This window comes from Haliotis asinina, chromosome 5 (genome assembly GCF_037392515.1).
Source record: "Haliotis asinina isolate JCU_RB_2024 chromosome 5, JCU_Hal_asi_v2, whole genome shotgun sequence".
Taxonomy (NCBI): Eukaryota; Metazoa; Mollusca; class Gastropoda; order Lepetellida; family Haliotidae; genus Haliotis; species Haliotis asinina.
The window spans coordinates 60988954-61133132 of record NC_090284.1 but is presented as its reverse complement, the minus strand read 5'-3'; the positions used below and the strand labels follow the sequence as shown (position 1 = coordinate 61133132).

The window sequence follows — 144179 nt, the reverse complement described above, 5'->3', positions numbered from 1 at the left end:
TTTTCAGTTTGCTGAATACCCTTTTGAATTTTCAAGTGCCCTTTTGTCTATGAGACTCCCCTGCCCTTTCGTAATCCTGGGGGAAACACTAAATGTTTGTTTGTATATTCATGATAGGGTTTCTATATTATCTAACATCAGTTAGCGTTTCTATGGTGGGATAATACGCTGGGGTAGCCTAGTGGTTAAGGCGTTCGCTCGCCTCGCCAAACACCAGGATTCGATATCCCACATGGGTATAATGTGTGAAGCCCATTTCTGGTATCCCTTCGTGATATTGTTATTTTACTAAAAGCGGCGTAAAACCATACTCACTCACTACATTTATCACAAGGTAGTGCCAGACCAACCACTGAAATATAACTATGGTTATGTGTTTTGAATTAAAGCTGTTTATGTTCTTTTCATTGTGTGTGTGCACGTCAACTTGATGTCACCGCAGTCATCATCAGTAACCGCTGAAGGTCTATAGCGTTGACACTTCGTTCGTATCGGTAGAAACCTGTGGAGGCTGTTTTTTATATAAAATCGGAGCCAATTTATTGTCAGTGGTTTGAAATTGATTTTAATATGCTTTGGATTGCTGGTAAAAGAAGATTGTACCTGTAATGACGGGAAATTCGGAAACACAAAATAAACAGGGGAAATATGTCCGAAACTGAACAACCCTGGCATGAAACTCCTGTCTCATGATTAAGAGACACAACTCAACAAAGTGACAACAGAATGTCGCATATAGTAACATATTTATTGAAAATAAGATTCAACACAATATAAAATGAGAAAAACATCCATGAACTATGTACACAAGCGGGTGACGGTGTTAAATCATATCTATTCGGAGGTGAGGTTGGGTGGAGGAAGGGTGGGGGCTGACACCAACATATCGGGACATGGAGCATGGTAAAAGAATTAGAAACACTTTTGTACAGTTTGCACATGCTTGTGTACACAACGTTTGAAGGCGTCTCCGCACATCTCAATACTTATTTTACATTGTTTCTGGCTAAATAGGGGCGATGGAGTAGCATAGTGGTTAAAGCGTTCGTTCGTCACGCCTGGGATCCACGTTAAATTCACCATATCGGTACAATGACTGCTATTGCTAAAACTAAGCGGAGAAAAAACCAAACTCACTCACTCAATTCTGGCAAAACAACGATCGCTGCTGGTACAGGTTTGAAACTTTTCTTTCAAAATTAGCACATATCCCACTCGACAACTATGTGTGGCTAGTTGCTTTGTTTAACCCATGTATGACACTATGCGCGTTTTGTGCTCGGACTTCCATACAATGTCAGCAGAATGCATATATCCGGAGCGGAATGGCTCAGCTGCGTCTGTATATATCCATTCTCCTGGCAGACAAAATCAATTACATGATCACATGGAGACGTTTCCCCGACATATATACTCCAAAACCTATGTGTATTTGAATTCCAAACCTGACAACATATATAATGTTGTGCTGGAAAGTCACTTGGCTGAATACATCCAGGGTAGCATGGCTCGACCACACCGGTATATATCCACCCTCGTGACAGGCCGAAGCAGTGGAAGTGCTCAGTAATCATAACAGTAAATGGTGCAACAGTAAAATTACATACATGGCATGTTATGCGCGGTTTGTGAACGAACTTCCTTATATTGACAGTAGAATATACACATCCCGAGTGGCACATAAAGACGCTTTACCAGACACATAAACACATAACACATAAGAGGCACTTGAAATCCCAACCTGACAAAATGTATAACACGTTTGTTAGAATGTCACGCGGCTGAATACATCGAGGGTAGCATGGCTCAACCACGCCTGTATATATCCACCCTCCTGACAAACAAAAACAATTACATGCTCACATGGAAAAGTTTTTAGAGATACATAAATACTCCAAAACTAATACTTGGCATCCAAACCTGACAAAATATACTATGCTTTTTAGAATGGCACACCATCCTCCTCACAGGCAAATTCAATTACATTCTCAACTTTTGACCATTTACCAGACATCTGAGTACACGAACGCTTACTGACCATTATTTGAATTCCAAATCTGACCAAATATATTATGTCTTTCTTTCAAAATGTGACTCAGCTGAATACATCCAGGGTAGCATGGCTCAACCACGCCTGTATGTATCCACCCTTCTTGACAGACAAAAACAATTACATGCTCACATAGGGACGTTTTCCATTACATAAAAATACTCCAAAACTAATACTTGACTTCCAAACCTGACCAAACATATTATGTCTTTCTTTCAAAATGTGACTCAGCTGAATACATCCAGGGTAGCATGGCTCAACCACGCCTGTATGTATCCACCCTTCTTGACAGACAAAAACAATTACATGCTCACATAGGGACGTTTTCCATTACATAACAATACTCCAAAACTAATACTTGACTTCCAAACCTGACCAAATATATTATGTCTTTCTTTAAGAAATGTTACCCGGCTGAATACATCCAGGGTAGCATGGCTCAACCACGCCTGTATGTATCCACCCTTCCTGACAGACAAAAACAATTACATGCTCACATAGGGACGTTTTCCATTACATAACAATACTCCAAAACTAATACTTGACTTCCAAACCTGACCAAATATATTATGTCTTTCTTTAAGAAATGTGACTCGGCTGAATACATCCAGGGTAGCATGGCTCAACCACGCCTGTATATATCCACCCTTCCTGACAGGCCGAAACAGAGGTTGTGCTTAGTAACAGTAAACCTACATACATTTATCTCACAATGAGGTCAGAGTATATGGTAATGTGCCCTGAAACAGTCTTGACCGCATTCTAACATGGTTACCCCTATGTATTCAAGAACAAAGGGTACCGCTTAAGGGTACTGCCCTGATGTAATGTATTTCGTGTACCAGGGACACTGATTCTTTGAAATGACAGATAAAGTTAAATTTAGATTAATTAAAGTAGTGATGATTGACATCTCGGTCAGTTATCTGTGGAGCCTGCAGAAGTCCTGCACATCAGTGATCTGTAGCATGTGCAGCCTGCAGAGGTCCTGCACATCCTCCATGGGGGAAGACGGCCTCGGTGTCAGTCAGATGCTTCACGATGCCTGTTGAATAAACACGCATGGGTTTAAAATCTATACATTAACAAATAAGCAAAGAATGTATGCATGGTGATTACTGAGTTCGTTTACATGTAAGGCCTGCTATAAAAGTATGCAAGAAAAACGATGCCGCCATCATGATTGGCTACGATGTCTTCCTTCAGATCCATTCTCAAGTCTGAGTACACATTCTGTTTTAGCTGCCTGGTGGGTGTTCAAGGTGATAGATAGGTAGTGCATGTATATCTGTGTTATATTCAAAATACATCAATAACTTCCCCAAGTATAAGTCTAAAGTACTTACGTTAGACAACAGATGCGGATGGTCAGACAGGTGAGTCTGATGTTACAGATGTAGCAGGTGTGTAACAGGTGTGGTCCATTCTAGCAGCAATGGTACCTGTACAAGTACAGATTGGGATCAGAAACAAATATATCTGGGCCGACAAACAAGATTGCGAACAGTGAGTAAGAGCGTAAATGCCTGTACACAGTCCTCGTGACTATGAAATGTACTCAGTGCAAACAGAGTTACGTTATTGTCATGAGAGAGTATGCATGACTTTACATGCATTTTGGTGCAGCATATGTACAAAAGGCAGAAGACGCCTGGAAGGGAAAGTTGCACTCTTCTTGTGCATTGTTTGGGATAGGTTTACGAATATATACGTGACACTCACATGTATTCTGAGTATTCACGTGTATTCCATCGCCACTAAGCCTGGAATCCTCAAGGATTGTGCTCGAAATAAAGGGGAAGTTGGCTGTTGGAAAGTTGGAGACATCCTTCTTATCAAAAAGTCTTGGATGGGTTTTTGAACGTATATGAATCTCGACAAGGAATACCAGTGGTGTGGTTTGGACACACTAAGTACACAGAAAAGGCATACATTCCGAAACTCATCACTGCATGTATAGTTTGAAACCCACCTTCTGAGATCACACATCCATGCTAGGGATGTTTGACATCAAGTGACTACGTCACAAGGCTAGGCCCATGTTTGTTGTGTGTGGACCTCAGTGGTTGGCAGACATTGGTAGCTCTATCAATTGCTTGGCAAATATCGTTATTTGAATCATCTCTGATGGAGGCCCTAGACTTTATCCATTTCTGTAGGCTGGAGACTTCTCTGCATGTTGCATCCGACGAGGCAGTATTTGACAGAAGTGGATCCGATACGACGGGCACGATAAGCACTTCATGATACCAACCATACGACCGCACATAAGGAACATACTCCATCCTCTACTCCTAGTTTCAAGCCCTCTACTCCTAGTTTCAAGCATAAGGGAACTAATACCTTAAACAGAACATAATTTGGTTCAACGTTAATCGAAATACCAATATGATCTGACACTTGTTTCTGGGATTTTGAACCTCCGGTTTCCTTTGGAAAATGCTCACCAAATACAACCAACTGAGATTGTGCTTACCTATACCATCGAGTCATCGTTCAACTGGAAGGTGTTAGCGGGTGTTTCATGTAGGAGTGTGAGCCATGAAGCATGAAACACCCCTCAACACCTCAAAGCTGCCCAGTTATCAGTAGATACACGATGCACCATCAACGAGGTGGGTGATTTGGCCAAGCAAATAACCCTAAAGAGTTCTCATGGTTGTGTTAAAAGGACTGGAAATCACTTCAATGAATTCGCATCCTTATAAGATCGCATGATCGTTGGAATTTTAATACGCTATAGGAAGTTGTACGAATTCCTGCACATGTGCGGTGTAAATGGCAGAGGTAATGAAGAAACTCTGGACACTAAACACCCCTGAGGAGAAGAAGATAACATTTTCTTAGGATCAGAATAACTGAAAAGATCTTGGTAAAGATGATGAATTAACTTGTAATGTACCTTCATGGTGGTTCTGATATTCAGTGTGGTATAGGTTTACGAAAATGGAATCAAAACAGCGCAAGGCATTTGCCAAGTTAAACAATGTAACCATCAGCTCTCTGAACAGTTTTGAAATTTTTATTAAAAAATTTATCAAAACTTCATACCCGAAGACGTAGCGAGAGGATGGTCGTTGTTGTCTGTGTTGTTTCCTGGAAAAGAAAATACTGGTAATGCACAAAGTGACCTACAAACGTTTCAATGTAGTGAACATCCACAAAGCTTATTCGCTACTGTGATCCAGTATGACGAATGAATACCAGACTATTGTATTTTCAATGATGTTTACAACCATTATTTAATTTTACTAGAATTATACTATGATAGTTACACAACCATTACTTTATGTGTATAACCAGTGTTATTACAACTGTTGTGAACCAATACTATATACATCACAGTCTCAATGACGTAAAACTTATGGTTTGAACATGAAGGAAATTTTGACTGAACACACCTGAGGTGAAAGAGATAATGTTTGTTTGTTAGGTTCAGAATCACTGCAAAGCCCTTGCTTTGATGAATTAACTTGTACGTTCCCAAATAAATAGTTTTGATACTGGACGGCTGGAGCATTATTCCAACGCGAACGAAAAGGTTCAAGGCAGCTGCCACGGTAAATGGTGAAATCATATACACTCAGAAAAGGATTAAAGAGAGCTGATTATCACAGCTGTATACCTGAAGAGATAGGAGAAGGATGGCGTTGTAGTTGACGGTCATGGAGGGAATGCTGCATCCTTAAGGTTGATCACTGGAATAACAATTCTCAACTAATAATGCCAGCTCTTGGTCTGGCTGAGGAGGCTGTGTGTATCGATGACGAGAAGGGAGCATGGTGACATACTCTCCAGGCAAACACGATGGAGAAGACATCTAACCATGTCTTTGTCTGATGAAGACACGCTGTTGTACGGCAAGGACATCTGAAGAAAAAGATTTTGTTCACATTTCGAGAGACAACGATGAAAAGATCTTATACATCATAGTCACAATAACAGGTGTTACTTCATGTCGTATATACCCAAAGCAAAAGAGAAAGTTTAGAAACACGTGGGGCTCAACTTACTGGACACTCCTCCCCCATCGCCACCTGGACAACACCGGCTGGTTTTCGTATTCGGCTCCTTGTCTACAAGGAAACAAACAATAATTTGACATTATCTCCTGTCCATGGGGCACTGGTAACTTTTATTCTGCTGGGTTTCTCCCTACTGTACGGGGGCATTTCAGAACGTCTTTTATGTGTCGATCTGTGTTCTCCAGGGATTTAAAGACTACGAACACAAGGAACATTTTCCCGATTAACAGAACAGGTAAGGTTCAACCGCTATCATGGGAGGAGAGTTTAATCAACAGGTTTGAAGATAGGTGGTAATGAGGAGTGAATATGTTCTTGTGTGCTGCAATCAACAGGGTCTAATTTGGGTGAATGAGTGAGTTTAGTTTTACGCCGCACTCAGCAATATTCCACCTACATGGCGGCGGTCTGTAAATAATCGAGTCTGGACCGGACGATCCAGTGACCAACAACATGAGCATCGATCTGCGCAATTGGGAACCGATGATATGTGTCAACCAAGTCAGCGAACCTGACCACTCGATCTCGTTAGTCGCCTCTTACGACAAACATAGTCGCCTTTTATGGCAAGCATGGGTTGCTGATATCCTACTCTACCCCGGGACCTTCACGGGTCGTCTAATTTGGGGCATCCTGAGATTGATGGGATGGGTATTAGCAGTTTGGGAACGTTAACAACCCGCAATTGTCATTCACAAAAGTCAGGTAAAATATCTCACCGAAGTCCTCTTCACCTCAACAAAAAGACGCAGCAGCTCCTGGTATGGGGTGCCTTGCTGTCGTCGGTGCTTCTTCTGTTGTTGTCAAAAGAGCTGTTGTTTTTAACGGAGCTGTTGTTGCAGGCGGAGCTGTGGCTGCTATCGGAGCTGTTGCTACTGCCATTGTTGACAGGGCTGTTGCAGATGGAACTGCTGTGACTGTTGATGTTGAGGCTGCTGTTGCTGAAGTCGGAATCGTTGTTGCAGTTGGTGCTGCTGTTGCCTTTGAAGTTGCTGCTGTCTTACTTCCCTTTGCTTGTACCTCTCATTACGCCTCTGTCTGGCTTCATCTGCTGCTTGAGCATGAATGAACATAAAGAACATGAATGGGACTGAGGATGAACGGTTGTTAAAATTATGAAATAGTAATACAGAACTGCCCCAATTTCGCCAGTTATAACAGTCATTAAATAAGGAGAACTTATATTGAAGCCTCAAAGTGGAGGTATAATCCACGGACAGACGGACCAGACATCAAAGTCTCGTCGAGCGAAGCTAAAGATCAATCTAGCTATAAAGGATGCATGCCTCTCAATGAGAGTGAAAACCAAGCTGCCAGTGATGAACTCTAGTAGCATACTCACTGCTGTAAGAGTTTGTGTTAGCACATTCATGGTCAACGGTGCTGCCGCTATTGTTGTTGTGCCCAGTGGAGCTGCTGGTGGTGTAGATGGACAGCTGTCAACGCTGTTAATGAACCTGCAGATACAGCTGCTGTCGGTGACGGTGATGGAGCTGTTGTCAGTGCTGCTAACGAAGCTGTTGTCGTTGCTGATACCGGAGCTGCCGATGGAGCAGCTGTTGGTGTTGTGTCCTGCTACATAATCAAAACAAACGTAAATGTGTTGGGTGACTAACGTAGGAGTCAGTATAGAGCGTACTCACACATTATAAACACAACCATCACTGTACATAAGGAATGGCATTGCAACTGGTATGGACTGGTACTATGGTTGTCTTATTTTCGATGATATTACCACGTCTATGAACCAAATATATGTTTACCACATTTTTATGTTCGAGGCAACATGAGCAGAGACGTTGCCTCTTCGCTTAGAGAAATGGGAGAGAGAAGCAAATTGATATAAGTTTGGATGGGGAGAAATATGGGCTTGCCATATTTTCAGTGATACTATAACTGTTAGGGTATGATACAAAACAGGGGACAACTGTCACACAGCCGAGCACACTGACATAGTTAAGGAAACAATGAAGAAAACTAAGACACGTTTACTTCCTTTGCACGTGATGACATATTGTTCATAAACGAAACTGATGCTGCAAATGCATCTAATGAACACTTCTAACAACGATTTACAGTACAGTACTCATCACAAGCCTTACCTCCACAACCACAATGAATAAATTTCAAATTAAACGAAATTGTGTTGACTCCTAACGAAGTTTTAGATATGTTGATCTCTGTTAATACATCTAAACTATCGGGCCCAGATGGAACAAATTCATGAAAACTAAGTCTACCTGCTTAAACACGCCCCTTGCAAAAATCTTCAATTTATCATCACCGAAATCAATATTTCCTTTAGGCTGGAAACATGCCTCGGGTACTTCCGTTTTCATGAAAGGCGATAAACACGTTTGTTCCAGTTATAGACCGGTTGCTCTAACAAGCTGCTTAACAAAGGTTTTTGAACGCTGTGTTTTTAAATATGTCTACAATTACCTTTAGAGATAACAATGACATTACTACTTTTCAGTGAGGCTTTACTCTGGTTGACTCAACTTCATACCAGCTGACCTATTTGTGTGATCTTATCGCAAAGACACGTGTAAAAACGTTAAAGCAGTTTACGGCTCCTTGCTGAAATGGTTATTTCTTTTTAAATGATTTCGATCTAATTTCCTCAGTTAATGCAGGAGTACCACAAGACACTCGTTTTGGGCCCTTTATTATCCCTGATACACATTAACGATTTAGTTGTTTGCATTGATAGCATTATCTGTATATTCGCCGATTACGTATTCTTTTGTATTATTATTATTGATATTCCTGATGTTACTGCAACTTACATCAATAATGACCTAGAAAACAAAACGTTAATAGGGATGGCAATTGGAATAGCGTTTTCGAGCCTAAGAAAGCTGAAAATTTCTACTTTTCACGAAAACAAGCACCAACTAAAAATCTTCACATGAATAATATCAACATTAATTAAGAATTCTTAGATGCTTCGGTGAAAGATCAAAGGCGCCGACAATACTTTATCAGACGATAATGTGCACTTTTTGCATTACGTCACAATGTGTTGACGTCTGCCCCCTCGTAATCGAACTTTTTTGTATTACGTCACAATGTAACCAACGTCACGATGGATGTCAGTTTGCCATCGCCTCATACAGTCTCCCACAGTAAACTGCTTCGTCGCATCCCGTTTCTTGGTTTGCAGTTGCATCACACAGCTAACATCACTGGTGGAAACGTTACGTTTGTTTTCCGAAGGATAAAATGTCTCATAGTTCGACTCAAAATTCTACAGACACGGTCATGTTTACAATGTTTACATTCCCACAATGCATTCGTTGAATGTCGTACGACTAATCAGCTTCAGCTGAATGTACTAATCTAAACTTTCGTCAGTAGTAGATTGTGACGTAATACAAAAAAGTTCGATTACGAGGGGGCAGTCCGGAATGGCGCAGTGACGTCAACACATTGTGACGTAATGCAAAAAGTGCACATTATCGTCTGATAAAGTATTGTCGGCGCCTTTGATCTTTCACCCAAGCATCTTAGAATATCTGGTAATTTTAATGTAGACTCTGAAATTAAAAGGCGATCTCCTCTGTTCACCATTCTATCCAGTTTTCAAGGAGATTTAACATGACGTAAGAACTTATTTATAAAGTTCAACAAATAAATATATTTTATTCAAAGAACAAACGTACGGTACCAGTGCATTTAGCGAGAGATAGATAGTTATTTCGGTAGTTAGGCCATAGGTCCATGTACAAGACAGTCCATACTCAATGTATATGTATATTGTAAACAAAGGCAATTTACAACCATAATGATCGTATATATAAACATTCTTTTAAATATTTTGCTAAATTCGTAAGTACATCAGTCATTATACAGTCTAACAAACATTTATAAGGGAATACAGTAGGGTTTATATAACACTGGGCCTGTATATATTTATGTCTTAACATTGTATATTGAAGGCAAACAAAAGTAAATGTTGCCTATCTTCAACAGAGCTGCAGTTACAAACTCTGCATAAACAGGTATCTCGTCCAGTCTCGGTAAACACAAATCTTCTATATTCCCTACACCTAATACTAATGATATAACATTCAGTATCATTGGAAATTTTAGTCTGTGAATAATATGTTCCCCTGGACGATTCAGAAAGTTTTCCAATAAGATTTTGTGTGCTACAATCACGCTACGTTGCCTAAATAACATTTAATAAAAAACTTAATTACCAATATCTTAGCCAGACATCACCGAAACCATAGCTATGCAGTAAATATTTGACATTAGTTGTAGAGGGTATTCTCCGAACCTCATCAAGCTTTCTCAAAAGCAAGTAACATTGTTTGGTGTACATGTCAGTGTCCATATATAAAAGTTTATACCAATATTTTATACACTTTAAGTGATAATCCACATACAATTCACACCTCAAAAATAACTCAGCTAATATGGCAGTGCTAGATACATATTTTCCTGCCCCGAGCACATACTTACAAAAATAGTATTCTAACGTTGGGCGTCGCTAGAAACCCCACACTTCGGCGAGGTAAAATATTGCAGGTTTAACTTTAGCGTCAAATAATGCATTCTACTACCGCATTGGCAATGTATGTATATGTTCGAGACGGGCATTTATATAAGCCCACTCGGCTTGTTTGCCAATCCTCTTCTTTCTCTAGAAATAGAGTATGTTTGAAACATATTCCGAATGGCTCATGTTCTATCAATTGAATATTCCACCACTGACAGTATGTTAATACATCAATATATACAAGTCATATCATCAAAGGTGGTGTAGGGAGCTCATCACAACGAAGCCCTGGGTCTGATTATCGACAAGTTCAACATCTCCCCAAGTAGATCACGCCATGTAACGTATAAGCTGTTAAAGGCTGTGTCACGCACATGTTCAATAAGTTCGTTTGACTTACCATTCCCTTCAGACGCCTGAGTTCATCTTGAGTCTTCGATTGTCTTCTCGGAGTATCTGTAACTCTGATGCATCGTTAGCCTGTGAAAAAAGACATGTCAGACAGATCAGATATATGCACGTCAATAACATGATACTTCTTGATACACTGCTGTGTACCACCCCACTAATCACTTGACGGACGGACTAGTGCAGTATAATGGTGTAGTATATCAACATCTTCATACTTTGCAACCGCATCAGTAGTGAGTGAGTTTGGTTTCATTCCACCTTCACTAATCTTTGTAGCATAACGTAAGTAAGCAATGCGTCAGTTATAACCCCAAACATCCGTGGATGATATTATGTGAAGATTGCTCGGATTATTTTCACATCTTAAGGATAATTATATAACAATGTATTGATTATTTTCACACCTTAGGGATAATTATATAACAATGTAAATCCTTCCTGGAAAATCTAGAATAGCAAACAAAAACTTAGGCTGTAAATTTGAAACGATAGCAAATGGCAAGACATACGGATACAATCACCATGTATTGATGCAACAGATTTAAAGGTATAAAGTAGTATCGGTACAAAGAGTACACAAGAGTACATGTATTATGTTAACTCACATCTAATTGAGACGCCATTCCGCCAGTTGGACGTCTTTGGGGTGGAAAATGAAGTCGAGGTGGTGGACTGAGGTCGCTGGTTGGCAATGGGCGTACCTCTTATCACCTGGATGGATGGTCCTGCTTGGGGTGCTTGCGGCCCGGCCTGTGGAGTTGGAGGGATGCCTGAGTGAGTGAGTTAATATTTAACGTCACATCAGCAATATCTCAGCCATATTGTGACGAGAACATTTAACAAAGAAAAGGACTATATGTATAGTGTAAAACCAGTCGGCGAAGGACAGTAAAACAACTAGAATATCACAATTGTGTGGAAAGTTAAAACTAATATGACTCTTCGGACAATAAAATATAAAAAACAGGCTATAGATTACCAACAACTGAAGGTAGGTCACCATACAAGGGACCATGGGGGACTTACAGTACCTTTGCTACCTGCATGGACCCTAGTTAGATTTACATCATCCTCTCAGCTGTTAGCAATTTAGATATATCTAGCCAAATATTAAATTTATACACATGCTACGATTACGAACAGTGGAAAGTTTAAATTTACTGTGAATGTTTTTGGACGTTCGTACCCTCTCAGGAGGATAATAATTTTACAATAATTCAACCCCCTTTCAGCCTCGCTGACATGATTGACACGTCATCGTAATCTAATGACGTACACCGACGCCATATAGCTGGGATAGTGGTGAATGCGGCCTTAAACAACAAACCAACTAACACAAAGGACTCACTGAGAGTGTTACCACACCAACATACGACGGCAATGGTTTCCGCCGGCAAATAAAAATATTGTACTATCTCATAAGCCAGCAGTAGCTCCAACAACACCCATTTCGGAAAACTGTCAGTAAGGGAATCTGTCCAGTAGAACCTCGTGTTCGATCAGTATTCGCTCATGATAAAGTGCAGTGTGGTAGCCTCATTATTAAAACGTTCTCACGTCACACCGATGACTGTGGTTTGATTCCTCACAAAGGGACAATGGGTGAAGCCAGTTTCTGGTGTCCAAGTCACAACAGTTACATAAAATGTGCCATTGCCTATATTGGCAGGTGATAGATAAGATCGGAATAATTCATACTTAGCTCACAATACTTATCATAACAATCGATTGAACTTAAGATGGGGTGAGGCAGAGTCAGTGAGTGTATAAATAACTCTTATTCTATCAAACACTCGCCTATGACCTGATGTATTTACGCGCCGTCTGAAAATGCGCAATGCAGCCTTAATGCCCACTTTCCGTACATTTTCCATAACAGAAAGAAGCTACCTTGGATAACTGAAAATGCCAGTTTCCAGAGATGGGCACGGCGGCTTTGTCTGCTTTTTAAAGGACTGCGGCTCGACGGACCTTGACCACGACAGTTTTCCAGCGTTACGCTGACCTAAGATTTGATTTCTTGAATTAAGCCATTGGAGGATAATCTGAATGGCGAGCGAAAGTTGAAACCACAAAAGAAATATCCCAAACCTTTAACTGACAACAGGAATATAATGTTTCAAAAGAGTCTAGTTTGAAGGTCAGTTTGCCTCAGAAGCTTTGTAACAGAATTGTCACATCGATATATAGGAAGCACCTGAGGTTGTTTGTAAGGTCACTTTTACAGTGTTAGAGTATAGGCCATTATCGGTAGATTAGATGGCGGAAAGAATGATGCATTTGGGAACACACAGGTACACAGAAAAGTCATTCACAGGAAAAACAGTTTCGAAACTTATTACAGTATGTATAGTTTGAAACTCACCTTCCGGAGTCACACATCCATGCAGGAGATCTGATGTTTGACATCTGGCTGGGTCACAAGAGTAGGTCTAAGTTTGTTGTCGACTCAAGATCTGTATGTAGGCCTCTGTGGTTGGTGAAGATCCTTCCTGATCTGACCATCTCTGGTGGAGACTGTTCTCCACATTGCATCCGACATGGCAGTATCTGACATACGGTGACTCGTGTAAGATGAGCAAAACACTTCGTGATACCAACCACATGACCGCATATGAAAAGGAAATTTCCTCCCCGTCCTCTACTCCTGGTATCAACGATAATAAACTATGATAATAAACCAAATAGGCCCCAAAGTGAAAGAGAAATATCAGTATGATCTGACATTCTCGTCCCAGTGGTTGTGAATCTCTTGACGACAGTTATATTTCAAATGCTCTCCCAATATAACTAACCGATACAATGCTTACGAATACCATCGAGTCATCGTTCAACTGGAAGGTGTTAGCGGTTGTTTCATGTAGGAGTGTGAGCCATGAAACATGAAGCACCCCTCAACACCTCAAAGCTGCCCGGTTATCAGTAGGTAAACGATACATCATCAAGGAGTTGGGGATTTGGCCTAACATGTAATTCACTTAAAAAACCCTCTGGGTTATATCAAAAGAGGAGAGAACTGTCGCATACTAATCAGCACGATCGTGGGAATGACCTTATAGTATAGGAAGTGGTAAGGATTCCTGCACATGTGCGGTGTAAATGGCAGATGTAATGAGGAAGTTCTGGACTCTCGACACACCTGGAGAGAAAAAGATAATAATCATATTATTTTGTAAGAATGGGAATATTTGAATAGATTCTGTTAAAGATGATGAAATAATTTGTAGCGTTCCTTTGTGATGGTTTGTATATTTAATGGGGAATACTTTTGTGAAAGCTAACATCAAACCTTGAAAGGCAGCTGCAGAGTTACACAATGGAACTATCTGCACTATGAAAACTTTTGATAGGTGATAGGTTTAATTATTATAACTGTATACCTGGAGATGTAGCGAGAGGATGGGCGCCTTTCCTTCATGAAGGGACTGGTGGTAGTGTGTGCTAAATCACTGGGATTACAGGGATGATGGCTACCGACTGAGGAAGACAAGACAAGAGGGAGACAAGTTAGGTGGCTGGCGGTGGAAGACTGCTACAGAAGGCGATTGAGGATGACAGACAGCTAATGTTGACTATTTCCGTTGTGTGATACGATTATCTGAAGAAAGAAAGGTTGGGTTGAAACAAGATAAGCATGTAAGCATTGTTACGCCATTGTCTACATTATAATTATTTCATATGCCGAATTCTAATGCAAGAAACCAGTGATTTCAAGCTTTATAAACACGTGGCGATCAACTCACATGTCACTGCTCCTCCCAACGCCTCTATGGACGATCCTAGCCGGTTTCTGTACTCTTTCCCTCTCCTACAAGAAAACAAACACTTTTTTAACCCTTTCTCTGATCACAATAGTATGGTACATTTACCGGTTGGACTCATTTGGATTCACAGATTCAGCAACGACCTCTTCGACTGTGTTACATAAACAAAATACTAGTGTTTATGCTATGCTTCTTCTCCCAAAATGTAATATCAATTATTTTAAAATTTGTAAAAAGGTAATTTTCACTTCTGCTTGGTTTCAGAGGGGTTTTAGTCAGATTCGTGTTTTTATCAATTTAGACGCAACGGAATTACATGTGAGTAAGTTAATATTCAAGGAATTTCAAAACACTTTGGTATTTGGCGTACATTTTCTCTATTATAATGCTCTTATCATGACTATTAAAGCTATCAGTCTAAGTTAAATACGAAAGATGGTCAAAAAGTTCTATGCCTACATGATTTCTAGACTGGTGACACCAACTTATCTTAGAAGTCTTGTTGGACAGTGTTCTTCATCAGCATTTCCAGTTATTTTACTCAAAAAGATCAACTAGTTTGAAAGCAACAGGTCCTCGAAGAATACTGTGGTATACATACGAGTACAACGGGAGAGATGTTGAGGGCTGGAGTTATGATTTTGCATGACAATGCTTCGTCTCACACCTCCAACTGGCAAAGTCTGCAGTACATCAGTGTGGCTTCGAAGAACTCCTCATCCTCCATATTCACCTGACCTGGCCCCAAACGACCTTCACCTATTTCCAAAACTGAAGGAACATCTCCGTGGAAAACGCTAGGCTGATAATGACGAGCTCAATCTGCTGTAGTAGTATGTATACCCCAGCATGCTTCAAGGACCTGTTGCCAAGTGTCATTATTGTGTTTTAATGGCATAAGTTAACTTACAATTCAAGACTGAGTGAGAGGATTGTATGCTTGCTGAACCTGAATGGGGGAAATATTTTTAAAACCTTGAAAGACCGTAAGGGATAATAAACTGTGATGGTTTCAGTTCAGGATTGTACATTGTATACTATGAACTAATTCAAGTTTATTTAAGACCAAATCAGGTGAAAGCAGTTTAGATAGCTTTTGATGATGTGAGGTTGAAACAATCTCACACTTGTCTTGGTAATGTGAACAACTGCAAGATATTTGGAAAATGTTTTCTAGAATAATTGAATGATAAGCATGTGCACAACATAAAACGGAACCAGCAACTTACTGTGTTTGGAATAAGAACATATATGTATGTATTGATTTTTGTTATATAAATAAATATTGAGTGAGTGAGTGAGTTAAAATTTAATGTCACATCGGCAATATTTCAGCCATATCGTGACGGGAACGGAACATTAAAATGGAATATATGAGTATTATAACAATCAGTCGACGAAGGACAGTAAAACAACTAGAACATCACAGAAATGAATGTAAAACTAGTAGCTATGCCTAAAACAATTTATCTATAGAGGACAATACAATATAAAACCGGGCTATAGATTGCCAACAACTGAAGGTAGATCACCATACTAGGGACCATGGGGACTTACAGTACTTTTGCTACCTGCATGGACCCTAGCTGGATTTACATCATCCCCTCAGCCGTCAGCAATTTCGGAAATCTAGCCAAACAATAAAAATACACTTATACTACCATTAAAAACGTGGAAATTTAGAATTTACTTTGTATGTTTGTGGACCTACGTACCCTCTCAGGAGGACAATAATTTTACAATACTTCAACCCCCTTTGAGGGTACAGCCACCAACAATTCAAGTTACTAATCTAAACTACCAGTCATTAAAATACATCTATTTACAGAAACATATTATTCAAAATTCAACCAAAAAATCAATTTCTTTTAAAAAACCTATAATTAAATGAGAATTAACGCTGGTAAAAAGAACCTTAATTGTTTTAACTGTAAAATACTTATCCCTTGTGATGGAGAATTCAACACAGTCAAGCAGAATATGCTTGACCGTGACTCTCTCATCACAAGGGATACAAAATGGAGGATCTTCACCTTTTAACAGGTACGCATGAGTGTATCTAGTGTGGCCAACACGACATCGTCGCAAAATAACCTCTTCAAATCTGGACTGACAACCCAAGTGGGTATAACCAATGTAAGGTTTTGTCTCATGTAATTTATTGATACCCACTTGGGTGTCCCACTTCTTTTGCATCAGATCACGGATATAAGATCTAATGGTGGCTTTGTAATCACTATAAGGAATAAGAAGTGGTGTCACAGATTTGTTGAGTGCTGCTTTAGCAGCAAGGTCAGCCAATGTGTTACCAGAAATGCCTACATGGCTGGGTAACCAACAAAAGACGATGTCGTATTGGCCAGTAGCAAGATCATTATACAATTCAATAATTTCTATTAAAAGTGGATGTTTGCAAGAAATATTTTAATAGCCTGAAGGCAAGAAAGAGAATCGGAATAGATTATATATTGTTTACGTTTCGGGTGTCTTTGAATATATTTGAGAGCTGTTAATATGGCGTTAGCTTCAGCTGTAAAAATAGAACTATTATGTGGTAATCTAGAAGATATTGTTCTGGATCCAATGACAGTGGCACAGGCCACTGCGCCACCGTCCTTGGACCCATCTGTAAATAAGGGTTTGTAATTGCTATATTTATGCTTTAATTGATGATATTCTTGTTTATTTTGTAAGTCATTTGTTTCTGATTTTTTTAAAAATGTTAATGTTAGGTCAACTTGTGGCCTAACCAACTGCCAAGGAGGAGAAGAAAGAAGACGGGAAGGCGATATACTTTCCAGCTCAATACCGGCAGAAGAAATAAATGGTTTAATTCTGTGCCCAAGAGGTGGAACAAGAGAAGACTTTTTGTTATACAAATCCTCATAAAGGGGATTCAACACACAGTTATAGGCAGGGTTAGATTCATTAGAATATAATTTAGTAATGTATTGTAAAGACGTTGAGTAAGAGATGGTTCATCGGCCTCAACGTAGAGACTATCAATAGGTGAAGTTCTGAAAGACCCAAGGCAAAGTCTTAAGCCTTGATGGTGGACAGAATCAAGAAGTTTAAGGTTGCTGTTGCAGGCTCCACCATATACGATGGAACCATAATCGAGTTTCGAACGTATGAGTGATCGATACAGGTGTAAGAGGGTTGCTTGATCCCCTCCCCACTTTGAGTTGGAAACAACTTTCAACAAGTCAAGAGCCTTCAAGCATTTAGTTTTAAGGGACTTGATATGAGGCAGAAATGTTAAATGAGAGTCAAAGATTAGGCCCAAGAACTTGGCCTCCTTTACAACTTTGATGGGAGTGCCATCTAGAGATAGTTCGGGGTCCTTATGTGGTTTATATTTTCTGCAAAAATGTATACAGTTAGTTTTGGATTTAGAAAATTTAAAGCCGTTTTCAAGACACCATTTATTTATTTTGTTTAAACACAACTGCAGTTGACGTTCAATAGCATGCATATTTTTCCCACGACAAGAAATATTAAAATCATCCACAAATAACGATCCATCAATTGAATCGTTTAAAACTTTTGATAAACTATTTATCTTTATGCTAAAAAGTGTGACAGACAAAATACTGCCTTGTGGAACACCCTGATCCTGATTGTAATGATCAGACAGGGTAGAACCCACTCGAACTTGAAACTGTCTGTCATTTAAAAAAATTGCTATAAATTGAGGTAAACGACCTCGCAAGCCGTTGTCATGTAGGTCTCTTAAAATACCATATTTCCAGGTTGTGTCATATGCTTTTTCTAGATCAAAAAAGATAGACACAGCATGTTGTTTATTAATTAGTGCATTTTTAACAAATGATTCTAAACGCACTAAGTGATCGACAGTACTTCTGTTTTTACGGAAACCACACTGTATATCAGTTATAAGGTTCTTTGTTTCCAAGTACCAAACTAGTCGATTATTTATCATGCGTTCCATGGTCTTGCAAACACAGCTAGTTAATGAAATCGGACGATAATTGGATGGATCCGTATGATCACTTCCAGGTTTAGGTATGGGTACTACTATGGCGTCACGCCATGAGGGAGGAAAGCTACCCGATGTCCAAATATCATAAAAAATATTGAGAAGAGTTTCTGGTAAGTGCTTCAGGAGTTGATAATGTATGTTATCAGCTCCAGTAGCAGTGTCATGAGCTTGATCAAGAGCAGTATGGAGTTCATGAATAGAAAACGTTTCATTATAATCTTCCCCATTATCAGTATTGAAATTAATAGTTTTCTTTTCTTCTTGTTTTTGATATTGCTGGAATTTTGGTACATAATTTGAAGAGGAAGAGTGTTTAGCAAAGGTTTCATCTAGTTTATTAGCAATATCTGATTTATCAGTAAGCAATTGATCACCATGTTTAAAATGATGGACACTAGATTTAGTACCTTTACCTTTGATTTTCTGGACCATGTTCCATATCTTGGACATGGGTGTCCGAGAATTTATTTTGGACACATAATTTTGCCAAGATTGGAGTTTGTTGTGTTTAAAAGTACGCCGTGCTTTAGCATTTAAAATTTTAAATTTATTTAAATTATGTACCATAGGATGACGACGGAAATAATGTTCTGCCTTTTTCCTTGCCTTCCTAGCTTGTTTGCACTCATCGTTGAACCATGGTTTTCTTATGTGTGGAACTACAGAGGAATTTGGTATACACTCATCAGCTATGGAATTCAGTTCATCGTCAATAAAAAGTTCGGGTTTAAGTTTTTCAGCACACAGTGTTTCATATAAAGTCCAGTTAGCCTTTGTAAAATTCCGCCTTGATGATGGAGGAAAATCAGATGGAGTTACAGCTTTTAATATAGTAGGAAAATGGTCACTTCCACAGAGGTCATCGTGGACTGACCATTCGAATTCATTTAATAGTTCTGAATTTGTAAGTGACAAGTCGAGAGCAGAAAAAGGTGCCTGTACCAGGGTGTAAATATGTGTTGGAACCATCATTATAAATACATAAATCATTGTCAGAACAAAAGTCCTCCAACAATTTACCTCTAGTGTTTGTATTTACACTACCCCAGAGTGGGTTGTGGCCATTTAAATCTCCCATTATAATACAGGGCTTCGGGAGCTGATCATATAGAGCTTGAAGATCAGTTTTGGCAAAAGCCGAAGATGGTGAAATATAAAGAGAGCATAGCGTAAACGCTACATGTAAAATAATTCTCACTGCAACAGCCTGCATATTAGTATTAAGTGAAACAGGGCTTTGAATAACGTTTTGTTTGACTAGAATGGATGATCCGCCAGTGGCCCTATCACCCAGAGGTGAAAAAGAATGATATGCATTAAAATGACGAAGGTCAAATGCATCTGTTTGTTTTAAATATGTCTCTTGGAGACATAACGCTGAAGGTGTGAAATCTTGGACTAATAGCTGTAATTCATGTAAATTAGTCCTCAATCCTCTGCAGTTCCATTGTACAATATTATTGGAATAAACTATCTTTTGGGGGGATTTTGGGGGGATCTACCCCACACTCTTTTGGAGGGCGACAAGCTATGTGTCCTAGAATGGACGTTTTCAGAAACGTCCATATCTTCAAGAGACCCATATTTATTAAACAATTGAATTTTATTTTGTGACCCCTTAGGAGCTCTGCCACTTTGCTGTTTTGAAGCATCAGACTTAGGTTTGGGTTTAGTTTTAACAATTTGTTGTCTATCAGCTGTTGAATGAGACTCAGAGCGTGACTGTGAAGATGACTTATGATCAGAGGACTTTGATGTAGTAGGAAGTGATTCCTCAGTCTGGGATGATATAGCAGGGTATAAAACCTGTGGGGAGTCGGAACTGACCCAAGTCAAGGTAGTTTGGCATCCTGTGCATGATTTTCTTATTTTAGAGCTGGATTCAGATGATGATTTTGGTACTGTAGCATAACTTTCTAGAAGGTCAGATCTCTTCACCAGTTTCTTTGCCTCAGAAAAAGAGATATTTTGGGTGAACTTTATTTTGTTAATCGCCATTTGCTCTTTCCATATTGGACACTGTTTTGACGAAGATGAATGGTCGCCAGAGCAGTTAGTGCATTTTTTAAAGTCACTGTCACAATCTTCTGTTGTGTGTGTCTTCTCACCACAGTGAGCACACACAACAGACAATGTGCAGGTAGATACACGTGTCCATATTTCTGACATTTAAAACACCTGAGCGGGTTGGGGATGTAGGTTTCAACTTGGATATTGCAGTAACCCGCCTTTACTGATTTGGGAGCATTCGGCAATGAAAAAGAAAACAGATAGGTATTTGTTTGGATTGTTTCATTGTTTTTTCGGGTGGAAAAGCGCTTCACATACAGCACACCTTGATCCTTCATTTCGCATGCTATATCAAGCTCGGACATGTCAGCAAACAACCGATCACGATCTCTGACGATACCTTTACTTGTGTTCAAGGTCTTGTGAGCAGAGACCGTGACCGGAATGCCCACAAAAGATTCAATGTTCATCAGATTGGTTGTCTGCTGTTTCTTGCCACACTCTTTTAGCAGTGCACCCGAACGCAAGCGTCTAATGTTCCCCAGCAATACCTTGAATGCCCTTAGATACTGCGAAAGGGTTCAACTTCAATGGTGTCTTGTCCGGAGTCTCAATAACGAGGAAACGTGGCCAATACTCAATCGATAGAGACGGTCTATGAGAAGTATCAACGGGATCAATTTCAAGTGGACGTTTGGTTTTTTGGGGGGGTATTTCATAAGCCATGATTGGTGTCATATGGTTCATCATCCGAGCTGCCCACCCACCACGGAGTATCACGAGGACAATGCTAAAGCAAGCGGGCCTCCAGCTTGCAGCACCAAGGATACCCGGATGATATACTCCAGCAGAAGAATTAAGAGATTAATAATTCTACCAGATTGGCCTATGAGCCACCGCCTTCTGGCATAGGACTCTAGGCAAATTACAGAACAACATACTTCAAATTCAAAATGTTTTAGATTATAAAGCCAAGTCCAAATTTACAACGATTCCAAATGATATATGTGCATTGATAAACATAATAATACCCCATGCACAGGGCTTGGCATGACCAGCCGATTGGTCGAACCGGGCCTATTCGACCACCCGTCTAGGCGAAGTCAGGGCCGAAGTGGTGTATTGAGCAACAGGAACACGGTTGCAAGCTCCTATTGCCCTCAACCACCAGGATCCCCTCCTCCGCCGACACAGGGCTGCAACCCACGGCAAACGGGTTGGTGGACCAAATATCCCCCCCGGGTCCACTACGGGGATATCGGCGAGCTCTTGGCGTTACCCAGCACCCACCACGAGGAGGTGGCTCGCCACGGGTGCCTAAATAAATATTGTTAGATACATTGTCCATATATGAATGTTTAGCATTCAAAAACGAGTGGTCGTAAACGGTTGCTAAGAGACACATTGGTAGAAACATTCTAGAAAGTCATATAACAAATCTCACCAAAGTGCTGTGGGACTAACTGAGAAGATGCAACAAGACTTCAGTCGTGTCTGAGTGTGAAGCTCAAGACTAACCCGCCTATCGACAATGCATGCCTCTCATTGTTAGTGAAAACCAAACTGTCAGAGATCAACTATAGTCACCACACCCATGCTCTCTGCTGAAGGAGGTAGAGTCACCACACCCATGCTCACTACGGAAGGAGGTAGTCACCACACCCATACTCACCGGTGATGCGGCTAACGCTGTTGCAGTGGTCATTCTCGTTACTGTTGTCATCGGTACTGTTACAGGAGCTGCCGTTCGAGCTGGCACAGTGGCGGTCGGTGTTGTTTCCAACTAAAAATAGAAATAAGCGTAAGGACTTATGTACCCTTCCATATGGTGAACATCCACGAACATCGATTGCATACAAGGAACCAATTTGATGAATCATACCAGTATTTTACTGATCTTTACAACCAGCATTAAATTATGCTTTCACTGCAGTTTCATTGATAGAAACTCAACCATTACATTCCGTGTATACGTAGCTATATTACAACTGTTGTGGACAAATTCTATATACATCCTCTACTCAAATGACATAAAACTTTTGATCATGAAGTAAGTCTTGCCTCAAGAAGAGGTGAGGTGAAAAATGTTTTGGTTGTTAGGTTAGAATCACTGGACAGCGATTCTAATAAGATGAATTAACTTGTATTGTCACAAATAAATACTTTGATATTGGATGGCTAGACCATATTTCAAACGCGAGCCAAAAATAGTTCAAGGCAGCGAACATGGTAAATGATGAAATCTGCACTCAAGAAATGATTTAGAAAAGTTTTAAGGGGTTTGATTATCACAACTGTATACCTGGAAAGATAACAAAAACAAGGCGTTGTAGTTGACGGTCATGGACAGACAGACGCAGCCTTAAGGTTGATCACTGGGAAGGCTGACTGAGAATGTCTTCACACTGATAAAGCCAACTTTTGGGGACTGGCTGGGGTGGAGGCTGGATGTCAGTGACGGCAATGCATCACAATTGAGGATGGAGACATGCTAGCGCAGCTGACGAACGAGGCATCTAACCCTGTCTTTGTCTGATGAATACTCGCTGTTGTACAGTAATGACATCTGAAGTCAAAAGGTTTAGTTCACATGTGAGGAGACGAAGACGAAAACATCTTATACATCACAGTCATCATCAAAGGCGTTACTTCATATAGGAAATATCCAATGAAAATGCGAGAAAGTTTAGAAACACATGGCGTTCAACTTACTAGACAATCCTCCCACCTTGATGACACAGCTGCTGTCGGGGCTGCCAACAGGGACTGCTTCCGGAGCTGTCGATGAGACTGCTGTCGGAGATTTTGGACTGGATGGAGAAAAAAAAGGACTGCTAGCTGATGAACGACACGTCTAACCTTGAATTTGTCCGATGAAGACACGCTGTTGGACAGTAATGACATCTGAAGAAAAATGGTTTTGTTCACATTTGGAGAGACAAAGATGAAAACATCTTATACATCAGTCATCATCACAGGTGTTACTTCATATAGTAAATATCCAATGTAAATGCGAGAAAGTTTAGAAACACGTGGCGTTCAACTTACTGGACATTCCTCCTCCCATCGCCACCTGGACAACACCGGCTGGTTTCCGTATTCGGCCCCTTGTCTACAAGGAAACAAGCAATACTTAGACATCATCTCCAGTCCATAGGGAACTGGTAACTTTACTCTACTTAACATATGGTGCAACATTTTGAGTTTGTCCCCACTGCACGTGGGCTTTTTCAGAACATCTTGTTTTTGTCGATCTGCGTCTCCAGGGACCTAAAAACTACTAACATATGAAACATTTTGACGCTTTGCTTAGAGCCATTAAGGTTCAATCACAACAATGGGAAGATTGTTTCATCAACAGGTGTCAAGATTATCGGTAATTAAGAGTGAATATTCTTGTCAGTGAACAGGGTCTAATTTGGAAAATCTTGATACTGACAGAATGGGCAACGACTTACACCCTTGTGGTTCACTAACCAAATGACTCTTATAACCAGTACTGGCAGTTTGAGTTTGAGATTGCAGGTTTTTAATATTCCCATTCTCAAAAGCCAAGTGAGATATCTCACCGAAGTCCTCTTCTCCTCATCATATAGACGTAGCAGCTCCTGGTATGGAGTTTCTTGTTGTTTTCGATGCTGCTGCTGCCTCTGACGTAGCTTCTGCTGCTGGCAAGTCTGCCGTCGTGGCTGCTGCTACTGTTGGTGCTGCTGTTCTCGCTGCCGCTGCAGACGGGGTTGTTGCTGCTGACTGTGCTGTTGTCGTTGAGGCTGCTGTTGATGCTGCTGGGGCTGTTGCTGCTGTTGAGGTTGTTGCTGCCTTTGAAGTTGCCGTTGTCTTATTTCTCTTTGCCTGTACCTAGCATTCCGCCTCTGTCTCGCTTCATCAGCTGCCTGAGCCTGAAAGAACATAAAAAGGACTCGATGAACGGTTGATAAAGCAATGAAATGCAGTAATGAAGAACTGCTCCATTGCACCAATGTGAAACAGGTTCAGATTCTTAGATAACAAGAAAGCCAGGTAGAGTGGTTTCATTAGAATATCAGTTGTATTACACGCTCAGGAGTTTGCCTTGATCAGTTTTGACAATCTGTAAACAGGTTGCTACTTGAACCTACTCTGACACGGCAGTATAACGTGTATTGAAAAATCAGAGTGGAAGTATAATCCATGGATGGACGGACGGACAGACGGACGGACGGAAGGACGAGACTGCAAAGTCGTGTCAAGTGAAACTAAAGACTAATGTAGCTATCAAAGATGCATGCCACTCAGTGAGAGCGAAAACCAAGCTATCCGTGATAGCATACCAACAGCATACTCACTGCTGTAAGAGTTTGTGTCGGCACATTCCTGGTCACCGGTGCTGCTGCGGTTGTTCCTCTGGCCAAAGGAGCTGCTGCTGGTGGGGCTAAAGGAGCTGCTGCTGGTGGGGCTAAAGGAGCTGCCAATGAAGTTGCTGTCGGTGCGGCCAATGAAGCAGCTGTCTGTGCTCCCGATGGCGCTGTTGTGGGAGCTGCCGCTGAAGCCGCTGTCTGCGGTAAAGATGCTGCTACCAACGGTGTTGCTAATGGGGCTGTTGTCGTTGCTGTCAATGAAACTGTCGTCGGCGCTGCCAACGGAACTGCCGATGCAGCTGCTGTTGGCGTTGTGTCCTGCTGCAAAAATAAAACAAACATTATCACGAACCTCCATTCAATCCTATTCAATGTGACGAATCAATACTAGACATATTGTAGTGTCAATGATCTTTACAATTGTTATATGTTACACTTAATTTGCACTTTCACTGATATTACATAACTTGTGTTTAACACATGTTCATGTTCTTGGGAACATGACCACAGAGGTTTCACCTATGTTTCGTGAAACTGGGGAGAGAAGCAAATTGATAATGAGTTTCAGTAAAGAAATTGTAGGTTTACCATATTTTCAATGATATTATATAACTGTTAGGGTATGACACAAAACAGGCTACAACAGTCACACTGCAGAACACTTCGACCTAGTTAAGGAAACTATCAGGCAAACTGAGGCAGGTTTAAAGACGCTACATATGACGACATACTGTTCCAAAACGAAACTGATGCTGCACATACATTAACAGAAAACTTCGTACACCAATCTACACCTGGGAACCATTCACAAGGTTTACCTCAACTGCTTCAACGAATAAATTTCAAAATTAAACAAACTTGTGTTAACTCCTTTAACGTTTTAGACTTGCTAAACTCTGTTAATACATCTAAAGCATCGGGCTCAGAAGGAATTAGTACGACAGATACGGATAGCATTTTAAACATATATAATTTATCATCACAACAGTATTTCTTTCACTCTGGAAAGAGTTATAGACCGGTTGCTCTAACCAGGGATAATCTATAGTCTCCCTGCTCTAACAAGCTGCTTGGCAAAGGCTTTTAAACGCTGTGTTTTTAAACACATCTTCAATTACCTTAGATTACCTTTTATTAATATCAGTACTACCTTTCCGTCAGGCTTTAGTCCGGATGACTCAACTTCATACCAGCTGACCTATTCGTGCGATTTTATTGCAAAAGCACTGGTAATGACGGTAAAGCTGTTTCGGGCTGTTTACTGAAATTGTTCAAGAGTTATTTGCAAGAAAAAAGAACTGTCATAAACTGATTTCGATCTAATTTCCTCAGTTAATGCAGGAGTACCACGAGGCTCCGTTTTGGGCCCATCATTACTCTTGATATACATTAACGACTTAGTTGATAACATTGATACCAATACCCGTTTATTCACTGATGACACACCCCTTTGTGTTATTGTTGATGACCCTGGTGTTACAGCTACTTACATCAATAACAATGAACTAGAAAAACAATAGTTAACTGAGCTCTATCCTTACAAAACTGTAAGCTTATTATTTTCACACAAACAATCAACCAGTAGATTGTTAAAGTAGTTTCTTGTCATAAACATCTTGGTATAACATTGCACAGCAACTTGTATTGGCATGAACACATTAGTGATATAATCAAGAACGAATCCCCGATGATCAGCTGCTTTAGGTTCTTGAAAATGATTATTAAGAACTTAATGACTTAAGAAATCATTCATAAAGTTCAACAATTAAATACCATATTTTATTCAACAAGCAAACGTGTGGTACCTATATACACACATGCACAAAACTTAAGATCCACCCACTACTTTTGTGATCTGCTACTTTGGATACTCAATGGTAAATATCATAACTAGATTTATGCCTGTCATTGACATCATTGGGTTGATCATGTTTGGCAACTAAACGTGTGTTGACGCTGTGATGACGATCCATTTGCCTTGCAATGGTCTTGCATGACATGCCAGCAATTTTCATGCCTATCATCTGCCACCTGTCAGCGGTAGTTAACTTTCTCCTCGCCATGACTGTTTTTCTGACTCTAAAGTGAAAGGAGAATCTCATAACAGTCCGATGAAACCAAGTGTGTGAAACTTGATCTTCAAGATTCAGGTGGTAGGGAAATGGAGTTGCACGTGCAGAACGTTCTCCTTGTCATATCTTGACAATCTTAAGTTCAAGAATTTATGGAAGGCTAATTCAGTCATAAACATTTATAGTTTGTATTTCTGATCTTCAGTGGTGAAATCAAGACACTGTGGAAATAGTGGCGCTTAACTTTTGTGCATGCGCATATTATACTACTTTATTGGATTTTGCTTTTTTGTCAATAGCTTCCGTAAATATGTACATGTTCAGAACAGGCATTAATACCGAGCTTTTTTTGTCAAGCTCTCTTCATTCTCTTGGAATAAGATATGTTTGAAGGACATGGGTTTAAATTCGTTTATCTGCCACTTCGTTGCCAGTTCCACTATTATATGCACTCATATTATAGTAAGCGATTTCCGCGGGGTTTTAGGTGTCCCTTTTCATGTAACCACATGCTGGTCGTGTTGGTGGCGGTTTGCCATGTCTTGCCCTGCAATGCATGTATGCAAATACCGAACTGACTGTATATGTTTTGACAAACTACCCGCGACTACTGAGTCTACTTTCAATAGCGACACTGATAATATCCCAATGTTTCAAATGCAATATTGTGTCAAACTAAAAATGCTTTATGGTTCAGCTTCTTTATTGTACAATAAAGAAGTTGAACGATAAAGCATTTTTAGCTTGATTCCACCAACTTCTAAATGCCTTTGAAACAACTCATACGACAATATTGTGTCGTTGGTAACATAGGCTGATCCAGTTAATGGGTCCTGTTGTCCTGAAAGTTTATAAATTTATTAAATGACCATTGATACTCGGGTGAAAATGAAGAGTGCACCCTATTTGCTTAAAAGTGCGTGTGCACATGCACGTACACACACACGCACACATACATTCCAGCCCTACCCACTTCCCCTTTCTTAAAAAGCTGTATCCGCCCGTGCAAGAATAATAATATTCACAATGTTCCCCTACAGCTGGACTTAAATTGATTTATGAATATTTCGAAGGTATTCCCAAACCAAAACGCTCACATTCTGCCAATCAGGTATTCCACCGACAGTATTGTTAATACAACAGTATCTGCGATCAAGGGGTGGTGTGAGGAGCTCATCACGTCGAAGGGCCGGGTTTGATTATTGACATGTTCAACTCCTCCCGGCAAGAAGATGGCGACATGTAACGTAAATATTGTTCTAAATTCATTTGACTTACCATTCCCTTTAGATGCCTGATCTCATCTTTGACTCTTGGATTCTCCTCACGGAGTCTCTGCAACTCTGCTGCATCGTTTGCCTGTGACAAGAGACACCTCGGACAGGTCAGATACATGCACGTCAATAGCATGACACCTCCAGTTCCTGTGTACCAACTCACTATCACCTGATGTAGTAGTAGTAGTAGTAGTAGTAGTAGTAGTAGTAGTAGTAGTAGTAGTAGTAGTAGTAGTAGTAGTATGGTTTCATACCGCCTTCACTAATCTTTGCAGTATGACGTGAGTAAAAATACGTCAATTACATATTACGTGAAACTTCTGTTGACGATATTTTGTTAATGTTGCTTTTTTTCACATCTTAGAAATAGTTATGTAGCAATGCAAAACTTTCCTAAAACGTTTTAATGTGCAAACACAATGTGATGTTATAAATTTGAAGTGACGGCAAAAAGCAAGACATACGTATACAATCAGCATACATGGATAAAGCAGATTTAGTGGCATAAAGTAGTATCGGCACAAGGACTACACAGGGGTATTATGTTCACTCACATCCAACTGAGACGCCATTCCGCCAGTTGCTCCAGTTCCCTTTCCTGGCGTAGAGTACGGCGTGGACGTCATCGGGGTTGAAAACGAAGTCGAGGTGGTGGACGAAGATCGCTGGTTGGCGATAGGCGTACCTCTTGCCACCTGACTTGATGCTTATGCTTGAGGTGCCTGCGGTCCGAGCTATTGGGCTGTAGGGACGCCTGAGACCAGACCCAAACCTTGCAGAAATCTGTTCATGATGACAGAAAAGGAGAATCAATGAGAATAATACAGCGAGAATATGGGAGCGGTATGAACACAAGTGAACGATAAACGCGACAGTGCTGTAGACGAATTTGTCTTTTATACTCGACCACTGGACCAATCAGGGTAACAAGCCACGGGACAATAGGGGTGGTCAGTAGCCAGCAGCTGAGAGTTGACGTCTCGTGCGGCTCAAGAACACTGCCGTCATCAGCCGCTTGAAACAATGGAACCCGGTGTGATATATCACCTCGACTTGATTCGAGTCGCAAAGAGTTGTGTAACAACGCTCTTGTTGGTGTAGATAGACAACTTAAACAAGTAATATCCTGAACTGTGGGGTTTCTTGAAATCAACACCTGAGAAGACAGCAGGTGACGTGCTAAACGTAAATTACTCACCATATCCCTAAATCATTCTGTTCTTTAAAATACCAACAACGATCAAACATAAAATTTGAGCAAAAGAAAATATGTCTGGATCCTGTAACCAATAATCACACTTGCACAAACACTTCATAAACAGTATTGTATAGATTGGACACACACCCAATAGACAAGAAGTTGTAATAAACAAAAAGTTTTAATCCATAAAGCTGTATGGTTCATTTTTTACCCCAAATAGAGACAGTCACAGAACGAAACATCGTATGAAATCAAGTATTATAATTCGTATGTCATGGGGTCGACTACGCTACTTCATTTATTATTCACGTGATGCCTGCATAAACATTAGGCAGTGAGCGTGTTTTGTTATTTTTCTGGTTTCAAACTGAAACCGATTTCATCAAAAGAATATTGTTGAGGATTAACCTTTGCACTTGTTTTAAGACTTCTGAATATGCGTTCTTGAATATAGTTTTTATCCGTTTTACTTAATTAGGAAGACAAAACAAGTGGGAGGGGTTTATATAAAATGTTAACAACAAACGAAGCAAATATTTCTAATTATAGAATAATAACGAACTATCAACTTATTTCACATCAGCCCGCACGACATACGATCAACCGTCACTTGACCTGTTAGCCTGTGTGTAATATAGCATTTGAGTCAGTTCGGTCACAGGACGCGAAGCGGTGTTAAACAAAACTGAAATATAATCGACTTGAAATCCTTATTGCATATTATATTCTAAGGTTTTCTTTCTTTTTGGTTTTCGTTTTTATTTCGCAGCAGGTGTTTACATAGTACAGAAGTATGCGTAAATGTTAACAGGTACACAGGTATACACAGGTAGATAATGTTGTTCACATTGTATTTGAGGTACAGCTAATACAGGTATGACTATATCTGGTGTTATTATTTCCCAGTAGATATTTACATATACATGGGTGTTCGTAGATACATAGTATGTATCAGATTCACGTTGTATGTGAAAAACGGTTAGTGCGGATTTGATTTTCTCCTTACACCCCATGCAATGATAACATTACATACCAGTACACTAACAACAAACATCACATGCATACTGGCCCGGTCGCAGTGTCTTATTCATAATGCATTCAACCGAGAGAAACATCAAGTATTTAATAACATTCTACAGAGTACCGATGATGCACTGTTAACGGAACTTTCTGAACTCAAAAAGGAGTGTAATGTTTCAGAGACGGTTCGTAATGAACAATAACATACTTTGAGGGTTATCAACACAAGAAAAAAATCCAAACCATCTTCAGTATCTTGGGAAACTGGAGAAAAAGAAGTTAGTCCCTAACAGATCAAATAACTGAAATAACTGAAATAACTGAAAACGTTCGCTTTGTTGATCTTGGTGCATATCTTCCCCGTCCTTCGTCAACCTTATAGATCATTCAAAAGGCGACTATGCTTGTCGTAAGAGGCGACCAACGGGATCGGGTGGTCAGGCTCGTTGACTTGGTTTGCACATGTCATCGGTTCCCAATTGCGCAGATCGATGCTCATGTTGAAAATCGCCTTCCATTTACTTGTGAAAGGCGAACAGGATGGAATAGAGAGTCGAGTTCGGCGTGACAAGCGAACACTTGGTAACCACCACCCCTACATACAAAATGTGCTCTTTGTGAAGTGAAGCCAGAGAATAGTAAACACTACAGTATTAAAATGAAGAAATAACAGTTGTAACTCAAATTTCAGCAAACGTGGCCAATGCAAATGAGGACATATACTACCCATCAAAAAGTAGATAAATGCATGTGTAGCCACGCCCTGAGGTCAACTGTTCTAAAGTGAATTGTGCAAAATACTTCATACTGTTTAAAGGTACTGTCCACACATGAACTGGTGTATTGTGAAACAAATTCCAGCGATATCACGGCGAGGGACATAAAAAATGGGCTCCACACACTGAACACATGTCGGAAATCAAAATCGTGTTTTCACCTAGAAATTCAGTTAGAAATCACCGTTACGCTAATCCCCCGTTAATCCCACGGTAAGCCCTTACATTACTGAAAGAGTAACGGACGTGTTTCGCCTTCGTACAAAAAACTAAAACTAAAATGTCGCTTTCCTGCGAATGAACCTGGATACTTCACCGTGCTGTTTGGTTAGATAACCCAGGCATGTTGAAGCTGTAAGGATTACACCTCGCGTCTTTTTAATGCATCTGCGTGACGATTCATCCTGCATCCGATTATGCCACAGTCGTGAATACCTTTCAGCGTCTTGATCAGACACTTGGTTGATAGTATGAGTACAACTTCACTAGACAGTTGTACATCGTCTGCTTGCCGCGAAAACACATCGATGAATTTCACTTAAAACAAAAAAGTAAATCAGATAAAGTGGAATTAAGATTGCGAATCCTCACAATGTTACCTTATAATGAAAACAGTCAAATCTCAGATTTTTTTCAACTTAGGATAAAAGTTGTTTTACAAACGATCATAGTTTAAAATCGTTCTATTTATTTGTGGGGCGGTGGGGTAGCCTGGTGGTTAAAGCGTTCGCTCGTCACACCGCAAACCCGGGTTCGATTTCCCACATGGGTACGTGTGAAGCCCATTTTCTGGTGTCCCCCGCCGTGATATTGCTGGAATATTGCTAAAAGCGGCGTAAAACTAAACTCAATTTATTTGTACAAGGGGGTACGCACATTAAATGTAACACCGAGAACAGGTAGGATTGGTCACGTGCATGTGTTTCACTGTTCTAACTACTACACTTACCCGCCAGTAACGCAAACTAGTAAAAGCGACTTGAAGCTATGATCCTGTGTTAAGCACCTTTGGTTCTAGGTTGAATATAATTCTGAGATTTAAATGTCCTTGTGGCAAGGTAAAAGTATGAGTACTCGCATTTTTACTTGCACTTTATTTGGCTTACTTCTCTGTTAAAAGTGAAAATCACCGGGACGTTTTCATGGCAAAGTGACTATATTTGCAACTATCTGATAGTGAAATACTGCACCATTAGACATTATATTTGGTTTCCTCTTAAGCAAACATTTTGTCTCATGCAAGTCAATGGTTATGCATAACCTAGTTCAATAATAGCACCAAGTCACCTTGTTAAGGTGTGTATACAAACATCGCCAGCAGATACAAACAGTTATTAGCAACTGTTGAAAGGAACAGTTTCCTGCATTACGTCCACTGAACATATAGTCAATATGAATAATGTGTTTTGCCGAAGGTTGTACTGAATATTTTTGGACACAATAGCGACATATCTAGAATTTGCGACTTGAGTCCTATTTTATAGCTTGGATGATCTGATGATGTCGCCGGCGTTCACCCGTACTTGTGTTAGACAAGACGGCTTCCTGACAATGGAATGGCGTTCTGGAACAGCACATTGTCAGAGCAAATCACTCGATATCATTTGAAGGATTAATGCGCCCAGTGTTTTTGTTGAATAACGTCGGAAACCATTTCACATTCGATATCTAGGACTGCACTCCCGCGTGTAAACAAGCATGCAGTCAAATAAGCAGCAGTCGTATTAAAAACGCACTTTGGATTTGTTTACTACTACCAGCAATTGAGTTACAGAGACATTCAAACGATGACATGTTATAGACAATAGATGACCACATCCTCGCTCTTTCCTCAGTCGCGCGTGGGTGTGATTAATGTGGAGGTTTTATAGTGTAGTATGGTTACATATTTCCTACTGAAAACTACTGAGAACTAGTTAACGCGTCGTCATGTTGGACGCAACCTCGATGTGAGTTTCGTTGATGGTTCTGTACTTCTCTACGGAAATCAGCGTCAACCAAGTGAAGTGCAGATGTCATGTATGACATCAGTACTCAGTGGAGTAGGCGGCTACACCACGTTAGGGAGCGGCTTTGTGAAAACTGTGGAGTGCTGCACTCATTAAAGCACAAATATGTTTGACAAAACTGTTATACAATGAATTCGTAGTTATCTTTATACCTCTGCTGTGATGCACTGTCTGAATGTAGCTCAAATGCTTTGGGAAATACTGCGCTCTACGAATGTGGGCTAAAACCTCACCGATGCACTGCGCTCTCTGAATGAGTAGAAATCACTCTGACGTACAGTGCTCTACGAATGTAGGTAGAAAACACTGGATATTCTGCGCTCTAGAAATGTCTGTAAGAAACATTCTGGTGTGCTGCGCTCTGACGGGGTTAGAAAACGCTTGACGTTTGACATACTGCGCTCTACAAATGTGGGTACAAAATACTGATGTGCTGCGCTCTACGACTGTAGGTCAACAGGTTCTCAAGGAGGTACATACCCTGCATATGGACTAAACGCTCGTCATCGCCCTGAACTGACTGAATGTGGGCTAAACGATGACAGTCTGCGCTGTGTGCTACTAGGGTGCAGCTTACTTACATCAGTTAATGGACGGTTAATGGACTTTAATTACAACTAACTCATAACTTAACTGAAGTCAACAACCTAATGTATCGTCGGTATTTTTATTTACTCTTACTCACACTCATGGCTTGCCTTATACAGTCTCGATAAGTTGGACATCCTTGAGTGTACATGCATTTTGCTAGGTTTAACGCGGTACGTGTTGAAACGTGTTGAATTCACAGGTACGTCTTTAATAAATATTTGTATAGTCCTTTTCCACTTATCAAAATGCCAGTGGATGTGCATGTTTGAGAACATTTGACAATATCTTTCTGTGAGGACATGATAACATGCCCGTTATTCTGAGACCCGCCGTGCATCGATGACATGTATTGCTGTCGGTTGTTTTCATCATTGAATATATACTAACTCCCTATGGGTTATCATTCGCAACGACAGCTGTCTGCAATTCAAACGATAAGACAAAGAAATGACCTCCGTTCGCCTACATCCATGTTTGAGAAAAGCAATGGATCAGTCGCCACCTATTTGTGGCCAGATTTTTAAGCTGAGTGTCAAAATATCGGGTTTAATCGACTTGCAGAATAACAATAAAGAACTGATAGGTGTCATGATTCGAACCCATATCCTCAGTCTGACAGTTCACACAAGCTGAAGTAGCGGTGGCTGAGCGGGTTTGGCTTGGCGACTTTGTGTGTTGATTGCCGGACACTGAGGGTAAGAACACGAGTTCTGAAACATGTATTTTATTATGAAAGCGTATTCCCCAATAAAACATGCTATATTTGTCCTTCTTTCTAAATGCATTGTGTAATCAAGTTTTATTGCATCTATTGAATTGGGTGCACATGCCTCAGTATACGTCTCATGCAGAGTGTTCAAGTCTACTAATGACTTGGCTGTTGTATCTCTCTTATGTAGTTCATCATTAAATTTCCTTGAGCTTTTATCATTACAGATAATATATTGAACAAATATTCTAATATGTGGTTGATCAAATGTTCTAATCAAGTGTTCTGTTTCTCATCTGATATCTCCAATTTTTGGAATATTGCTTAACATCTGTTGATAGTTCTAACAAGTTCCACTTTTTTTTCGTATTTCTGTTACATTTTCAAAACACCATTTCCATTACATACATCTTTCATAATACCATGAATAAACTAGTTTTGGGTGATTGTTTTCTTTCCTCATAATATACATGAAAGATTCAACCAAAGTGGTTGAAAGTCAAAAGTTGGTCTTTTTAATTTTCCTCAAAGAATATCCTTCACACAGAATGAGCATCTCTCCAGTAAGGATCGTCTGCCTCACAGTCCCTGAACCACATTGTTTTGCCTAATGCCAAGCCTTCCCTGAAGAGCTAAAGCCTTGAATGAAGCAAGTCTGGCTTCTCACTGGTTCAGGATCTGTGGTCTGCCCGGGTCTCCTTTTCAGTTAAAATGGGTTGGTTCGATACTATCACAATTATTTATATTCAGAGACTGAGCCTTAGTCTACAAGAAGGATTATCATGGGCAGACACCAACTGACTGGAAAGTGGGAATATTATGTGCGCATCTTACAATAAGTAACAACGAGAAGACAAAGTCATCACTATCCCCTGCAACGGTAAAATACTCATGAGTAAGTCTACTAATTATGATTACAGTATGTCACTGTTTAGGTGTTCATATGGCACCGTGGAAGGAGAGTATTGTAAGGTTTTACAGTTCTCCTCCTTACACGAACACTACAGCCAGATTAAGTCGAGGTCGAACTTGTTGCCATTGGAACGCAAAAATATTTCATTCCGAAATCCAAACCTACCAAAAGGTACCACTATACGTTTTGCTACAGAAATAATGAACAGTTTTACAGTCCTGCATCGGAAAAGCGCACAGCCACCAATTTCAGCCTGAGTCGAAAAGGAACTTTTCGTCATTGAAACCACAATAAATAAAAATTCACGCACAGGTGTAACAACCAAAAGACACATTTACGGATCATGGTGAACATGGCAAACGTGTACCAAGACTGATCAAACTAAGGTTTCAGAGATCTGCTTTGGGCAAGATGACCTCAAAAGAAAAGCTCAAGTCATGTTTCCATGGAGACCGCAAATAGACAATTCATATCTGGGTCTTATCCCCAAAAGGGACATCCAGGGATCATGCTTGACATGTGTACCATGCCTGTAACCCACGGAGTTCGCACTCCCTCACGTACTTAGCAGTTCCATACTTTCAAAATTTGTAACTATCTTGCCAATGTGCCTGACCAGTATGTGTACCTATCTGAAATGAATAAAAATGACTTATTGGTCACGGTGATCGTAGCATTGTTCCATGTCACTTGGCCAAAGTTGTGCACACAAGTTCCTACAACCGAGGAAGACATGTGCAGCTTACCCTCCCTGTGGACCTCTCCATTGACTTTGCACTGACGTGATGTTGGGCCTACTTTGAATGAGGTAATGCCTTTCAACATATAACCTCATTCAAACCAAGTTCATGGTTTCCCAAGTTTGGGTGTGAGATACCTGCACCATCCTGAGTGAATCTGTTATATGAACAAAGATCTGTCACCTGGACATAAATTGCAGATTTGTCAAAACAAGGGAGAATAGCAATTCAAAGAGAAATAAGATACTAAGACCTCCAATTGCCTCTGCATGAAGACGAAAAATCCAAAGGTTTATAAACGGAACGAGTGAATATTACATTACCATCTTCCTGGACGCTTCACAAGAGCTAATAGTGAAGTCGTAAAGATGAGTACATCAGGCATGCCAGTGGATGACAGCATGAACATATACCCATATCATTCCAGGACAGGCTGGAACAGCATTGGTTCTCTCGAAATAAATACTAGATAAGATTTGCATGACTACATGTCGATGGATGAGCTCCAGTCCTTGACTATATTCAGTAAACATACGCAACATCCACTCAAAACAAGGCAATTAATATGAAACTGACCTGACAAAAGTCAGTTCACCTATAAAATATTGACATTCGTTCATCCCTAACAGGTAATACAAATGCAGACAAAGCAGGAATACCTTCAAATATTTACCTGCTAGCTGCACTCTATGTACCATTCACACCCAGGTGTAAGCATATGCATTTCAACCTTCAAATTTAAGAAAACACAAGATTCCCTTGACTGTTTTATTCCACCATAAATTACAGCAGAACAAGAGTGTTGCTTCTTAATCCTCGTCATCATCGGCAGCTCCGCCACCACTTCCCTTCTTGGCGTTCTTCCTCTTGACACGGCCTGTAAACAAATAAAGTTATGCGTTTGACACAGATAGAATGTGTCTAAAATCATCCTCCACATAAGGTGTTCTCTTCAACTGATTCCCACTGTAACTTCTCCAACTCCACTAGCTACAATGTTTCTATAATCATCCACCATGTAACATGTTCTCTTCAAATGATTCCCACTGTAACTTCTCCAACTCCACAAGGTACAATGTTTCTATAATCATCCACCATATAACATGTTCTCTTCAACTGATTCCCACTGTAACTTCTCCAACTCCACTAGGTACAATGTTTCTATAATCATCCACCAATATAACATGTTCTCTTCAACTGATTCCCACTGTAACTTCTCCAACTCCACTAGCTACAATGTTTCTTTCATTGTATCCTATCCATAGTATCCCTGCAACTGACCCGACAATACAAGCGATGAATCTACAGCTTTCACAAAAATTGGTCCCCGTCGAAAAACAACTCACCAGGTCTGCCGCCACCATAAGGTGATCTGAGGGAGAAGTCAATGTGTTTCTGAGAGTCCAGACGTACAACATACGATGGGATGTTCACCACCTGTTTGCGTACTCTGCAAGATAAAGCTTAATATGTTATTTCTATAGTTCAATTTCTAAATTCTTTCTCATGGATAGCCAGTTTGTTAGAATGAATGCAGTTTTGAAATCTGCTTAAATCACTTGAAGTCAGCAAAGAACAAGACCAAAATATGCAGTCCAAATCTTTTGAGCATCAAATTCATTCCAATCCTGAATCATTTCAAAATTTCATGTTTTTCTATATATGCTGTTTTAAGGTAGTTATGGATATAACAAAATTATACATTCCAAAACATGAACACAAAATATATGGGGCACTTTTTTTTTTGCATGAAAACTCAAATTTCTGTGTTAAGGCGAACACTTTTGATATTCAGGAGAATCTTAGGAGCATTTCACCTCAATGTGCCAGTGTAACGTCATCAGGGTACTTCGACAGACATGAGGTTAACCCCAGTGGCCTGTCATTAGTCCTCTCAGTTACTGCGGCTAACAGGAGACTTGGGTTTTACAACCCAGTGGCCTCCTATGTAATGAATGATCCTTCATCCCTTGTGGTTAATTACTTCAATAGACATAGGGACTTAACCCCAGTGGCCTATTAATCACCTGGAATTTCAATTGAAGGATAAATGAAAACAAAAAATTGAACTGCACTGTTCATGACACAATGAGCATGTTTGGGAAGTCACCGGTACAAATGGTATGACAATGAATAAGTGCAATCAAAGTGACATCTCATGAAGACTGCACTAAATGACCTACAATCACAATTTGCCCTATACCTGATGTGTCTTTGCCTGATGAGGACACGTGCATGATGGATACTTTTGGCAAGGCCCAACTTGAAGACCTGAGTCTGAAGACGCCTTTCCAAGAAATCCTCAAGTCTCAAACCCAAGACGTAATCGAGCTTCATCTTGCCCTCATCCAACACACCAATACGGACCAGTCGACGCAGGAGGGCATTACCTAGTAACATAGTACAACTGTACACAAAGTGCATAGTGATGTTAGCTGTGTGTACTTTGATAAACTGAAAATGTTAATCTAACTTCTGTATATCGTCAAATTTCAAGTATCTGAGTTTTTATCAAGTACTGCGCACAATTATCATAAAGATCTATTTTAAAATCAATATTAAATTTCATCTGGGTCAAAGAACGATCTCAAATGCTCAGACAAATTTTTATACCCTCAAAAAGTCGTCTGGGATCCTTCTCATCCAGGGTGAGCAGCTCTCGAGCTGACTTTCGGATTCTGGCCAAAGTGTATTTCACACGCCACACTTCCCTCTTGTTTCTCAGACCATATTCTCCAATGAGTTTTAACTCCTGGTCAAGACGTTCCTTTTCAAAAGGACGTCTGGGTGTGGTGTATGTCTTACTCTGAACCAAAGGAATTCGCGGCATTTTGACTGGTTTTTAGGCCTGAAAATAAACGAGTTTCACATTACTGCACACGTATAAGGTATCCGTGTGAAGATGTTAATACTGGGTAATACTAAGTTCCTCATAATTCCACAATAACAGACCAAACAACACCAAGACATACCTGAATATAATTTGCAATATTTTCATGGATCACAGAAGCTGAACTAAGAGGTGATTTGAGTTTTACCTTGTGTAACCAGAGCATCAGAAAAAATGAGTGCGTATATTTTCCGAAATGGATCTGCTTTCGGTGAACGTTCATACATTGACCTATCTTTACGCTGTATGGCTCACGGAAGCTAATCGAATTTATAATACTGCAAAAAGACACGAGTGTGTAAGTGTGGGAGTAGTGCACTTTACCGGGCGCGCTTTTTCCGATTTTTTTCGCTGTGCTGGCGGGGCTAGAACGCTCTCAGCAGGGGTCGTGGGATTCTAATTAGACTAATTAGCGGACACGCTACCTCGGGACCACCGGTGCGATCACAGTTTGTTGGTGCTCGTTTAACGGGTCATTACCCCACTAGCTCTGCGCATGCACAGTGAATGAAAACAAGCTATTATGGTTTGTTTTCATTCACTGCGCATGCGCAGAGCTAGGCCCCGCCTACCCATTCGTCAAAGCGAGAAGCCACACCTAGGCATTGTTTTCAAGATGTTGTGCAGCCAATCCAGCGAAGCTATGATATATGATGACGTTTATCGTTTGACTTTCGATTCGTGGATGGATATAATCGCATCTAAGGTTTGCCAACCCTAACCTTTACTCACTAACCCTAAGGATCTAGAAGGGGGGGTCCCTAACCCTAAAGATCTAGAAGGGGGTCCCTAACCCTAAGGACCTAGAAGGGGGGATCCCTAACCCTAAGGATCTAGAGGGGGGGTGTCCCTAACCCTGAGGATCTAGAAGCGGGGGACCCTAACCCTAAGGATCTAGAAGGGGGGTCCCTAACCCTAAGGATCTAGAAGGGGGGTCCCTAACCCTAAGGATACATCAGCGCGGTAAAGTGGGACAGTTCAGTAGCTCTACAGCGCGCTATAGCGCGCTCATTAGCGAACGCTCAGCAGTCCCGGGTCGCGCGCCCGGTAAACTGCACTCTAGCCGTAAGTGTGCATGCTCTTAACTTTTAGGACACATATTATAGTGTAACTGCCATAAGCCTTTCTTCACACTGTGACACAGGTCGCTCCATGCCTGTGTCTCAGCAAGTAAGAATCCCACTTCAAGAATAATAACTTAAATATATTCCTTTAATACAGCATCCGTACTCAGGTATGTATTATCACTAAAGTATGTGAAACCATTAACACCCGTTTCAACCTTGACAGACATTTATCTTGACCATTTACTACAAGAAGTTCCGAGAGCTCAACTACATATGTGCTCACCAGAATGGCGCGACCACGTGAAGAGGATGAATGTAGGTCCGGCGGGTCTGACGTCATAAGTTCTTCCGCGAGTACCATATGGAAGTTTGGGAAGTTTCTGTTATCTAGTCTCAAGTTTATTTCGGCGTCGTAAAATACATTAGAATCTCATGTACTCTTAAATTACTAATTTCGATGGGTCAATATTTACATGCGACTCACAAAATCTGCAGCACTATTTCTTATCCATAAAGGGAGATAACTTTTGGAGATCAACACTAGCATCTGCATACAAGAGAACAACAATGTCGACACATTTCTGTGTTCTTACCCCGAATAGTGTGTCATCAGCTATGTCTTTTTCCCTTGTAAAAGCTTCACATCATTTTTTGAACACGATATATGTATGTTTGAATGACTACTTCAAATCAGTATCAATAAAAAATAAATTCCACTCCTTTAGCCATGTTTATTGTAGCTCGGGTACAATCATAACAATGTAGTGTGCTGATGATCATACAATACATCAATGTATAACAGGTTCGTACGAGAAGAAAATTTTTGATATAGATAATTTGATGTAACACCTACAGAATTACTGTTAAGTTTCTCTGAGCAGTAGACATAATAGATAGAATGTGTGTTCAAGGATGAACATATCTACTGAAAGCTGAAGGAAACGTCCCTAGAGATAGTATAGCCGTCCAATGGCTTTATCTCTCATTAGTCTAGCTGCTGTGTTCAGAAAACAAGTACATGTAAACGATTGCCATTCACGCCAGCAATTTATACTTGAAAGGATGCATGATGCATTTTTGAACGCCTCCCTTCCTCGAAGAAAAGCATTTCTAACCTCAATCTCAAACAATACTTTATAGGGCAAAACAGGCTTTATGACTACCATACATGTTTCCCATAACCTTGACTTCCAGTGTATATTTCAGAAAAATAGGTTCAGATGCTACATTGTTGCTTAATGTCATATCCAACATTGATGTGTTTCTTTTGCCTTTCAGTATATATGCTTATATATATTTATGAATATGTATACATGTGCACACAAACCTGTAACTGCTTGACAAATCAGGAGTTAAAAACAAGCCCAAAAAAGAAAATGAGTTGAGAAGATTTTGTAACACTGAAAGAATGATCATTTGTAAACTGAAAGTGAAATAGGTCTGAAGTGGGTGGGTGGGTGGGTGGGTCGGTCGGTAGGTAGGCAATTTATTCTTTAATTGAATGGTGTCATGTACATGGAGTTCATTCTTTAGTCTCAAAGATGGTCAAAAGTAAGTTCAAGCACTCATCACTGATGAGATTGATAAGCCAGTCAGAGTTAGCTTCATGAACATTTTGTTTTGTAGATCTGTGGAGTACAATAAATCATTTTTGTTTTGCAAAAGATGTATAACTGAGTAATAAGTATATGGTTCTTTAGTGAACTTTGTAATATTTAGTTCTAACTTTATGATAGGCATTACAGATTAATAGTACATGATATCCATTTTCTGTATGCTGACCTCTGGTCTTGCAAAACGGCATAGTGTTTCATCATATTCAATTCCTTATACCTGCAACATTCAACAGCAATATTAAAAACTACTACATCTAAACCTTGATATAGCAATTCTTAAATGCATAGAAATATCACAATGCACATATTTTCCAACGTTTATCAAAGTTTTAAACTCCATTTAAAATATACATTTAGGACATTCACTGATGAACACCAAGATTGTTTTAAGTTATTTCCTCATCTTAGCTTGAATATATACTCAAAATACTCCACATTTTGGAACTTCATGGTCTAGCCAAGCATAACCAACTCCATATTGAACCGCTATATGTCTAACATTTGTAACCCAGGTATTATACTTTTCATAGCCTAAGCTATCTAATGATCTTAACACTAAATAATATTGATCAATGTGGGATTCTATTTTGTGGCATATGTATACATCCACATCATAATTTAATCACTATGACCATTTAATGTAGGTTTTTTCACCCTTAAGTATTGTTTACAAAGCCTCTAATATTTTGTTTGCACAGCCGCTACCTTTTTGGAATGGCATGTCCTCCAAATTTCACAGTCGGGCCAGCCCGATTTTATTTCTTCTTTTCTTTTTTATTTTCTTCTTATTTTTGCCCTCAGAAAACCTGAAGGAGGGAAAAAAATAGAAATAAAATCACGAGTCAAAGTAATATTCCATCTAAATACTAACACTATTTTTCTTTCGAAATTTATGAAATCAGTCTAAAAGAAGTTTTCTTGTAAGTTTATATTTTTGTCCAAAAAAAACATCAGGATTTTATTGTTTGAGAAGGGAAAAATAATTTTCTTTTCTTACTCTTGAAAAAATATAACTGGCAGATCCTTAAAACAAAAAACATAATTGGTCTGGCCTCAAAACAAGGAACTGGTACAAACATTCAATCAGAAATATTAAGTAAATCAATGAAATCTATGTTACCTCTTTTCTTCTGAAAACCATTGAAGACATAATAGTTTTACATGCAAGACATGTCTCGGCATTGGAATCCTAAATAATCTTAAATACATTGCAGGTATGAAAAGAAACTGTTTCAACAGAGGCACCATTATGGAACCATTTCTAAGAACAATAATCTTCAATTTAAAAAAGAAACCATTTCAACAGAGGAACCATTATAGGACCTTTTCTAAAAACAATAATATTCATTTTATTCAAGTTAATTAACGTTCATCCCTTTACTATTACAAAAGCTTTCCAAAACATTTTATTTTTTTTAATCAACTTACAACTGCTAGAAAACTCATTAATGAAGATTCTCTGGCCACCTCCTAGTTTAATGTCCTATAAAGATTGTCAATAAAGCTATGAAATATCTGTGGGCTTAGAATACATCCCTGCCTTGTACTTACAATACACTTGATGAAAGGTTACATGGAGTTCTGACACAGGCTGAATTACTGGAATACATTGATGCAATAATGCTATAAAACTTGCAAGGTATCCCAGTCCTATGTAAATGCCCTAAAAATCACAAGGCAGTAGAATCTTCCCTTAATTTTGCAGCAATACTTTTAAACAGTGTGCAAGTGAGTTTAGTCTTATGCTGCTTTTCGCCATATTCCAGCAATATATCACATCAGAAATGGGCTTAACACATTATGCCATACTTTTTATTTTCAGCCTGGATATCAAACATGTGATGTACAGTAGAGTAACCATCTCTGAAACATGCCTGGGCCTCATTTACTATGTTATTATCATCACACAAAATTTGTAGCCTTTTGGTACCAACTGAGGTAAGAGTCTTACAAAGAATGTCAGTGAGTGAAATTTAGGGTCATTTCTTGACTTTACTAATCCATCGTTCTATTTCCCAAAGTACTTTACCTTTTCCTTAAAATTCATTTTTTGAAGATAGATGTTGAATTTCTGAACTGAGAAATGCCTGTTTTATTGTATCTATGTGACTTTAATACTGTGCTTTTCTTTTCTTTGATGTTGTCCACTTCATTATGCTTGAGTAATATTTCTTTGTTTCATAAGCCCAGAGTAGAAGCTCTGTGTCTTCTGCAGTTTGAAACTTGGGGGAAAATGAAGTGTGTACCCCTCTTTCTGAAAAAGCTGTATCTGCCCCTGATGAGAGGTTTAAATATTGCTATAGTTGTTGAAGTTTGTACTGAAGTTTTTGTCCAAGTCCTTGTTCTCCAAAAACTTTAAACAATTTAGGTGTTTTTGTTTTTGGTGTGATTGGGTCATCACTCGAGTGTCGATGATTTGTCACTGAATTTCAGAGCTTTCTTTATGGCTGTTGATATCAAGCACCAACAACCATGCATGTGTCATCACCAACAACCATGTACATGTTATCACCCACAATTATGTACATGTTATCACCAACAATCTTGTACATGTTATCACCAACAACCATGTACATGTCAGCGTTAACACTCTTGTACGTTATCACCAAAAACCATGTACATGTTACCACCAACAATCAAGTACATGTTATCACCAAGAACCATTCATGTATTATCACCAACAACCATGTACATGTCATCGTTAACACTCATGTACATGTTATCACCAAAAACCATGTACATGTTACCACCACCAACCATGTACGTTACCACCAACAACCATTCATGTATTATCACCAACAACCATGTACATGTTACCACTAACAACCATGTACAATGTAGTTACCACCAACAACCGTGTATATATGAGTAGAATTCCAATTTAATATTTCTCTAACTATCTGGGTGACTGCCACACAATGGCCCTTTCTCATTGAAGAGACATTATTTCATACCCATAAATACTTTCACTAAATGTCAGAGTATAGTTCAGGACAACAGGCCCTTGCCCAGACATATCTGTCTTGGTCCCAATAACCCATTGTAACCCAATGAAAGCTTGTCATTATAAAAGAGACCAGTTATGCGTATGACCTTGTTTTGACCAGCTCACAGAACACCAGCCTGTCTGTGACCTCTGACTTAAATATTACCTCTACATTCAAACATTAAACCCTGCATGCAGTCACTGGTGTCAGGCCACATTAAGATCTTGCCAGTTAAGCGACCTTTGACCTCTGTGATATTGACAAATGTGACTGTCCATGAACCAGCATCCATACAGATTAGATATGGTCTGAATCCACCTCATTCTAAAAAGAATGAATCCAATGAATTTACCTTCTCAATACTGTCCAGTTTGGCTAGTTACTGAACCTTCTGCCATTCCACACTATGATACAAATCCTTCCAACTCTTTTTGTCAAGAGCAGGATGGCAATAAGCCAGCCTCAACCTTCAAGTGTGGTTGGATATAAGATATATGGATCAACAGTAGGATCATACACCATTCCACTCACTCACAAAATATGTGACCCATGAAGATCCAGCCCAAAATCTGTGGCCCATGAAGATCCAGGTTAGACCAGGTCTTCAGTGAGTGAGTGAGTTTAGGTTTAAGCTGCACTCAGCAATATTCCAGCTATATGGCTTCAAAAAATCAAGTCTACACCAGATACTCCAGTGATCAACATCATGATCATCAATCTGAGTGATTGGGAACCAATGACGTGTCAGCCAACTCAGTAAGCCTTTCTACCCGATCCCGTTAGTTGCCTCTGACAACAGTGGAAATATGTTTTCAGCAACCCACGCTTGTCAAAAGAAGCAACTTACAGAATCAGCTAGTCAGTCTTGCTGACTTGGTTTATGCATGTCATCATATCCCCAAAGCATCTTTATTATTATGAACAAAATGAATATCCTTACGCCAGCATCACCTGAACAACACTGTGCCCCCCATAGTAAGAAGCTAACATCAGTAGAACTGTTTCTTATGTGTATCATTTCAATTGCCAATCAGAGACCTAAGACATCATTGTTTGCACACTGCAGTAATATAGCTACAATATTGTTGAGTACAGCATTAGACAACAACAAAATCAAAACAAAAGAAGACAACAACACAAAATCATTATTATGTGAACTTGGTGTGTAAGTTACAAATAAACACAAAAAATAAAAATTTAATTAATGTTTTTATTCATTCAGTCTTCTAAAATAATATCTGATATATAGTGCATAGACAAAATCATTTGTTAAATGACAAGGTCTAACAAGGAAATCATAAATTCATATCGATAATCAAATCAATAACACACCACACTGGATAAGCTCACAACACTGTGACAATCCAGTCTGTAAATACAATTATGTTTAAAGATACACAAACACTCAAACATAAAACATCAGTTGTTTTTTTTGGGGGGGTAAAATTAAAATCTCACCTCTTGTTCTCTTCAACAATGTCAAGGTACTTTAACATGTTTCGCTTTTGTATAAAGAGAGCTTTTTCATTCAAAACAAAATATTTTGTGAGTTGGCAGTGATCCAAATGCTTAAACTGTTTATTTCAATGACCGTTTTCTCAACATTTGGTGTCTTGAGTGCTAAGCTACATATACAATTACAACAGGACAATCTATAACAATGTCAACAAAGATTCAAGGTTGACACAATATAGCACCCTTTCATGACATCATTTACATCTTTTAATTTGCAAGTCTGCATGATTTTGTAAAACTACTGTGAATATTGTGAGTATGTGCTGACATGTAATACACACATGTAGTATACCAAAACAACAGCCCTGGATTATTTTCCTGACCAAAGTTCTCCTCTAACTGGACTGTGCAGTTGGTCTGATCAGGACGTCATTAATCTAGAAAAGCAAACATCACATCTTGATATGAATAATTTCAACCACAATGCATATAATGACTTACACAATCATGATCTGTACCGCTCAGGCCAAATGAAAACAATGTTGTGGTTCCGATTACACCCCTTTAAAACTTAGAGTAGGTGGGTAGAAATTTTTTTGTTGACATTCATTTTTAGAAGTAAAGTACAAACTAGTAACACACTTCACAATGTATAGATGTTTATTCAATCAAGGTTTTGGCATATCATGTTGCCTTTCTCTATCAGAATAGCCAATGTCTGTCAGTGCCAGGAAATATAATGGTATCTGAAAGCTTATTCCATTCATACCACATAAGAAAATTAGTGTTGGCACCAGAATTCAAGGGTTGGTCCGGTAATCAGAACCACAACATTATTTTTTTTGGTCTCACCAGAACTTAACAGGAGTTTTCAGAAATTTCCAACTCTGCCAAAACACAAGGCTCCCTTCAAGCTCACATAAATCACACCTTAGCTTTTCATTAAAACAAAATTCCTGGATTTTCAAGATATCAGAGAATCAATTACTAGCCTAAGAAGTGAAAGTTGGACATGTTTTATCATGCAACCTTGAAAGAGTGATTTTAGATTTACACCACCTTAGCGATATTCCAGCAATATGACAGTGGGAATGCCAGAAATGGGCTTCACTCAGTGTACCCATTGTAAGGAATCAAACCCATGCATTCTACATAACCACCATGCATTCCCACTGCCCCTCAACTTGAAAGAGACTAGGACACTAGTGATAACAGGTTGTACATGTGTGACTGATGTCATGTAAGTCAACATCCACCAGTCCCTTTTGTAACATAATCATTTAAGCAGAAGGAACCAAATTTTGAACTGAAAATTTTGTCAAAATTATTTCTGGAAATGAAGTCATCTATTTGAAATTACTGCCTGAGAAAGCACTTTTTCAATCAGTTGATGTTGACTTGTTTTAAGCCATTTCAAAGGTGAATCAAAATTCATGAAATGTCATAGCGAGCAATGATAACAGGTAGCTGCAAGTATGTCATGTTCTGACAAACCAAGGACAACACGAACTTTGCTTGTTTTAGTTCTGTATATATAAAGGTTTCATGCAAACAGTACAATGCACCTTATAGTATCTAGTTAAATTAAACTGACCATCACATGTGGCTTAGAAACAATGATAATGGTACCTACAATGATCAACTGCTGAACCATAAATAAGAAATGACTAAAGCAATGACCTGCACATGACAACCATGCAACTAAAGATTCAAGTCTGTGACTCACCTCCATGTGCTTTGGAGACTGCAGTGAAAATATCACAGTGTTCGTGATGTCGTCTACCTGCAGACACTAGAAGATCAAAAAGTAGGTGTTATTGGATATGAAGGCGATGTGTGTAGAGATGTGTCTAGGCAAGTCCTTGCCTAGAAGCCTAGAATGCCCCTATTTAAACTAACAGTAACACTTTGTTATTAAAGGGGCACTGATGCGGAGCGAACGATGTTTCTCACCAACGGTGTAATTACGAAACCAAGCAGCAAATTGGTCAGCACCCACTCCCTCGACCGTGATGGACAAAGTGACTGGGCTCCTGTCCACATTAGCAGAATTTCTTCACCCTAAGCCGTAAGGAGGCCGGATGCCCATCATATGCCATTATTTAAAAATATCCATGGTATTCCTTGTCTGACTGTAACCAAATATCCCAGAAATGTAGCTTTTTTTTTTTTCTAATGCCTGGATGGTATTGTGACTGATCCAATTTGAACCTATTTACATGCTTTTTATGTCGATATTTAATCATGTCATGTGAAAATATGAAGTCTACAGGCACGTAGCAAGCCATTTGTTTCATACAAGTCCAAAAGATTGCAAAGCTTTATATTTAGATAGTTTTGAGGGTTGGCCCAGCTGTCATAGCAAAAATTTTACATAAATTTTGGTAGCTAACCTGGTTTATTATCTTTGATAATATCTTTGATCTTTTATCATCTTTGATAATAAAAGATCAAAGTTGATTTATTTGAATTCGTAAACTAAAAACGACGCCTTTGCCACTGGTACAGAAATCTGAAATCTGACGTGTGTGAAATAGGATCCACATTGGCAGTCTATACAATGTTTAAATGATATACTAAAGTTAGAAATTTACTATAAACATAAGCAGACTGTGTGTTCTTTCATTAATTTGCAAAATCATACAAATATGACAATAAACTAATTAGGGTTATGAGACAAAATATAAATACACTGGCTTTGTTATTTTCTGTCCTAATAGTTTTTTACCATATCTACCACTGGCAGATGATTAACCGTCAAAGTGTTTCATTTGTTTTCATAATACATTTGTAATAAAGTAAAAATAACTTCACCTTAGTTGATCTGTCTATAATTAAACTCTCAATTGTGCATACAGGGTGCGCAGCAGAGGTCACAAAAAAGTTGTGATTTCTGGGATATCATCTGGGTACTCACGGGAGAAAAACAATAACAAAAGGAACAACCAGTCCACGGAAATTGTCCCGCATCAGTGCCCCTTTAACACGCATACTGGTGCATCCCTAAACCACCTGATGATCACACAAACATTTACATGAATAGATCAGTATGATGTCTTGTTGAAATTTGTAGCTATGACACATTTTTAAGTTTAGTAATAATATGGCATGTCAATGTACTTAGGTTTGGAAAACAGTTGCTAATGCCTTAAAAAACCCTGACACAATTTTATTGTTAGTTGGAAGTTTATTGCAGTACCATGTGATATCCCAGTCATGGCTGGGAGAGATGTGAATATTTTAACACAGTCAAGTGATAGATAACTGTTCCTGTATCCCAACAGAGGCGAAGGACATAAAGCATTTTTTCTCAAATGTAATTACAGAGTGCTTGATTTCTGCACTTCAGTTCACACATTTATATATTTTTGTGAGTGTTATGACTATTTCTCTAGGAGAAATTATATTCACAATAAATTTGCAAAGAGACGTTCAAGGACAGTTAATATTTCAGTACGTTTGAAAGGGCAGCTGATTTATCTGAGTAGAATCAGTGTTGTCATGTATATTCATAGAAACAAATAAGGGAATACATGAAAGTGCAAGTGTTCTTTTATTTATTTCCAGAATTTCACTCACAGTACAAAAGCATACCTTGTGAAGAAACATGGAAAAGAATAAAGGAACACTTGTACTTTCACATCTTCCCTTATTTGTTTCCTTGAGTATACATACTGTCATCATCTGATCAGCATCACGTAAACCATATGGAAACCACAACTAAACTGCTCAAGACACTAACCGGAATCGAGCTGTAAATGGCCTTAGCTTTTCCATCATCTTTCATCATGCGATAGCTGAACTCTGTCTCCACCAGACCTGGGCTTATTGACTGGAAAACACAAATAGAGGAAATTGTGCTCCTTTCTCAATTCTCAAAGGTAGACATGGTCAGACTGAAATGCATCATTATAACAGTGAGAAAAGAATACAGACAAATTTTCGTATTAATAAAATGCTCACATTAATTTCATGATTAATTAATTTCAGAAGACCTTATCAAACCCCCGGTTCCTCCTTTGTGTTAGATACCAAATTACTACATGCCCATGCAAGCTCCATTACAGTGCATAATCTTAAGTAACACCTATTGCTTGGATCAAACATAATTTTGATATGTAAATTATTTTACCATTGCTAAAGTGATCATGGAGAGTTAGTTCCATGTCATCTTTCACTCAACACATACAAATGGTCTGTTCAAAATGCAAGTTTATAGAAGTTTTCCTGTCTGAACAGAAACAGCCTTGATCTCTCAGTGTAGGAAGTTTCTGGGGATAAATTCTTTGGGAGAAAATGAGCTATATGATATCTTGTTACCGTTACACGGATCCCGCTTTTCAACTCTCTCAACTCTTGTCGGAGGCCTTCAACTATTCCAGTTACAGCAAACTTTGTTGCAGAATAGAAGTGTGAAGCACTGTTCGGTATGACACGATGACCAGACATACTACAATCATGAAACAAGAACAAGAAAACGTCACCACAACTGCAGTGGTATGGCTGGGTGAAACAACAAAATCACTGCTTTCATGTTGTCACAAATATTTCAGAACATAAATTGATATCCTGATAAAACAACCAAGAGGTTACAAAACCATGAAACTTTCACCTGAACCTTTGACTGAAACCTTTACTGTATGAAAGAATCTAAACAAGAAATTTCATAACCAGTGTATTGTTTGCAAATAGCATAAAAATTTAGAAGTCATCATGACTCCCTGGTGTCATGAGTGGGAGTCATGGAGACATTTTTGGGAGTCAACTTCAGTTGTTTGACAACAGCAAAAAAACAAGGTAAGGCAGATCAAGTATTTAACTGGCATTTTAAAACTACATCAAATATAAGTTTAGATTATATGAACTAAGGGCCCTCTATCATTGTGTCAACAATGATGCAAGCTTATGCACTGCATCATATTTAGATAATTTGTGCATCAAACATGCAGGTTTTCTGCATCATGGCAACCATTGGGTGTGTGAGGAAACTCAAAAGGATGTATTCAGTCATAGATCAAAATCATTTCAATGCAATGCACGTAAACTGAACGAAATAGTGTCTGCACTCCCATCAAACATTAAACAGCAGGACTGACTTGCATTTTGGTCCATTTAAAAAATAAACAATGATGAATCATCAATATCTGAAGTAGCTTAAGTGGGATTTTGTATTTTTCAGTCATAGTGCTTTGACGCTGTGTAACCTACCTGTTGAGCAGGATGATGTGTCCATCATCCACCTTCCTCTCCTGCATGGACTTGAAGGCCTCTCTGGTGCACATGCACAGGCCAAGGATATTTACCTGTAACAGAATACACTACCTTGAAACCCAGGTATAACATGACAGACTATGCATTTAGTGATCAGGGTTTCGCACCTGTGTCTTTCTTTACTGTAATTAAAGCCCCAGTATTATATGAAACAAATCAGCATGGTGGAACCTTACATAAAGGGAGACCCAGTGAATATCCAGATTAGAACTGGTATTCAGCACTGCTTGTCTTAAGACGTGGCTAATAGGGTCTGTTGGACAGGCTTGAGAGCTTTGTTGACATGTCAACACATCCCACTTGCGTAGATTGATGCTCATGCTCTTGATCACTTAATTGTCTGGTTGAGATTAAGTTATTTAAAGAGTGCTGTCATATAGTTGGAATATTGCTAAGAGTGGTGTCATACAACCAATCAACCAACCAAGAAGAATATCAATGAAACATCACTCCAGACAAACTGTGTATTTGCGTAAAATATGATATGGAAAAGTTGAAATATGCAAGAAAAAAATGCTAGCATATGAAAACACTAAATATTTATGTTTACGCTACGCCAAAGTAACAATGCATGTTTACCCCATACATCAAAATCATGTTCGGTATCGTATCAATTCAAGCCTATCAAACATAAGTTGTACCACCTCTAAATATTTGCGATTAAAAATGTAAATATAATGTGCAACAGATATAGAATACTAATCATGGTTTGCTAACCATTCACATATTGGCCCATCTATAAATAGCGACCAATCAAATAGCTGTTTTCTTTTTGTGAACAAATCCAATATTTGAGGTGGCCTCTGACCACCCGACCTCTGCCCCTACAATAGACGCCTGTCAATCAACCTGTACGCGCAGCCGATCACATGACTCTACTTGTCATTCTCTTCTTGGAGCTCCAAGTAATCTGTGATGTGGGAAAGGAAGGGTGGGCATCTATCGCATGAGATGGGATAAGTATATAAATATACAATTTATAGTTAAAATTTCCAAATTTTTAAACTTAAACTATCTCACGTTTTGCATTATCCCACAGTTGTCTGGAGGGCTGCAGATTACCCCCTGACACACTGCACAGACGAGGATGCATTCCACAAGGGGAAAAGAGTAGCACCAACTCCCAATATGCTATTCCATATTTGTGATGGGTTGCTTTGGAAACCCCTTTGCTTACACAGCACAAAAACTCTAGGGAGTGGGCGCTCCAAAGTAAATGTGGTTTCAGCCGCAACTTGTGCTAAGCAAAAGGATGCAGTTTGGCAAGGAATTAATGCCGCCGCCCCACGATTTATCAGGAGACCCCAGTGATCTGACATGTCCCTGCTTCGAAACTACACCCCACAGACACACGCTGGATGGCAGTGGAAGGAGGAGAAGCCCGGATGTTCAACTAGTTTAACGTTCGATACGGTAAGAAAGGACCTAGGAGCGAACGCTTCGAAAACCATTAGGTAATCAAAATTCAACGCTTCACTGACATGATCGTAGAGGTCAATAAGCGGTGTGTCGATCATCTCTGCACGTACACAAGACTGCCCGCACAGTCTATCCAGCCATGGGTATGACAGTACACCATGCCCTAATTTCCGAGGTGAGAACGATCTAGCCCATTTGAACAAAGTACATAAGATATGGATAACATTGATATCGTTTATTATGTACAAAGCAAGAGCAAGTACACGGAGATGATGGGTTGACGGGTTGAAGACACCTGCTGCACCAGGACCAATGGACCGAATTGATGAAGGCTTTCAACGTCCATGACTGATACATTCCATAGGTAATGAGTGGCAAACACAGTATCTGACTTCCAAAAGCAACCTTCCATAATGGCTTGCAGTAAACAGTTCCTATGGAGCGCCAAGTCTCATGAGGCTTTGCGGACGAAGGTGGTGGCAGAATCGTGGATCCCAACCAAGAAAGCCAAGGTTGTATGTGATACTTCTGCTTTGGAAGCCGTTGAAAGTGGGATGAAGAGCCTCTTGCATAGTCTGTGGCGGTCCTTAGAGGCGGCCAAGTATATCCAAGTATAACTGGGCACAAGGATAAATCTTCAGTGTCTTCTGGACCCAGGATAGATGACAGTGGAGGGATACTGAAGGTATGATCCGGCTGTCCCGTTAACTGGTTCTTGGCAAGAAAATCCCACCTTAAGCCTGTAGCATGTAGAGACCTTTCAAAGCGTACCCGCAAAACATCCAACGCATGTAACTTGGATATACGCGTAGCTGTAGCAATGGCCAGAAGGAAGAAGGTCTTGAAAGTGACATGTGCAAAATCTTTCCCAGTCAATGGTTCATGTTCATTCGATGTAAGATAAGATGTAAGACAACGGACAAAACCAAAGCTAGAACCCGAAACTTCTATGATTGATCCGCCAATTTATATGATCTCTGCAGACTGGAGCTCATGGACAGTAGACAACTTCACTCCTGTTGCCGCTGCAATAACTATGTTAAGTGCAGCTAAGTAGGTAGATAACACAGTTCCCTTCAACTTCCTAGTAGATCGTAGGTGTTGAACATACTCTGCAACCATCTGTGGCAATGCTGTCGTGGGAGACATAATGCCCTTCCCTCTGCAATATGACTCGAAATCCTCCACTTGTCATAAAGTGACCTTGTGGATGTACAATGTGCTGTAGTGATGGCAGTAGCGACACATTTAGAATAACCCTTGGCCAAAAGGGCATGACCAAAAGCAGTGTCATCTGCTGTGTCGGACGCAACTTGAGAAGGACACGTGGAAGAAGGGCCGGTGGAGGAAACGCATAAGCGTTGTGACCATCCCACGGAGGGTGTCTAGTCCCCAGGCTAACGGATCCGGAATAGGAGACACAAACACCAGCAGCTGACGATTGAATCTGGTGGCGAACAGGTCTATAGTCGGCTCCGTCAGCTGGAGGCAAATAGCCCTGAACTCCTCTGAATGCAGCTTCCATGCCGTTGGGGACAGACGAGTCCACCTCAAAATTAGGGTCGACCCCGTCGATCCCATTCAATTGATGTACCAAATGACCACTTCATTGTCTGACCTTATCATGAGAGACAAACCTCTTAGCTGGTCTTCCCTATGAGTGATCACCAAAATTACTGCCTTGAGTTCCAAGACATTGATGTGGCATGCGCGATCTGCGGGAGACCACTGTCCTGCCACTTGCTGACTGAGAAGGTGAGCTCCACACCCATGTAGTGACTCAGCCACATACAGGTGGTGAAACGGCACCAACGGCTCTAAACAAACTCTGCCGCAAATGTTCGATTCTTGCATCCACCATAGTAGATGAGAATGAAGCTCCCTGGGTAACATGATCAATGCGGACAGGTCGCCCTTCCTGATATGAGGAGCAAGAAATATTTGCAAGGGTCGAAGCTGAAGTTAACCCCTGAGAGTGAGAGTCTGAGCAGACGACAGTAATACCAAAAGCGCCTGCCATTGCTAGAGCGTTGTGGGCTGAGACAAAGCAAGGGGAATCAGACATAACATCTTGTCGAACCTCTCCCTCGGCGCAAAACGTTTGCTGGTCTTAGTCTCGAATACCACCCCGATGAACCGCAGACGGCATGTAGGGATCAGTTCCGACTTCTTTAGATTCACCAACCAGCTGTAATTGTAGTTTGTAAGCGATCAACACAAGCAGTGTAATTGTAGTTTGTCAGCGATCAACACAAGCAGTGAGCATGTATCAACCGCATCAGAACTCAAAGAACCATCTGACAATGGAGACTGTAGCCGATTACTGAAGTCTAGCTAACTCATGAGACGCTGTAGTCTGTGACGTGGTTACAGGCAACGAGAAGGGAGTTACCGGATCCTGACGCTGAAGCACCGCAGCCACTCGCAATACAAAATCATCAAAGTCCATGGGCTGTGACATAACTGCTTCCGATCCCGGAACCCATGAAACTGGTAAGCTAGGCACAGCAGTCGCATGCGGTACACCATACGTTGCTCCCGTAACACCTGAATACCCCGTCAAACAGGTAACTAAAGGCGTCCTCACCGCTGAAGTAAGCACATGTGGGACTGTCATAGAAACAAGAGGTGCACTCCTGTACCCAACACTCCGGACACCGCTTCCACTCAAACCAGCATGTTGAGTCACTACCCTGTGAATCGGCACAGAACCAAAACCACTCTGAGGAATCGAAGCGGTGATTCCACACGGCACACCCGTAAACAAAGTACAAAATGCCATTGGTGAATCAAAACACACCGATGCACTGGAAAGAATCAGTTGGAAAATCACTGGAGTACGATCGACGCAAGGAAGCGCTGAACCATGCTGGTGAATAAACGTTGCCCCAGACCACGTCCATTCACCCATCTGAGGTAAAGGGAACGCTGTCGCATTGCGAATTGCCGCATCAATTCCAAGAGGCTGAGCGAATGCCACATCATGTTGTTGAAACGCTTCCCCCTGAATCCAATCGCTACCATGCAGAGGATGGGATAACACTCTCAAATGATTCCCTTTGTCCGAATCACTCAAACGCTCTGGGATGTCACAATCTCATGTAGACGATCGAAGCACATTGGAAGCAGTAAAAGAATGCCGATCCATTTGCTGAATCGATGAGTGATCCGGAATTGGGTGGGAAACGAGGTTGAGAAAGTGAGTGGTGGTGACGAAACTACGCTATCGTCCCTTAACTCCTCGAAGTCGACGGACGAAATAACTGCATGAGATCCTGACTAAGATAAGAATCCGATGCCTCCTGTAAAAAGTCTTCATCTGCTGACCTAGATGCAGAACGCCATGCTGCCAACTTAGGGTGGTCGTTTTTTGCCTTCTTAGGTGCTGAAGAACCATCTTCTGCCCTGCCCTTCTGCCCTATCTCTACCTGACGTCCTCTTCTTATTCACCTGCCGAGATGAAGAGAGATGCATAACGTGAGATAGGATAAGTTTAAAAATTAACAAGATGGGAACAAGATTGTTTTTTTCAGCTAACTGTGAGAGTGAAGACATGGTTGTTATATCATCTAGTATCCATCTTGGTTACTTGTTATACACCAAAACAGATGTAGACTACGGCACATACTATTTCTTGCAGCAAAAATGGATATATCATTGTTGGAATTCTATAAGTGAATAAGAAATGTTGCACCTGTTATTCTGTTATAATGAATACTCCAATTCTAAAAACATGGTGGGCATCTATACGAATACATACCCACTTAGTTTTAAATGTATAGTATAATAACAACAAGGCAAAAAGCTTTTCTGGAGCTCTGTCTCTCTGCAAGACATTAAAATGAATAAACGGTCACCATTCTATAAAATAGTCATGCATAATGTGTCATTTACTCCCATCTCATTTCATATGAGAAGCATTCACATTTCTATCACAGGATCAAATGAGTCCTCAAGTCAGGGGAAGTCTGCTGGTACGCCCAAATCCCAAGTCAAAGGTTTATGCTGAACTTTAGTGTCACACAATTTCTCATTAACTATTACATGACATTAAAATCTCTGTGTCTGTTATTTTAACAAAGAACAATAACAAAGGAAAACCTACGTCCACCATTTCCCTCCACTGGGAAGTGCTTCCTGTCAACAGGGGTTCATTGTGGGCCAGACCTGCGTTGTTGATGCACACGTCCACTCCACCAAGGTCAGGGTCAGCCTTGATCGTCTGGAACATCGCCAAGACATCTTCTTCCTTGGATATGTCACAACGAACTGCCTTGACCATGCCAGGTTCATTCTTCAGTTCAGTAGCTAGTGTCTGATAAAAGGGAAAGTGGTTGTAGTTTGACTGGTCTCATCATGCGATTCAGTCTCACAGATCTACTTCTCAAATTTGCAAAAACTTTCCAGCATTCTTGCGCATCCATATCAATTATAGCTTGGTGAAATGGTTTCCATACCATGCATTAAACATGAATCTTGATCTATGACTGTTAGGCGAAACTGCATCATCAGTCATTCAAGTTTCAAAGGGAGCTAACCTTAGCTACAGACTGGAGGTATGCTGATTAGCTTGGTATCTGAGAAAAGACATGGCATAGATAAGCAATAAACAGCACACTTACACTAAAAAAGGCATACCTAAATCTCTACCTACCTTGCAGTCAACTAAATATTAACTGCTCTTCAATCCACTAAATCTGAATTTCCTTTTTAATGCATGAGAGACAATAAATAATCAATTTGAACTCAAAATGAAGAATATGTGTCTCTTGCAAATATGGGTAACCCAGTCAATGATTTCGATTTACAATATCAATACAATTCTAGCTTGATATCAGTCATTTAGAGAGATTTATCCCATAACAATCTGTGCCATTAGCACTTAAAACTGAAACTCTAATTTCTGTAAACCATGCACAGTTAAATTTAGCACAGGGTCTTGTGCATACTCAGAAACTTTGACCCTTTCCACAAAGTGGTATGTGTGCAACACTTCAGCTCTAGTAATGATACATCATTTGGGCTCCAACCGGATTAGACCCGTGAAGGTCCCAGGGTAGAATAAGCCTTCAGCAACCGATGCTTGCCAAAAAAGGCGACTATGTCATGAGAGGTGACCAACGGGATTTGGTGGTCAGGCTCGTTGACCTGGTTGACACAGGTCATTGGTTCCCAACTGCGCAGATTGATGCTCATGTTGTTGATTACTGGATTGTCTGGTCCAGACTCGATTATTTACAGACCACCATATAACTGCAATATTGCATAGTGCGGCGTAAAACTAAACTCATTCACTCACTCCAGCTGGATTAGATTTTCTATTCATAGACATACATTTTTGAGAAAAGATTCTTTGAGACTAAATATTAGTTTAGTGCTACAGTGGTAAGTGTTAGCTGACAATTGTGCTTGTCACTGGACAGAATAACAAGTAAGCTGGTGCTCAGTAAACTTCATTAATCAAACACAGTCCACAAAGGCAACCAAGGTTTACATTATTCCACAGTGCAGTTAGCTCAGTAAACACCCCATTTGACTGACAGCTAACATTTTCTGCCATAACTAATGTTGAATAATATAAGCTTCTGTTTTGCTGTCTAACGTCCCATTCGGCCACACAACAACTATATGATGGTGGCTGGTAAATAACAGAGTACTGACCAGACAATCCAGTGATCAACATCATGTGAACATGGATCTAGGCAATAGGGAATATGCTGACATATGTCAACCAACTCAGTAAGCCTCGGAACACCCTGTCTGGAGGCAGCTGAGTTTCAATATCAATGAGGGAAAGCAACAGCAAAATTTCACCCATTTCACCCACCAGGGCTCAAGTTAGTGCTTTGTTGCTTGAACTGGTGCAACACAATATTTAACAAGGCAACCCAGTTACTAGCCTAAACTTCACCAGGTTCAAGTCAGTATTTCAGTGGGAAAACATCTGATTAAAACATCTAAATAATTCAGAAGCAATTTTCTTACATTAAACATTCCAATACAAGCAGGAATTTGTCTGGTGTATCTTAGGTTGCAAGTGGGCCAGCATCTCTTAAATTGAGCCCTGCCTTTTTTATACCATCTTGATACACTTCTGGAGACAGATGTTGTGTATTCTGATGTATAGATTTCCTATTCTTCTCGTTATCATTAAAGAATGTCAACCCCTTTCTCAGGTATCACTCTACACATTCTCAGGACTTCAAAGTAACAGTAATTTACTGAAAATGTACTACTAGTATTTTATTACTGTGTTTATTCATTACAGTAGATAAAGTTCTCCATTTCAGTCGATAATCTAACATTATTACACATGAAGTAACACGGAAAATATTGCTTACACCTGTATGCTTCATACACTGATACCAGACAGGTACTTCTAGGAAGTAGGTCAGGGTATGAATATGCATCAGCAACAGGTCCACTCAGGTTTGGGATGCATGGTCATGGCATCCCTTCTCTGACATCTCTGCTTGTCAGTCCATTGTCTACTTGTTTTTCAGTTCAATTTTGTGCGGATGATGAACCGTGTTTCCACAAAATAATTCATGTACAATGATATTTACAATACTAACAGTGTATGTTACAACCACATATATGAGAACACAGTAGGTAGTGTACCATGTATTTATCTCTCTGTGTCACAGTTGGGAATTGGTTGAATTTTCATGATCAATCTTTGGATTATCAAAACGACCAATCATTACTTAATGATCAGTCATAAGGTTAGTCAAGGCTATATGATACGAGGCTATCATTTGTCACATGCAGACACACTCTGAGCTCCTTTTTGTATGCTTAAATGCTTGCCCTTATTACAAGATAGCGACTTATGTGACCCGACATGGATACACATGATATAAATATTAAATGAGTAAATTTGACATTGAAAACAGTATAAATACTTACTGGTTACATTATACAGATATGCAGACAGATAATAACCAATAATGATCGATCACAAATATTATGATCGATTCCATGATTACAATTTTCTTACAAACAATCATCAACCAAATCGATTAATTGGAACACAACTACTCTGGGACTATGCAGGAATATTGCTCACTCCATGAATGTTACGGATAAAAATACTTTCTTTTCTATACGTGCCTTAGAGCACCAGGCAAATATTTAGAATGTGCCTTTCAGAAAACAAGTGTGCCCACGTTTTTAGAATAAATCAAATGAATAGCATTGATGATGACCATTTGACATTAACTGTTAGTAAATAACAAACGTAAGCTGTTTTCTGTTATCACTGATTTGTCTCCTGTAAGATGCCTTTCTAATGCTTCTTTTGTTCTGCTTTCAAAACACCTTGAATATCTAACATTTTGTGACTTGTTCACTTGTTCAATATAATAATAATAATAATATACTTATAATGCGCATTTTTCCCATGTGTTATACATGCTCAAAGCACAAACACTAACGGAGGAAAGGAAAGCTACAGGGAAAAGGAAGTTTTGAAGAGAAGGGTTTTTAGTTGGGACTTGAAATTGGACAGTTCATTACAATCCCGCAGATGTTGAGACAGTTGATTCCAGGCTGTTGATGCTGCGTATGAAAAGGATCTTTTACAGTAGGTGGTTGTACTGACTGATGGGGGCATGAGAAGATCCTTGCCCAGGGAGAGGAGTGTTCAAGAAGGTCGATGAACGGTCAGTGAAGCAGCAAGATATGAAGGAGCAGATCAAGAGAGGCATTGAAACGTTAGGCATAGAAGTTTATACTGTATCCTGTACTGGATCGGCAACCAGTGGAGGGATTGGAGGAGAGGCTTTACTTCAGCGTATTTTCTGAATTTCATGACAATGCGAACAGCTCCATTTTGAATGCGCTAATATTTGGAATGAAAGTGACCGATGTTGCGGAGTTGACAGAAACAGCCTCGGACAATGTGTGAGACATGGCTGTCAAGTGACAGACTAGAGTCCAGAATAACGAGCAGGTCTTTAACTGTGTCTGAGATTGCAATGGATGCATTATCAAATTCAAGACAGTTACTATCACACATTGCTTTAAAGGTCCCAAGATGATACACGCCGTCTTTGAGCTATTGAGTTTTAGCCTGTTGTCATGCATCCAAGTCATTGTTTCTTCACAGCAGACAGAAAGTTCAGTTAAAGCAGAACTGACCTGAGTGGAGGTTGGATTGAAGAGATTATATAACCTCGAGTCATCTGCATAATGGTGGTGATAGATATGGTGTCTATCAATGACACTTCCCAGCCCTTTTACATAAAGAGTAAAAAGTACAGGGCCTAGGACGGACCCTTGTGGCACACCCCAAGTAAGATCAATTTGATCGGAGCGATGGCCATCTATGACCATGCACTGAGATCTGGCAGAGAGGTATGACTGGAACCAGGCGACCCCACCGATGTGAAAGTCATGTTTGAGACAGCGAAGGAGTTTGTTGTGGTCTATAGTGTCAAAAGCACTGCTTAAATCTAGGAAAACTACAATCCCAAGCTGCTTCTTGTCAATTCCAAGTCGTAAATCAATGACCACTTTCAACAAAGCATGTTGGAATTTGGAATATGCTGATTGGCAGTGATCATGGAGGTTTAGTTCTTGAAGATGATCAGACAGACGATTGCAAACTGCTCGCTCCGCAATCTTGGAGAGAAAGCTGAGGTTTCACACCAGACGGTAGTTACTTAATGTGTCTTGATCTAAGTCAGGCTTTTTCAAAAGTGGCTTTACAAGTGCTTCTTTGAGAGCAGAAGGAACTTGTCCAGACGAAAGACTTGCGCTGATGATGCCTGTGAGAACTGGCAGAAGGATATCAATGTATTCAAGAACAATGGATGTAAGTACAGGGTCTAAGTCACATGTGGTAGGGTTTGATTTTAGTTTTAGAACCTCCTCCTCACCAAACTAATCAAAACTCAGAAGTTGTGGAGACTCAGATTCGGCACAGCCTGATTCATTTGATTCGGGAGGAACTCCAAGCTTAGGGATCCCTGCAGTTGAGTCAATCATGTCTGCATGGATTGTGGCAATCTTCTGCGTGAAGAAACTTTGAAATTCACTGGGGAGAGATTCTTTGGACTCAGAATCTGGTAATGGAGAGTTTAAGACTTTTCCAAGGAGCTGTGACATTAGCCTGTGTAGAGATTGTGGGTCGCTCACAGAATCTCGGATCTTATCATTCAGTGAGGCATGTTTAGTGTGTTGTATCAGAAGTGTCACTTCATTACGAGCAGCACAAAAAATCTGTCTGTGCACCTCAAGGTGGGAGTGCCATGCTCTCTTAGCATGGCGTCGAGTTTGCTTTGCTTTCAGAGGAGCATATTTATTCAAGAGTTCCGAGAGAACACAATTGTATTGCGTAATAAAGCTGGCAATGTCAGAGGAGGGATTCTGTATAAGTTTGGAGCTAGAGAGTTCACGTCAGAAAGCATCACTGTGCAGGTTATTTAGATTGCAACGTTGGATAGATTTTTTTCGGAAGTGGAGGTTTGTCTGTGTCCAGGTTAAAAACACACAAGGTAATGGTCAGCAATTTGAAACTCATTTACAGAGACGTTGAGTACACAACATGGATCCTTCCTGGTAATTATCCAGTCAAGGCAGGCACTGTGATTGTGTGTGGGAGCTGATACAAGCTGAAAGCACTCAACAGTGTGGAGCAATTTTGTCAGTTTAATCATCTGGGCACAGTTTTTATCAATGAAGCCAATGTTAAAGTCACCAAGAATAACTAATCTTGAGCGTGTTGTACACTTTGTTTCAAGGAATGTTGAGAATTCTTCTTCGAACTGACCAAATGAAAATTTGTTTTTAGCTGATGGGGGGGGGGGGGGGGGGGTCTGTACATGACCGCAATGTTTGTTGAGATTTTGTAAGCTGTTATGACTAAGTCCAATAATTCAAACGACTGGGTGATACTGTCCTCCACAGAAACTGGTGGAGTACTTCGCAGCAGCTTCATATTGAGATGAGATTTTAAAATGATGGCCACACCCCCACCGCGAGTACGGAGGGGTTTGTGTTTGCAGGTATATCCTGGTGGCGTCATGGCCATAACTGGATTGTCGGAGCCATGTCTCTGTTAACAAAAGTATGTCAACATCACGATCTATGACAAGATCATAAATCAGATCACATTTATTGCAGCAAGACCGGACATTCAGCAGAACAACATTCAGTTTAGAATCCCTCACTTTATAAGTTAGAGTGTCTGTCTTGCAAATACTTTGAGTGATAGTGCAAGTTGCTTTTTGATGACGTTTTCCTCCTTTTGTTCCTCTCCTGAAAGGTCATCTACGTTGATGGACAGATAATTGAGTTAGTGAGTGAATTAACAAGCCCACATCAGCACAAAGAGATAGATTGGTCTTTTGTTGGATGTCAACCAGGTACTCCCTGGCATAGGCAATCCTGTCAACTTTGCCCATGCTGCAGCTTGTCCACTGGGTTAATCAACAATAACAGCTTGTTTTTCCATTGTCACACAGCGAGAACTCACATTTGAAAATGTCCAATTTTTGTGTAAAAATACTCAACAAAGTCACTGTTTTCACAAGATCTAAAGACATCACAATTACAGATTAAGAATGTTGATGTTAACAGAAACTCCACTGCCAAATTTCAGCATCCTGCAATGGGAATAAACCACAGAAATCAGCAAAACGAGAGAGCAGAAACTGTGTGTGTGTCGTCTGTCAAGCACTCCACAACTCAATATTCTCTTCAGTAACAGAACCTTGTGTACTTCCATCAATCTAAATGAAAAAACAGTCACATTTCTTCACATCATCAATCATAATTCCAGTAATCTTCTGCATGATAAGTCAATAAATATTTTTGCTTGTTTGTCATTTGCTCAAGTGTTTTGTTTTGGGGTTTAAATGACAAACAGTGACATACGATATGCCATAAGGGCACCAACTGCCTAACAACATTTTTATTTGTGCCATTTCAATATTTTCCATACCATGGCACAGTAATATATGGGGTACATATTTATATTTGGTTGTATTTTGAACCCAGTACTCATCAATTTTTCAATAACAGGTGCTTGAAAGTAGTCAACTGCATTAGCAATGCTCCTTGCACACATATTGCTATCCTGAATCAAATATGCATACAGGTGACATTATTAAAATCACTGAACTGAAAGAAAGAATGCACAGATGTTGTTTACAGCTGATAATCTGAGATACACTCATAATTGATGACCACAAACCATGTTGTATTGATCAAAACACATTGATAATCTTATCAAGAGCATAATACTACAAAGTTTGTTTTGCTGATTCAAGTGTTTCTGCAAATGCCTCTTCTACATGTTCCCTTCTCAGTGTTCGCTTTCACTGAAACCTGCAGAAACCTGCATTTTGCATGCAAAAAAAAATAATAAAACCACGCAAAAAATATTTTGCGTGCATGTTTTGGACACATAGATTCTAATCTATGTAATGTTAAAAAGTGCCTTAAAACCACAATACACACACAAACAATAAATTTGACATGATTCAGGATTGTAATGGAAATTTCACATCCAAAAGATTTGGGCTACATATTTATAATTCTATTTCTGCAGGCACTCATACAAAACACTGCCTTCTCTCTGTGTAAATTGGATTCCTACATTCAAACTAAACTTTTTCAGTCCCATTTTCACACCAAGCCGAATCCAGCACTGAACATATCTATTCCTCTTTCTTAGAAAGCTTTTTCATTGTTTAAGAAGTGCTAGTTGTCAGAGTGTGATACATTGCACTGCCAAATACATGTCTCAAAACAAAGAAAACATGTCATAGAAAATACAAAACGACTATTTATCACTTGCTGAAACTTGGAACATTGTCATACATCTTCCTTGTATTAATGGTGATGGAGGATGGAGGGGCTGAAGATGATCTCAAGGGGGTCAAACATTTTGTTCTGGGGATGTAGGGGAGGGGACCATTCATAATTTATGAGTGGGGGTGGGGGTGGGGGGGATGATTTTTATGGAGGTGCATGTACATGAACAATGACATTATGTGAACGAACACTTCCCCTCCCCCTACACACACCACCACCACCAAATTAATGTACAAAGTCAGTGACCTCCCCGCTATTTGTCATGCACAAAATCAATGACCCTCCCCTACTTCACCCACGCCCAGAACGTGTACAAAATTGATGGTTCCCCCTACCTCCCCAGAACATGGATGGGTGATCCCCCCTTAAAATCATCATCGTATAGAATTAGGTTAAAACCCACAGGCGCCCACCGCGGGTCCGAAAATCGATAAACTATATATAGTAACTCTAGTAAGGGGGTTGGATAGTAAAGCGGGACTTAGTTTATCGCTTTTCGGACCCGCGGTGGGCGCCTGTGGTTAAAACCAGATGTTCTGAGAAGACAGACCCATACACAAGTTCACGTGAAAATGCTTTTTAATTACCTGAGAAGTATTTTGTAAAATATCTTGCAAAAAAAATAAGAATTTCATTCTTAATGATAGATATCAAAATATTTTATTTAATGAATAGACATCATTAAAACAACCACCGAGCCATGGAGATTTACGTGATACCAATTACGTGACTACCCAACTCTCAGGGCTACGGCAGTGGTTATAGTAAAGTCACGGGTTGCAACACGCAGCTCGTTTCATATCTCACCTGTATTTTGTCGATGTTTCTTGCACACCCCACCACCTTCATGCCATGCTTGACCAGTGCCTTGACCAGTCCCGCCCCGATACCGGCCGAGGCCCCTGTCACAAGAGCTACACGTCCCAACCACCGCTCCATGTCGCGCTATCGCTGTCGACTGTTGAATCCCGATGGAAGTTGAAACGCTGCTTCTTCAGATAAGGGACGTAACTCTCGCCTCCATGACCTCTTTCGTGTTCGACACCCTCTATCTCAATATTGTAGCAGTGTATATTTAGTATGAGTGTTGATTTTCGTCTAAGATGCTTTCGGTATTTTTTTTCGATATTTGCTTTTAATGTTTTGATAGTGTGATAAAATATTACACGAGATATTATACGAAAACAGGGCATCATTATAACCAAACCGTCATAAAAATCTTGCTTCAAAGAGATCAACAGTTATCCCTTCGACTTTCGAAATGTCCCGCTCCTCCAACTGTTAAACGTTTACATGTCTTAAGTCCCCCATTTCTTGCTTTTCTTTGAACGAATTACACTATTTTTCTCGTTCACGTGACGAAGATTTCGCGAAGACATGAGGTCATCAAATAACAGCTACGTATCTTATCTTGACCTCATAAAATATCCGATGACTTAGTGTATTACGTGTGTAGCCACTGTTACATTGCTTATCTTTGTGTGTGTGTGTGTGTGTGTTATTTTAACCACTTATCAGGAATGTATAACTACTCTATGACGTAAGCAGTGATGTTGGATGCAGTTATATCTCATATTGGTCTATGGCAGTGTTATTTATGTTCCAAGTGAACGGGCAGTGGTGCAGTCTATGTTTAGACTTATGTTTGTTCCAAGTGAACGGGCAGTGGTGCAGTCTATGTTTAGACTTATGTTTAGAGTTCTGGGTGAGTGAGTGAGTTTAGTTTTACGCCGCATTCAGCAATATTACAGCTATATGGCGGCGGTCTGTAAATGATCGAGTCTGGACGAGACAATCCAGTGCTCAAGAACATGAGCATCGAGCGAGCCTGATCCCGTTAGTCGCCTCTTACGACAAGCGTAGTCTCCTTTAATGGCAAGCATGTGTTGCTGAAGACCTATTCTACCCCGGGACCTTCACCGGTCACCTGAGTTCTGGAATGTGTATTGCATAGCTACTTCAAGTAACGGTTTTGATATATCATCATTTCGTAACCAACATTTTCAAAAGTTTGGGAAATCTTTAAGATAAGAATACTAATATAGCCCTTTGAAGCATTTAATGTAGCTTCTCTACATTTGCAGAAATTGTTCCTCCGTAATTATAGTCAGGTATGAGAGAATACATGTACACGATTTATTAAATGCGTCATGGCTGTATCCAATACCGCAACTATTGTGAAGTTGCATAACTGATTTAAACAATGGAAAAGAATAACCCTGTTTACGTTTTCCACAATAACAGACAAAAACACAATAACATATTGTATTTTATGGAGCTGAGCACTTTAAGCAGTATTTTTTTCAGGTTCCTGTAATTCACACCCGTAAAGTAATACCTCTAGTTTGTCCATAGTAAAGAGAAGGTCATCAATTTTTTTTAATTCAGATTTCGTGGATGCTTAACTGAAACCACCGAATCTTTTATCAAACGTCGACTGCACATGTAACGGTGGTCACTATTCTACAGTTTCTATCAAATGTGTATTCCTGAATACCTCACCTGTGAAGATATAGGTTGGAACTGATCTGCATGCTTGCCTTAGAGGCTACTTACGGGATTGGGTAGTCAGGGTCGCCGACTTGTCATCGTTTCCCAACAGACCGATACTCATGATATTTATTGCTGGACTGTCTGGTTCAGTCTCGGTTATTTACAGACCGCCGATTTATAGCTGTGATACTGCTCTTTATTTTCTAATGTAGTGCAGTGACTTTGATTGACAGATGAACTGTCGAACACTGTAATCTATCTGTAGGATCCGTTTTGCTATGATCATTATTTTGGCATTGTAACCCACGATTTTCCTTGGATGCAATTTCCTCATTATTACGGGTTGTGAAGTGAAACAAGAGTCTTCAGAAAATGAGCTATGCTCCGGAAACAAAATGTACCCTATCAGCGAAAGTTACATATATAACGGAGTACTCACTATTTGGACATTTCGTTTCGCGCTTAAACTCCACGATCGGTGATGGTCGGGTTGAGTGTCCAACGTGGGGACGCCATATAAAAAAATACGGGTAAAAATCCATGGTCGGAGATGATCAACGGGTGGATTGGGTCAAATTCCATCACGAAAGGAATTGGGGCGTCCGGTCATGTGGATATGCTATTATACGTTTCGGCATTTTCTGTAACGTAAAGGGGTCGGAGTTTACGGTCACATGACACTATGGCGTCACTGATTTTCCAAGGAGGTGGGATTTCCGGTCATTTGGGTACACTATGACGTCATAGGATTTTTTTCAGTGAGGGATGGGTAGGATGTCCCATCACATGGGGACACTGACTTTCCATTCACGTAGGGATGGTATGACGTCACGGGGTTTTTCCTGACTTGAAAGGGGCTGGGCATCTGGTACACGTGGGGACGCTATGACGACATCCGTTCTGTTACCTCAAAATTTGGGATTCAAGATGCGTGCGTCCTTCTAACAACTTTCAAAGTCTTTCTCTTGGATGGCCAAGATTTTTAAACATAAGTCCGAATAAAATAACGAACAACTACAACTACCCCCAATTTTAAGCATAAATCAAAATCTGCACTGTGCACGACACAATTTTCATGTTTGGTACGATTTTTAATCTGGTAACTGATACAACAGTGACAGAACGATCATAAGTGTACCCTGTATGGTATCAAGGTGATGTCTCACGGAGACTGTGCTTAATGACGTATTAATCTCAGTTTGTCCCATACCTGATAATTTATGTCAGTGCCTGCTGGGGAGATTTGCATGATGGAAACTTGAAATCATGAGTCCTCAAGTCTCAAACCCAAGTCGCAATCGAGCTTCATCTTGCTCTCATCCAAAAAACAACATGCTCTAGTGGACTAATTAGTACCTAGTAATGCTTGCCTTGATAATTTGGACACACATATACTTCACATTCTTTCTTCAGGACACTATAGAGGAACAAGAGATGGTAAGATGGTTAAATTGTTATTATTTCATTGCTGAGATCTGTGTGATGTATTCGATACACTGACAGTGCCACAGTCAGTTCCATTAGGCTACACAGCCATTCCAAAACATGGGTATAAAGAATGTATACAAGTCACAAGAATAAAATTTCGAAATTTCTCAGTTCTATATTTTGTATGGCCGCCCCGTGCATTCACCACTGCCAAACAAAGTCTTCTCATCTGATGCCGTTCATGACGTCGTCTCCAGACTCTATGCATGCCGTCCACGAACCTGAGGGTAAATCTGGAGTCATCGCTAAACACGACTCGATTCCATCGGAGGTGACGTTGGGACCACTGCAGACGTTGACGTTGATCAAACGGCGTCAATATTGGCCCACAATATCGACGTCGAAAATGGAGATTGGCAGCCCACAACCGATTTCGAATGGTCTGTGAGGACAGTCGACCTCTAAACATCTCAACCCTGGTTCGTGTAGCCGGCAGAAATCTGTCACGTAGGTGACGTAGGATGATTTGACGGTCTTCTGCTCGTGACGTCACACATGGACGACCCGACCTTGCGCGATCAGAATTGGTGCCAGTTTGTTGTAGTCCACCTCGCAAGTCATACACAGTACGACGGCTGCATCCCATTGCTCTTGTGATGTCAATAACTGATCTTCCCGCTTGCAACTTGCCAACGGCACGTTCACATTGCGCATTTGACAATCGTGACATTTAAAGTACAGTTAGAACTGTGGATTAAAAGTGTTTTTTTTTCAATTCTTCTGGCCAATGCAAACACGTGCAAATGAAAAAACTTAAATGCGAAGATGCACTGCACGTGCAAAACCTGATTTGGAACTAACCTCATGTGCAAGATGAAAGGATGGGTTTGAGTAGGTTTTGCTAACGTTTTTGTAGAGTTGAAAGATGGGGGATCACATTTCGGATACATAGATGTATCATCAGAGAAAAATGATTCATTAATTCAAAAAATTACATTTTGTTAAGGTTCATTTTTGACTCCGTATATCTGAACTCTGATCATTGACCAAGCATGTTTACCATTAAGATATAAGCATTTTAAAATCAATATTTATATTTGAAGAAAGTCAAACAAAGATATCAGCTGCTCAGAGACATAGGTTTTTACCCTCAAAGAGTCGTCTGGGATGAGCAGTTCTCGAGCTGACACTCTGTTTTTTTGGCCAAAGTGTATTTGCCACATCACACATCCCTCTTGTTTCTCAGGGTTTTACTCCTGGTAATAATGTCCCTTTTCAAAAGGATTATTGCAGATCGTCCCCATATAACCATAGTTAAACCATACTTTGTCAGTTTTCTTAGGTCAGGCCAAGACCTCATTATTTGTAGCCTCATTGCTGTGTGCGATGTTAAACAATAAACAAACAGAAATCATAAGAATGAACTGGCTACCACGTGCTAAGATCAGATTTTACTGGGACCAAAGCAGTACATGAGTTACAACTGAACACAAAACATATATTTTATCCATGTTTTATACTTCTAACCTTTAACATTAGTACCTTGAATAGTACACAGACACAATCTTCTGTTAAATGATGAAGTATAACAAGGAAATCATGAATAAATAACCATAATCAAATCAATAACCATCAGCACTGGATAAGCTCACAACAATGGGACAATCCAGTCTGTAAATACAATTATGTGTAAAGATACACAAACACTCCAACATAAAACATCAGCTTTTCTGTGGGGTAAAATTAAAATCAACAAAAAATTTGACCCCCCAAAGCTTGGTACTCACCTCTTGTTCTCTTCAACAATGTCAGGGTACTTTAACATGTTTCAGTTTTGTATAAAGATAGCTTTTTCATTCAAAACAAAATATTTTCTGAGTCAGCAGTGATCCAAATGCTTAAACTGTTTATTTCAATGAATGTTTTCTCAACATTTGGTGTCTGAGTGCTGAACTACATGTACAATTACAACAGGACAATCTATAACAATGTCAACAAAGATTCAAGGCTGACACAATACAGTGGAAGCTGTCTTACTCGGACCCTTAGTAACTCGGTTTTCTATATAATTTGGACCGAAATGTTGGTCAGTAAATACAATTATGTTCAAAGATACCCAAACACTTAAATATAAAACATCAGCTTTAGTGAGAGATATATAGTAATAAACAGAACAACCAGTCGGCTGCAAGTCAACAAGAAGTCAAGTGAAACAGTGATTCATTATGCACGGTTTTTCAGACATATTGTCTGTCAGCTTGATGTTGCGGAAAATCCTGAAGTGATGCACCACTAAAGTAAAACATACGAGTATCTTATGGTTCTGACAAGCTCAGGATGAGTGAGTGAACGGGCTTTGTTTCCAACATTACCATTACGGAGGACACTAGATATGAGTTTCACACATTGTGCCCATGTTGGGAATCGAATCCAAACGTGACAAGCAAACACTCAGCCCCGACAACTCAAGGATTTCTATCTGGATGAATATGATATTTGAACCAATGATAAGTCAAAGTGTTCAGTAGGGTACAACGTAAAATCAACTACCTGGTACTCATCACATCTGGTCAGTTAATACCTCTTGTTCTTAAAAATTTCAAAGTCACTTTGTTAATGTGTTTCAAGTTTCTAGAAATTATCTTTTTCATTCAAAAGCAGAAACATATTTTGAGTCAGCAGTGATCCATATCCTTAGGATTTTTTCAAAACTTTTTTTTCTTAATATTTTGAGAACTATGCATACTACATGGGTCTATATGCCACATGTACCACAGCTGACTCAAATAATATTTTGAATGAAAAAAGATAATTTTTATTATCATACATAACATAACATGATTTTCATCATTCCAAATAATTATTTACATGTTTTGCAATTTTGCAAGTGGGCGTGATATTCTAAAACTACTATGAATATTCTGATTATATGTTGACATGTAGTATACCAAAACCACAGCACTGAAATATCTTCAAGATTGAAACTCTCCTCTAACTGCACTGGGCTGTAGGTCTCATAATGATGTCATTAATCTGGAAAGGAAACATCACACATTGATATGAACAATTTTGGACAAGAGGCATATGGCGACTCACACAACCACGAGCTTGACAGTTCACCAGAACTGAACAAGAGTACTTAGATATTTCCAACTCTGTCATAACCCAAGATCATTGAATGCTCTTGTCTAGTTATCCGTATTTACTGTGGAATATCACTGACTTCCACTTCAAATAAACAACCCAGGGTAGAATAGGCCTTCAGCAACACATATTTGCCATAAAAGGCGATTATGCTTCTCGTAAGAGGTGACTAACATAATTGGGTGGTCAGACTCGCTGACTTAGTTGACACGTCACCGGTTCCCAATTGCGCAGATCGATGCTCATGTTATTGGCCACTGGATTGTCTGGTCCAGACTCGATTATTTACAGACCGCTGCCATACTGCTGGAATATTAGTGAGTGCTGCCTAAAACTAAATTCACTCACTCACTCACTCACTCAGGTCACAGCGAACTCATAAGTTAAATGTCTTGCTGGACAACACCAATGTTTTTGCTATGTTTCCTGAATACTGGACAAGGTCAGACTACTGGCGGCGTTTAAGTGACACATTGATCATAGATTGACTATGAGAATGGACCTAGATCCTATATTCTGCGGGTAATATCAAAACCATAATGAATGAACTAAATCCTACGCATGAAGTGAAACGATTACCAGTATGAACTTTGAAATCCACCTGTGTACACTATCTTTTCATTTGTATACTAATTGAAGATCTTCGTCCAGTGATATGTCAGTTTGTTCTGATAAGCATATTTTTAAAAAAATTTTCCATGATCACATTGCTTTTTTTCTCACAATGTCAAGTAATGCATTGTTGTGTCATAACACTTGTGTTGTGATTAATTGATCGTTGACAGTTTACTCAGGTATGTTTTGCTTCTCAGCCAAGATAAACACAATAAATACATTCCAACCGATGATGTATCAACACCACACAGTCAGTGCCACCACCTTATGGAGTAATCATGTGAACTGCATTTCTTTCAACTTTCTCTTGATGATGCTGCATTATGGTTTCAAATTCTGTTAATGGAGACATCACAAATGTAACAGGGGCACAGCCAAGTTGGGAGTCCTTGCAAGGTAGTTAAAGGATTCAAGTACCAGTATCAGTTTATCTTCTTAACAACACAGCAAAAATAACTTGGTTTCCATTCTTGCGGAAACCTGATGGATACTGGGTAATGTAGGTTTCCGCTAGGTTTCAGTTTCAGGAAACGCGCAATGAGAGTTTCCGCATAGTTTCCACAACTGAAACTAACAAGTCTTAGTTTCCGTCATGTTTCCGTCAACTGAAACTGTAGTTGGAAGTTTCCATTTAGTTTCAGTTTACTGAAACCTTCATAGCTGGAGTGAGTAAGTTTCTGGTCTTGCGGAAACCTTGTGGATCTTGGGTAATGTAGGTTTCCGCTAGGTTTCTGTACAAGGAAGATGACAATGAGAGTTCGCTTAGTTTAGAAAGCTGAAATATGTTGTATTATCTTGTTATATTTATTACATATTTATTTCAACAAAAAAACAAACGCTGGAAATATTATGATCCAACTGTTTCATTTCTTAGAAAAGCTCACATTTTAATGCAACAGGGCAGTTGCAGTAGTACACAATTCGCTGTATTAAGAAACTGGGGCGCTCAGAAGAGTAACAGAATTCTCTGCACACAAGCATTGCTCAGGAAGTAGGCACACTGAATGAAGACGAGCTAGCCAGTACACAAAGTGCTTTGTTCTTCTGTAGATGTTTGTTGGTGTATGCGAGTCCTGGTTAATATCTGGCGAAACATCTGAATCCGAATCAATCAGGCTCTCACATTGTGGTGGTAATAGCTCGCAAACCTTGAATGTGCTGTTAATATCTTGGTCACTGTCAGTGTCTGGAAAGGAAAAGGACATTCAGTTTGAATGATCAATTCAACTGAGAGACAATTCAATGAATGAAACACAGCAATATATATGATAATGCAGATAACATGTATTACAAATATTAAATACGTATTACCATTTGCTCACTTTCAGTTATTACAGTTACATGTATGATACATACATTAAATATATTAAACATGGGTAGCAAAGTGACAGTGCAAACTCGATTTTTAGTGAAATCTAAAAATTCTTTGATGACTAACCTGATGAAACATTTGTCACGCACCCGAAAAATCTTTACAAACTAACAAACATCTTGTTACGGAGATGGAGATAACGTAAGAATGAAGATTTTTATGGATATCAACTTCTTTATGAGAGAACACAACGTTTCGGAGTTAATGCTTACTCCTTCATCAGGTGATTGAGAAAGGGATACAGAGGTGTATTTATATGTACAGGTAAAACAATAACAAAGTAACAAGTGGAATGAGTTAACGAAAGCTAGTATAAACAAGCACTGATAGGAAGCCGATAGTTAAGATAACAATGATGGAAGCCAATGGTAATGCATTACAGTTGATTGGATATGTTTACATAACATGATTGGGGATAAGGGTGGAAGCCAATGGTGATACATTACGCATGATAGGATGATGTACATAACACACGATAGGGGGTGAGCATGTTTACATGAGGATTGGTGATGTACAAACACAAGTATGTACTCGGGTAGATAGGCTATACATGAATTACATAGATAGAATGTACCCAGGTAGATGAGATTAATTTATCAATAAGTCCCAGGCACTTGGTAGGTACACTCCTTGGTCGCGGTTGATGGCTGGTTTCTGTCTCCGGATCTCGATGGCCTCTTGCAGTTTCCTTTGGCGCCAGTTGTTGTTGTTGGTAGATAGTATCCTAGTGTCCTCCCATCGAATTGAGTGTTCAGGGTTCTTGAGTATGTGTTCAGAGATGGCCGATTTCTGGTCGAGTTTCCTGACTGAGGTCTGATGTTCCTTCATTCTGGTGTTGATTGGTCTCAGCGTTTCTCCAATGTATAGGTCGCCACAGTTGCAAGGGATCTGGTAGATGCATCCTCTCGGGTTAGGGTGTTCACAGCTGGGTCCTTTACCGTTGGCTTTTAGGTAGGTCTTGATGGTCTTGCCACTGGAGAAGGTGACATCGATGCTGGCTTTGGTCTTGATGAGGCGTGATATTTGATGACTGATGGGGCCAAGGTAGGGTATGGTTACTCTGATGGGTGATGGAGAAGGTTTGGGGCGGGGTTCTCGGTCCTTAAGGGTCTTGTTGATGGTGGCTGTGACGAACATCAGACCTCAGTCAGGAAACTCGACCAGAAATCGGCCATCTCTGAACACATACTCAAGAACCCTGAACACTCAATTCGATGGGAGGACACTAGGATACTATCTACCAACAACAACAACTGGCGCCAAAGGAAACTGCAAGAGGCCATCGAGATCCGGAGACAGAAACCAGCCATCAACCGCGACCAAGGAGTGTACCTACCAAGTGCCTGGGACTTATTGATAAATTAATCTCATCTACCTGTGTACATTCTATCTATGTAATTCATGTATAGCCTATCTACCCGAGTACATACTTGTGTTTGTACATCACCAATCCTCATGTAAACATGCTCACCCCCTATCGTGTGTTATGTACATCATCCTATCATGCGTAATGTATCACCATTGGCTTCCACCCTTATCCCCAATCATGTTATGTAAACATATCCAATCAACTGTAATGCATTACCATTGGCTTCCATCATTGTTATCTTAACTATCGGCTTCCTATCAGTGCTTGTTTATACTAGCTTTCGTTAACTCATTCCACTTGTTACTTTGTTATTATTTTACCTGTACATATAAATACACCTCTGTATCCCTTTCTCAATCACCTGATGAAGGAGTAAGCATTAACTCCGAAACGTTGTGTTCTCTCATAAAGAAGTTGATATCCATAAAAAAAAATAAAAAATAAAAAAATAAAAATCTTCATTCTTATGTATTTTCACTTCTAAATGACATTCAAAGACCTGGAGATAACGTGTTTTTCTTGAAACAGACGTCTGGCAGTGAGGACAGAAAAGCCGTATTTCTCCTGGAATTTCAAATATATGTATATATTATGCTTGAATCCATGTACAGTTACACTTTGAGTGAGGTCAAAAAGGTTTGTTGTATGTATTAACATAGTGTCAGCTTCATTATAAAGCTATATGAATAATATTGTTATAAAAGAGATTCCCTTACCGGGCATCATTCTCCGAGTTTGTTGGTCCACAATCCATATCTGTAAATCAAATAACTGACACAACGATTCTTTCAGAAATATGAAACTCGAGGTGTGATGATAATGCATTGTAGGGCTAACACATGCAACATGTACTGATGGACAAGGTTTTAATGGTTATAAAACAAATATCAAACCATGAAACTGATTAACTGGTACAACTGGATACACAGAAGTGACACAGAACATAAGATACTAGATAATTTGATGAACTAATAAATGTATGATGTGACTTGGTTGAAATATTTCTGGAGTACAGATTATATGAATAGATATAACGAAGACATATATGCGGAATATCTCTGGGTACCCATGTTAAAACAAATATTGTAGAAACCAACCATATTTCAGAAACGTATTTCTCGTGATTTTAGGCTGTTTTTCTTGACAATTACTTGTCGCAATGTCCACAAAGAACTGTGTTCCTGCAGCAGAAAGTGCCACGAATAGTCTATAGAAATTATGCATGTACAAATCATAGCCAAAGGGTCAGTGGGATTGTGCTTCATTCTTCATTCACATTGACAAATGAATTAAGGTTTCAAAGAAATTGTGACACATCACCAAATTATATTAGTAATAGTAGTTAAGATAACTTAAAGGGTAGATAGGGATAGTAGATCTGGGTGTATTAAAGAACAAACAATGTTAATATTTCTAACCCCCGTGCATGTTGCGTAAATTACTTACATGGTACGTGGGGGGGGGGGGGGGGGGTCGTCCATCCAGCAGAAATATATCCGGATACTACCTTCTCCTGACAGGATTTTAGAAAATAACTTATTTGCCACAATAAAGTTTCCCATGAGTGCTAAATCAGTAGGACTCATGACGCTCGGGCATGTTAAAGTAAGGTGAACATGTTTTCACAATTAATCACTGTTAATAATCACAAGGTCTACATATTGATGCTTGACACTGAGAAAAAGCAATCAGTGACGCTAATGCGATGAAAAGACTGCTAAAACCATAACTGCTCACTGTTGTCACTTTGAGTACTTACATTCAATCCGCTGAATTCCACTTTTCACACTCCCCTTTGATGTCGGCAATGTAAACAAATAAACGAATGGCGACAGGATCACGTCCACGCGAGACTATCTAATTGTTAACAAAACAACTCACAACAGGGTGTACCTTCCTCTTTTGTTGTAGAACGAGGAAATCTTCTGTCAAATGGTCACATTAGATTTATTTTAAAAAAACACAATGACAAAACTCTATTTCCCGTGAGTGTTAGCGAGACGCCATCTTGTTTGGCGGGTAGGAACAAATTTGTTTTCCTAGCAATTATGTTTCAAAACTTTAAGCATAAGATGGCTGCGTCGTGTAAACTGCCATGGCCACCTCACTTTCCCCAAAAGCACTCGACGAAAGAATTCGCGACTTGGAGAAGAAAGCAGAGAACGGATGCGAGCAACTCGGAGTACCTCGGATGTGTCAGGTAAGACCGAGGGTATTTTATTGTAAATAACGTTTAAAGAAATATTGCGTTAATGACAGAAATCCGGATAGATTATAAAGTTTATCCCGCGAATGTATATTTTCGCTCGTATTATTTTTAAATGTTATCGTTAAATCTAAGTAAAATAGGCCTGAAAAATAAGTTTGTTTATATTCCATTTCAATAGATCGACATGGTATAGAATACACCAAGCTTGTATTTGTAAGTAACTATCTTAGTACTAACCACAAGTATTTATTTAAGTTTAAAGGGGCAGACTTTTGATTTTAGTGCTCCTGTTAATAGTTTGCAAATTTTAGCGTTGCAACTCGGTTAACACTTGTACAAAAGGTGTGTGTGTGTGTGGGGGGGGGGGGGGGGGGGGCGGGATGAATTACGATCTACATCAAAAAGATCCGCCATATGTAGTGGTTCACTCATGGGTTTACTGGGTATTGCAAGATGTATTTCACCAATTCAGATATATTTTAAAGAATGATAAAAATGATGGGCTTTTACAATGGCAACATTTCGGTGTAATTTATTAAATGGAATCCTGGATCATTAGTGAAATGAAATTGTTTACCCCCAAATTCGCTCAGAGGGGTCAGATGTGTTTCTGAACTATTTGAGGCAAACACTAAATTCATATAAGAAACTGTTAGCTCTGCGTAGGATACATTTAAAATTTCATGTAATTTTTCAATAATTTAATACATACGTGTTGAGCATAATCATATATATATATACCTGTTATATTTAACGTATTTGATTTAATCTTTTAGGCTGTTGTGAGAAAAATCTGGACACGACTGCTCCTGGAGGATCACCCTTGTCTATCGAAGGTATGTGCTCATGTTACTAGGTAATTTCACTTTGAATATTTCATTAATTCACTTCCCTACGTACGTTTTCTCAAAATGAAAAATACATGAAAGTATCATTTGCAAATGGATTTGAATAGCCGGTAAACTAAATCAGTTTAACATTACACCTGTGTGAAATTGCCATCAAACTGACCCCTTGATTTTACAATGCTTAATTGCTGCAAGGTTATGTCATGTGATATAACTAAACTTCTTTTATCATGATCTTTATGTCAGTTGTTCACTTACCGGTTGCATAACTTTGGCAAACAGGATGTACATAGAATTTGCACGAAATAACACAAAGGATGGTTAGCCTTTTGGAAGTTATTTTAAATCATTTAACTACAAAATGGTAAACTTTCAGAACAATATATGTATTCAAAGATATAAATCTGCAGTTTACTTGGTTGTATAATTTTCACTGACGATCGTTAATTTTAATAGACATTGTGTTGAATGCATGATTGAATGAAGTGCAAGAAAAATGACATTTTGTTTTTATTTCAGTAAAGCCGATGACGAGGACTCTATGAATATAGTAGTCAAAGAAACAAGTGACTATATCACGACCAAGGATGGTCAATAGGATCTTGTGAAGGTAATTTTCACTCACCTGCCTGTCATTATAAATAGTTAATGATTTAAATAATAGTGTAAAGACAGATTTATGGATGTTAACTTCAGTAACCAAGCCAGCATGGCATATATAAATACCTTTGCCTAACAGATGAACTAAAACGTGTGAAACATGCTGTATAGTACTTTAAACATTTATTTTCAGAAGCGCTTTGTAGAGTGTGGCGGAACAGGCGTGATGATCTCAGTAGACAAGAAACCGGAAAAAAAGTGTCACACAGAACAGCAGCAAAAAAAAAGAATGAAATCCGTAAGTATATCTATTCGAATAATAACATGTAACAATTCTTCTCATTACAATGTGTGACAGATTCTAAGTTCCGGAAATATACATTTAAAATGTTTATGGATTATTGCTTCTTACATTCTTAAGATATGTAACACATGATTCAGATCATAATTTCATAAATCATAACATAAGAATCAAGTCAGTTAATGGTGATATATAAACATGTTATTACACTTCAGTGACTTCATGTCACTTCAGAGCAACAGATTGTGTGTCCATAAGAAAATAGGATATGTCATTAAATGTGATGAACTGCTTAACTTGTGTTGGGGTGATTAATGAAGTAAATAATTTTTCATGACACTTCCTTTTTAATAATTTGCAATCCATCTTGGCATTATGGTTTATCTGTTGATTGATTTTTGTTTATTTTTCAGAAAATTGCACTGCGCATGAAAAGCCTGAAAACTATTGACTGGCCAGATCGACGAAAGGAAAGGGTTTCAACTATACTTACCTTGGAAATGACTTCACCAGTTGTGAGTGATGAAGAAGATGCCAATTCATTGCTCTCTTACCCCTTTACCTGGGAATCTAAACTCAAGATGTCTGCACTGGACTCAGCCACGATTTTCAACGCCACCACCAAAGCTAAGGCCAACATGAAGACCAGGATGCGGCATCCAACCACAATGACAGAGATATCCGCTCAAGGATGCCCAAGTGGGCTAGTAAATAGCTAATCGATCACATGAACGTAATTTTATCTGTGATCAATTAAATTTGAATTATTCTCAATGTAAAACTTTAATAGTTTTGATATTCTGATTGTATTTCAATTAATGCAATTTTATTCAATCTTAATTTTTATCTATTTTCCAAGAGACCTTTATTTACTTTAAATACATTTTTTGTACTTTCAATGTAACCTAAGTTCTTATTGCATTTTATTTCATTGTTGTATTGTATTGCATGGTGTGTGTTATTATATGTTTAGCATTGACTGACTGGGGTGTGTTTTTCTGTGTCAGCGTGAGGAGGTGCAGGGGGAGTCAAGGGATGCAACTGTTATAGCATGTTTTTAGAAATATTTTTGTCATAAGTGACAAATATTGATCTGTCATCTAGTGCTATATCTTTTTATTATTTATTAGATATGTGTTTGATCCATATTTGTCTGAAAATAAAACAGTGAATCTTATTGTATCTTTTGTTTTTCTTTATGTATACGTGATGATTGTACACAAACTCCTTATATTGTCTTTCCCAACCAGGAGTAACAAGAATGTTATATGCAATGACACACATTGAATGACTCCTGTGAACCCGAGTAAATGAAATGCTGTGGAAAGTATTCTGGCAACAGAAACTCTGCGGAAACCTGATGGAGTCTTGGTAACTGAAACTCTGCGGAAACCTGATGGAGTCCTGGTGACTGAAACCCTGCGGAAACCTGATGGATCTCTAACTTAACTGAAACTCAACGGAAACTTGTTGGAGCATGGGTAACGGATACCGTGCGGAAACCCTTAGAAAGTGGGTAATTGACAGTTTCCGTCATTGCGGAAACTCAGTGTAAAAGAACGGAAACTCACTGGATTCTTGGTGGAAACTTAAGTTTCAGTCCACTTTCCATCAGGTTTCCGCACTGCGGAAACCAGGTTATTTTTGCTGTGCAACAGACAGAAATAACAACTTGATGAGAGAAAGCTTCCACCTATACATCCAGTGGGGCACCTTCCATGGAGCTAGCTGCCACAATATTTAACACCTGTCCCTAATTCTTGCACTGTTTCCCAGACTGAAGCTCGAGAAGTGCTGCCGAATTAGCCGAGTCGACTGACAGGCATGGCAACAATCACAGTCAATGTTGTGGATGCTTATGACAATATCCCACTATTCACCAAAGCATGCGACCTTGAAAGAGGTTGGGACATTACTAAGGAAGCAAAAACAACAGATTGTATATTCATGTAATTGCAAGTCATCGTCCATCTCTCCCTTTCGTATGATAAACATTTGAAACTGTAAAAGCTTCGAGGTTTGAACTGAGAATTTTATCAATTATTTTTGGAAATGAAATCATCTGATTGAAACTACTGCTCAGGAAATTAAACTCCAGAAAGGTGTTCCAATCAGCTGATGTGTGACTTCTTTTTAGCCCTGTCATTGGTCAGTTAAAATTCATGAAAGGTCATGACCTATAGTATTAGGGCAAGCAGGCAATGTTCTGACAAACCACGCATAACACTAACTTTACTTGTTTTAGTTCCGTGCATTTTTGAAGGGATATATGCAAATATCACAATGCCTTTTCACACAATGGCAGCACATGACATGTGTTGGTAAAGCAAAAACTGACCATTATATGTGTTTTAGAAAACGATGGCAATGATATGTGATCGACTGCTGAACCAAAAGAGAAATGATTCAAATCTCTGTCGCAGTGATCTACACAAGAGTGAGTGAGTTTAGTTTTACGCCGCACTCAGCAATATTCCACCTATATGGCGGCGGTCTGTAAATAATCGAGTCTGGACCACCCGATCCCCTTAGCCGCCTCTCATGATAAGCATAGTCGCCTTTTACAGCAAGCATGTGTTGCTGAAGGCCTATTCTACCCCGGGACCTTCACGGGTCGATCGACACAAAACCTATTATACTGAGCCATGCAGTAATGGGTGTCAAATACGCTACGAGACATCCAAGTTTATGACTCACCTCCATGTGCTTCGGAGACTGCAGTGTAAATATCACAGTGTTCATGATGTCATCTACCTGCAGACACTGGAAGATATAATCTAGATGTTACTGGATATGAAGCAGATGTTGTGGGTTAAGATCTAAGTCTGTGTCTATACCTGGAAGCTCCAGGGATCACAAGACACCAAAACATTTTCTGAATAAAATTGATATTTTATACTTATCCTGCCTCATGCTTAATTGCTTATCTCCTCTTCCCTGGCGAAGGTAGTGGACACCTGAAATGAACTGAAGTTCCCTTCTAAAAGATGCGGACATAAAGCTACACTTACCCACAGGTAGCCTCCCTTTCCCGCTCCCACGGTCAGCTGATCGGCCATGATTATCACTCTCTCCTTGATAATCGCCCAACACGAGAATATAGGAATTCAGCGTGCCTGACAAGGGCAGCTGGGAGGGCTTTCGTCATGAGTCAGGAGTTATTCAGAAAATTACATATTTTTCATTATCCTAACTCATGCTTAATTGCTTATACAATCCGACTGAAAAGGCCACGCTGGATTCTGCTGTCGGTCTGCTAATATTACGCCCAATATTTCCTCTCCTTTGGAAACTTTTAACGGCGATAATTCGGTCCTGTTCTTCTGACATTCATTGTAGATTCTGGGGGGATCACATCCAGTCGAACTTGTCTTCTGAAGAAGGCTTTGCTCACTGGCACATGATGACATCAAAAGTAATTAGCGTCCTGCTAGGTGCTGATGCAACTAAATGTCAAGATATTGTAATCGAGACGAGTTGTGACCCTTCTGCATGTTTAAGTATCTTCATTACGAGTACAGGGTCATAAGCATTCATGCTAGTCTGTTCAAGACTTGTGCATGGACTTTCCACCATTATACTCCGGAGAGTGTCTGGCTTCTAAAGTCACGTGATAAATCGGGTGAGTGAACTCAGCACATTCGGGGAACTGTTAGTTGCTGAGCAATGATAAGAGGCCCAAACTGATGAATGTCAATGACATCCTCCGTAGGTAGTGGTTGGCAAGCACCATGTTTGACTAGTGTAGAAGCCAAGGCTCTGACCTCATGAGGGTTGGGGCTCGCGGAGGTTCCAATCCTGCTGCTTTGTAGGCTCTCAGTATAACAGCTCTGATCCACACGGGATACTTCTGTAGGTGTCTCAGTAGATATAGGGATGAATAGTCGTCTTCTAGACTTGGTACGTGCAATGTATATCTTCAATGCTCTGACTGGGCATAATGATAAGTCTTGCATATCATGAGGTACAAGGATTGAGGACAAGGCCAGCATGCAAAACTGTCTGTCCAGTTGCCCTGGCAGTTGATTTTTCGCAATAAAATCCAATCGTAGACCCAGATGAGCTGCTGTCTCTTGGTGACTTCCATCAAACTTCGTTCGACTAAAGTCTAGAGCATGAATTTCTTACATTCGTGCAGCTGTCGCTCCAAATAGAGGTCCAATCGAGCGGAATTAGAGTACGACATTTGGATCCCATGCTGGAGCACTAAATCTGCGCTGTTGATCTTCCAACTTGAAGGAGCGTAGTAGGTCAGCTTGGTCCCCGTTCCCATGGTGACGACTGAACTGAGAGCTGCCAGTTAAGTAGATAATGTGGAGCCTTTCAGACCTCTGGAATGACATAGATGGCATAGATAATGTGCTGTGTGAGGATGTGTCGCCTTCATCACCGAGAATCCTCTCTTCCTGGCGTAAGCCTCAAATCGTTTCCATTTGTCATTATATAGGGTGCGAGTGGATTTCCACAAGACTAAGGTGACTGCTTTTGCTGCTCTCGCCGAATATCCTCTGTGTTTTAAACAGGTCTTGATACAATCCATACCTGAAGTCAGAACGTAGATGCTTTGCTGTGCACCTGTTTAATGTGGGAGTGGACGAGAAGATTCTAAGTGTTGGAAACCAACGTCTCATTAGACAATATAGTGCAACCAAAATCAGTTGTAACCCCTTCGTTTGTTTGATTTTCTTGATGACTTTTGATAGCAGCTCTGGACGGACAAATGCAAAGGCATTTAGTCCTTCCCACGGGATGCTGAGAGCGTCTGTTGCCCAGGCTAAGGGATCTGGTACCGGTGACACAAAGGTTGTTGTCTGTTTGTTGAACCTTGTTGCAAATAATGCAACAACGAATGCCTGGCTGATTAGTTGAAACGCTTCCCGATGCAGCATCCATTCTGTTGGTGATGGATGAAAAAGACGAGATAGGGCATCTGCCATGATGTTGCAGGCTCCTGGTATGTGACATGCTTTTACTTGGAGGTTCAGACTGTCGACTAAGTTGAAAAGTTAAAACATCAGGTGTAGCAGAGATGGCGATCTCATTCAGCCTTGTTAGTTTATGTAAATAGCCACTGTTGAGTTGTCCGTGTATTTCATCAGTTGCTTGTCACTCAGTGATATCGACCAGTTATGGATAGCATGAATGACGGCTTTCATTTCCAAATGGAAAGACCCTGCGCAGACGTTTGATCGGCGAGTCTAACAAAGTAGAAGATTCAAGAAGCGCTGTAACGGACGCATCTGCAGTCTTCCTCTTCTGGTAATATCTTGCGCTGACGTGAGGACACCTAGTACACACTGCCATTGTCGAAGTGTCAATGGAGAGAGTAGTGCTTGCTTTATCATTTCTTGAATCTTGACCCACCAGTCCTCCGGGACTACAATCTGATTCAATGTAGTGATGAAACAAATCCCGAGGAACTTGAGATCTTGTTGAGGTTCCAATTCCGACTTCAGATGATTTACTAACCATCATAGTTGTGTTAGTAGCCTGATTGTGAAGTCTAACTGTAGTATGAGTTGATTTTTCTCTGGACGCGCTTGTATGCCGTCGTCCAGGTAGAAAGCTTTGCATAGCCCCCTCTGGTGTAGATAGTTGACGATGGGCTTGGATACTCGAGTAAATAGCCAAAGGGACGATGATATTCCAAATGGTAGGACCAGGAGTCTGTGCTGGCTTGATAATCTAGCCAGATTGGATGAGGAGTCCGAAGATATTCCAAATGGTAGGACCATCCACTGATAGTGCTGACCATTGAAAAGGTAGTGCAGATATTTCCTGGATCTTCGAATTGCGATATGTAGGTACGCATCTTGCAGGTCTATGCTGGCTAGATAATCTGCGGGTCGGATGAGGAGTCTTAGTTGAGGAAGATGTATCATCTTGAAGCATTCCCTTAGAAACTTCTTGTTGAATTCCTTCATGTTGTAAATGAGTCAGAATTTCTCTCTGAAATTCTTCTTCTGTACTAAGACGATTGGGGAGTAAATGCTGGGCATCATCTGTGGCTGTATTGCTGCTACCGCTCCCTTCTGCAACAGCGTTGATATGGCGTTGGTCAACTTGTCAAGTTGATTTTCTGCATAGATGATGGGAGCTGGTAGTCTTGTGAGCGGCGATGTATCTTGCAACGGAATCTTGTAGCTGTCTCGCAGAATATTCATGACGTAGTCATTGTTGAGAATTCACCAATTCTTCCAGTAGAGTTGAAGACGTCCACCCACTTGAGACGGTTGTACAGGAACGGCTGGGGGTGGAAGACAAAGTAGATTCAGACCCGCAGTAGTAGAGGCTAGATGTTAGGATGATCCTTCTTCTGAGTGACAAGTGCTGATAGGATCATTCTCTCTTCCTCATTGGCAGGATAGCTGAACTTTGTAATGAGAGTCTCGTTTATGGTTCTAGATCGAGCTAGGCCGAAGAATGTGCGTCGAGTTGAGCAAGCCTCTTGTTTTCTACCTTGTAGGATCTGCTGTGGGCTGTGCTGATTACCTTGTAACCTTCGTCTACATCTGGTGCTCTGTTGAAGGGCTCCATGTGATGAAGAGGGAAAGGACAAGCGCTGAATGACGGCACATGTTGTTGATGAAACTTGGTTTCTGACTTGAACGCAGTAGATAACGTCTCAGGGATCATAGATATGGGAGCTCTCGGCGGGAATGTTAACATATGGATGTAATCATTTTTCATCTTGTACTTGTTAAGTTCATTGGAGTCCTTACATGGTGAGACTAAGTCTAAGCCATCCGCGATTCACGACATGACTTCCGAGAAGACGACTCTCGGTGATGGGTATCTTCATCCCTCCTAGAGTGAGACGCATCAGCCGACCATGTGCGCGGGAAAGGGAGGCTACTCATGTATGAGTCTATACTTATGTCCGCTTCTTTCAGAAGGAAACTTCAAGGGATTTCAGGTATTCACCTACCTTCGCCAGGGAAGCCGAGATAAGCAATTAAGCATGAGTCAGGATAAGGACAAAATCTTTCATTTTTAACAGTCACATATAATAATGCTTCCCTAAAGATGATACCTAAGCAAACCACCCACAGATGAAATTTATAGCTTTCTGCGCACGCACGCAGACACGATCTAGTCACTGAAACAGCCACTTTTTTCACAGAAAAATAGGTATTAATTATAATCATGAAATACAGTGAACAGGAGCCCAGAGATCTTCTACCAGAGCTGTAGTAATGTAGATTTCATGCACACGCACGCACTCACACAGACATTACGTTTAATAACCATGAGGCATGTCAATAGAGGGTCTGGAAAATTGTCTTCTGGTTATTAAAGTGTATGTGTAATGCTATGAATAGTTGCTAATGCACTTTAAGTAACAACTGACGCTGGGAATTAAATGCAATATGCAGCTGATTTACCCAAGCTGAATCAGTTTTGTTGCATACATCCATTTCAGATGCATCATCTAAAAATAATTATGGAAACCACAACTAAACTGCTCAAGACACTAACCGGAATCGAGCTGTAAATTTCCTTAGCTTTTCCATCATCTTTCATCATGCGATAGCTGAACTCTGTCTCCACCAGACCTGGGCTTATTGACTGGAAAACACAATACATATCATATTTCTAAATAGAGGAGTAACCTAATTATGCTTTCAAGACAATTCCACAAGTTTAGTTATACTAATCATAACATTTGAAGATTTAGGGCAACATTTGAAACATTATTTCTCAGTTTTACATTAATGCAGCTGTATCTGTATCAAAGTTTCCTTGCCGTATTTTCAAAAACATCTTACAAATCCGAAATCATTGTCCTAAAATGAGCGTTTTCTTTCTTGACACTGTGTGGCATGTAAACGTATATAGTCGTTGTCAGAGGTAACTGAGATAGTAATATGTATCTTTACTTCGAAAATCTTCCAGTTTTTTTCTTTTCTTTTTTGTCTCTTATGCCCAAAATCTACATTTTTTTTTCCAACCAGTGCCCCTTTCGTTCCTAAGTGCTATGACTGTGGGACGGATGTCTATGTTCCAATAGGTGTTACGACAGTAGTAACTCTACGTTAGCTAAGGTCCATCTCTAGTGCAGGCTGCATGTGTTCTACACATATTTGCGGTGCCAAAATCAGAGAACTGAAATGGCAAATTGTAATGTCAGCAAGATTCCTATATAGATATGCTGTACTGAACCCAAACCATCCAATGGAAGGCCAGGTCATTTGTCTTGTGGCATGGCATGGTCGGACAATCAAGCCATCAAACTTCTCTCCCTGCATGGTCTAAATATCAAATATCTGTTGCCATTACTGAAAATTTATCAGTTACCAATGAAATTAATAAGTAACCTCTAGTAACACAGCATGGACCGTGTAAACTATTTTCACAGAGGGAAACTCATCATGGCGAGTCAACGTCATCTTTCCTCAACATATATAGACCATATGTTGTGTAATTTTATTTTAGCTTTCCTGCCGACTAGAAACACGATTTTACAATGCAGGAAGTATATTAGGAAAACATTCATTGAGAGCAGGTGAGCTATTCATGAGATATCTCATTACCGTTACACGGATCCCGCTTTTCAACTCTCTCAACTCTTGTCGGAGGCCTTCAGCTATTCCAGTTACAGCAAACTTTGTGGCAGAATAGAAGTGATAAGCACTGTTCCCTCTGACTTGATGACCCGAGATACTACAATGAGCGAATGAAACAAGAACAAGAAACAGCCATCACAACTGCAACTGCAACTGCACTCCTTTCGCATCATCACCAGTATTTCAGAACGTGAAACAGTCAAGAATTCTTGTAAGTAACTATTTAAACACAAATATATTTGCTAATATGTGCTTACTTTAGGAATGATATTCTAAACTGTAAAACGTCCAACAACTTATGCGGAATCAGATCTATGCAACAGTTCACAAATCTGTAATGTACGATCCCTGGCTGTACGACCCTGGCACTGAAAATACGACCCTGGCTCTGACTGTACCACCCTGACTATGAACGATCATGCCAATATCATTTGGGTGGATGAACAAACTTCTTCAAACATAGTCAAATATCAGGTTGACAATATCACCAAAATGATACCAGGACATTGACTGAAATCTTTACCGTTAGATGGAATCTAAATGGGAAAATTCATAAGAGGTGTGTAATGTAATGTTATAAGAAAATGAAATGTAATGTATGTAAATTGATGAAATATAGTGATTGCATACCTATCAAACGTCAAACTGCATAACCGAATAGCAATTTATCCTCATAAAGAATGAAGGATATCTGAAGAAGCTTCAGTGGGATTATGTATTTTTCAGTCATAGTGCTTTGACATTGTGTTACCTACCTGTTGAGCAGGATGATGTGGCCATCATCCACCTTCCTCTCCTGCATGGACTTGAAGGCCTCTCTGGTGCACATGCACAGGCCAAGAATATTCACCTGCAGCAGAATTCACTACGTTGAAACCCAGGTATGACATGACAGACAATACACATGGTGATCGGATATTCAACCTGTGCTTTGCCTTAAAGTAATTTAAGCCCCACTGTGATTTTAAACAAATCAGCACAGTGGAACCTTACATCACGATTGACCCATTAGGATCTGGTTTAGAAATGGTTTTCAGCAATCTATGCTTATTGTATCAGACGACAAACGGAATCGGGTGGTTAGACTCGTTAACTTGGTTGACACATGTCATCATACCCCAGGTGAGTAGATCGATGCTCATGCCATTGATCACCCGATTATCTGGACCAGATTCCATTATTTACAGTCCACCATCCACTGTAATATTGCAGAGTACGGCGTTAAACCGTCAACCAAACAAACAACCAACATCATCAAGGGAATGTGTCTCTGCAAAGCATTAAAGGCACACTACACTACAAAATAGTTGTGTTTTTCTCATTTACTCTCAATGACAAACATTTCTCTTGTTACGGTGAATAATCTGTCGTGAAAAAAGTGTAAGAAATCCCCTCAGAACCGGCAAAATACAACACTGAGAATTTTCAATAATTTGTATTCAGCAAAAACACAGCAAGATAAAAAAAAAGTACACAATACATTTTTCATGTACAATACAACTGAGTCAGTCCTAATGTAATGGGTCACAAATATAATGTCAACTCACCAAAATCTTACTGAGTGCCTATTACACTTCAAAATGCTGTAAAGCTAACAAAAGACCAAATGTCTCAAGTTGTAGAATAATTTCTTTGGTGCTTGTCAAATTTCTTGGAAAAATAACAAACTGGATGTTCCTGAATCATCCCCTTGAATCAAGACAGCACCTGCACCTACTTCACTTGCATCATTTTGCAATTTAAATGCTTTCATAAAATTTGGTGAATTTATGAGTATGGCTTTGACTTTTTCAAATGCAGTCTGACAACTGCTATCCCACTGAAATTTTACCTTTTCCCCAAAAAGGTTGGTAAGTGTTGACACAATATCTGAGGAATTTTGATAAAACTTTCTGTAACAGCCATACCCAAGAATCTCATGAGTTAGACTTAGGCACTGGAAAATGTACAATTGATTCCACTTCAGCATGAACTGACTGTACCTGACCGTGCCCTACAACATGCCCTAAAATTCAACTTATGCCTTCCCAAATTCACACTTGGCTAGGTTCACAGTCAGTTTTGCTTCAGACAGTCTTTCGAAGAAAGCACAAGCTCTTTTCAGATGGCCTTCCCACTGCATGTCATAATTGATGTCATCCATGTGAGCCTTGACACTGTCAAGACCAGACATCACATTGTTGACGAGTCTCTGGAACATCACTGGTGCATTCTTCAGACCAAATGGCATCACTTAGTATTGATACAGTCCATCTGGTGTAGCGAATGCCGATATTTTCTTTGCACAGTCTGTGAGTGGAACCTACCAGGAACCCTTCTTTGTACAGTCTGCAAGTGGAATCTACCAGAAGCCCTTAAGCAAGTCAAACTTACTGATATAGCTAGCTTGATCAGTGCAATTGTCCACTCTTGGAATAGGATAGAAATCAGTTCGTGAGAGTGCATTGACAGCTTTCATGTCAGCACAACAGTGCCAACCACCTCTACAACTCTCCAGGACAAGAACACATGTTGAACTCCACAAACTGTCACTGTGTTTAATAATGTCATTGTCCAGCTTGTGCTTTACTTCCTTCCGCAGAATTTCACGTTTCACTGGATCCATCCAATATGGATGTTGTTTTACAGGCACAGCATCACCTACATCTATATAATGGTTAACAACATCACTTCAACCAGGCACATCAGGAAATAAGTGAGAGAACTCATGAATCAAATCTGACATCTGAACTTTCTGCTCAGGGGATAAATGTGATAGTTTCTCATCAAGGTGAGCTAACACATCAGAATTTCTCAACTTTAGAGAAACATTATCATTAAGGTCATCAAATTTCACATTGATAACACCATCAATGTTGTCAACATGTTCACCATTGTCTTCAGTACAATCAGTAACTGGTAAGAGTGTTGCAAAACAATTGACCTGTTTGGTTTCTAACCTGTCATGATATTTCCTTATCATGTTTACATGACACAGCCTCTCTTGTTTACGATGGCCATTGAGCCATTGTTCCTTTCAATGTTTCAGTGGCCCGCGCACACTCCTACACACTGTGACCAAATACAACCTCAAAGAGGCTCAACTCTTAGCTTCCCTGAACTGACTCCCTGACAGCAAACAACAACAAATGCACACCCGCATCCCAGTCTTTCTCTGTCTGAAAAAGTGTTGATCATATTCTTCAAAGTTTGATGAAACCTCTCTCGAGACCCCTGTGACTGTGACTCTGGATGATAAGCACTAGAATTAACTTGCTTAATACCTAACTGGTACATAGCTTGTTGAAACACCTCAGACATAAAGTTTGAGCCCTGATCAGACTGAACAACATCTAGCAAACCAACTAAGGTGAAAAACTTCATCAAAACCTTGACAATCACAGATGCAACTATCCTACGAAATGGAACTGCTTCAGGAAATCTGGTTGAAGCACACATGATAGTAAGGAAATACTGAATACCAGACTTAGTCTTAGGTAGTGGACCAACACAATCAATAATGACTCTACTGAAAGGTTCTTCAAATGCCGGTATCCAGGGGAAGGAATTTTCTGATTTGGTTTTCCAACAACTTGGCATGCATGGCAGGTCTTACAAGATTCAGCCACATCTTGTATCAAACTGGGCCGAAAGAAATGTGCCAAAAAGTTGTGTTTACACCCAGATGACCTTCCATGGGACTTTCACGTGCCAATAAAAGAACATGTTTTCAAAATACTTCTGGTACCACAATTTGATGATACAGTTTTCATTCATTCTCCGCAGAAACATCCAGCGACCTCTATTTCCTCCTCAGAACACCATCCTTGTAGTAATTACAAACTGGAACCTTGCTAACCTCCTCAAAAGAAACAGCCTTACTAGCCAACTTCTGCACTTCAACACCCGCAACCTGCAAACTAATAACCTGCACTCTGGAAAGAATGTGATCAACACCTGGCAAACTATCTGACTTATCAAGAAGTCCTGAAGAGCTACTACTCTTTGAAGATAAGTCATCAGTCTCTACCTCACACAAAGAATGATCCATGAATGTACCTAACAAATCATTAAAGGAATCATTCAACAAAGAGGTCTTGGAAGAAATGGCTTTCGACATTGAACGAGTCACTGCACAAGAAGGAAAAGTACCCAGAAATTCATCCTCCAACTTTTCTGTACTAACTGAACTCTCCGACAAAACAGTGACAATTGGATCAGCACCAACTTTGGCCCCTATAAGATCATTACCAATCAACAAATCGACACCCAGAACAGGTAGATAGTCAAGGACACCAACTTTCACCTCACATGAAATCAGATCTGAAGTCAAATTCACAAAATGGAGAGGAGCAGAAGAATTGCCACCTGTACCCCGAAGCAAAACATCTGAGTTTGATGAAGACTGATCACAAAAAGGCAAAATGTATCTTCAGAGTCAGAGACTGAAAAAGTCCAGTATAACTCAATATAATATCGGGTCTTGGGGTAGAATTATCTCCCATAAGCGACACAGACACATTAGAAACAAAGGGCAAAAACACCTTCCAAACTACAGAATCTGTGGACTTACTCTCACAAACAAAACTCTCCTCAGAACCAACTGGAAAGAAAGGCTTAGGTGCGGTGGACACAAAAACATTAGGGGAACATGTAGCCTGATTTCTAAACTGGAGTTTGTAACATGCAGAAATCAAATGACCTGACTTCCTATAAGATGCACAAAGAGGATCAGAACCACTTGTAGTCATAGACTTAGACTAAAAAGTATGTGACTGCTTGCCACGAGAATTTGAACCTGTTCTAACACCCCTGTAACCTGCATGTCCTGAAGTCTTACCCAGGGAAGAGCCCTTTTGGGCCAGAAAACTTTGTATTACACGGAGACCTAAAAGAACTCTTGTGAGTCAAACAATAATCATCTGCCAACATTGCTGCCTTATGTAAATCAATCTTTTGTTCATCCAAATAAGTCTTAAGGTCAGAATGAACACTCTGCTTGAAATCTTCCATCAAAACTAACTGTCTCAAACCATCAAAATTTGTGACTTTTTTGGACCCGCATCACCCATCAAACAGTGTTTCCTTTTCTCGAGCAAACTCTACGAAAGTCTCACTGTCCCTTTTGTGAGCATATTTGTCTCTTGGTACCAGTCTAGCATGCCTTGCAATGTGAAAAGAGGAAGAAACTGAGGGCTGAGAAGGGTTTTCAAGCTTTTTCAGTGGAATTTCTCTGTCAACTTCCAAACTCTTCAATTCTAATTCCTTTTTGTTTCTGTCTCTTTCCATCTCTCTTTCTATTTCCTTCTCCATCGCAATTGTTTTCCTTTCCCTTTCTTCTTTTTCTCTTTCCTTCTCCAACTCAAACTTTTGCATTTCCATGTCATTCCTTTTCACTTCTTCTATTTTCTTCTTTTTGAATTTGTCACTGAATTTCAAGTTCCTTTATTTCCAATTGATCTGAACCTTCCTCTTGGAATATTTCCAAAACATCATGTTCAAAAACTCCTTCATCAATATAGTGATTCAACACAACTTTCAAAATGTGAAAGTTTCTCATTGCAGGTTTGGCATCAAGTTTGAGATGTGAAGAAATTTGCAATAAATCTGTGCAATTGACTGATTGTCTCAGAGTCAGGGGACAATACAAACTTCTCAAGTTCAAACACCATTTCGCTGGTTCCGCAATAAAGTTACTGCAAAACTGCTGAAATTTTAAATAAATTTCCCAAATGGTCTCAAATGTCAAATTAATTCTATCCTGGATGAGCCCCCAATTTTGTTATGGTGAATAACTTCACTTGACAAAAGGTGTAAGAAATCCCCTAAGAACCAGCAAAATACAATACTGAGAAGTCTGATAATTTCAGTAATTTGTATTCAGAAAAACCACAGCAGGATACAAATCTACACAATACAGGTTTCATGTACAATACCACTGAGTCAATTCTAATTTAATGGGTCACAAATATAATGTCAACTCACCAAAGTCTTATTGTGAGAGTGAGAAACAGTCTTACTTAATGCGACACAGCAAGCGGTCATGAAGCGGTTATGTAGACCAAGTGTTGACGGAGAGGCAGATTTATGTACTCCAGTTAATCCGGAGTCAACACAACAACCAGCCTTTATATACAAAGTCATTGGTTCTTGAATTTTCTAGCACATACGACCATCACCATCAACGTAGAATTCTCTAGTACTCTCCCAGAAGTAAACAATTAATTCAGGGAGGCAACTCTAGAGCACTTCCTTAAAAGCTTGCAGTCAAAATACTAAAAGTACTGAACATCCATGATACAAAATGTGACCCGTAACAACATTCACCCAAAACTTTAAACCCTGTGAGCCAAATAATAATTATTACTTAATCAATAATACAATTTACAGAAAATACACTCTCGCTACACTATCAGAGGATCAAAGGAGTCATCAGGTCTGTTGAAGTATGCACGTATGAGCTAAATCCCCAGGCAAGGTTTGTGTTGAACTTTTTTCTGATTTTAAGCTTCTAAGAAATTTTTTTGTGTGCCATCAAAATCTCTGTGTCTGTTGTTTCAACAAAGAACAACTACAAAAGAAAACCTACATCCACCATTTCCCTCCACTGGGGTGTACTTCCTGTCAACAGGAGTTCGTTATGGGCCAGACCTGCATTGTTGATGCACACATCCACTCCGCCAAGGTCAGGGTCGGCCTTGATCGTCTGGAACATTGCCAATACATCTTCTTCCTTGGATACATCACAACGAACTGCCTTGACCATGCCAGGTTCATTCTTCAGTTCAGCAGCTAGTGTCTGACAAACAGAAACATAGTTTTAATTTGACAGGTCATCATGCATCAGTCTAATAGATCCATTGCTCACATTTGCAAATACTTTTTATCATTCCAGCTCATCCATATCAACTATAGATTGATGAAATGGTTTCCACACCGTGGACTAAACATGAGTCTTGATTATAGACAAATATCCAGCATTGACAGTCAAGCAAACCTGCATTATCAGCTCTTTGAGTTTCTTGGAGAGTTAAAATTGGATTTGTTTAATATCTGTAATTTTGAGAGAGGTATCTATCAACAGCCTGTGTCAGCAGAGCCTAAAACTGAAACTCTTAATTTCTGCAAATATGATGCACAGTTACATGTATCCAGGGCAACTGTAATAGGTTGTTGATTTTCCCTGATTTAGCTAGACTAACAGCTAGTCTCTGAAATGAACATATTTTACTGAAAAAACGTTCATAGTGGAAAAAAATAATACATGAATAATGAAATGGAGCCTTGAGACTTTCTTCATCTAAAGCTAACGAAATCTAGACTTGCCACATTTTCTAGACTTGCGTGGGCTTTCTTGGATATACATACTTCATGGTCTGTACAACAGACTATGATTTAGCACACAACCGTGTTCATCATGAGAAATGTTTGTCCTCTCCGCAATTTAGCACACAATCGTGTTCATCATGAGAAATGTTTGTCCTCTTCCCAATTTAGCACACAACTGTGTTCATCATTAGAAACATTTGTCCTCTCCGCAATTAAACACACAACTGTGTTCATCATGAGAAACGTTTGTCCTCTTCGCAATTTAGCACACAACTGTGTTCATCATGAGAAACGTTTGTCCTCTCCGCAATTTAGCACACAATCATGTTCATCATGAGAAACGTTTGTCCTCTCCGCAATTTAGCACACAATCATGTTCATCATGAGAAGCCTTTGTCCTCTCCACAATTTAGCACACAATCGTGTTCATCATGAGAAACGTTTGTCCTCTTCGCAATCTAGCACACAACTGTGTTCATCATTAGAAACATTTGTCCTCTCCGCAATTTAGCACACAATCGTGTTCATCATGAGAAACGTTTGTCCTCTTCGCAATTTAGCACACAACTGTGTTCATCATGAGAAACGTTTGTCCTCTCCACAATTTAGCACACAATCGTGTTCATCATGAGAAACGTTTGTCCTCTCCGCAATTTAGCACACAATCATGTTCATCATGAGAAGCCTTTGTCCTCTCCACAATTTAGCACACAATCGTGTTCATCATGAGAAACGTTTGTCCTCTTCGCAATTTAGCACACAACAGTGTTCATCATGAGAAACGTTTGTCCTCTCCGCAATTTAGCACACAACAGTGTTCATCATGAGAAACGTTTGTCCTCTTCGCATAGAGGTAGGGGTGTATCATTTCAGCTCTAGTAATGAAGTACCATCGTGCTCCAACTGGATTTGATTTTATAATCATTGATACACATTTCAGAATTAATATTGGAGACTAAATATTAGTCTAGTCTTGTGGGCCCCAACATTTGAAGAAATATTGTTATTCACCTTCTTCATATCATTTTAAGTTACTTCTGGAGACACATCTTTAATATCTTCTGGCATCTAAATTTCCAGTTCATCTCGTCATCATTAAAACTTGTCAATCTCTTTCTCTGGCCTTTCAACGCATTTTCACAGGAAGCAATTCACATGAATTGAAAATGTACTGATTTATTACTCTTTTTTCTTCAATCCAGGAGACAATGTTCTTCATTTCAGTGGATAAACTTCACTTATTTGCATTCCAGCTCTTCATTTATAAAGGTGATTATCTACCGTAAAACTTATGTTAATCATTTTTTTTTATTCAGTCCAGTAGATAATGTCAGTCATTTACGTAGATAAAATGACACTAATACTACTTCCAGGTGTAGGTTACAAGCAAATATAACACAGTAGGTCAGGCACCATGTATTTACACCACTATGATATTCCTGAAAAATTGCTAAAAGCGGCACAAACCTCAACTCATGCACATCATGTATTTATCAATATTAAATCAACAGATGCTGAATGTTGACTGCTGTATTAGCCACACCTATTGCACGTGTATTAGTTTTCTGCATATTTATTGCACTAACTGAACATAGTTAGTGTCACAATCACTGAACTGACAGCAGAAAATGAGCAGATGTTCATTACTGTGGATAGTCGGAGAGACACACATAAACTACTCAAAAACAGAAACGCATAGGTAGAATTTTTCCATGTAACGGCCAAAAGTTATGATTACACAATGTCATTTAGAAAGCAGTCAAATGTAACATATGTTATATTTGGGATTACACTTTCTCCGTAAAGCTTTTGGCCGTGGGAGCCATGCCAACTAACACTTATCAGAGGGGTACACAAAGCCTGATGTCTAGACTACCAGTTGTCCGACTTTCAATTTTGTGCAAGTCGTGGTGGTTGCGCAGGTTAGGCAGCTGACTTTGTGTGCTGGCGATTAGGTGCCTGACTCTGAGGGTGTGGGTTCAAATCCCGGATGGGACTCAACTCAAAAGGTACTAGAATTTATCAAGAAAATGTAATCCCAAATATAACATATGTTACATTTGACCACTTTCTAAATGATGTTGTGTAACCATACTTATCTATGTATCCCCATTTAAAACATGTAACATTAATTGGTACTTAGCTTTGTTGTAGTAAGGCTGGCAATGAGACAAGTATTCACAGTAATGATAGATTTATTGAAGAAAACATCATATATAATCCCTGGTAGTGACTTAAGTAATCATAATTGCAGTTGTTGAATAGTTACAGATGGGGTAATACACATTGGTGCCAGTGTGACTCTTTATGCTAAAACTTGATTTGTGACTACTCTCTGACTAATTCATGATGCCATCACCAGGGTAAGCATTCTGCTGTGTCGTATGTGGCAGAATGAAACTTTAATTGTTTTCATTGAACATTTACCGATACATTAGTCATTGAAAACTTCATCAAGTGATTCATGTCTCTAAGTTTAACTATACGAATGTGCATTATATAATGCAAGTGGTTGCTTCAGAGTTATAAGTTTTGGTTATGTTTTAGATACATGGATAAGGGAAAGCCAAAGAGGAAGAACATTCTAAAGTCAATTATTTTTAAATGACTGTACACTTTGTTGTACAGTCACGTGACAGAAAGTTGTATATAAATGTTGATCACATCTCCTATCCTTAGTTAGTTTCTTAAGTACATGTCAAAAGTGTAACAGAATGTTCTCGTGGAGCTATAGTAGGTAGAGTGTTATATGTTTGAAACACAGGGAGCAAATCTGAGACTAATGTTGATACGTTTTTTCGGTTCTTTAGAATTAGCTTAAAACCAAATGTTGTGAGGAGACATCACTGAAAGGTGACAGGAACCATACACAAATTCACGTGAAAAAGACTTTGAAAAGATTTGGGAAATATTTAGTAAAAAACACATTGCAAAAAATGAAGAATTTCACTCACATTTCTCAAAATATTATCATTTATGAGATCATCTACGCACTATAATAAACTTTACACACCCACTTTGACAGACAGATAGATAGATAGAAGTTTAATAGGGGTAACATGGCCCATGTACACCATGTAAAATTTCTAAACTTGTATACCATTTCATAACTCACCTGTATTTTGTCGATGTTTCTTGCACAGCCCACCACCTTCATGCCATGCTTGACCAGTGCCTTGACCAGCCCCGCCCCGATACCGACCGAGGCCCCTGTCACTAGAGCTACATGTCCCGACCAACGCTCCATGCCGTTCGATTGTCAAATACGCGATGGAAGTTGAAACCCGGCATCCTCAGTTAAGGGACGTAACTCTCGCCTTCATGACCAAGAGGTTATGCAGTGACATTAAATGCATCTTGTATCTTGATACTGTTCTGAACTCCATTTGCATCAGTTGTGATATTGTTTGGATTCCTGCACATGTTGGTGTAGCTGGGAATGAAGCAGTTGACACACTTGCTAAGATTGCTTGCAACAGCCCACAGCCAGAAATTCACTCAATTATAAGCCCATTCCAAGAGATTACTGGTTTGTAATTTCATCGTCCATAAATGGCTCTTGGCAAAATACATGGGACAATGAAACTACTTGTAGACACATGTACTCTACGTGTCCTACAGTAAACAAACATTTTAAAAATTGGTCGCAGTTGTCGCAGAGATGAAGTTGTTTTACCTCGCCTCAGGCTAGGACATTGTGGATGAAAGGTACATAAAAGCATTTTAGATAAAGACATCTCTCCTCTGTGTGAAAACTGTAACTTACACTGCCAAGAAACAGTTCAACACTACCTCATTGAATGTCCAGCTCGTGCAAACCCACGTAAGGCTCTTAGAGACATTGTGCTTAACAGAACCAAAAGTAATTTTAAACTGAATGAAATGCGCTTCGTGATGATTTAACCTACCTACCTACCTACCTACCTACCTACCTACCTACCTACCTACCTACCTACCTAACTACCTACCTACCTACCTACCAAGATGTTTCTCTTGTGGCTGTCACCTGCCGTGAGCCGTGATGCGGTCCTATATATACATGTGTAGTCAAGACATCACCCTGCATTGGTGCCAGGCCGACACCTCCGCTGTCAATATCGCAGCTCTAAATGTTTAGCATAACCGTCGATTTCAGCAAATCGTTTACAAAACTATTTCGTCTTTAAGATGATTCTGGGATTATTTTTCGAAATTTACTTTTCGTGTTTTTCATATTTGAATAAAACAACAGACAGACAGACAGACAGACAGACAGACAGTTTATTCACTAATACTGGCCACATGACCTTTAGTACAATTGTGGTTGATTGTCAAATAAACAGTCACGTGTTACTATTCTTCTGAACAGCTTTCGTGGATTTTAAATACATGTTTTAAATACAAAGCAAGAGAACGCACACTATGCATAATTTGTGAGCTTAAAATTTTTGCCATTGACTGCTTACAACAGGTAATAGTTTTTAATTCTGGAAGGTACTTCAGCCTTAACTGTGCATATTTATCACACTTAAATAATATATGTAACTCATCTTCCAAATCACCTGAATTACAATTTGTGCAAACAGCATCTCTAAGTTCATGGCATTTTCTCTGACGGAACGAAGTAATTTTAAAACTGTGCAATGATATTCTAAATTTACACATTGCTCTTACAAGTGATTTGTCCTGAAGATTACGTATGTACATTTCAGTCTGAAATATTGATTTAATGGAACTATAGTGGCTGAGATAGGTGGAAGTACAGATAGATTCATGCCAAATTTGAATACATACATCTTTAAGTCTTTGTTTTTAATATTGACAAAACATATCATCATCACCAACACTTACGAACATCCAAACACGAGAAAAACCACATAGAAAAAGAAGGTGTCGAACATCTGAAGCCCAACACAGTTTTCCAATATCATCGAGCTTCTTTAACATACGGTAACAATGATAGGGATAGCGACAAATATCCATTTTGAGTAACTTTAACCAATACTTGATAACTCTTACTTGGCTAGAAACAAACAATGCGTAGCGGCCTGTATTCTCAGAAACGTCTTAAAATAAGTTAAATGAACTTTTTCAATAACTTCAAAGTACTTAACTCCCCAAATTTCGGAGCCATATAGGAGTATCGGCGATATTTTACAATCAAATATTGAACAAGCTGACGAAAAAGAAATGTATTTGTTTTGTCTGAATAACTTTAAAAGTGGCACAAATGCTTTATAAACCTGTGAGGCAAGCTTTTTGCATGCTGCAGACCAACTTAATCTTGATGAAAATATCAATCCAAGGTATTTATAATAAGTAACAGTTTTCAAAAGGGAGCAATATAATGTCAAGCTTTCGTATCTATTTATTATGCCACCATATCTAAATACAATAACATTGGTCTTATTTAAGTTTACAACAAGACAACATTTCTTCATGAAGCACTCCAGCACGTTTAACCGTTTTTGAAGACCGACGACTGTGTAATCAAACAAAACAATATCATCTGCAAAAAGCAATAACGTAATATCTTCAATTTCATCAGTCACAGAAATTCCACGTGAACAATCAGTGTGGATACAACTAGCTAATTCATTAATTAAGAAAATAAATAAAACAGGACTGAGAATACATCCTTGGCGAACACCCCTACTGGTAAAAAAACTGTGCGTGACACCAGACATTGTCTTAACACATGATTTCATCCGCGTATACATACTCTTAAGAGTGTGGTAAAATGTACCATAAAAACCTTTAATAAGTAGTCTATCTATAAAATCAAATGTTTTTTAAGTCAATAAATGCGCAGTAAAAGCGACCTTTTGGTTTACATAGATATTTTGTACAAAGAGACTGAAGGGTAAATATATATTATCTATTGTTGAATATTTTGGCCGAAATCCTGCTTGTGCTTCAGTAATAAGGTTGTTAACATCTCGCCATACCCAAAGTCTTCTTTCTGTTATGCTAGTGAACACGTTCCCAGATACATTTAAAAGTGAAATGCCCCTGTAGTTAGTAGGATCCGAAGGTGATCCTGATTTATATAGAGGTATAGTCATTCACAGATTCTAATGTGCCAGTGTCCATTATTTTATCAAACAAACATTTCAGGTGCGGAATAATAACATCAGCAGAACATAAGAACATTTCTGCAGGTAAACCGTCCGATCCAGGGGCTTTTCCTCTCTTTAAATCTTGAAATGCCTGCTTGATTTCCTCACAAGATATTTCATCTGACAGCAGCTCATGTGAATATCAGGGCATTCTTCACAAGAATGCTTCTTAAAACAATCAGATACGTGTTTATCACAGTCATCTTCATTCACCTCGACATCAGGGTCTAACAAACTATTAAAGTATTTAAACCACACATCAGGGGAAATAGAGTTTCTGGAACAGGATCTCCCAACGGCACGTTTTACAGTTTTTCAAAAGAACCTATCTTAAATTTTGATTTTGATTGGATATATCGGCTTAAATTTCCATCACAATTGTATCTTCTAAACTTATTGTGATACATATATTTTCCAGTTTTAAGCTTCTGACAGTCACCTTCAAACCATGGTGGCTGTACCAGTCGACATTTCAATGTTGTGGTAGATCGCCGGATACCAGTGTTATTTCCACACAAACACAGGATGTCTGTTAATTTCATAACAGCACGACTGATGTTGTTTATGTCAAGAAAAGCCATAAAATCATTCGACATCAGCTTAGTGTTATAATCGATAATCGAATGTAAAAGTCAATCCTCCTCTCATCAGGTAACTCAGTGAAAGAAAAGGTAGCTATCTCTTTTAACTTTGGGTGGCATAAAGTCTCTCGAAAATGAAATCGTATGCGATATATATTACTTTGTTCATTTTGACAATCTCACAAGTCTTCTACTAACATTGCAAGTTTTGTTGAAACATCGGAACTCATTTCGTAGGGATCAAAATAATAGGGACATCTATTGTCTAAACAATTATTCCGCTTCAGAACTTTGCCCACTCAGAACAATATTCGGTGGGTAGCTGAGAAGATCACGTGCTATCTTAGGTGATCAATGAAGTTATAAGGGTATAATGGATCTTATTTATGTTCTAAAATCATTGATTGACATTTATCAAAATTTCAAAAAGGAATTGTTTTGTGTTTTCGTGGATTTCAGTAAAGCTTTTGATACTGTTTGGAGAAGCTGTCTTTGGTATAGATTAATTCAGAATAATATCGATGGAAAATGTTTCTGTATCATAAAGAATATGTATGAACAGATGCCTTTCCATGCAAGAGCGGTGTTAAACAGGGTGAAAATCTATCTCCCTTCCTTTTTGCTTTCTACATAAATGATCTTTACGAACATTGTGGACCAGCTTGTCATGAAATTGAAAATATTACTTTACACTGACGATGCTGTCATTTTAGCTGAAACAAGCGATATGTTGCACAAATCTTTGAATGCGTTTGACCAATATTTTAAAGAATGGAAACTTAGAAAGAATTTAGAAAAAACGAAGGCTGTTATATTTTCAAAAGGATACTGTTAGAAGAAATACGTTAAATGGTACAACTATTGTCATCTCAAATGAATATTTGTATCTTCGAGTACTTCTCACTGGTAATGGTGGGTTCGTTAGAGCAATCAAACGCCTTTCTGCACAAGCTACTAAGGCAATGTTTGTTATCTTCAAAAGCATTCGTCAACTTGATATTCCGATAGACTGCCAATTGTTTGATTATCTTGTTAAACCAATTCTTCTCTATGGAGCCGAAGAGTGGGGGTTTGAAAATGTTGCCATCATCGAACGTGTCTATCTTAAATTTTGGAAATAATTTTGAACATGAAACAATCAGCTACAGATTTTATGATATACAGTGAATTAGTTAGATACCCCGTCAGTATATCCGTTAAAGTTAGAAGTATATCAAACTAGACCAAAATGTTATGTTGCAATGACAAATTAAATACTATTTTTATCAGGTCATGTACAATCTATATCCTTCAAATACTGATATGTGTTTTCCATTGTTATCAAGTGTCAAGCGTGTCCTCCAAGATACGGGGTTGTATTATATCTGGCTCAGCCAATCTGTACCTAGCATTGTTTGGATTAAAACTAATGTACAGTTCACTCTAATTGATCAGTTTAAGCAGTTATGGTGGCGCTCTGCTGTCGACTCATCGAAGGATAATTACTATGTAATGTATGAGCATTCTTTATTTTTAGAACCTTATTTGTTACAATTATCTTATTACTACAGACACTGGTTAACTCAATTTAGAACTTCAAACCACAGATTGCCCATTGAAACAGGACGTTAGTGATGAACTTCACTTTCTATTATACTGCGCAGCACTCAGATGCCTCAGACATCAATTTCTCCCCCGACTTTTTTTTTTGTAAGCATCCTACTATTGAAAAAATTGTGTATCTAATGAAATGTGACTCGTCACCACTTAACTCTAATTTTGCCAAATTCAGCAAACCTGACTTTGTTCGGTGTTTCAATAAAATATCAAATTGCTGTGTGTTCACTGTGTCACGATATGTGATTTTTTAAAATAAAATTACATTTCTGTTCCGCTCCGTTCTGTTCTGTTCTGGTAGGACCGTAAGATGTAGAAATCATTTGATGCTTGTTAGTGTGAAAACGGTGCAGTTTCAATGGATTAAGATTGCTTTTCTACAAAATATTAAAAAAAGCGTTCACCCAGGCAGCGAAATATGCCATGTGTACTTGAGGGTTGACATGTGCTATACATCAATGTGAACAACCTGAAAAACATACGTGACTAATATAACGTTATATACATTATTGGTGTAAATATGGTGCTTCGCCAGACCGTTGTCTTACGAAGGCAGGTAAAAATGTTTGCTAATGTTTTGCGGCACTTTTCGCATAGATAGGGAAATGATCTTCCTAAGGGCACATGCTTCCTCAGAAATGCTATAAATAGTCTCTTCTGTTAATGTTAAACATATTAATATGTCTTGTGCAGTTCACAATGATCTAAGAAATAAAATGTTTGAGACGATATGCAATCTCAAATCAATATCTGATTTTGTTGGAAAAAATTAGACGATCAAATAGTTGTTGATTTTTTTCTCTGAATCTTGTGAGATATTTGGCATTTGGTTATTTAAATATGGGAGAAAGTATGTTATTTATACTAGAAACAAAGGCATGGGAACACTCTAAATATAGATAGTCATTTAGAAACACACGTGGTGGGGTCATTAAATAATCTTAGGTAAGTGAAACCTTTTGTGTGTGTAATGGGCACCTTAAACGACATGCTAGAACATGTACTGAAGCAACTGTTCAACGTTTGCGTGAGTTTGAGTGAAACAAAACAATGAAACGCGAAAAACGGGGGTGTTGAAACACACTGGCACAATGTTTGATTCAAACACCCGGACACAACATCCTAGTACATGTGGAAAACAGACTTCCTTCCCATGCCGCCTTCATCTGTTAAGGGCACGCGAGACCATTGACGTCGATCCCAGAGACCATAATGTCTACTGCATCTCAAACGCACCTGCCTCTGACATGATGTAGTGGTGGACGAACCGTAGGTCGCCTACAGTGGAGTCTGGATACCTTTAAACGCCGACGGCCGGTGCTCCTGGATATCCATACGTATTTTTAACATTAAAGTGTTCTGTCTGAAGATCTGTTGCGTTAAGGAATCTGTTACTCATGTGCCGATCATCCCGGACGGTTGTGACTCTGGGGTGGCCTGGCCGACGGGCAGATTCCATTGACCCATTGGCTTGAAATCACTGTGAGCAGTGATTTCTACCAGTAGCACACTTACCCACATTATCGTTTAATTTAGACGGATTTCCATACTGAAATTTGACAATCTGAATAACATTTTGCCACTCATAACAGAATGTATCGGACGTTAAAGAACGCAATAATGACGTATCAACGTGATTTCCATACCATGGAGAAAGTCTGTAAGACATTCATTGTATGTGACAGACGGATTGTTGTACAGTATTCATGCTGTACAGTATCAATACTGTACAGTGTCAGTTCTGTACAATGTCCATGCTGTATAATTCCAATGTTGTACAGAATCCATGCTGTACAGTGCCCAAACTGTACAGAATCTATGCTGTACAGTGTCCATGCTGTACAGTGTTCATGCAGTACAGTGTCCATCTTGCACTGAATCCATGCTGTACAGTGTCCTAGCTGTACAGAATCTATGTTGTACAGTGTCCATGCTGTACAGTGTTTATGCAGAACAGAATCCATGCTGTGCAGTGTCCATGCTGTACAGTGTTCATGCAGTACAGTGTCCATTCTGTACTGAATCCATGCTGTACAGTGTCCTAGCTGTACAGAATATATTCTATACAGTGGTCATGCTGTATAAACTCCCTCCGATACAGTGTCCATGCTGTACAGTGTCAAAGCTACACTCATGGAAACGAGTAAAAGAACACTTGGAAGTACAAGTGTTACTTTATTTATTGCCAGAATTTCACCCACAGTGAAATACATACTCTGTGTAGACACCTGGAAGAGAAAGGGAACACTCGTACATTCATGTGTTCCCTTGTTCGTTTCCATGAGTGTAATAATATTCAGCCATCTTTAACGGCTATTCCATCAAAAAGGCCCAGAAGAACATGATGACAACGCAAGAGACTTGCAGTGAAAGGGGTTTATCACATCACATTTTTCAGTTAAAGATATTCCATGCCAGTTTAATAACCTTTTCCTCATGTAAACAAAGCACATCCGTTAACAAAATGAAATGTTTAGGATTATCAATTCACCTGGAACCGCCTCGTCCAGACAATGGAGTTTCAAGGCGGAATGATGACCATAGCGATCACAAGAGTGAGTTTATTGGTTTTACTGTGACATCGTGTATCTGTAATATCAAATACATAAGTAAGTATGAATGTGCAACTTCTGAAAATGTATTCTCTGTTATTCGTAAGGCGGACAAGACGTGACAATCTCCCGTATCCTTCTTTAAGTTTACGCTATTTGAGTTTTCATTCCTAAGCAAAATAAATTTTGTCTGATTTTGTTGACTGCTTCCACAGAAAAAAAAGGTAAATATATTGCATTTATCTCCAAAATATGAAAGACTGACTAAACCCTTTCCTCTACAAAGCTGTATCGCAGGCCCCATATGACACAAAGGCAGTTTGTGTGTGATCGTGAAATGGGAGCCTACCTGTACATTAGGTGGAGTCCCGAGGGCAAAGATCACAACCGCAGCGATGTCTTCAACATCCAGAGCCTGGAAATGAAGCTCAACGTAACTGATGTAGTTTAGCATCCGTAAGCAAACCGAGAGGATCTCATCCAAATATGTATTGGTATGATGTACATCAACACGAGTGAATAAAGGTACAAATTTTATCAACGAGTGTTGCAATATTTGATACCGGAAGACACTGGGGTTTGATTCTATTTCTAATAAAAATCACTCTTGTTTAGTTTAAAATGAAAAGTGTACATCTGTGAATCCCATAAGACGTACAGAGGTCATAACATTTTGACATCATCAACATTATGATGTCATTACATTGTGATGTAATTAACCATTACTGACAGTAACAGATACGGCCTCCGATCATTGATATCCATAGAATTGAAAGAAACGTTGTTACTTTTTTTTTTTTTTTTTAAAATTCTTGACCTGAACCAGCCTGAAAATACGAGCAAGAACTTAATATTTCATTACCTACCCCTTGGTACATAACTTCAGGATTCACATCGGCCGACTTCATTCGATACAGGATCTCAGTCCTCACTAACCCGGGGGACACAGACTGGGACACAAGACAGTGAACTTACATGACAGACACCATCATTATCAAAATCCATTTTCAACAGTAGCTTGGACTGGCATAATTGATAATATTAAGTGGAAATCATTCCGAAATGTGTACAGTATATGAAGAACCTTTTAGCAACATCCTGTATTGAGATGGTTTCCGTCGCTTTGCCCTAGGTTTGCATCAATATCGAGAAAGCCGCCAGAATACCAGTTGGAATTGCTATTAAAGTACGTACCGTCACTTTGATTCCACTGTTGATTTCCTTCAATTCTTTGATTAGACCTTCATGAATAGCTGAGACAGCAAATTTCGTAGCCCCGTAAAAGTGACTTGCCTTTACCGGCCCCACAGTTTTCCCAAGCACACTGTCAGCATAAGAACATATGCTAAATGATGGGGTTGGAACATTGTTTTTGTTTGTTTTATCCTACATGTGGTGAGCAATATGACAGTTGTTACAGCACTTCCTAAAACATGACGAATACGTGGCGGCATTGTTTCTGAGGTCCAAAATCGCCGAGGCACAAGGCGTTTCGCGATCGGTTTGGTACCGTTGTTCAACGCCTCACTCAACAGTATTACAGCTCTGTGGCGGTCTGAATATAATCGAGTCTGAACCAGACAGTCCAGTGATCAACAACATGAGCCTCTTACAACAAGCATGGGTTACTGAAGACCCGGGGTACAATAAGAAATGATTAATCTAATTGTAAAGAAGACCACGGGATTCCTTCTAGATTCCACGACGAGAATGACGTACCGTGGGCCGTTTCTAATCCCGATTCTCCACAAGCAAATGTTGTGTGCGTGTGCTTCTATTGCAATGAAATTTTAATATTGAAAAGATACTGCATGAAATTGTTTCTTATTTCTATTCTTTACGTGTCTTGAACATATTACCTCGTGATATATCGGTGTTTGGTAACAAAACGAAAATAAGAAACATTCTGTTCCTGATACTAGATTTCCATATATGAAAAGTTGAACCTACCTGTTAAGCAAGATGATGTGTCCATCATCCACCTTCCTCTCCTGCATGGACCTGAAGGCCTCTCTGGTGCACATGCACAGACCAAGGATGTTCACCTGTAACAGAATACATTTACAGGGAACCAAGGTAATATTATTATTTTCATTTTTGTTACTACAAGGTCGAACAATATATATCGTGTGTGATTAGAAAAAAAAACGCGTATTTCTTTTCTAGAAAAAGCACCGACTGGCCTGTTTACGTTTTCAGGTTTGTCAAAACCACACTTGTGCTCGTGGGTTTCAACAAGGTACACGTCTGAGACCTGCATTATTTCTGTCTTTCAAACTATATTAATGTGATGCGTCAAATCCAGCGTTAAATCCACCGAACTCAGTCGCTCTTATGAAGTGTGTACTGTGTATGCCGATTTGTTATTGTATAGCGCCATGAATCATTGAAATAGAAAAGGCAAACTGGCGGCAACTTAACAGCACTCTTCTAAAAGCATAAAAGTAGTAGTATAGCCTTTTGGAGTCTTGAATAGGTCCTTGAGATGATGCCTCCGTTGGCCGTCTTCGTTTCCAAGTGGTGGGTGTATATTGCAGTGGGACACGGTGTGCGTGTCTCAACAAGTGCATAATATCTAAAACTGAAAATTTAAGGTTAAATCTGTTTTAGTATTTACGACGTACTTCTGTGAAAGCATTCTGGCCCAGACCTTTTTTCTTTCACTTCATACACTTAAGAATACATACAAGGCAGACATGAATATGGAAATTTTCAATGATCAATATTTCACTCATCTTATGCATGTCAAAAATAAGTGTAATGAATACACCCGTTCACAAAGGGACTCGATCCTGGCACCTTCATGCTTCCTGGGTTACTGGACTGGCGCTTTAGCTCGCCCACCGCGCAACCTACACTGGATGCCGCATGTCGTTCATACCAGAGACCATGTAATCTATTATATGGTCTCTGGTCATACCATTATTGAGAAATATCAGCTTAGGTGCTTAAAGTGTGCTTAAAACATTTGCTCGTCACGCTGAAGATTCCCACATGGATGCTATAAGTGTGAAACCCATCTCTGTTGTCCATGGCTTGATAGTGCTGGAATATAGCCAAACGAGCCGTTAATCTTAACTCATTTACTCACTCTCTCACCGCGAGAACTCCCAATCAACAGAGGCATGTATGTTGTGTCCTACCTCTAGCATTTGCTTCCATCCCTGGGTGCTTCCTGTCAACAGGGGGTCGCCATAGACCAGACCCGCGTTGTTGATGCACACGTCCACCCCTCCAAGGTCAGGGTCAGCCTTGATCGTCTGGAACATTGCCAAGACATCTTCTTCCTTGGATACATCACAACGAACTGCCTTGACCATGCCAGGTTCATTCTTTAGCTCAGCAGCTAGTTCCTGATTGGGGCATTGAAATCGATTAAATCGACTGAAAAAAACTCGTATTCAGTGTACAGTAATAGTACATACATGTAGGGGTGTAACGATAGATCGAACTATCGATGCATTGCAATTATTTACGAATCAATAGCAATTAATCGATTGGGAATATGAATTTCTGTCAATAATTGGATTGTTGCTGTGAATATTGATAGCAAAACGATTGTTCAACGTATGTGCAGCGCAATAAAGACAGGAAACCACTCTGGTATCAGTTACATGTATCCGTTGATTTAACATGTTATATTTGGTATTACAACTTCTTAGTAAAGTACAATTTTAGTACTTTTTGAGTTGAGTAAAATTCGGGATTCGAACCCGTACTCTCAGAGCCATTCACCTAATCGCAAGCTCGCAAATACAGCAGCCTGACCCCAATTCCGTTAGCGTTTTTAGTTATTTATCTTTTATTTGTTGTTGTCGCTGAATGTTAGAAATATTTGTCTAAAATTTTGATGATCGTATCCTTTATTTGATGATACAATGTTTGAAGCAGAAGTGTTTGAAATTCCCTCTGGTCATCAAGATAACTTTAGCTGTCCACTTGAATATGCTTGACTATCTGGCCAAAGTGAATAAATCTTTGACTGCAATATAGGATGAAAAACCAACCTAACTTATGCTCAGTTTGTGTTTTTGGTTTGAAGCTTTTGATCATTGTCATACACAACCACTGCAACAGAGGCAAACTTATGTTTTCACGTTCTTTTGTTCTGAAGTTTATCTAATATCGTAGCGAAAAGATACGTTTGATGGAAATTGGTGGTGGATTTGCTTGAAGCCTATTCATTAAAACTAAAACGAAAAAGAAATGCATTTGTTTTTATTTCAAAGTACATGTGACATCTGAAATGTAAAAAAATTAGTTTGGTTAGAACTCATGCAATAGTTATCGCAATAGAATGTATCAATAGACTATCACTTTCACAATAGTATGTATCAATAGTCTATCACTATTGCAACAGTATTATCAATTGTCTATCGCTGTCTCAATAGTATGCATTAATAGACTATCACTATTGCAATAGTATGTATCAATAGACTATCGCTATTGCAACAGTATGTATCAATTGTCTATCGCTGTTGCAACAGTATGTATCAATTGTCTATCGCTGTCTCAATAGTATGCATTAATAGACTATCACTATCGAAATAGTATGTATCAATAAGCTATCACTATTGAAACAGTATGTATCAGTTGTCTATCGCTGTCTCAATAGTATGGATTAATAGACTATCACTATCGAAATAGTATGTATCAATAGACTATCACTATTGAAACAGTATGTATCAATTGGCTATCGCTGTTGCAACAGTATCTATCAATTGTCTATTGCTGTCTCAATAGTATGTATCAATTGCTGTCTCAAAAAAGTATGCATTAATAGACTATCACTATCGCAATAGTATGTATCAATAGTCTATCGCTATTGCAACAGTATGTATCAATTGCCTATCGCTGTCTCAATAGTATGCATTAATAGACTATCACTATCGCAATAGCATGTATCAATAGACTATCGCTATTGCAACAGTATGCATCAATAGTCTATCGCTATCGCAACAGTTACTTTACCTAAGTAGTCACCCCTAGGGATGTGTGCATAAGAATCACCGTCACGAATGTAGACCAAAATGCTTTCTTCAGAATATATATCTTTGTCGATGAGAAATGATTCCCAATGCCACATACATACAGCGTAATTGATTCAATGATATGGACAATGTTCCATGTCATGGTGCCCACCACCTTGACGCTGAATATAATCTGATACCGAAATATTTCCTCAGTATAATTAATGTATTCGTTAACAGCTGGACTGATCTGTACATAATATTTTCATGTAGCAGTAAAAGATTAAATGTTTGCAAGGGTTTGGAATAAATTGTCACATTTCCCCTTAATTTCTCCTCATCACCTGTCTTCTCCTTGGGTTTACCATATGCACTTTATGAATTTTCTAAATTAATTATCCTCTACTTTTTTTAATGGTATATATCAGTATTTCACAGATAGGTATTTTGGCATTGAAATTAAACTACATCTGACAGATGAAGAACACGCATAGTAGTATATAACAAAATTATATTGAAACCAACATTTAATGACAGTAACAGGTGTTCATTGAAACTGAAATTGTGTCCAACCTGTGATGTGCTGCATGCATTATAAAAGGGAAAAGTGCAAATATAACTGAATTCAGATCACGATATCCTGTAAACCCGTGTTCTATAAACAGCAGGTTAGGTCATAAAATGTAAGAGCTGAAAAGAAAACAAAGCCGTCAAGCAGTAAATTATCCACACAACAAATATTATTCTTTAAAACCTGATCGGCTTGCATATAGACATCTGCAAACGAGTTTTATCACAAAGACAAGTTTTGCCAACCTGTATTCACTACAAAGATGTTTACAAAAAACAACCGGACAAAATCCAGCACGAGGACTGTGTGTAGCGTGTCAGTCCTGTGTGTGGCCTGCCAATCCTGTGTGTAGCGTATCCGTGCTCTGCGTAGCGTGTCAGTCCTGTGTGTAGCGTGTCCGTGTGGCGTGTCAGTCTTGTGCGTGGTGTGCCAGTCCTGTGTGTAGCGTGTCAGTCCTGAGTAACTGCATGTCAATGATTTGTGTAATGTGTCAATCCTGTGTACATCATGCCAAATCTGTGTTTAGCGTGTCAGTCCCGCGTGTAGCATTCCGGTCTCGTGTCAGTCATGTATGTGGCGTGTCAGTCATGTGTATAGTGTGTTCTTCGTGTGTGTGGCGTGACAACCCTGTGTGTAGCGTGCCAACCATGTGTGTAGCGTGTCGGTTTTGTGTGTGACGTGTCAGTCCTCAGTGTACCATATCAGTTCCGTGTATCGTGTCACTGCTTAAGTAGCGTGTCGATTTTGTGTGTAGCTCTCCGATCTTGTGTGTAACTTGTCACACCTGTGTGTAGCGTTCATGTCAGCAATATCTGTAGTGGGTCAAGCCTTTCCGTAACGTGCCGATCTTGTATGTAGCGTGATATTCCTCTTTGTAGGGGGTCGATCCTGTGCGTAGCGTGTCAGTCATGTATTTAGCAAGTCAATCCTGTATGTTCCGTACTGATCTTGTGTGTAGCGTGTCGATCGTGCGAGTATCTTGTCACACTTGTGTGTAGCATTCATGTCTTTCCAGATGCAAGGAAGGTTGAAATACCTCAGTGGACCAATGTTTCTTTCAATCTGAATATGTAATCATTGTATGTTTCTCATACATGTGGTATTTGCTCAAAGGCAGCGTCTGTAAAGCACGGAGGAGGTAAGCAAGCTGAAAAATTAAAATGACAGAAGGCAGCGTGTAGTGGATATTAAGCACAAGGATTCACAGTTTGTTTGGTCAGACCAAGTAACATGTGCGGGCCCGTCAAAAGATGCTGATCGACCATTTTCAAGACGTCCCACATTAAATGCAAGAATACAAGATCAACTGATCCGAACCAGGACTTTCGAAATGGAATTAAATTGCTGCAAAATTTAAGGTTGGGTGCGTAATACCATTTACGGGCAAAGGTTATTCCAGAAATGGTCTTCTCCTCCTCAATGCTCTACGACCACATGTTCTGCAACCACACAACTATCAACAGAAGAAATCGATCCGTTTAAAAAACATGAGCTACATGTAGGTGTCATCGTCTTTTCTATGATTAGATGATTAACTGTAGCCTTGATAAAAAATGAACTATACTTTGTCGAAGTTTCTTCCACACCTCACTACCCGTTTAAAATTAATAGAGAATTAAGTGTAGCCTGGAGAAAAATATCACCTGTATTTTGACGATGTTTCTTGCACAGCCCACCACCTTCATGCCATGCTTGACCAGTGCCTTGACCAGCCCCGCACCGATACCAGCCGAGGCCCCTGTCACAAGAGCTACACGTCCCGACCACCGCTGCATGTCTGAATCTGTGATGACTACTGTAAGCAGGTGATAGTACCTATCAGTTTTCGTTACATCCACACGTGTGTGCAGTTCCATTTGCAGTCAGCGCTGTCACAATTTTGATTTAAATAGTTGATTTATTTTCAAGTATGTATTTTTCAAATAGTATTGAGGGAGAAAACGAATACAATAACGGTATACTCGTGTTAATGTTTCGCATGATGGTGTTTATGTTTTCTATGGTGGTAGAATAACACTGGAGACACTGATCGACTAATATGTTCAATTGTTCATTTCTGTAGACACAAATACCCTAAATAATCAAATTAAGGTATTCTGTGTATTTAGAAATGAGGTAAACATATGCTAACATCGATAAGAAATTTCGGTCAAAAGAGTCTACGATTCTGGCTACCTCATGAGAAAGTGTTTTGGAATCACTAACAATAAGAGATGGTACCAGTTGTTCTGAAAATGTGACATACTATCTCCTACGTAGGTCATTGTATCTCCTACGTAGGACTTACTACACAGCATGACTTATAATCACCTACGTAGGACGTAGTATGTCATGCAGGAGATGCTCTCTATATATTAATATATATTAATCTGAAATAGTCAACTTAGTTCAACCAGACACGGAATCCATTTTCATTTTTTGACTGTTTCAGCCATTGTTAGAGTCTACAGCCATGTGTTTCATTTACGTTTAGAGTCTACAGTTGTGTGTTATATTTACAATTAGAGTCTACTACCACGCGTTTAATTTACTCTAAGAGTCTACTGTTTCCTTCGCCATTAGACTCGTGTGTTGAACTACACTACCCATCAAAAGTTTGGGTTCCACTAGTGTAAATGTAGCCGTATATTTCAGTCAACTGTTCTAAACTAGATTTGGCAAATATTTCATACTGTTTAAAGGTACTGTTTACACATAAACTGATGTATAATAAAACAAATCCACAACGTTGAAAAGATTATTGTCATGTGTTCAATAAATGACGAAACTCGGTGAAACATGACAAATTCTTATCAAACCTTTACACCAAAACGCAGCAGTTCACATGCACGATATTTGCACATACTTTTCAGCTTGATGAATCATCCTCGTGCAATTTATCTGTATAAGGTTTGCAGTTGTTTCCCCCAAGTTGGTGGAGAAATTCAGCTTCGTTGTAACCATGTATACGTATATAACAAATAGTGAGAGTTTTGAGTGAGTCTAGCAGACTAGACTTTCATGTGTTGCACCGACTGTAGTACTTTACTGCCTCCCGTTCAGTTTTCTCTATTGTTACACGTTGCACTTAGTTCACTGTTGCATGTTGCGCTTCGTTACATTTTTCTATTATATAGATGTTTCAGAGGTCCTTGCACATTAGTCATACCCTACGTGCACAGACGTGTCTTAGACTATCGGTGACAATTCATGCGCAATTATTCACTTATACTTTTCTCCACGAGTCAAGTCAACTTGCAAACAATCACAAAAAAACAAACGAGAGTTATTTTTTATCCAAACTAGCCTCATATGAAGACAAGCAAAGCTTTCGGAGGACGTGTCATAACGTGAATTTCATCAGAAACTTCTCCCTACTCCTCTGTCTATGTGTGCGTGCGTGCATGACTGTGTGTGTGTGTGTGCGCGCGCGTGCGTGTGTGTGTGACAGAGAGAGTGCGAGAATACCCATCACTGCAATTAGATCCAGGTTGACGTCACCCAAACGTAAAACACACACACACACTTACACTAACATGAATATGCACTAACGTGCATTTTAACGTTCTGCATAACCAAACATTTCTCAGTTAATAACCACAATTCATCATCCGGACGTTTAAAAGGACAGATTAAGTACTACGTAGCAGATAGTATTCCTACGTAGGAGATATTAGGCCCTACGTAGGGGATACTGACACCAAAATACGTTTTACACCGCGACCGTACAACGCTTCAGATCAAACACACAGAGAGGCTGGTCAATGGTTGGCATGCTTAAATTCCACCCCGGCACTGATTAAGAGTGGTTTGTTCATACGTCGTGATACTGCAGGAATATTGCTGAAATCGGTGTAAAACCCACTGGGTCAAAAAGAACAAGAAGGTGACAATCCATGCGTACTTATTCCCTTATACGTATACAAACAACTATAAAGACAATCTTTTGCCTTTTTTAATTCCGTATTGCTTTACGCCGCACACAACACTTTTCCAATCGAGTCATATTAACTGCATTGACGTGCGTTCATAATCCAAACCTTTCAAAGGATATATCAAGTACTATGTAGTAGATAATATATCCTACGTAGTGGATACTAACTCATACGTAGGTGATACTATGTCCTACGTGGGATATACTAAGTCCTACGTAGGAGACACAAAGTCCTACGTAATAGATAGTAGGTCCATAGTAAGTCCTACGTAGGAGATAGTAAGTCCTACGTACGAGATATTAGGTCCTTCGTAGGAGATAGTAAGTCCTATGTAGGAGATAGTGAGTCCTATGTAGGAGATATTAGGTCCTATGTAGGAGATAGTAAGTCCTATGTAGGAGATAGTGACACCAAAAAAACCTTTTCACCGTAGCTTCAGCATCAAACACTCAGAGAGGCTAGTCAATGGTTCGCATGGAAGATCAAGCTTAAATTGATACTGCAGGAATATTGCTAAAACCACTGTAAAGCCATGCCCACTGGGTCAAAAAGAACAAGAGGCTTCCTAATTCAAATGTGGAGTAAGGAAACGGTTTTATTCATGAAACTACAAGGTAGCGAGGGTGTATAAAATGTGTGTTGCCTCAATGGCGCAATCACAGAAGAGGAATTCAAGTCACATGCAATTGTCTCCCTTTGCTGCAAGGACACAAGGGCACAGATAACTGTCAGAAATGGTTAGAGGAGGAAATCTTCATTATTCCACGTTCATTTTGTAGGTTAGACTAAATGGCACACCCGTAAACTCAATTGTTTATGGACAGGCTAAAATATTTATATAAATGTTGAAATTCTTTCGGACATGAAATGTATGCGAATTCCTGTTTTTCGGAATGTACTTCAAGTTTGACAAAGAAGAATTATATGTTTTAATAATATGTATGTGTAATTATAAATAACCTTTGATCAGAGTAATGGGGATATTGTTGATTTGGAAGTTTGCTTTGTTTACAGCAAACAAACTCAAAGGTCTGTTAAAATGTACCTGTCGACATAGTTTCGATCTAAAACAAAATCCCTGTTCAAGCTCGGACAGAAACCTTAATACTAGTTTGTAAAGATTTAAAAAACGACATTGGTCAAAGATTCAAACAATTGTGATTACTTCCAACGGTCGACACCCAATCATTTTCTTGGGCGATATTCAAGTCTTTAAACAAAACAATAGAAACGTAATAATAGGTAATAAAACTATGATATACACGTAGCAACAATTAAGCACCGTCTCCACTGCAGCCGAGCCAAACAAATTTGAAAAGCTGCCATGTTTGTTAGAGAACCTTTCGATTCAGGATCTTCACGGGTGTTTCCTTGCCAGTGGAAGAGCACCAACATGAAGACTGTCCAAAGCATTTATCGTTACAAAACTTGTATAAGTCTCAGCCACTTATTATTTATTCTTTTTTCAACGATAAAATGAAAATCCGGTTATCCCGTTATATCTAGGTCAATCTGCAAAAAGTGAAAGTAACGAATAAACTATGATGAGAGAAACTTATTAATTGTTTTATCAAGAACATTGTTTTCTTCGAGAACAATCATAGTCTCTGTTTCCTGATGACAGGAGTACCTGAGGGTTACACTTGCCGTGAATACAGTCACAGCCACGTGTTCGCGCAACAAGTGTGTCATAAAACAAGTATACTCTTCAAAAAAGAAACTTAACATAGGGGACAATTTGAATTTTTGGAGAGTATTTTGCACAAACCAATACATGTGGAGGAATGGTGGCCGACGATAAAACCTTCAAAAACAAAACGTTGAACACGGTTGTAATGAATCGTTAAAACGCACGCAAAATGCATGTGAATCATAACATTGTGCATCATCCCGATATCAAGGGTTGTAAACGTAACGCCACCGGTACTCCATATGCATCGTTTTAAGCCACTATAGACGAAAAACGAACACCAAGACCGACAGACATTCAACGACTCAACGCCATCGCCCATTTGCAAGGAGGGGCAAAACAGCAAGGGGAGGTAAGGTACTTCCAGGTAAGGTACGTGTCCAGACAGATCATCTCAAAGGTATGGACAATAATGGGACCCACAGTTACCACTGCAGACCAGGATCTCTACATCCGGATGAAACACCGTGGCGCAACGTTCACACACCGTGGCCGCATCATTCACAATAACCCACATCCCTTTTTGTCAGAATACCAGTTCGACGTAACGTCTTGGCACAACGTCGGGGGTGGGGGTGGGGGTGGTGTTCTTGCCAACATGACAATGCTGTACCTCTCGTTGCATGTGTTTGCCAGGACTTCCTCTAGCAATACAACGTCCAGATGCTGCCATGGCTTTCTCTATAACCCGATTTCGCCCTCACTGAATATTTATGAGATACCCTTGATCGACGCTTGCGCCAGCGTAATCCGCCACCCCAGGCATTTCAAGAACTGCACTCAGCACTTCGGCAACAGTATCATGCCACTCATCAAGAAAGAATTCGGCATCTCCTTCCTTCTATGTTCCATTGCTGCCACACCAGATACTGATATTTTAAAATTACCAAGTGGTTTTAATAGCACTATGTGGTATTATAAACCACTTTCTGAATAGTCAGGTTTTTGGAAGTCTGTAAAGTGATGGTACAATGATGACAAAACAATGATGTCATGTTTCAATCGGTTACGTGCACCATGTAAATAATCACCAAAAACATCATGACAAGTTTTATTTTTATCCATGTGGGCTATTGAACCCAGGTTTTCGACGTGACGAGCGAAAACTTTAACCACTAGGCTACCCCACCGCCCCAGGTTCAGAGGAAATGCACAAACTGATTAACAAAACAACTGTTTAACAAACAGTTACACAAGGCAGGGTAAGACAAGGCAGGTTGATATGGATGTGCAGCTTTTATTATTTACACACGACTTTCCATGGCTAGTACTTGACTCATCATCGGGTATAGCTGTTTAACAACAATAAAAAGTGAATACCCATATCAACACCATGACAACATACCAAAATAGAACAGACTATTTACTTCTAAATCTCCTGGCGGGTCCGGGTGCCATACGTCGCAAGTCCACTGGTGAATCTCCAAATCGCTGATGGTGAATCTTCTCATCAGTTGTGATATCTTATAAGCTTTATAAGCTTCAGCTAATGGATTTCATCCGTGGGTTTCACGAGAAGATCCAAAATCTGGAAATAAGATATCCATAAATATTAAAACGGCTTATAACAGGTCGACGTTTGTTTGTTTCGTAGGAAGCATGCGACTCACCTCCATACGTTGTGGAGACTGAAGGGCAAATACAATTGTGTTGACGATGTCTTCCGTCTGTAGAGGCTGTGGGAGAAGAGACGGTTTAAATGAATATAAACAAAGAAACAGGTACTCGAGGGATGACTATAAAACTGCTGATGAGAAAAAAATGATGGGAAGAAAAGTACTATAAGAATGGTGAATAATGTTGAAGTTGAGTGTGCAAACGATTCAGTGTATGAAAATATACTGAGTACACATGGAAACGCACCACTTGAAAAAAGTCACTATTTAAGTTCAAATGAACTTCAATATAATTTTTATACAACAACAACACTACAGTGACGTCACCCGACATGCCAGGTGCAAGAAATGCGAGAATTTCATGTTAACCGTAACGCTAGGCAATTTTTCGCAACATTTTGCACGCACACCACGGGAAAAATGAATTTCACTCTGAATTTGTGCACACATTGCCTTTAAAAGCATGTGAATCCGCATAAAATTTCACTTCTTCACTGACACTTGTGAAACGCCGACACGATGCCGCGACTTACAGCCCCTGAACGGGAACGTATCAAAGGTTTCTGCAAACGGGGAGCACTCGGGACCGTCCTCGACCGTGTCAACAACGTGTGACAACGGCACGTTAGGCCCGTCAGATCGTACGGGATCATGGCCGAGACCGAACACTAAAAGGGACAAGAACGGCTGCTCAAGTCCAAAGACGACGTGGATTCATTCACCCCAACACCGTCTGCAAGCTGCAGGCCTGAGTACACGACGTCCTTATTTCGGCCCCATATTGACGGATCGTCACCGAAACCAACGTCTACAATGGGCAAACATGCACCAGAATTGGCGACTACGACAATGGCACGATGTCATCTTTTCTGACGAGTCACGATTTCACCTAAGGAACGCAGATGGCCGTATACGTGTTTGGCGGTGGTATACGCGGTGAACGTTATAACGCCGATTGTGTCGTTGGGGTGGTGACTGCGTTATGGTATGGGATGTAATAAGCTACCGTCACAGAACCCCTCTCCATATCTGCAGAGGAAGGGTGAACGCCGTCTACTACCTGGACCAGGTGCTGCAAAACCATGTCGTGCTGTTCTTCAACCAACACCACGATGTCCACACGTTCCAACAGTACAACGCTAGGGCACACACTGCAAGGGTGTCCATGCAGTACCTTGCACAGCAGAACATCCCCGTGCTTCAGCTCTGTCACCCGACCTCTCCCCTATCGAGCACTTATGGGATGAAATTGGACGACGTCTTTCACGTCGACGCCAGATGGACAACATCCGAGAACTTGAGGTTGTCCTTGTTAAGGAGTGGAATGCTATCCCTCAGAACACTATCCAGAGACTGATCAACTCCATTCGACGACGATGCACCCCATGTGTAAATGCAAATGGCGGTCAGACTCGTTATTGACTTTCCTGTTCGACCCCTACACCAGTTAAGCCTCTCTCGCGCATTAACATTATCGTGAATGAAATTTAATGATGTTTACATGTCTTCTTAAATCATTCATTATCTCAAATGCATCATAAGTATATACTTCACCTATCAGTCCGTGGAACTATTCCAGATTTCGTGAGTGGTGCGTTTTCATATGGACTGAGTATAGTTTAGATAAAGCACTGAAAGTCGGTGAAATAAAATGTCAACATAGTCAACTCAAAACAGCTGATGGATCGGTTTTCGAACTCCGGGCACTGCATGTGTCAGATTATGACGTCATACGATACAGCTTCTCGGCGGAGAGTTTGGAGGTTACAGTGGCAGCGGGTAATACTTGGAAACTTATTAAAGCGTCATTGACCAACGAAATTAAAATATTTCACACGAAGGTAGGGTAAATTAACACATATGCATAAACGTTTGACCCGTCAACCTATGTATGTATCTACATCAATGGTTTCAATCAAAATGCTAGATTGTATCAAAATATATTTGCTCACAAGTTATGGCACAGGATCCATGAAGATCCGGATTAGAATTGATCCAGACTCGATTATTTACAGTCCGCCAGCATATAAAAAGAATAGCGCTGAGTGCGGCGTAAATGTAAACTCACTAAACTAAACGCACTCACTAATGACACATCTCCAAGCTGTAATAGTAGACCGAGTACATCTATTGACACCCCAGTACACTTACAAGAGACTGACTAAAATGGACATTAGACTTTTCGTCATCCTTGTACATTCGGGAGAAGAACTCTGTCTGCACTAAACGAGGACTGATAGACTGAAAAATAATAATTATAAATAATGTCTTTGTTCTGTTAAATCTAGGTCCTGGAGTTACAAAACATGTATACTGACTGATGAATATTTGCGCAAACACATTGCAATAAATATTTAAGAAACGCACACATTTCCGTAGTGGCTTATCTGTGCATGCATAACCATGATATTTACGATGTATTAACACTGCAAAATGCGTTTATATGCAATGGATATTCCGTTGTGCCTTGCCGAACAATTAAGCCTTAGTCAACAGAGAGAATGCACGATTGCGCAAAAGCAAATGTCACGATATATAATTTTACTGTTACTCGGATCCCACTGTTCAGCTCCCTCAACTCCCGTCGAAGTCCTTCCGAGAGGCCAGTGACAGCAAACTTCGTGGCAGAATAGAAGTGCATGGCGCTCAGCGGCATCACCTTGTGTCCGGACAGGCTAGAAACACGAGGACACATAGAACATTGACAACACGTGGTTGTATTACACAGTGTCTGGACAGGCTAGAAACACGAGCACACATAAGGCGTCACAGAAACGTGGTTGTATCACACAGTGTCTGAACAGATTAGAAACACGAGGCCACATGTTGCATCACTAACACATGTTGGCAGCATGGTAAACGTTTTTCGTGTACTTGATAAGAAAACACAGGTTCGAAACCGAAGCAGTTTATCTATATTCTAGTCTCTGCATTATAATCGAAGGTCAAAGACAAAGATTTGAATCACTTTGACCATTCCTCCAATATCCAGCTGTCGCGCTTTATTGTCACTGAAATATTTTGGATTCAAAACGGCAGTTCATACAACTCACCCATGCTATAGCAAGCTGTATGAAAATCATTTTTTAATTTTGAGTATGTTTCAAGCATCACGCGAAGTTTTCTGAATACACATCTTACCCACTCCGTTTTTTTTTTGTTGATAGGTCAGGTTAGCTCTACGGCTGTCTGAAGTCAAAACTGAAGTGTCATGGTTAGGACAGTCGTGGTGTTAGAACCGCTATGTGAAACGAGTCCCTGCTCGTTGTGCGGTTTCGATGCACTCATATTTTGACTTACGCCCATTGGGATCTCGTGAGACTTGTCAGACTCTCTATCGTTGACGTCTGTACTAGGCTTACCCGACTGTACTAGTGGATAATGAGCACTTGCGTTTGGGGGTGAATGACTTCCGTTTTATATGTGCATGTGTGTGTTTATTGATGGACACCAGAAACTGCACTGGCTTATGACACAAAACATATGATTTTTTCATACATACAGAATATTGGATTGTTTGTGTACGACTGAATTGCATTGCCATACAATGGATTGCAACTAACAAATTCAAGTTGAACAGTGATAGTGAGTATGAGGTATTATTCTCATATACACTCAACGATGATAACTGCACTTTTGGGTATAACTTGAAAAATGTTGAACTAAAAATATTCATTGGTATTCAAGTTAGAGGAAAACACCTTTTGAATACCAGTAACGTGCCTGACTGTGAGGGTGTGGGTTGGAATGCCGGAAGGGATTCAATCCCTCAAAAGCACTAGAATCTGTACTTGACTAAGAAAACGTTATCCCAGATATACCATATGCTACTACTGACCACTTTCTAAGTGGCATAGTGTAATCACTAGCAACGAAATATACATATATTGGCGTTAAGTGAAAAGCAATCAAACGAGATTTCTTTGCTCATTTACGAGCGCTTCTTCTCTCACTCTTAATCTGAAGGAAATACCAGTAGTATCTCGTGCATTCCATTTCCGCAACAAAATGGCACCCGAACCTCACCCGAACTGAGGATTGAGCCTTATTAACAACTCCACTTACGTCAGATTACCTGTTTTCATCGATGTCTTCTCCGCCATCAAGTCGATCAACGCTGTCAGCCACGTGATCATCGTCCATACAGTCACCTTCACCGTCACAGTCAACGTCAACGTCATGTACCGTTTCTGTACCACTATAGTTTCAGCGATAGATATACCACAATTGGACATTTGATGACATGACATCATCTCCACATTGCATGTCATGTGCTAGGCCTGTGAAGTGACTATACAAACCTAGTGACTTCGAACAGACATGTGATACTTCTCCTGTGATACAATTCGTACCTTATACTTCGGTACAAATATTTCCTCAATCAAAATGATCTCATTATTCATAAACTTTAAAAACTTTGCTCTAACTGACCTACCTGTTGAGCAGGATGATGTGTCCATCATCCACCTTCCTCTCCTGCATGGACTTGAAGGCCTCCCTGGTGCACATGCACAAACCAAGGATATTCACCTATAGAGGTAGAAATTAGCGTTAAGCAGAGGCTACCTTTAGGACACGGGGAATTCCGATTTATCTCTTAGGTAATTTGTTATCCCGAGTTTCACAGTAATTCACCAAATAGCTTATCTGCATGCTCAAGCAGATATCTGAAAACTTGATAAAAGCGATCTCTTTAAGCCACTTGCTAGTGTACATGATATTATAATTACAGATTGAGAAGTGAGACTACAAGTAGCAACCACGTCGAGTGTCGTTTCAACGGGTCTGCATTTTGGGAGGATGCCGAAGTATCCCATCCATCCTCACTGTAACCACCATAGAGGTGTCCTTCCATACAGAGTTGGCTGTCACACATCCGATACAGACCTTCATAAACCAGTGAGGGAAAGCTTGTACTGGAAATTGTACTGGTATCTTTTAAGGCAAGACGAAACACCAGTAGTCCACAAATGTTTGTTAAATGGACATTCATATATATCGACATTTCATCGTTAAAAAAATTTAAAAAGCTAGCCTAATGGTTAAAGCGCGTACTAATCACGCCGAATACCCGGGCTCAGTTCCCCACATGGTTATAATGTTTCAATCCCATTTCTGTTTCCAACGGAGTGATATTGATGGAATGTCGCTCAACGCGGCGTAAAACTAAACTCATTCAATGAATCACCGAAACCTTCAAACAGTTGTACATAGACATTCGTCATGTCGACATATTCTGATACAGGTATCTTTCTTGCCATACAACATCCGAGGGTGCCTGGTCATGTTTCATATCTACCAAATATTGCACTATGCTCGGAGTGACCTACATCCACCATTTCCCTCCACTGGGAGGTGCTTCCTGTCAACAGGGGTTCGTTGTGGGCCAGACCTGCGTTGTTGATGCACACGTCCACCCCACCAAGGTCAGGGTCAGCCTTGATCGTCTGGAACATCGCCAAGACATCTTCTTCCTTGGATATGTCTCGTCTGATTATTTTCACCATGCCCGGCTCAGGGCTCAGCTCATAGGGGAGTTTCTGGAAGGAAATGACATGCACTTATGGGTAGTCTATCAATTTCGATTTGCTTGTTTCTCACTCCTTTGTTTCCGTCACTTATCAGTGTAAGTAATGACGTCATCTATATGTGACGTCATCTTGTATGACGCGATCTTTGGCTTTCTTTGTATTCGCTTCGTAAATTTTACCGAGGACGCAGTCTGTGACAAGGTGGAGTTGCGCACAACGTACTAACCATTAAAAGTTTAGACTCACTACTTTGAATAAATTTACTGTCTGCACATGAACTGATGTATTGTCAAACAAATTTGTAAAATTGAAACGATTATTGAAATGAGTTCAATAAAGGATAACACTCAGTGAAACGTGGTGAATTCTTCACACAACTGGGGCAGTGGGATAGCTTCGTGGTTAAAGCGTTCGCTCGTCACGCCGAAGGCCCGCGTTCGATTCCCCACATGGGTACAATGTGTGAAGCCCACTTTCCGGTGTCTCCCGCCGTGATATTGCTGGAATATTGCTAAAAGCGGTGTAAAACTAAACTGACTCACTCACTTAACACAACTTTACACCAAAAACGCAGCTGTTCACATGCAAGATATTTTCACATGCTTTTCGGCTATTTAATGCATGATCCTCGTGCAACTCATCAGCATAAGGTTTGTAGCTGGTTCCCCTTACGTAGTGAATAAATTCATTTTCGATGTAGCCACAGATATGAGACGAAACTTTTGATGGGTAGTACATATTTAGGGGTTGTGGTGTAGCCCCCTGGTGAAAGCGTTCGCTCGTCAATGTAAGGGGTCGATTTCACACATGGATACAATGTGTGAAGCCCATTTCAGGTATTCTCCACCGTGACATTGTTTTGAATATTGCTAAAAGAGGCTAAACCAAACTCACTTACTCACTCACTCAACGTGTTTATTATGAACCCTTCAGTCCACTATTGACAATAAGCATGCCGTTCTTGCAAATATCTTTACAAATATCCCGACATTAGTTTACTTAAAGACATCCAGACACCAGTCATTGGTGCTTCAAGGTTATCAAACTACGTATCGCGGCCAGCACTTGACCACCAGAACGGTAGCACAATGGAACAGACGATGTTATTTTATGGGCGCATCGAAGGCGGAGTTCGATATTTCATGTTGCTAGAGTTGCTAGTTTTTATTTTTCATCCATGAATGTTGTTTCCTTTCGATGAAAGATTCTAATGCTACCAGAGATGATATATCCGTCTGGAACACATATCGGCATATACTTCCGTTTGATGATCCAAGGAGAATCGCTCGACATATTTGGTCAGCGTTACAATGACTTGCGATATAGTTACACTCACACAAATATGTCCTGAATGTTTGATTTCAGTTTTAGACCGATGAATTGCTCCCTAACACAAATGCTAATAATTGTAGCAAAACCATAGTTTGCTTAGTCCCATGAAATCGACAGAACTTTTGATGATTCTTATCATGTGAATTGTGAATTCTCTCGTTCCAACTATTTTTCAGCAACACCATATAGCTGTAAACAAGAAGAGAGGTGTGATCGGCCGCAAACGTGAGAATTAATGTTTTGCACCACAAAACCTGTACGACGGAAATCTGACCATCAGAACAGGGTCCCGTTCCCCAAAGGGATCGTAGAACTACGACAGTCGTAAGCTGATCGTAAGTATGGGACTTACGAACATTTTAGGGCTGCGATCGCTTTGACAACAATAATGTTGACAGATTCCACTATACTTCAATTACCAGAATGCAGATGAAATTTCGCTCGGTATTAACTGAACCTCATGTTCATCAGTTTATCATGTTTGCAGTGTCTTTCATGCCAGTCTGTTTACCCTGACTTTTCTGAGCATGGTAATTACTTATCTGCCCATTTTTCGAAAATGAACACATGATTACGCATGGGACTAACACTGATCAAATCTTACGTCAGAGTGAGGTAGTGGAGTAATTGCTGATTCCAACTGAATCAGGTATATAATTCCGTTTGAATATAATATACTGAACAGAAAAAGAAACGCAAAAATGACATCTCATAAAGTAAGTTTTTATGTCGTCTATTCAAAACCTTGAGTTGCGTTCCTTTTGCTGTTCAGTATATTTAGAATCAGACAGAGATTCCATGTACTTGATGTTTCGATGTTTGTAATACTATCGAAGTTATTGATAATTAATATATAGTAATGTAGGTGAATGTGAATCAATTGGAGTACCGTCACTTTTGGAAACATCGGTACCATCAAATGCCAGTGTAAGTCGCAGAGATACATGGTAACAATGTGGAATAAACTTCATTCAAACCAAATCCTCACCTGTATTTTGTCGATATTTCTTGCACAGCCCACCACCTTCATGCCATGCTTGACCAGTGCCTTGACCAGTCCCGCCCCGATACCGGCCGAGGCCCCTGTCACTAGAGCTACACGTCCCGACCACCGCTCCATGTCTGAATTTGTGATGACTGCTGTCAGCAAGTGGTAGTACCTATCGGCTTTAGTTACATCCATTTCCATTGGCATTCACCGCTGTTACAATTTTAATTAAAATGGTTGATTTATTTTCAAATATGTATTTTTTAAATAGTATTGAGGGAGAACACGAATACAATAACGGTATACTCGTGTTAATGTTTCGCAGAGTGGTCTTTATGTTTTCTATGGTGGCTGAGTAACATTGATGACACAGAGTGACTAATAATATTCAGTTGTTCATATCTGTCGACACATTGACCCCAAATAATCAAATTAAGGTGTTGTATGTATTTGGAAATGACGTAAAAACAACAAATACATGCTCACATTCATAAAAAATCTCGGTCAAAAGCAGAGACGAGTCTACGATTCAAGCTACCTCATGAGCAAGTGTTTTGGTATCACTAACAATAAGAGATGGTACCAGTTCTTCTGACAAAGTGAGTTTTACTCTGCATCACCAGTGGTCAAACTGCGGAAGTGTATTAGGGCCACGGTGAAAACTTTCTTAGTCTCATTATATCCTTCGTAGGACTTACTATCTCGGACGTCGGACTTCGTGAGTGAGTGAATGAGGTTTACGCCGCACTCAGCAATATTACAGCCATATGGCGGCGGTCTTTAAATGATCGAGTCTCGACTAGACAATCAACAACATGAGCATCGATCTGCGCAATTGGGAACCGATGACATGTATCAACCAAATCAGCGAGCCAAACCACCCGATCCCGTTAGTCACCTCTTACGACAAGCATCTTTTATGGCAAGCATGGGTTGCTGAAGGTCTGTTCTACCCCGGGACCGTCTCGGACTTCGTATATCCTGTAGATGCTTGTCTTAATGATATACCTATCAATATGCATTAATCTGAAATGGTCAAATGAATTCCCCTGTCCTAAACTAGATTTGGCAAAATATTCCATACTGTTTAAAGGTACTGTTTGCACATGAACTGATGTGTAGTAAAACAAATCCGCAACGTTGAAAAGATTATTGTCATGTGTTCAATAAATGATGAAACTCGGTGAAAAATGACAAATTCTTATCAAAACTTTACACCAAAATGCAGCAGTTCATATGCACGATATTTCACGACTTTTCAGCAATTTGATGAATCATCCTCGTGCAATTAATCTGTGTAAGGTTAGCAGTTGTTTCCCTGTATACATATATAACATATAGTGAGTGTTTAAAGTGAGTCTAGCAGACTAGACATTCATGTGTTGCACCGACTGTAGTACTTTACTGCCTCCCGTTCGGTTTGCTCTATTGTTACGCGTTGAGTTAGTTCACTGTCGCATGTTGCACTTTGTTATATTTTCCTTTTATGCGCTGGATATTTCAGAGGTCCTTGCACATTAGTCATAATCTACGTGCACAGACGTGTCTTAGACTATCGGTGACAATCCATGCGTACGTATTCCCTTATACGTATACAAACAACTATAATAACAATCTTTTGCCCTTTTAATTCCGTATTACTTTACGCCGCACCAAACACTTTTCCACCCGAGTCATATCAACTTGTAAAAAATCACGAAAAAACAAACTGAAAACGAGCGTTATATCTGATCCATCCTAGCCTCATATGAAGACGAGCATTTCACATCAAAAACTTCTCCCCTCCTCTGTGTGTGCGTGCGTGCGTGCGTGTGTGTGCGTGTGAGAGAGAGACAGTGAGAGTGAGAGAGAGACAGAGAGAGTGAGAGAGAGAGACAGAGAGAGTGAGGAGAGAGGGTGAGAGAGAGAGAGAGTGAGAGTGAGAGAGTACCCATAACTGTAATTAGATCCAGGTCCACGCGAACCAAAAGTAACACACACACACGCACAAGCACACACACACACACACACACACACACACGCAGGGAGAGACAGAGAGAGAGAGAGAGAGAGAGAGAGACTCAATAACACTGAGTTAGTGTCATGAATATGCATTGACGTGCATTCATAATCCGAACGTTTAAGAGGATATATTAAGTACTGTGTAGCAGATAGTATATCCTACTTAGCGGATACTAACTCATACGTAGGTGATACTATGTCCTACGTGGGATATACTAAGTCCTACGTAGGCGATACAAAGTCCTACGTAATAGATAGTAAGTCCATAGTAAGTCCTATGTAGGAGATAGTGACACCAAAAAAGCTTTTCACCGTGGCTTCAGTACACTTCAGCATCAAACACTCAGAGAGGCTAGTCAATGGTTCGCATGGAAGATCAAGCTTAAATTGATACTGCAGGAATATTGCTAAAACCACTGTAAAGTCATGCCCACTCCGTCAAAAAAAGAACAAGAATCTTCTTAATTTAAATGTGGAGTAAGGCCTCGGTTTTATTCATGAAATTACAAGGTAGCGAATTACAAAGGTATAAAATGTGTGTTGCCTCAATGGCGCAGCCATACAAGAGGAATTCAATTGTCTCCCTTTGCTGCAAGGACACAAGGACACAGATAACTGTCAGAAATCGTTAGACGAGGAAAACTTTATTATTCCACGTTTATTTTGTAGGTTAGACCCGTGAACTCATTTGTTTAATGACAGGCTGAAATAACTAGTATATAAATGTGGAAAATCTTTCGGGGGTGACGTTTATAAGAATTCCTGGATTTTGGTGTGTACTTCAAGTCTGGCAAAGAAGAATTATATGTTTTAATAATATGTATTTGGATTTATAAATAACCTTTGATCAGAGTAATAACTCGTGCTTACAGCAATCAAAATCAAAGACCTGCCTAAATGTACCTGTCGACATAGTTTCAATTTAAAACAAAACCTTAATACTAGTATGTAAAGATTGAAAAAAGAGATTGGTCAAACATTCCATCAATTGTGATTATGTCCAACGGTCGACACCCAAGTCGACCAGGAGAATGTGACGGTTACTCTTGCCGTGAATATAGTCACTGTCACGTGCTCCCGCGACAATTATGTCATAAAACAAGACTTAGTATACTTTTCAAAAAGGAAAAAAAGATAGAAACTTGACATAGGAACAATTTGAATTTTTGGAAAGTATTTTGCACAAACCAATACATGTAGAGGAATGGTGGCCGACGATAAAACGTTAAAATAAACCAAAAAACGTTGAACAGTGACTTAACGTTACACTCGCGGTTGTAGTGATTCGTTACATGAATCATGAAATTGTGTAACATCCCGATCTGAAGCCTGTGACTGTGGGTTTGAAAACGTCACATCCATATGCATCGTTCTAAGCCACTATAGACGAGAAAAGAAAAGCAAGACCGACAGACATTCAACGACTCAACGCCACTGGCCGTTTGCAAGGAGGAGCAAAGCAGCAAGAGGCGACAAGGCACTTTGACATGGCCAGACAGATCATCTCAAACCTATGGACTCAATACAACAGTACTGGAAGTGTTAATGACAGACCCAGGTCAAGTCGACCCAGTGTTTCTGCTGCCGCCCAGGATCGCTACATCCGGATGAGACACCGTGGCGCACCGTTCACGCACCGTGGCCGCATCATTCACAATAACCCACATCCCTAGAATCTCCGACCAGACAGTGCGCAATCGGCTTACGGAAAGTCGGACTTTTTTGCCAGAATACCAGTTCCACGAAACGTCTTGGCACAACGTCAGCGGGAATTTGCCAGTCTGACAATGCTCTACTTCACGCTGCATGTGTTTGCCAGGACTTTCGCCAGCAAAACAACGTCCAAGTATTGTCATGGCTTTCTCGATAACCCGATTTGTCCCCCATTGAATATTTATGGAATATCCTTGATCGACGCTCGTGAAAGGGTAGTCTGCCACCTGAGGAATTTCAAGAATTTTACACTGACCAGGTGGTTTTATAAACCCCTTTCTAGATAGTCGGGTTTTGGAAGTCTGCAAAGTGATGATTTTACTCTAACTGAACTAAGATGTCATGTTTAAATAGGTTACAATGTGTATGCACCCAGTAAATAAACTTGAAAAACACAATGTCAAGTTTTTTTTTCTTTTCTTTCTTTCTTTTTTGCAACATTCCAACAATAACACGACAGCAGCATTGGACCATATATTCTATCCATGTGGGCTATTGAACCCAGGTTTTCGACGTGACGAGCGAAAACTTTAACCACTAGGCTACCCCACCGCCCCAGGTTCAGAGGAAATGCACAAACTGATTAACAAAACAACTGTTTGACAGGCGTTTGATGAGTATTTAGAAGTTGGTGGGGTAAGACAAGACACTTGATATGGATGTGCAGCTTCTATTATATACACACGACGGTCCTGGGCTAGTACTTGACTCTTCATCGGGTATATTTAACAACAATAATAAATGAATAGAAAAAGATAACAAAATAGAACAGACTGTTTACTTCTAAATCTCCTGGCGGGTCCGGGTGCCATACGTCGCAAGTCCACTGGTGAATCTCCAAATCGCTGATGGTGAATCTTCTCATCAGTTGTGATATCTTATAAGCTTTATAAGCTTTATAAGCTTCAGCTAATGGATTTCATTCGTGGGTTTAACGAGAAGATCCAAAATCTGGAAATTAGATAAATATTAAAACGGCTTGTTACAGGTCGAAGTTTGTTGTGGGAGGAAGCGTGCGACTCACCTCCATACGTTGTGGAGACTGAAGGGCAAACACAATTGTGTTGACGATGTCTTCCGTCTGTAGAGGCTGTGGGAGAAGAGACGGTTTACAGTTACGTATTTATCCTGCCGTCATCTTAAATAATATCATTTTATTTTGTTTGAAAGATCGCTATATGACTATATGATGTATCTCGACGGGAGTTTTCAAATCACTGGAAAATATTCTGACAAGAATAGAACCACTATGAGAATGGTGAATAATGTGCAAACGATTCAGTGTATGAAAATAGTTTAGATAAAGCAGTGAAAGTCGGTCAAACAAAATGTCTATATAGTCAACTCAAAACAGGTGATGGAACGGTTTTCAAACTCCGGGCACTGTATGCGTCAGATTATAACGTCATACGATTGTTAGCGATACAGCTTCTCGGCGGAGAGAGTGGCGGTTAGCGTGAAAGCAGGTAATATTTGCTCACAACTTATGGCACAAGCCCATTCAAGATCCGAGTCAGAATTGATCCAGACTCGATTATTTACAGTCCGCCAGCATATAACAGGAATAGCGCTGAGCGCGGCGTAAATGTAAACTCACTCACTAATGACATGTCTCCAACTTGTAATAGTAGACCAAGTATGTTTATTGACCCTCTAGTACACTTACAAGAGACTGACTAAAGCGGACATTAGACTTTTCGTCATCCTTGTACATTCGGGAGAAGAACTCTGTCTGCACTAAACGAGGACTGATAGACTGAAAAACAATAATTATAAATAATGTCTTTGTTCTGTTAAATCTAGGTCCTGGAGTTACAAAACATGTATACTGACTGATGAATATTTGCGCAAACACATTGCAATAAATATTTAAGAAACGCACACATTTCCGTAGTGGCTTATCTGTGCATGAATGACAATGTATTAACTCTGCAAAATGCGATTTCATGCAATGGATATTCCGTTGTGCCTTGCCGAACAATTAAGCCTTAGTCAACAGAGAGAATGCACGATTGCACAAAAGCAAATGTCACGATATATAATTTTACTGTTACTCGGATCCCACTGTTCAGCTCCCTCAACTCCCGTCGAAGTCCTTCCGAGAGGCCAGTGACAGCAAACTTCGTGGCAGAATAGAAGTGCATGGCGCTCAGCGGCATCACCTTGTGTCCGGACAGGCTAGGAACACGAGGACACATAAGGCATCACCAACACGTGGTTGTATCACATAGTGTCTGGACAGGCTAAAAACACGAGGTCACATAAGGCATCACCAACACGTGGTTGTATCACATAGTGTCTGGACAGGCTAGAAACACGAGGACACATAAGGCATCACCAACACGTGGTTGTATCACACAGTGTCCGGACAGGCTAGAAACACGCGGACACATAAGGCATCGCCAACACGTAGTTGTATCACATAGTGTCTGAACAGGCTAGAAAAACGAGGACATATAGAACATTAACAACACGTGGTTGTATTACAGTGTATCTGGAAAGGCTAGAAACACGAGCACAGATAAGGCTTCGCCAACACGTGGTGTCTGGACAAGCTAGAAAAACGAGGACACATGTTGCATCACTAACACACGGTGGCAGCATGGTAAACGTTTTTCGTGTACTTGATAAGAAAACACAGGTTCGAAACCGAAGCAGTTTATCTATATTATACACTCTGCATCATAACAATTCAACCGCGATAATCCAAGGTCGAAGGTCAAGATCTGATTGACCATTCCTCCAATATCCAGCTGTCGTGCTCTATTGTCACTGAAATCTTTTGTTTTCAAAACAGCATTTAATACAACTCACCCATGCTGTAGCAAGCTATATCAAAATCATTTAAATTATTTAAAGTATGTTTCAAGCATCATGCGGTGTTTTCTGAATACACATCTTAAACCACTCCGTTTTTTTTTGACAGGTCAAGGTCCCGTTTCTAAAAGCCACAGTAGCTTTTCAGATGTCTGAAGTCAAAACTGAGGTGTCAAGGTTAGGACAGTCGTATTGTTAGAACCGCTATGTGAAACGAGTCCCTGTTCGTTGTGCGGTTTCGATGAACTTATATTTTGACTTATGCCCATTGGGATCTCGTGAGACTTGTCAGACTCTCTATCGTTGACGTCAGTCCTCGCTTTCTAGTGGATAATGAGCACTTGGGTCTTGGGGTGAATGACATCCGTTTTACATGTGTATATGTGTGTTTATTGATGGACACCAGAAACTGCTTATGACACAGAACATATGATTTTTTCATACACACAGAATATTGGATTGTTTTGTGTACGATTGAATTGTATAGCCATACAATGGATTGTAACTGACAAATTCAAGTTGAACCTTTCATTGTGTCAACAGTGATAGTGAGTATGAGGTATTATTCTCATATACACTCAACGATGATAACTGCACTTATCTATTAACTTAAATGTTGGACTAAAAACTCATTGGTATTCAACGTAGAAATAAATAACTTTTGAATACCAGCAACGTGCCTGACTGTGCCTGACTTTCTAAGTGGCATTGTGTAATCACTAGCAACGAAATATACATATATTGGCGTTAAGTGAAAAACAATCAAACGAGATTTCTTTGCTCATTTACGAGCGCTTCTTCTCTCACTCTTAGTCTGAAGGAAATACCAATAGTATCTCGTGCATTCCTTGTCCGCAACAAAATGGCACCCGAACAGTGACTGAAGATTGAGCCATATCAACAACTTCACTGACGTCTTATTACCTGTTTTCATCGATGTCCTTTCTGCCATCACGTCGATCAACGCTGTTGCTGTGACGGTATTTGTACATTATACTACGGAACAAATATTTTTTCAATCAAAATGATCTCATTATTCATATGCTTTATCAACTTTGCTTAATTGCCCTACCTGTTGAGCAAAATGATGTGTCCATCATCCACCTTCCTCTCCTGCATGGACTTGAAGGCCTCTCTGGTGCACATGCACAGACCTAGGATATTCACCTATAGAGGTAGAAAGTAGCGTTAAGCAGAGGCTACCTTTAGAACACGGGGAATTCCGAGTTATCTCTCAGGTAATTTGTTATCCCGAGTTTCACAGTAATTCACTTAATAACTTATCTGTATGATCAAGCAGATATCTGAAAACTTGATAAAAGCGATCTCTTTAAGCCACTTGCTAGTGTACCTGATATTTTATCTTACCTCACACATGAATATCGCTTTCTGATTGGCTAAGCGCTATTCTGTTATTTTCAATGTACCTCGCTTACAGGCGATGTGTTATTTTCAATGTACACCGTTGAGAATTCCGAACTCTTCTGGTGCTTCACGGAAGTACGTCTTTGTCTCGAATACCATTGAATCACGCATGAAGCACGGAAATTACCGATGTTTTGCGATTGAAAATCGGCGGAAGGGAGATAACTCTAAATCTGTTTTACTTTGTGTCGTCTGCAAAATGGCGATTCTCCTAGCCTTCAACAGAAGTGCTTCAAACAGCTCGAAATTAAAACTCGGTTGTTCGGTAAGATAAATGCGTTGTTCATTGGTCCCGCGGGGTCCATGGGTTCATATACGTTCGAGGTTTGTTTATGTTCCTCTCGCCCTGCTGCTCGGGGAACATAAACGAACCTCGAGGGTACGTGAGCCCATGGACCCCTCGTGACCAGTGAACAACTTATAATAATTACAGAGTGAGAAGTGAGACTGCAAGGAGCAACCACAACGAGTGTTGCTCTAACGGGTCTGCGTTTTGGAAGGATACCGAAGTATCCCATCCGTCCTGACTGTGATCTCCTTAGAGGTATCCTTGCATACACAGTCAGCTGTCACCCAGCCGATACAGACCTTCATAAACCAGTGAAGGAATGCTTGTACTGGAAATTAAGTATCTTTTAAGGTAAGACGAACTACCAGTAGTAGTTGTTAAATGTTTGTTAAATGGACATTGAAATATCCACATGCATAAAAGTTAAGCGCCACTATTTCCATAGTGTCCTGATTTCACCACTGTAGATCAGGAATACAAACTATAAATGTTTATGACTGAATTAGCCTTCCATAGATTCTTGAACCTAAGATTGTCAAGATATGACAAGGACAACGTTCTGCACGTGCAACTCCATTTCCCTACCATCTGAATCTTGAAAAATCAAGTTTCACACACTTGGTTTCACCGGTCTGTTGTGAGATTCTCCTTTCAGTCATGGTGAGGAGAAAGTTAACTACCGCCGACAGATGGCAGGTGATAGGTATGACAAATGCTGACATGTCATGCAGGGCCATTGCAAGGCAAATGGGTCGTCATCACAAACACAATCAAACCAATGACAGTCACAGATCTCGTTATGATAGTTAGTGGGTGGTGCTTAACGTTTGTGTATGTGTATATATCGACATTTCATCGTTGAATAAAATGAAAAAGGTAGCCTAATGGTTAAAGCGTTCGCTCGTCATGCCGAATACCCGGGTTCGATTCCTCACATGGTTCTAGTGTTTCAGACCCATTTCTGTTTCCAATGCAGTGAAGTTGATGGAATGTTGCTCAACGCGGCGTAAACCGAAACTCAATCAACGAATCACCGAAACCTTCAAACAGTTGTACATAGACATTCGTCATGTCGGCACATTCTGATACAGGTATCTTTCTTGCCATACAACATCCGAGGGTGCCTGGTCATGTTTCATATCTACCAAATATTGCACTATGCTCGGAGTGACCTACATCCACCATTTCCTTCCATTGGGTGGTACTTCCCGTCAAAAGGGGTTCGTTGTGGGCCAGACCTGCGTTGTTGATGCACACGTCCACCCCTCCAAGGTCAGGGTCAGCCTTGATCATCTGGAACATCGCCAAGACATCTTCTTCCTTGGATATGTCTCGTCTGATTATTTTCACCATGCCCGGCTCAGGGCTCAGCTCATAGGGGAGTTTCTGGAAGGAAATGACATGCACTTACGGATATTCTGTCAATTTCGATTTGCTTGTTTCTCACTCCCTTGTTTCCGGTCACTTATCTTTGTATGTAATGACGTCATCTATATGTGACGTCATCTTGTATGACGCGATCTTTGGCTTTCTTTGTAACCTCTTCGTAAATATTTAGAGAATAACCAACGAAGTACGAGTGATTACGGGAAATGCGTCCCGAATGAAATTAATGTTCACTCCCCCGAGCTCTAGTGAGGGACTTGAACATTAATTTCACGAGGGACATATTTCCCGTAATCACTCGTTCTTCAGGGGTTATTCTATTTATGACCCATTCTGTAATTAAACTGAGAAACCAGTACTTCTTAACTCCATGTCGCATCTCGCAAAGTGTTTACAACTTTTATCAACTGATTTGTATTAATGCTCGGATCAAACCAAACTGCATACGAGCCACAGTATAGTACTGAAGAAAACGGTGTAAAAAACAGCACATTTCAGTAGGTCAAAATTCGCTTGGTGGCAATTTATTAACAACATCTTGTAAAGACTGAGTTTAATTTTAACCAATACAGCCGCATGCTTCATATTTAGTCATAGATCGCATATGAGAAGCCTAGATCTACTCGTAGTAAATGACCCGTGAAGGTCCCGGGGTAGAATAGGCCTTCAGCAACCCATGCTTGTCATTAAAGGCGACTCAGCTTGTCGTAAGAGGCGACTAACGGGATCGGGTGGTCAGACTCGCTGACTTGGTTGACACATGTCATCGGTTCCCAAGTGCGCAGATCGATGCTCATGTTGTTGATCACTGGATTGTCTGGTCCAGACTCGATTATTTACAGACCGCCGCCATATAGCTGGAATATTGCTGAGTGCGGCGTAAACCTAAACTCACTCACTCACTCGTAGTAAATAGAATAAGTGTATATGGATGACAACTTCTTTAATACTGGAACACGACGTTTTGATACAGGTTCTTGTATCGTTTTCAAAGTGTAAAATGAAAGAAGTTGTCATCCATATACACTTATTCTATTTACTTCCAACTTCTAAAATATGCCTGTCAAGTAGATCTACTCGTGTCAAGAAGTGAATGACTGTGGTGGGATACAAAAGAGCAAAAACCTGTCAGTTTTTCTGGAACGTTAACTATTGCAACAGTGAACATCTTAAAGGGAACAATAAAACGCGGGAGAAGTGAACCTGTTTCTAAGAGGACGGTTCACAATTATCAACGTTAGTCAACACTTTGAGGAAACGTACTGTGACCTAGTTTTGACTCGTGTCAGCGTCCTTGTCAGGAACGATAACTCTACAGTAACTTAGTCCGAGTCCGAGTCGACAACAGGCAAAATACGCCTTTTTGGTGCAGGTGCATGTCTGAAAGAAGAATCATTTGAAATAATGAAGTTGAAAACTCCACCGTAATTTGAACCAGAAACGAGAGTATGAACAGCATGGATGTCGTGGGAAAGTGAATTCGTTTGGGACATGACTGACGGGGACTGATTCGACTGAGGCTTCGGTGAATTATTTAGACAAGAGACAGGCCTGTGTTACTTGGAGTGGAGTCAGAGTTGGAAGACTGAAGTCTGTTGATGTTTTGGTGTTGTTTTTCATTTATTGTGGAGTAACTGTTGATCGACTGAACGTTTTTGTGCCCCGACACTTGCATAATCTAGTGAGCTGGAACACCTTTATCAGACAGAGTTTCAATCATACGTTTCCTGGCGCTAAGGTTTGTCAACCGTTTATCATTAGAAAGCTCTGGTTTACTTTGCCATTGTTTTCATGAGTGATCCCAATTTATTTCTGCCAATCGCTTGACGTGTAAACCAAGTTTTCCAAAGAGGGTGTTTGTAGCCAAATAGAATGAATGGTCATCGCTTGAGAAGTTTAGTGGTCTCAAGTCACGGTACGATTTGTAAACAGCGACAGGACAACACGGATCCCCAGGTTATGCACATGCTTTAGGAGCAAGATCGCGAGTCTGGTCACCCTGACGGGTTTTTCACTGCCGTTCAATATACTGGAGATATTCACGGTTCTCTGAATCAACTTTCAGTGTTACATCACCAGATTGCATACGCCTGAGCTTGGTAGCTGATCTCAAGCCAAAATAAACCGTGTTGTTCCACCATAATGTGTTCAAAATGGAATCGGGCGTGCTCGTGCCTAGTTGGCCACATTCACGGAGTTTCTGTAATTCAGTGTCTGATGCAGGATCAGCACGGAATGGTAGGTTTCCTTTACCTTGTTTTTTTAATGACTTGAGTTTTGATTTCAAAACCTCTCTCAGTTTCATGAAATGCACTGATTCAGCTAACACAATGCGAGTAGCCTTGACGCTTCAGATAGCATTCAACGCTACCCTTTATTCCCCGAAGGGAAGACGGTTCGTACTCCGAACCATCCGATTTCCTTGCCAATATGAAAAATTTGCATAGGATAGTGTTCAGTTCATAGGGGTCAGTATCTTCAAGCTGTCTTGGATCATTCAGACTTTCGCGGAGAAATCTATAAACAAGATCCATGTCCAATTTTGTCTTTTTCATTGTTTTCGTTTTCTTTAGCAGCCAAGAAGTTATCAATGTCATGATCAGAAACAGTAACAAACCTGTCAAAACCTTTGTTTTCGATTAGGGGGTAAAATATCATCTTGCAGTAAGTCGTTTATGACACTCTGAGACAGGTGGGGGCTTTGATGAGAAGCCGACTCGCTCGAGATTGTTTCCGTCAACACTTTCAATCTGTACCTTGCAGCTTCCATTTCCCCATATTCGGTGTTTGTAACGTACACAGGGAAGGAGTGTAGTAGTTGTGTTACTCTTATTACACGTCCAGTGATGTCACCGTCCACCTTGACCAGGTTATTGACCTTCATTGGCATTAACTGGGTAGCCATGTTTGTTTACATGAGGCGATGTTATCAATTATAAACATATTTTTATTACAAAACATGTTTATGTCGATGATACTGTATTGTTAATGAAGTGAAGCATTTAATTAACAGCAACATCGAAATCGTGTATGTTGTTTTTGTTCTCTTTTAAAAACACGAATCAATGAGATTACAGCACGTTCTATTTATCAATGACGCGATGAAATATTATGAATGAACGTAGTAGTGTGAAAGCAGTTGCGTCATCCAATGAAACTGCACAAAATTACGATTGGCCAATCAAAGCCGAGAATCATTAAATTGCACACTGTGCAAATATCATAAAGATATTACACGTGATATCCTCGCCCGTATGGGTAATAATACTGAGGAAGCAATCTGTGACAAGGTGGAGTTCACTACTCTAAATAAAGGTACTGTCTACACCTGGGCCTGCTTGCACTTTTAGTTACAATCAATATCTTATAATCAACCCTAATTTTGCTCTAATCCACTTGCACATAGAAGATCTTAAGACAACACGGATTTAAGATCGCAATCTTAACTAAGATCAAACTCTTCAACGTTGGAGGTAGACATTTCTTAAACTCGACTCCTGTCTACAGTTGTCTTCAAGTGCGCAAAGAATGCAGCGCAAATAAAACGTGGAACTGGTTACTGCGCACAAATGACATTCCTTCCTTAATCGCACCTTGCAGATTTTTCATGAAAACCCACATATCTTTGAAGGAAATGATAACGTTGAAGAAGGAAGCGATAACGTGGAAGGTAACATGTATAATCACTCGTACCTCAGGGGTTATTCTCTAATTTTTCTACATTCTAATTTTTTTATGAACTAAACATGTGATACTGCAACCACAGAAATATCATGTTTTATGCAAATATTGAAATACAAACAAATACATTAACAAATTGGGTCTTGAGTTATTGACCTAATAATCATGAAATTAAGAGATAACACATAAATAAAATTTCCTTATGATATAACACCTAAATGTACCATGATTTGTCAGTGGCTGTCAGCTGAACATAGTTTGGCATCTGGTCGGTGTTATTTGGGGTAAAATCCCAAATATATCCCACAAGCATTAGATTTGTAAAAATATGAAAGTGTGACATGACTGTGGGAGCGTTGTGGAAAGTTCATGACAGGGAAATATGAAAACGTTATTATTTCGTGTGTGTTGTATGTGTTGTTAAATGCTCATCCACAGTATATTAATTACTTTATGCTAATTTGTTGATAATTATTTTTTCGTTTTGTTATAATACGTTTTATGCAAATTTCACATACCAAGTGTATTTTTCCCGTTTGAAGAATACTTGTATTATATTTAAAATGCATAGATTAAAACTCTTGTCTCTCGTCAGATTCATTTTTTTACAAGTAGAAAAATACATAATTTTGTACGTTATCCACCTGTATATTATGTCAATGATAAACTAAGACAAAATCATTAATCGAAAAGCAACATGTGGAGATCTGTTCTGTCACAACAGAACATGCATTGTATTTGGGCATGGCAGATTCTGCGGCAACTGCATAATATGAAAAGGGAAACCACTCCCATCTTGCGTAAAAACTAAGATTAGCTGCACTTGAGTTACTGAAAAGGTCATGGCCACTGCTACTCGCATGCAGACACCTTTCGATACTATCCTTTCCTTGTTTATCAAAAAGGTATGGGGTTCATACTTTTTCCAACACTGAATCGGGTGAGAATTGTACTCTATGATATCTACTAGATAATGATGTTGTTCACTACCTCAAATAACGATATTTCAGACGTTAAATCGATGTTACATTCTCCCTGTTGTTGAAGTGTCGAGGCGAATCATACCGTTTTATGCAATATAAAAGCAATCCCCAAAAGTAAAGCTAATTATTTGCGTGAAACTGACACCAACTTGAACGCCATTTTGCTACTGACCACAATGATCTTAGCTCCTTACAACTGCAAACGCTAGAATTAATCTTTTGTCCCACAAAACCTGTACGGCGTGGGCAAATCTGACCATCAGGACAGGGCCCCGTTCCTCCTACCTAACTACTGGACCGTTTTAGGGCTGCGATCGCTTTGAGAAACGCCAGAATACTAATATTGATAGATTCCACTATACTTCAGTTATCAGAACGAGCAATGTTTATGAAATGTCTCTCGGTATTAAGTGAATTTCATGTTTTTCACTTTATCATGCTAGCAATGTCTTTCGTGTCAACTTACCAAACCCTGACTTTTCTGATCATGGTTATTACTTATCTGCCCACTTTTCGACAATGAACACATGATTACACATACACTCAAGTGCGTTGGGGAAACTAACACTGATCAAATCTTGCGTCAGAGTGAGATAGTGGAGTAAGTGCTGATTCCAGCTGAAACTTGTTTTTCAGGTATATAATTCCGTTTGAATGTAATATACTGAACAGTAAAAGAAACGCAAAAATGACATCTCATAAAGTAGTGCTCATGTTTATGTCGTCTATTCAAAAACTTGAGTTACGTTCCTTTTGCTGTTCAGTATACTTAGAATAAGATACATGTTCGATTTACTTGATGTTTCGATATTTGTGATATTTCCGAAGTTATTGATTAATAATATAAAGTAATGTATGTGACGTTTAATGTGAATCAGTTTGAGTACCGCCACTCCTGATAACATCGAACCATCTAAAGCCAGTGTAAGCCTCACGTGTCAGAGATATATGGTAACAATATGGAATAAACGTCTTTTAAACTAAATCCTCACCTGTATTTTGTCGATGTTTCTTGCACAGCCCACCACCTTCATGCCATGCTTGACCAGTGCCTTGACCAGCCCCGCCCCGATACCGGCCGAGGCCCCTGTCACAAGAGCTACACGTCCCGACCACCGCTGCATGTCTGAGTGAATGATAATTGTAGGCTGCAGCCACAAAAGCCATGTGGCGGTGCATTTCAGGATGTATTTCATCTGTACAATTCGACCTACACAACTGCACATCACGTCACTGCCAGACCGCCTTCACAAACAGTCTTGCTTCAGGCTTGACATTCAATTCCCGTAGGCGTCGAGCCAAAGGATATCATTGTTGTTGTTAACGCGACACTCAGCAATATTTCAGCTATATGGCGACGGTATGTGAACAATATAGTCTGGAACAAACTTTCAATGAGCAATTGGGATACGAAGATATATCAACCAAGTCAGCGAGCCAGACCACCCGATGGCGTTATTCGCCTCTAATGCCAAGCATGAAGAAGACCATTCTAATGAGGATTTCCACTAGTCTATAGGATATCAAATATGGTACTTTCTGTTATGTTGTCTGAAGGTCGTCATTTAAGGGAAATAATAAGTTCTGGTCGGTTCGGTGTGAATACAATGTGTCTGTGTAAATGTAGTCATTTTAAACTTTGGCATGGTATTTCAGTAGACTAGAACCATAATCAGCCAACACCCCTATCACAACACACACGTGTGTATGCACGTCACGTTCAGAGTAATAATTTTAAAAACACATAATAAAAACCATTTCATTTCGATTAATATTTTAAAAACATACAGATTAAAAGTCATTTCATTACCCACCTGTGCAATGCCCGTGGTTGTTCTATAACACATTTCCATCACGTTAATGTGCTATTTACATAATACCTGTTCAAAGATAACAGTTCCATGCTTACATAGTAACAACGATACCAAATGGGTCGAAGATACTGCTGAATTATCACTAAAATCACACAGCATAACAGAAAGCTCTTAAATGCATAATTTCAATTTTTCCAGATGTCTTTTTTTTATTCATCACAGAACAATGAGCAAGTCATACCATCATAACGAGTGCGTGAATTCTAGTTTTATGCCGCACTCAGCAATATTCCAGCTATACGATGGTGGTATGTAAATATTCGAGTCTGGACCAGACAATCCAGTGATCAACAGCATGAGCATCGGTCTATGCAATTGGGACAAAATGACGTATCAACCTGGTCAGCGACCCCGATCTCGTCAGTCGCTTCTTACGACAAGCATGGTGTTATGAGTGTGTATTTTCTGTATATTTTTGGTATTAATTAAGTAATAATTATTATTGGGTCACAACATTTAGTGTTTTGAATAATAAATATAATGGGTCACATTTCGTTTCATAGATGGTCAGCACTTTCAGGATTCTGGTTTTCCGGAAATTATCTTATTATCTTATTTTTCTATGTGTTTTCTTCCTGGAGACTTATTTGAGGACAGTGTTGACGATTGTCGAAAGTGCCCGAACTTTCGGGAAATGACTGAGTATAATATATATATATAAAGGCTGGTTGCCGTGTTGAGGGCGACACACATTCACATAACTGGAGGATATACCACACCGCCAACGCTGATCATCAAAACCTGTCAACGCCTGAATCTATATTATCTGCTGTCAGACCGATCGCTGTGTTTATATTTTGCATAGTTGATTATCTCTCGTACTGAGACTTTGGTGAGTTTGCTATATTATATCTTGTAACCCATTGCCTTATTATTTTGTCTCATTTGTACTGAATTTGTAGTCAGCATTGTGACTATTGACTTGTGACTTTATATACCTTGCTTTCGTTGCATAATAATACATAATTTGAACGTTTATGACTAGTCTTTGTTCTGTTTTGCTAGTTCACAGGGGGATTTCTTAAATTGTTTGTCACGGTAAATTCTTAACCGTAACACATGGGTTACTGAAGATCATTTCTAGCCTGGATCTTCATGGGTGATGTCATCACAATGCAAGCACCATTTCCTTCGTATTAATAGGTATCTATTGTTCTTAATAGTCATGGTGTATCCACAGTTGGTGTGTTAATCAATGGCAACGTTGTTAAGATCATGGAAACATGTTTCAGTTCCACATCCACATCCACAACAGGTTCAACCTCTTACTGCTTCACCTTCCTGTACATTGACTTTCACCTGTACAGATGTGGAACTGAAGACGGTCAACTGGGAAGATTCAATCTGAACGTATTTGCAGCTTTATCACAGGAA

At 39.7% G+C, this 144179-nt stretch overlaps 6 protein-coding genes across 8 annotated transcripts; all 6 read right to left on the bottom strand.

Annotated features, from left to right (window-relative positions):
• Positions 1-14046: 14046 nt before the first annotated feature.
• Positions 14047-29082, bottom strand: LOC137283949 (protein rtoA-like). Its single transcript, XM_067815621.1, has 11 exons — positions 29011-29082; positions 28458-28538; positions 26543-26612; positions 25081-25428; positions 24340-24589; positions 23819-23882; positions 23499-23580; positions 22443-22553; positions 15423-15528; positions 14737-14801; positions 14047-14132 (listed from the first exon to the last, which is right to left on the bottom strand). Exons 1-11 carry the CDS (start codon positions 29080-29082, stop codon positions 14047-14049), a joined length of 1335 nt encoding a protein of 444 aa, XP_067671722.1.
• Positions 29083-37169: 8087 nt separating this feature from the next.
• LOC137284987 (small ribosomal subunit protein uS4) lies at positions 37170-40894 on the bottom strand. The gene is made up of 5 exons (XM_067817079.1): positions 40656-40894; positions 39029-39263; positions 38619-38805; positions 37762-37865; positions 37170-37292 (listed from the first exon to the last, which is right to left on the bottom strand). The coding sequence occupies exons 2-5, from the start codon at positions 39243-39245 to the stop codon at positions 37225-37227; spliced, it is 576 nt and encodes a 191-aa protein (XP_067673180.1). The 5' UTR covers positions 39246-39263; positions 40656-40894; the 3' UTR covers positions 37170-37224.
• A 5277-nt stretch (positions 40895-46171) lies between these two features.
• LOC137284980 (dehydrogenase/reductase SDR family member 11-like) lies at positions 46172-98512 on the bottom strand. 3 transcript variants are annotated; one of them, XM_067817070.1, is made up of 7 exons: positions 65751-65967; positions 57226-57435; positions 51639-51733; positions 50751-50880; positions 50173-50262; positions 48157-48222; positions 46172-46867 (listed from the first exon to the last, which is right to left on the bottom strand). In XM_067817070.1, the coding sequence occupies exons 1-7, from the start codon at positions 65880-65882 to the stop codon at positions 46826-46828; spliced, it is 765 nt and encodes a 254-aa protein (XP_067673171.1). In that variant the 5' UTR covers positions 65883-65967; the 3' UTR covers positions 46172-46825. The 3 variants fall into 3 exon arrangements, with proteins under 3 accessions (XP_067673171.1, XP_067673173.1, XP_067673172.1); XM_067817072.1 differs by lacking the exons at positions 48157-48222; positions 50173-50262; positions 50751-50880; ... (1 more) ...; positions 57226-57435; positions 65751-65967 and adding exons at positions 82020-82085; positions 86802-86891; positions 87857-87986; ... (1 more) ...; positions 94458-94667; positions 98313-98512 and having other exon boundaries at positions 46740-46867; XM_067817071.1 differs by lacking the exons at positions 46172-46867; positions 48157-48222; positions 50173-50262; ... (2 more) ...; positions 57226-57435; positions 65751-65967 and adding exons at positions 70287-71897; positions 82020-82085; positions 86802-86891; ... (2 more) ...; positions 94458-94667; positions 98313-98512.
• Positions 98513-105833: 7321 nt separating this feature from the next.
• Positions 105834-113419, bottom strand: LOC137284982 (dehydrogenase/reductase SDR family member 11-like). Its single transcript, XM_067817075.1, has 7 exons — positions 113209-113419; positions 109168-109377; positions 107975-108069; positions 107219-107348; positions 106891-106974; positions 106374-106439; positions 105834-106061 (listed from the first exon to the last, which is right to left on the bottom strand). The coding sequence occupies exons 1-7, from the start codon at positions 113338-113340 to the stop codon at positions 106020-106022; spliced, it is 759 nt and encodes a 252-aa protein (XP_067673176.1). The 5' UTR covers positions 113341-113419; the 3' UTR covers positions 105834-106019.
• Positions 113420-118386: 4967 nt separating this feature from the next.
• LOC137284981 (dehydrogenase/reductase SDR family member 11-like) lies at positions 118387-126784 on the bottom strand. Its single transcript, XM_067817073.1, has 7 exons — positions 126637-126784; positions 124116-124325; positions 123221-123315; positions 121331-121460; positions 120937-121026; positions 118780-118845; positions 118387-118697 (listed from the first exon to the last, which is right to left on the bottom strand). The coding sequence occupies exons 1-7, from the start codon at positions 126766-126768 to the stop codon at positions 118656-118658; spliced, it is 765 nt and encodes a 254-aa protein (XP_067673174.1). The 5' UTR covers positions 126769-126784; the 3' UTR covers positions 118387-118655.
• A 4327-nt stretch (positions 126785-131111) lies between these two features.
• On the bottom strand, positions 131112-142061 carry LOC137284984 (dehydrogenase/reductase SDR family member 11-like). Its single transcript, XM_067817077.1, has 7 exons — positions 141924-142061; positions 136058-136267; positions 134240-134334; positions 132399-132528; positions 132017-132106; positions 131375-131440; positions 131112-131301 (listed from the first exon to the last, which is right to left on the bottom strand). The coding sequence occupies exons 1-7, from the start codon at positions 142053-142055 to the stop codon at positions 131260-131262; spliced, it is 765 nt and encodes a 254-aa protein (XP_067673178.1). The 5' UTR covers positions 142056-142061; the 3' UTR covers positions 131112-131259.
• Between the last annotated feature and the right edge of the window lie 2118 nt (positions 142062-144179).

Bases quoted from the DNA above. Each gene is read 5' to 3' on its own strand.
- LOC137283949 (XM_067815621.1), bottom strand. From the start codon at position 29,082: ATGACGTCCACGCCGTACTCTACGCCAGGAAAGGGAACTGGAGCAACT. The intron at 14,802-15,422 runs GTGAGACGAAGC...GTTTTCTTGTAG, and splicing joins AGACTTTGCCAGTTGGAGGT to GAGAGGGAAAGAGTACAGAA. The intron at 14,133-14,736 runs GTGAGTTGATCG...TTTTCTCTCCAG, and splicing joins GTTGGGAGGAGCAGTGACAT to GTGTGTCGAGAGTCCAGAAC.
- LOC137284987 (XM_067817079.1), bottom strand. From the start codon at position 39,245: ATGCCGCGAATTCCTTTGGTTCAGAGTAAGACATACACCACACCCAGA. The intron at 38,806-39,028 runs GTATAAAAATTT...CTATGTTACTAG, and splicing joins TCCCAGACGACTTTTTGAGG to GTAATGCCCTCCTGCGTCGA. The intron at 37,866-38,618 runs GTATAGGGCAAA...TTTATCTTGCAG, and splicing joins ATCAGGCAAAGACACATCAG to AGTACGCAAACAGGTGGTGA.
- LOC137284980 (XM_067817072.1), bottom strand. From the start codon at position 98,444: ATGGAGCGTTGGTCGGGACATGTAGCTCTAGTGACAGGGGCCTCGGTC. The intron at 88,740-94,457 runs GTAGGTTTTCTT...ATTCTGCTGCAG, and splicing joins AGTGGAGGGAAATGGTGGAT to GTGAATATTCTTGGCCTGTG. The intron at 86,892-87,856 runs GTAATGAGATAT...TGTGTTTTCCAG, and splicing joins AAAGCGGGATCCGTGTAACG to TCAATAAGCCCAGGTCTGGT.
- LOC137284982 (XM_067817075.1), bottom strand. From the start codon at position 113,340: ATGCAGCGGTGGTCGGGACGTGTAGCTCTTGTGACAGGGGCCTCGGCT. The intron at 107,349-107,974 runs GTAGGTTCAACT...TTATGCTGACAG, and splicing joins CACATCATCTTGCTTAACAG to TGTGCTTGGGAAAACTGTGG. The intron at 106,062-106,373 runs GTAGGCTCCCAT...TTGATATTACAG, and splicing joins GGACTCCACCTAATGTACAG to ATACACGATGTCACAGTAAA.
- LOC137284981 (XM_067817073.1), bottom strand. From the start codon at position 126,768: ATGGAGCGGTGGTCGGGACGTGTAGCTCTAGTGACAGGGGCCTCGGCC. The intron at 124,326-126,636 runs GTGAGGATTTGG...ATTTCCTTCCAG, and splicing joins GAAATATCGACAAAATACAG to AAACTCCCCTATGAGCTGAG. The intron at 118,846-120,936 runs GTAAGTGTACTG...CTTCTCCCACAG, and splicing joins TCCATTTTAGTCAGTCTCTT to CCTCTACAGACGGAAGACAT.
- LOC137284984 (XM_067817077.1), bottom strand. From the start codon at position 142,055: ATGCAGCGGTGGTCGGGACGTGTAGCTCTTGTGACAGGGGCCTCGGCC. The intron at 136,268-141,923 runs GTGAGGATTTAG...ATTTCCTTCCAG, and splicing joins GAAACATCGACAAAATACAG to AAACTCCCCTATGAGCTGAG. The intron at 134,335-136,057 runs GTAGGTCACTCC...CTACCTCTATAG, and splicing joins AATGGAAGGAAATGGTGGAT to GTGAATATCCTAGGTCTGTG.